This window comes from Amaranthus tricolor, chromosome 15 (genome assembly GCF_026212465.1).
Source record: "Amaranthus tricolor cultivar Red isolate AtriRed21 chromosome 15, ASM2621246v1, whole genome shotgun sequence".
Taxonomy (NCBI): domain Eukaryota; kingdom Viridiplantae; phylum Streptophyta; class Magnoliopsida; order Caryophyllales; family Amaranthaceae; genus Amaranthus; species Amaranthus tricolor.
The window spans coordinates 2,305,659-2,449,837 of record NC_080061.1 but is presented as its reverse complement, the minus strand read 5'-3'; the positions used below and the strand labels follow the sequence as shown (position 1 = coordinate 2,449,837).

Sequence of the window (144,179 nt, the reverse complement as noted above, 5' to 3'; positions counted from 1 at the left end):
AAGGTGACTCATTTTCTTCATCTGCCCTTTTTAATCTAACGCTAAATATCTCAACACGTGTTATTTCTCTTCTATTTATGACCGTACGATCCTCTCTATTTTTCGAATATATCACCACTTTTTTATTTTTAATTTTCAAATTCGATTATATTCACTCATTCTATATTTTTCCGTTTGTTGGTTTTGTTTATTTCACTAACTTTCTCTATCTATTCACTTCACTGACTTTCTCTTTCTTCTTTTTTGATTCTCACCGGAGGAATAATCGACGTCGGCGGAGTGATTTTGGTGAGTTAATTAGGGTTTCTGATTTACATGTTGTGGTAATTTTATTTCTTTTTTAGTGTAGATTGAGTTGATTAATTGCACCCAAACCCTAGAAATTTGAAATGGTAGTTGTGCTTATTTGAAGGTTCAGCTGATGACCGTTCGATTAGCGGAGTTTTGAATTTTCACGGTTTCGATTTTGTCGCCGGATGGAGGGAGGTAGCGACTCTACTGCCTTATTTGTTATGGTACTGTTCATTTTCCTTTTGTTTATCACTGTCTAATTTTTTAGGTTTGACTGTAATGTTAATTACTTAAATTAAACCAAATTCGTTGAATTCTGAAATTGAAATGAGAAAGTTTTTACAATTTTGAAACAATATTTCTTCGGTATTGCTGACTTAGAGATTGTGTGGTCTTCTAAGTAAATGTATATCGATATAGGATGACTTGGGGCAGAAATAGCAAAATAGGGAAGTTTTTATATCATGTGGTGTTCAATGTTAGTAAAGAAAAATGAGTGAATTGGTTTGTATTTTTGGGAAGACAATGTTAGACAGAGTGCAGGCATTGACATTTAATGCACTAAGCTTTGATTTGTGATGGAATTTACTATGTCAATTCTACATTGAATTAGAGGGTACAAAGCTTAATTGCGTTGGATTTTGATACTTCATAAGTATTAGTAATTACTTGTATTCCTAAGTCATATTGTTTCCATTTGGATTATTAAGCTTTGTTGATCGTGTACTTAATAAAGATCACTATTAGTTAGGATTATTAAGCTTTGTTGATTGTTGTGGTTGAATCATGATTGGTTATTGTTGTATGAGTAGAAGCAAGAAATTGTAGGTTAGTTAATGATTTGGGGAATTACGTATTACTCATGTGATAGATATAACTGTAAATTTTGTGTTCTTAAATTTAGTTGATGGGAGATTAACTTGGAAGTTGGTATTAAGAATTGGTAGTTGGCATTGCCCACATGTGTAGCAATGTATAAATAATTTGTTATTAATATGTGGTGGACGTATAAATAATTTGCTTTGAGAATGTATAAATAATTTTGTTTGCATGGGATGGACGTTGAGAGATAAAAGATCTGTACATACTTGCATTTCTTATCAGTGCTAGCTTTCCTATGCTGCACCATGAGAGAGATAAAGATTATTGTTATTAATATGTGGTATAGAATATAGATTAACTTGTGCACTTTGTGCACCAACTATAAAGAGAAGAATGAATGCAAGATGGGGAGAGTTTAGTGTATCATTTACGTAATTGCAAAGTTTGAACAAGTTCTTATGGTAATTAAATGATGTTTGCTAAAGTAAAGACGATATACTAATCACAATATAAGGTGTTTCTGCATAGTGATTCTAGGTATTTACTAAGTTATAAAGAAAATGTTTGAAAAAATGATGGTGTATATGGAAAATAAAAGCTTTAGGAATTGATGCTTTTGTTATCTTTGTTGAGTCACTAATGTCGAATATGTTGCTCATTAGAAGCATTGCAACAAAAGTGTTGGAGACTTGAGTGGTTGACAAACACCCTTTTGCTTTTGATGTGGAACTTCCTAGGATATTCGGCAATGTTGATGGGGATATATTCGTTTTGGCGTGATGGATTTTTATAGAAGAAATTTCAGTACACCAATTCAATTAAGTGACCTTCATCAAGTGAGTGGGATAAGGATATGACCAAACATTTATGTAATTTAGAAACTCTTTTAGAGTTATCCGTGAGTTCTTTTTCTAAATTGTATTCAAGGTGCTTTTGCGTTTAACACTTTACCAATTGTTGAGAAATATCAGTTGGGCTATTTATTACTTTATTTGTACTTCAAATAGCTTAGCTGTTGTTAGACACATTGATTTATGGGGTCTGAAGGATGCTTGTTTATTTGGAAAAGTTGACATGATTAGTTGCAAATTATACTCGTTTTTCTACAAATAGTTTTAACTGGTTCATCGTTTGACATGATTAGCTTAGTTCTTATAAATATATTTGTTTGGGCATGCACAGGCATTGTGGACCACTTAAGACGTGGCCTAGTAATAGGTTAAAACTTTTCTAGTTGGTAAAAAGGGATTTCAAAAGACACAACGCAAGTATATGATCTTGTTTAGTTAAAAGTTGACTATACAATGAAGAGTATGGGCATTTTTCTTATCCATCAAAGTTACTACAATCAAATTGAAATTATTAGAACTAAATACTGATTGAAAAAATGCGAGATAGAAGTAATTAGAAATTTTTAGTAATATTGAATTGAATTGAACTTATTAGAAGTTAAAAATGAGTTTGTTCTTACGCTTGGCATAGTAGGGTTTTTTTTGTTAGTTTGCGAAATATTTAACAAATATTTATGGAAGTATTGTGCATTGAGGATTGAGCAAAGGATTTATAGCTCTTTGGTTTCAAAGTATATTGTATTATAGTACAATTGCTCATAAAATCATGTGCACTTCTTATTTATGTGATGTTATAGATTGTGCTTGCTACCAAAGGTTTATCGGAACCAAGCTTTGTTATTACAAGGGCAAGACCATGTATATCCTACCCTGTAGACCTCGCATAGGCGTGAGTTTAGATGTGAGCCACTTAATGGCTTTGGATAATGAAACATTTTTGTACTTGCATATTTTATGCTACTATATAATGATCTCAATACTCATATATTAATTTGGTTGACGTTTTCGATACAATGTATGCGGCTTTGCATAACATCTAAGCGGTTTATATTACTTTTTCAATCAAATTTATTTTCTTCAATGCTATGTATACACTTGATTTCTCTTGAGATATGAAATGTCAGTCTGCTCCTTTTTTTAATTGATATTTTATCCTTTCATTCTCCGTGGTACCAGGGATATGCCAATGGATTATGATGACAATGATATCTCGCGCCATAATCTTCAGCTAGCTAGTGAAGGTAGAACTAGAACTTCCTCTGCATCGAGACCATATGATTTTCCGAAGTTTGAATTTGATGACAGTCTACAAGGACATCTAAGATTTGATAGTCTAGTTGAAACCGAGGTATTTTTGGGTATTCAAAGTCAAGAAGATAACCAGTGGATTGAAGATTTCTCTCAAAGCGCTAATGGAATGGAGTTCAATTCAACTCCAGCTGATTCTTGTTCAATTTCTAGACGGAATAATGTTTGGTCTGAGGCAACATCATCTGAATCGGTCGAAATGCTTTTAAAATCTGTCGGTCAGGAAGAGATGATTCCTGGGGCAACCACTGTACAAGAGTCAGATGCCACCAAGGATCAAGGTACCCCTAGTACACTTATAGAGACCAGTAATAATCTTAAAGAGAAAAATGATGCATATGTTGCGAACTCTAATGCTACAATACTGCCTTGTGAAGTTCATGAAGAATATCCTTCTGTAATAGGTCACATGGAACAGCTGGAGAACCCTTCAGCCCCTCATGCTAGCAAAGCATCTACTTGCAGAAATTCCAGTAATTTGGATCAGAATGCCTTGTGTGGAAATGGTGGGACATCAATGAATGAAGGTAAACATTCCCATAATATTGATTGTCGTAGTGAAAGTATAGAGATATCCAAAATATCTTTGGAGAAGACTTTGAATTGTGGGGCTGGAGGAGATTCTTTGAGTTTTTCAAGTATTCCCGACAATGTTAAATCAACAGTCAGTACAGTTAGCACCTTAGAAGCCTGTCACCAAGTTAACTCCAATGTCTTCCATGAAAGAGGGATTAGCGATGGACATGAAAATCATGTTTCCCCTATGACAGCTCTGGATGACTCTGTTGTTCTTGAAGGTAAGGAAAATGCTGCTAGCATTCCTTTCTGTACAGCCAGAAGTTCTGTTAGTTTCCTTCCCGAGTCTGGAAGAGGCTGTCAGGAAGCGAAGCTTGATTCTGTCAGAGAGAGTATAAATGTTTTAGTCAAAGGAGAGTCCGAGATAAAATCATCTGAAGATGATAAGAACACATCATTCATCACTTCTACTCACACTTTGGGACATGAACATGTTTTGACTACAAATAATGAGACAGATAAGTCATATGATGATTGTCAGGGTTCTATAGAAGCTATTGCGGAGCATTCCGTAGAGTTTGGCAACCTTAGTTCTGGACACTGTGCAAGTACTGAGCAAATATTAGATTCTAGTGAGCAGTTGTCTGAAAAATGCGGCAACGACAATACGGAAGTTGTATCAGTGGGTCCATTGAATTCTGAGAGTATATCTGAAGTTCCTTTGCCTTCCATGGAAGGGAATGAAGTCTCAAATGCACTAGGTGATTCTATTGGTAATGCTAATTTTAGTTATTCGTCTGATATGACCGTCATAGCTTCTGTTGCCAATGTTAAATGTATCAATAGTTCTGAAGGAACATTTGATGACACTGTTGTTGCCAAAGAAGAATCTGGTGCAAATTTACTTACTTTGAATATGAATGGTTCCATTCAAGTTAGTCAAGAGAACATTGATAAGAAGGAGGCTGATTTTTCTGAAAATGAAAAAGATATATGTATATCTAAGGAGGCAGATAAAAATGTATCTATTGACCCTCAGCATAGGGATTTTGAGAATATTGAAACGCCAAAAATTGGCCAGGGAATTCAATCTCTAGAAATTGGTGAAGGAGTCGAAGGTAATAGTGATGTTCATCACTCGCAGCTTCAAATTTCTGACATACCGGAATCAGGTACATCACTGAACTAGCAGCATCATCTTTTTTGACTTTCTTTTCACGTCAACCTTTGTGTCAAGTGTTTGGGCATTAATTTTTCTGAATAGCTAATGTTAACGACTTACACTTGTTTTTTTCATCTGACTCAGGAAACGATGATTCTCCTTGTGTGACTATCAGTACTTCAACCTCACCAGATGTTCACCCTGTGATTGCACAAAGGGATTCTGCTGCAATTGGTAATAGTGATGATCACAAAGACGATGTAACGAAGAAAATTTGTGATGTAAATTTGGGAGCCAAAGTCGATAAGGCTTCTATGGTTGAAGATAGCATGACAGATGGAACTGTGTCGATCCCAGTTTCTGAAATGTCGCAGCAACATGTGGAAAAAACAGAACATGGTTGCTGCATAACACCTTCGTCAGTTAAGGACTCTTCATTTTTGGATCATCCACAGTTTGACTCTGTTAGCAACATTTCAAATTTGAAGGAGAGTGCTGATGCGGATTTATTGAATGTTCAAAGTCTTGAGAAAACTATGACTAATGGGGAAGATGAATCTACACAAACAACAGGTTATTTTGCTAATTTCTAATTTACTGTTGATTTAGTCATTTTAATGTAGAGTCTTAAATTTCTTTGTTTATTCTATCTGAAAATATGATGCTCTTTAGCTGTTATGAGTTCTTTCATTATTTGAAAACTGTGCTAGGCTGCTTAATTTTTTGGGACTTTCTCCTCTTTACACCTTTATAGCCGCAGATGAATAAGTGACTTCAACCTTTTGCATCAGAATCAAAAAGATTTGCGGTCCGCTGATATCTTACTTTCAGTCGTTCTTTCCACCTTTTAGCCTTACATTTATAGATTCTTCATATTTGCTTTCCAGTCGCTCTTCATTTATCTTTTCCAAGCCACTGCATGGTCTAATGAGTTTGAACTTGATTTAAACAATATTAAGGAGAAGTGCAAAGGAACAGAACCCAAGTATGAAAGAAATGTATCATGAACCAATCCTTCATCCTCCTCGCGGAAGACAAGCTACTTAATAAGTTTCAAATTTTATATTTGCTTTAATTTTTTTTGTGGTTGTCCTCGACTAGTGGGAAAAGAGTACTTGTTAGAAAAAGCATTCATCTTCGCACACAATGGATTATGCATCCTTAATTCTTAATCTAAAGGTAGTCCATTTAGCTGCTCTTGAAAGCAACCGCATGAGTATAAATGAATGTATAATATCCAATTCTTTTGTATCCTGACAATCAATTGCTGTGATGCTGCTGACTACCACTTCTCGATATCAATGCCATTCTTTTGAAGATAGCTTCCTTTAGTGAGTATATTTCTGGAATATGTTGGTAACCCTTGAAGGCTTTCCAATGTCGATGATATTTTCTTTTGTCTCATGCATTCTAGCTGGATATTTTTGTTAATGAGCGCCTTAATAATCTGATATAGCCGAGGGATTTACAGTGTACCAAGAGGAAGACCTGATAATTGATAGGAAAAGACTCCATTTTGTTTCCAAATGACTAGATTATTTGATTTGTAAGGTAGACCAAATAGAAACAAGTATTATTACAAAGTCATTGCCTAGTTGCTGGTTTTTGTTACCCCCCCCCCCCCCCCCCCCCAAAAAAAAAAAAGAAAAAAAATTTTGAAATTTAACTTTGAGCTAATTTATTGTGAAAAAGTATATATGTTATTGGTTTTGTGTGGTTAATCACTATTTGACTGTATTCTCTTTCTGCTGAAGTGACTATTATATTTATATCTTTTCTGAAATGAAGAACTTATTTGTACAGAGATTCACAAGGCTTTCTGTGGTTCTCCTACCATAATCAGCTCAAGTGAGCCTTCTCTAACAGAGAAGGATAACCAAGATGAAGGTAAAGGTAATCAAATCACTAATGAGTCTGAGGACTCAAAAAGAAATGATCAAATGAGAGATGATAACAGCTTTACTTTTAAAGTCAATGCATTGCCAGAGACAACTGATGGTGAACCTGAAAAGAAATGGTCTCCTTTCACTGATGTCAAGAAAGGCAAGGTAATACTTACTAGTGTATACAGCTTCTTCAGGAAGTAGGGTTTTATGCTATGTGGATTTTTAGAAAGAAGGGTAGGATTTTCAAAAATTATCTGTAAAAAACTTTGTACCTAACTTCTTATTGAATTTTCTGTTAAGGTTATGGAGGAGACTGCACCATCTGGCAAAGCTAAGACTCAAAGAAAACCGTCACAGAAAACTCCTCGCCAGAATGCTCGAGTGTCTGATGGAGATGCTGGAACTGGAACTTCTAAAGGCACTTCCGAACGTAAAGGGCGACGAGGATCTGCCAGAGGAGCATCAAAGGAGGATGTTAAGAAGGGGAATCAATCAAAGCGTCCCAACCAGGAGAATGCATCTGCAGAAGTGGATAAAGTTTCCAAGATTATGTTAAGTACGCCTCCACAAGTTCAGCTTGTACAGATGCAGTCCTATGGGAATATTGAAGCAAGTGACAAAAAATCCTCTGGTGTTTCTGTTCCCGCTGTGCCTACTTCAAATCTACCCGATCTAAATTCTTCAGCTTTGAAAACTAGTACCACTCTATCAACAGCATTTCGACAGCCTTTTACGGATTTGCAGCAAGTTCAATTGCGGGCACAGATATTTGTTTATGGATCTCTAATGTCGGTTCTTTTCCTCCTTTTCCACTTTCTTTCTCTGAAGTTTTATGTATGCTTTATTAATTATTATAAGCTATGGTATTGCTTTGGGCTGGAATTGTGTAGGCGATCTAAATGGGAATTGTGTAGGCCATCTAACTGGGAATCCATTTAAAACTCTGTTCAATTATATAAAGACCTTTGTTGATATTGGTCCTATAAACTAATATGGTTTAATTTTGTTATTTCAGTCAAGGGACTGCTCCTGATGAAGCCTGTATGGTTTCAGCTTTTGGGCCATGTGGTATGTCATACAAATAGTTGAATAAATCAATTGTAACCTTTTGCTTTGACAAACTTATCATTACTTTTGAATTTTTTTTAGATGGAGGACATAAAACTTGGGAACCAATTTGGCGAGTTACCGTCGAAAGGGTTCGAAATATAAAATCTAGCTCCACTACTGCCGAAACACCTCGGTCACAGTCAGGTATTGGTGTTATCTTTTATGCTTTTACAATCCTCTGCTTTTTTGGCTGGCTTCATCCTCCTTTTCTGATGGTTATTTGCATCAGGCACTAGGGTCTCGGATGCTGGTAAGCAAGGTTCGCATTCAAGCAATGGGCTAGCAACGCCAGTAAGTAGGGTAAGCAGCAAGGATACAACTGCAGCTTCTTTAAGTCCAATAATTCCTCTATCATCACCTCTTTGGAATATTTCTACACCTTCTCGCGATAGTTTGGCATCAAATGCAATTACTGCAATGCATAAAGGTCCTGTTGTGGATTTCCAGCAAGCAGTTACACCTATGCATCCATATCAGACTCCACCAATTAGGAATTTTGTTGGCCATACATCTTGGCCATCACAAACGAACTTCCCTGGATCATGGTTGCCCTCTCCACAAACTTCTCCCTTCAGTTCAAATTTTCGATTCCATCCTGTGACTTTGACTGAGACTGTTAAACTAACCCTAGATAAAGATACTCCTGTGGCATTAAATTCTACTGTGAAGCAAACAACGGCTAGTACTGCTCTTCCCAGCCCGGCCTTGGGAGGAGTGTCTCCGCATTCTGCCTCAAAATTGGTACCCTCATCTGTGCAGCATTCTATAGATGCAAAGCCTAGGAAGAGAAAAAAGGCTCCTACTTCTGATCTCGGTCAGATCTCTTTAGTTTCCGGAGCTCAAAAAGAAGCTGTGATAATTCCTAGTGTGGCTCTTCTCCCAACTTCACCTCCAAATGTTGCACCACCTACATCTTGGACCTCAGGTGCTATTTTGAGTAAACCAGCTGATGCGTCAAGAGTTTCCGTTGATCATCCTAATAAAGATATTCCAGACACAGTAAAAGCTGTGGCTTGTTCAGAAGAGATTTTGGGTAAGGTCGCAGAAGCTAAGAGTCAGGCAGAGGAAGCTGCAGATCTTGCTACGGCCTCTGTTAGTCATTGTGAAGATTTGTGGAGCCAGTTAGCAAAGCAAAAGGACTCTGGATTCACCTCCGAAGCTGAAGCTAAATTATCTTCGGCGGCAGTTGCAATTGCAGCTGCTGCGTCAGTTGCTAAAGCAGCGGCGGCGGCTGCAAAGATTGCTTGTAATGCTGCAATGCAGGCAAAGCTAATGGCTGAGGAGGCATTTCTTTCTAGTAAAACTTATGGCATGGCTTCTTCAAGTGGGAAAATTTCTATTAATGAACATGATCCAGGAAATGCTACACCAGCATCGATTTTAAAAAGCAACAGTGTCACCAACCAATCAAGTTCAATTCTTGTAGCAGCCAAAGAAGCTGCTAAGAGGAGGGTTGAGGCGGCTTCGGCTGCTTCTAGACAAGCTGAAAATTTGGATGCAATAGTGAAAGCTGCGGAGCTTGCTGCAGCTGCAGTATCCCAAGCTGGGAAAATTGTTGCCATGGGTGAGCCTTTGCCTTTGAATGATTTAATTGAAGCTGGTCCTGAAGGCTACTGGAAAGTATCACAACCTATTGCTGTGGTGGCTAAAACAGTGAATGATGGGAAAACGGCACAGTCAGGTCCTGTTAATTTCGAAAAAGCCGGTGATGTACTTACAGGTATATCTGCAGAAGATTTTGTTGACAAGGGAGCACCTAGGATTGTAGGTGTACATGATATACATGCAACAGATGGACCAAATGGCTATTCAAATGATACGAGTTCCCCTATTTGCATATCTTCCAAACATGGAGAGGGAAAGGACTTAAAAACTGTGACTGACCATGAAGTTTTTGACACATCGAAATCCGGCAAAGTGACTCCAGAACTTGATGCTCTCCAGAAAACCACTAATGTTAAGAATAAGCGTGCTGATTTGCTTACACATGCTGAGGATCACATCAAGGAGGGTTCTCTTGTTGAGGTTTGTGCCAATTAAGTTCGCCTTATTTGTATATGTCCTTGCCTATTTCTTTTTGTTACTCAATTAAGTACTTGAGAAATCCAACTTGTTAGTTTTTATGATATTTATTTTCATGTGTAATATTTATTCATCACTCCCTCATGCTTGTAATTTTTTTATTGAAAGGTTTTTAACCCAGGAAGTGTTCGGAAGGCTGCCTGGTATACTGCAAATATTTTGAGTTTGGAAGAGGGAAAAGCTTGTGTATGTTACAATGATGTTCCATCACAAGAAGGTATATAGAATTCTTAATATTAATAATATGCCTCAACTAGTTGATTACTAACCTTCGCAGATCCAATATGAAATAAATGCTTCCAAGATAATGAAAAGTGATTTGTTTGTTGATTAATTTCTATGCTACGATTTGCTAATTTATTTCGTGAAACTTGACTTATGAGGTCCGTATTGCTTCAATTAACGATAGTTGCATTTAGAATATGGGATGATGCACTTGGTCATGATCAGATTTTTTGGTTCAAAATGCTTCATGTTGGAATTGAAGCACAAAATGTTGTGTGAGTTAATGCATGAAGTGCCTAATGACATTTGTGCATTACGTATATGGTGACTGTAGACTGTAGTAACATATGTCATGATCAGATTGTTGTGCAGTATAGTATTTGGCAACTTGCATAGTGGTCTCTATCACATGATGGTTTGATAATATTGGTTCTATTGGGCCACATTATATATATTATTGTGAATGTCGTATGTCCTTGATTACTTTCTTTTGAGGTATAATGGCTTGCAACTTTTTTCATCTTTTTTTTTTATCTGTTTGAAATCACCCATCTTTTCCTTCCTTATGGTTAAGTTCTTGACTATTATATAATGTTTTATTTTTGAACTTCTCATTTCAGGTGATGGAAATCTTCAGGAGTGGATACCTCTTGATGCTGAAGGGGATAAGGCTCCTATTTTGCGCCCTGCCCAACCTTTGTCATCTTTGCAACAACAACAAACTAGAAAGAGACGCCGCGCTGCTCTTGGAGATTATGCTTGGTGTGTTGGAGATAAGGTTGATGTTTGGATTGATGACAGGTAACATACTTTAGTTTACCCTGATCAAAAATTCTTGTTTTAAATACCTTATTCAATTGCTATTATTGTGTACACTTTTATGTAGCTGTACATCTGCCTGCCAATTTTTCTAAAAAGCTATGTTTTTTCAGCCTAAATGATTTGTTACTGTATTTGTTTGAATATTCTATGCTGTCGTGGTTTGATTAGTGTGAAGTATACTTTTCAAAATATTAGTCTTCCGCCTATTTCTAATGAGTGAAAATGTTAAATTAAAAATGAATGAAAATTATATTTGAAATTGAATAAAAAAGTTCTTATTGGAACTGGTTGTAGATGATGTAACCCTACAATATCATACCTAGCCTATCGTATAAGCACACCACCTTACTGATATCTATTTTTTAATTGAAGGAGGTCTTTAATGGCTCAATCCCTCTTTCATGAGGCTAACTGCTTATATATAGATCTTTCCGATTGTTTTTCATACTAATGGATGAGCTATTTCTTAATTAAACATCTTCATAAAATCTAACCAGGCACCGCATGATAGGTGCTGAGATTAGGGTTGGTGTGTGTTGCGAGTAAACTTGGCTTTCCCACGCATTTTGTTGCAGCCTTGCAGGACAGAATAGGCTTTGTACTATTCCCTTCCCGTTTAGTGAACTTATTGGCCGCCTAATGTGAATTCACCGTAATATATTTTCAGTTGTGAAATGTACTTGGTGGCCTTTCTGCTTTCTTAAAATTGTCTTATTTCATCCTTCCTGAAACTTAGAGATTTGTTTTCAGGTTTTTCTTTAAATGAATGATCAATTTGAGTTATGATACTTTCTATCCCTTCTCATAGTTGTGCGATAGTAGAATCATAAACAAGATCAAGACGTTTCTCAATCTTATTTTGCGTCTGCTTTTTGTTTGTCTCCTGAATCATGATTTTTGCCGTTCAAATGTATTGTATATCTTAGTTTTAGCAGCTACAAAACTATTCGTTCCATAAATTCCTTTTTCTGACTTTTTTGGGCTGCTTCTCCAGCTGGTGGGAAGGTGTGGTGACTGAAAAAAATGAAAAGGATGAAACTACCTTGAAAGTTCACATTCCAGGTTCATGTTTTATTTTAAATGTTGTCAGTACAATGTTTTTGCAGCCCAATATGTTGTATGTGGCCTTAAGAGAACAACTTTATTATTGATGATCCTTATTGCAGCCCAAGGTGAGACGTCAACTGTGAGGACTTGGAATCTGCGGGCATCACGTTTGTGGATTAATGGGAAATGGATCGAATGGTCTTCAAGAGGCCAAAATTCTTCTGAACAGGTATTGCTTATAAAGTTTTTTCCAGACAGATAATTTTACGCGATGACGTATGTATAAGCACCAAAAAGTGGGAACGGTTATTATCTAATCATATTGTATGTATGATTATCTCGAATTCCCAAATTGCGTTCTGGATTTTTTTACTGCTTACCCTTTGTCTCTTAGGGCTTTGTTGAGTGAAACCAACTTACGAGTGTGTCCGTCCCTTGGATTGTTTCTCTCAACTAACTTATGAGACTTGGGACAGTTCTCCTGCTCTTCCATCATTATAGAATAGGGGATTGATTTCAATTTCCAATTTTTTTGAGTGATTTTTTTCCCAACGCAATGATTATTTGCCCGGTGATTTTTATCATTTTATTGATTCAGGGTGACACACCACAAGAGAAGCGCCAAAAGTTGGGAAAAGCTCCAATCGGCGCCAAAACAAAGGATAAAGAATCAAATAATTTAAGTTCAACTGTGGGGGAACCTGAACAATCGAAACCTTTAACTTTGTCCACTACTGAGAGAACATTTGACATTGGTAAAACTACCAATGATGATAGCAAACATGCTGCACGCAGACCTTTGAGAACAAACCAGCAGAAGGAAGGATCAAGAGTAGTTTTTGGAGTTCCTAAACCAACTGGGAAAAAGCGGAAATTCATGGAAGTTAGTAAACATTTTCCTGCAAATAAGAGCAACAAGAGTAGTGAAGTAAATGACTCCATCAAATTTGCAAAATTTTTGATGCCACAAGGAACTGCTTCACGAGGATGGAAAACTGGTGTTCCGTCAAGAAGTGACACCAAGGAAAAAAAAGTAGTTGAATCCAAACCCAGAGTTCTTAATACTCGTAAAGCTCATCGCACCCTTCCTCAAATGGAGACTTCCAGAACTAGAATGGGTCTAAATGCCGGCAACACGGTGGAACATGGGCCTGACGTGGAGGACTCTGTTATTCATGATGAGAATACATCAGAGAGATCAATAAATCATGGTTCCAATGCCTTTGAAGAGGCAACAGAAGCTCCATTGTCATCTTTGCTTTCACATACTGTGAGCACGTCTAAGAAGACCTCGTCAAATATTAAATCTGATCGACTAAATAGAGGAAGACTGGGGCCTTCTGGTGGAAAGTTGAGTAAAATAGAAGAGGACAAAGCATTTTCTGCTACAACTGTTAATTCGACCCTTGATTCTTCTGAGCCTCGTAGATCTAATCGCAGAATTCAGCCTACGCATAGAGTAAGCTCTTTATGTTTTGATTTAGTGTACACGTAGTTCAAGTATTATACTATCTGATGGCTTCTTCTTTCTGTTAGATATTCATCAAACTCTTATTTTAGGTCAGGTATGGGTTGAAACTTGGAGAAAGGGCATTTTTTAAAACTAATTAGCAAAAACCAAAATTTGATAGAATAACTCAGGCCTGTGAATCAGAAAATCTAACGACACCAAATAGCAAGTTATGAAGCAGGAAACATAGAAAGCTTGTGGAATTTGTCGGCTGCTAGCCAGTAGGCAGCTTTGATTTTTTATTAAAAGCCAGTTCTTGCAAATGGTGATCCCATTGTGTTTTTTGTGCAAAAAGCAAATTCAATTTTGTTATGCCAAAATGTCAATGGAATTTAAAAAGTTACTGTCCTTGAACAAAAGGTCCTAAGCCAAGTTCACATGTTACATAATATTCATGTGGACGATAATTACTTACGTCCCAATTATTGGCAGCAATTTCGACCTAGGAGGTCTATTTGTGTACTTCATATTTTTGTAGGTGCCACACTTCTCCCTTTTTTGCGAGCGCTTCTAGCAGTTTATCAACTTAAAGAACATGGAGAAAGTACATGAATAGTTTTGCTGTTGTTGCTCGAGGCTCATTGGCTCTATTAACATGTGTAATATTTATTTTGCAGCTACTAGAAGGTTTCCAGAGTTCTATGGTAATTCCTAAAATGGCTTCTGTTTCACATGACAAAGGCCGCAGAAACTTGCCAGCTAGAGGTACAATTTTTTTGCTCAGAACACAATTATATTTTGCTCTTTCGTATAATGTGAGATGTAACTGACCATCAATGTTTAACAGGAAGATGACTATAGCTGACAAGCTATCATGAGTTTCGACCAATTTCGGGAAAAGCAGAGAAGGCTACTAATTGTTTTAGTCCACAGGCAATATATTTATAGTTCACTTGTTTTAGGATCTTAGAACTTGAATTGCTCGGTGTAGTTTCTAGTTGTAAAATCTGTTTTATAGATGTTTATATTTGATTGTAGGTGCTTTGAAAGTGGATCCTACTTTCGGATCCCGACTTGAAACGGTTGTACATGATTGCACTTGGTATAGATAGGCTTTAAGATGCCTTTCTAACATTTATTCTGCTCAATAACTTTTAGCGTTCTCAGAATATTAGGCCTTCATCAAGGGTTCATTTGGAAGAATACAAGAAAAAAATAGTGGCCATCAATTGTAGGCAATTACGCAAGAAAGAAAAACACTATGGGATCCAAATGTTATGATTTGTGATTGTGGGATATATTCTTATGAGAGATCGTTTCTAGGTGAAATGATTTTTACTCAAGGAGTTCAAATGCGAATAATCGTATTTGCGTTGTTCAACCCATGTATGAGGAATGTCTTACACATGAATATGTGCTCATTTAAATGATTTTACTTTTGCAAGTAAAAATATACAAAACAAAATATGAATAATTATCGAACTTTACAAGTAAAATAAGCAAAAAAAGCATAGTTTATGGTTACAATAAAACAACAGGATATAAGCTAGCCATATAACCGTTGCTATTCTTCAAATTTCACTTGCATGATAACTTTTGTTGTCTCTACGAGTATATGCGAAAGTAATTTACAAATATCAAGTAAAATGTTGAAATAAATGGTAATGAATGAGCAAGTACTTTTTCTTTATTCCTAATGAACCAACGCTTAAATGAATGAAGTGAATCTTGAGATATTAGCCAAGTGACCACCTACAAAAAAGATGAATTATTTCTTCCTCTTATCCCCAAAGATTCTCTAGCCTATTCTGAATATTAAAAAAAAATGCTAACATGAATAAAGAAATAGATATGAAAGGTGCCTTTGCATTTGTGCATTAGGCATGAGCATATGACCAATCCAAAGACGGCAATTCCTAATGCTAGGATCATACATATTAGCTCTAATCACTCAAACAATGCAATTTCAGCTCTAGCTACGTATACTGAAAAACGTTTATCAACAACTGCTCGCTTCGGTATTCTAGCTGATATTTACATTTAGCTCGAATTCCATTGATCAAAATCTAACTCAAATGAAATCAATCAATCCTGATAGGAGTATTACTTTTGGGGATTGTGCATTAGGGAAGTTTTGACACAATCACAATCTCGCCAAAAATTCATCATTTTCTTCGTCTTTTGAAGATATAAGCCCTTCATCCATGTTGTCGACTCTATTCCACCTCTCACTCTCGGAAATGTCATCAAGTTCCTCCTTAGTGTTGTATCCAGATTGCTTAAGTCGTCTCCTGCAAATGCAAGCAGCAGGAAATTCATGGAACTCACCCCTTCCAGGCTTCATTTCATCTGGTTCACCCATGAAGCCCCTTTGGGCTGACTTCACCTTCTTGGCAAATGTACGCCATTCCATCGTGTCCCTTGACATGAATAAAGCGCTCAACTTTTTCGCATTTGGTTTAATCGTCCTCTTGTGACCCATATATCTCCTGAAAACGTGAGTAGCTTTCTTTAAGTCAGATCTCCGTGAAAAAAAAAAGACGAGTAAATTGAACAAGCAAAGAAGTGTCCAAATTTAAATAAGCGAAAAATTTGTGGAAAAATTGTTGAGAATAATCTCTACTTTTGACGTTTTGCTGTGAATAACCCTTACTTTTGATTATTCATGAATAATCTCAACTTTTCACCTTAGTTTCTCACAACACCCCATTGAAAATGTAACCGGCTACAGCAGATCGAAAAGCTGCATTTAATTTCTTCACCAAAACAACCTCCTTCAACATTCAATTACATGCCAATTTGAATTACATTCCAATTCATTTCACCCCAAAATTCTAGGGTTCATCCTAAAAACCCCCAATTCGCATCTCCTCAATTCTAGGGTTCATCATTTCAGCCCCAAATTCAAAGAGGGAAGGTTGAATTTGAATGTTTTTGTTGTTGTTCTTCATAAAAATGGTAAACTGCTATTCTCATGAAGGTTTCGAATTTGTGATTTTTTGCGAATTTCTGCTTAAAAATTTTCCAATGCTCACTTTTCACACTCTTTTTCAAATTTGAACTTCTAGCGTATGCTGAAGAACAATGAGAATTCATTTTTACATAAAAAAAATTAAAGGATGAAATAAATTTTCTCTCTCCTAAAGTTGTGTTTAAAAATGGAGATATGGAGTAATGAGGAAGATGATTGCAACAATAAGGAAGAGAACAGGTTAGAACGGCTCTATCACCTGCTATAGCCGGTTACATTTTTGATGGGAGTGTTGTGAGCAACTAAGGTGAAAAGTTCGGATTATTCATGAATAATCAAAAGTAGGGGGTTATTCACATCAAAACGTCAAAAGCAGGGATTATTCTCAATAATTTTTCCAAAATTTGTTTGCACTTCGCACTAGTATTATTCGAGATTACAAGTCATACCTGCGACCTGCAAGAATCTTAGCCATATTCCCATTGTTATTGGTGACAAATACATCACTCTCATCAGATACTATGTAGTCAATCGCAGCAAGACGAGAAGAGAAGGGCATCAAAGATTTCAACTCCTCCGACGCAAGCATCTCCTTTGTATAGAAGTTGCGGAAAATTTCTCTAAGAGGTTGTAGAGTTGCCTCCCCACCATAAATGTCACCAGAAGCCACGTATATGTAAGTATCATTTTTAAAGCCAAGTGCACGCAACAATACGCCAACTTCTTCGGGGGTAAGTGGGCATTTACCCCTTTTACGCTCTTCAAGTGGGCTCAAGTCCTAGACGAGAAAAGAAGAGTTAAAAAAATGAAGTTTAATCAGCATGTGTCCCACAAGGGCTCGAGAAAGAATGAAGGCTCACCGGTAATGTGTCCCATCTTTTCCTGATTTCACGAAGCTCAGTTATTTCTTTTTCACCGCCACCATAGTAGCACCCAGAAAACGCAAGCATATCAGGTTCAAACCTACACAATTTACGAATTTTCAAAAGATGACAGGCTGGTGAACTGCATCACCTCAAGTTTATAGTTACACTGTTTTGTTTCAGTGTGTTAGCATCGGTGCGGAGTTAAACAGAGCCGAGACGATGTCATTGTCATAAAAATTTACATACTTCTTCTGTTTGTTTTAGTTGCTACACGGCCTACCATTTCGTGAGGAAAAATGGAAGAACCACTAACACGCAGCAACCAATATACGGAAGAAGTATGACGCAAGAAGAAAACATTAAGTTTCAGAGGAGTTTGCTCGAAATAGAAGAAACAAGCCTCTAATGGGACTTTCTTTACAAGGAACAACATAAACGAATACAATTTAGGGGAAATTGTAAAAAATAAACTAACCTATGCTCGATCCGCTGAAAATAAACCCAACTATTGTTTATTTTTAAATAACCTATTTCGTATAATTGCTGAAAATAAACTTACAAAGAAGTTTGAAGATTGTTATAAAAATAACTAATAGATGGGTTTATTTTCAACGGATCAAGCATAGATTGGTTTATTATTAACAATTTACGCATTTATGAAAATTTTCTCCCTCATTTCCGTCAATAAATGTTCCGCAACAAGAACAAACAAACCTCAAATGAACTGCAATATATCGCTTATCCATATCTCGCATTTTCATCACAACTCTCGAGCCAAGTTCCTGTATTGGTTTCGTAAATCTCAGCGCGTGATAATTTACTCGACAACGCAACTTCTGAAGCTCGGGTTCAAGGTCATTTGCCAACCTGTAATCAAATTTGTACAGCTGCACAACCTGTACATATTATAAGCATTATTAGCCTCCTCTGATAACAAAGTGTGACCGTTTTGAGTGTTTTCGGATAGACACACATGGACCGATTGAACTATAGCTTGAACATAATTAGGAAGTAGAAGACAGGAGACGCTTGCTTACACGCCGTCTCAAAAGAATTGGCAAGACTAACTCGATATAATCCTCAGGTGTCGATTTTCGAGGCACGCGCATAGTATATGGAGGCTTTTCCATGGATCTCATGACTTTATCAGGAACTCTTTTTACGATTTTTACATCCTTTGCTAGAGAAGATATGAACCAGTCGACGTCAAAAATGTCCGCAAAGTCGCTGCATACGTAAAAACTTAAGGGCATAAGCAACAATCAAACTAAAAAAAAAGACACCACAGTTCATTTTAGATAGATCAAATACCTCTCATCTCTCCAATAAGAATTATGATCCAATGACGGAACAACAAGAGTAGCATTAAGTATTCGAGCTACAACTACAGCGTCTATTATCTGTAAAAACAATAAGACCGTAAATTTCAATACAGAAGAACGAAAAGAGAGTGATCAGTAGCTTGCATACTAAAACATGGAATATTGAAGCATGGAAGAGCACCATTTACCCCTGTTCGCTGTTGATTCAACCCTCCACTAGTTGCAATTAGCAAAAATCCATTGGAAAATCGCTCGGGGATAGCAGCTGCATTGTATCGGAAAGGCGTTAAAAGAGGAGCATCGAGTTAAGAACATAATTATCTCGTTAGATCCCCAAAAAAATTGATTAATCACAGACGTTTTATAGCTTAAAATGTCAAATGTGAGATTGTAATCTGAGAATACTAATACGAATTCCACTTAATTCCATTTTTAAAGCATTAAAACACGGCAACTACTGCAAGATTACAAAAATATTCAAAGATTCTATGATCAATGCAGGATGAATCATGAGAAAGTAAACATCAGATATCAGAAATCCAAAGTGCGCACGAGTGAGGACAAAGTGTGTTGAAAAAGACTTGTGTTGGTTTGGCGCTAGTCCATAGCCTCAATGGGTAGTCATAGCCGACCGTGTGAGGTCGGGGTGTTACACCAAGCCTCCCACATAAGCAGCAGTTAGAATAGTTGGATATAAGCAACCTTATCATTGTTATAACACACACTAGATTACAAGCATTTTTATGTAACTTCACATAATAAGCGTAGAGGATTTAATGAGCCATTTAGAACTCAAAATCTTTGGCCTCATCGAGGATGATCAATGTTGGCTCATAGCCCCATACCAAAAATGTTCACGTTTCCAATATATATATGTAAATTAAACAATTACATATCACAACAACGATGCCAAATCCTTAATTCCATGGCTTTAATCAATGCTAGTATACAAGAATAATTACAACTTACAACGGAAACGCCGGCCTCTTCTACTGCATCCATAGTAGACATCTGTATATTTTGATTTCCATATATTTATAGGTTCATGATTGCTTGCAGCCTACAGAATTAAGAAACATTGTTATATAAGTTTGCAATGCCATTTATCAGCGACTCAACATACATATAATGATCAAAAGCGTACGGAACTATTACTGAACGCGAATAGTACTCGCTCCACGAATTCAATTTTTCAGTTTTTAATAGTAGCCAATCTTAATTCAAAGGCCAAATATGAAAAGAGAAAAAAAACATGTAAGCTGATAAGGAACCAACTCAACAAAAAGCTTAAGCTGATGGTTGAAACCCAGGATATGTTATATACTCTAACATGCCCCCTCACACGAGAGCCCATTGGGCTAGAAGTGTGGATACGCACATGCGCTGAATATTCCACTTTGAATGAGGGGTGGTTGAGATTCGAACCCGCGACCTTTCCTCACACTAGGTTCTGATAGCATGACAAGGAACCAACTCAAGCAAAAGCTTAAGCTGATGGTTGAGCCCCCAACATATGTTATATATATACTCTAACAATATGTATTTTAAGTTTAAGTGACTACTAGTAGGTAAGCACATTTCTACTCTCCATAGTGGCCCCAAACCCAAGAGAAGGATGAAGAAATTGAAGAAATGGATCATCAACTCAAAACAACTCTTGAATTGGTTCATATTTAGATATAATCCTCAATTCTCTAAACCCAAGTGGCCCCCCAAAAAAGATGCTTATAGCTAAAAGAAAAGCTACATTACAAAATCCAAAATTCTAACTGGAGCAAAGGAAAGTGTTCATTTTGTTGTAGCTAGTTTAAAAAAAGTAGATGGAATGAGTGAGAAAAGGACAAAGAATAATATAAAAACAGTCAAAATAGCCAAAAGAAGAATCAAGGAAACCAATTAAGCTCTGCCCAATTTTACTGTGAACAAGCCAAAATTCTTTCTAAACAAGGATATCTATTTCTTTATACCAAACTCCCCTCTAAGAATTGCCATTAATAGCAAATACTAGTAATATATTTCTAATTATTAAACCCAACTTCACATTTAAGTATTTAACCCAAGTGGAATTTATTTAGTGTAAAAGATAGAAAGCATTTCATATCAACATTAATTGGTACATTCTTCCAATTTCCAACAATCTCAATCATGTATTCAAATCCATGAACAACAAAGCCTAAAACAGCAAGAAAAGTACAAAAACCAGAATGTTTTTCCAAAAATAGAAACTTTCTAAATTATGACACAATGTAGAGAAAGTAAGCACTCATTAGTGATCAAATGAGGTTTAATCCATAAAAACAAAGCTCATATAATATTAAAAACACATGATTATCTTCCCAAACAAAATGTAAAGAGTGAGAGAAAGAATTACCCATCAAATGATCAAAATGGGGATTAATCCATGTAAAATAAAGGTTAAATAGCATGAATATTAAAAACCCATGATTAATTTCACAAAATTTTAACAGAAAAAGAAAGAATTACCCATTAAGTGATCAAAAGCGGGGATTAATCCATGTAAAACAAAGGTCAAAAAAACAAAAATATTAAAAACCCATGATTAATTTCAAAAAATTTAAACAAATAAAGAAAGAATTACCCATTTAGTGATCAAATGAGGTTTAATCAATTGATAAGAGTAGTACTCAAGATCAGAAACAACATGTCCAGTAAACAAAGAAATCAACCCAAGACCAAATAACAAAATCCCACAAATAATTGATCTTTGAGATCTCCAACTAGAAATGTTGTGTTTTTGAAGCTTCATCAAATTCTGGTCTTTAAGATCACTCAAAGTGCCATTACCATTAATGTTGATATTAACATTCACATTTCCATTCATTGTGGTTGTATTAATCAACCCAAATTCAGGTAAAGGTTGTTTAATACCTCCGACTCCCATTTTTAAGTATTTAACACTCAATCAAATTAAATATAATGTCTGCAAATTCAATGTTTTGCAAGATTGGAAATTGGAACCCTGGCCTAAAATTTAGGGTGGCACTGAAACAGTGAATGAAGATTAAAGAGGTTTTTATTTTAGGTATTGAATTTTTGGGAAATTTAATCTAATTGTTTGTGAAGTGGGTTTGAATTCAATAAGGATGATCCATGGTGTTATTATAGTTGGGTTTAAAGAAGAGAGTGGACACACTTGAGGAGACAAAGAGACATAAAGGAAGAGCATTTAAGTGGGATGGGTGAAATAGAAAGTCTGGTAATTGCCTAATTGCCAATTTAAGGGGAAGAAGTATTCTAAGATCATTTTTTACTTTTTTAATACTCACAATTCACAAATAATAAAAGTATAAGAATATGAATTTTCCTCTTGTATTTGCTTTTTTTACAATTTAATGTCGATTGTAGTAAAAGTATAATTGAAAATTAGAATAAGTTAATGATACTCTCTTTATCCATTCAAATTGTCTCATTTGCTTTTGATATAGAGACTAAGAGAGTGAATACATAGTAAAAGTGGTGGGTCCTATCAAAAACAAAAATCACAAATTCCTGTGAGAGACCATTTCTAATTAAATCAGTCTATTATTTATTTTTTGAAATATTATAAGTAAGCATTAATAATATGTAAGTAGACATTTAAGATATTATAAGCAGGCATTAAGGATACAATAAGTGAACATTAAGGATAATGTAAGTGGGCATTAAGAATACGATAAGTAGGCATTAAGAATACGATAAGTAGGCATTAAGAATACGATAAGTAGGCATTAATCTTTAATGAATTGGATTTGAAATGCGTCTCTCAAGAGACCAGTTGAATAAAAATAGGCAAATTTCTAAAAATAAAAAAATGTAGCAAATTTAGTAAAACAAACGTGATTAGATGCTTTAAAATAAGATCTAACATGACTGATAGTGGCCCAACCCCGTAGCCTACTTTCATAATCTATTATTATGACCTATTTTTCTATAGTTTTTCGGCTCCCTTAACTTTTATTTGATACACCTTCTAAATACGCATACAATATGTCAACACAATTTTAAACTTATACTCCCTTTGTTTTTGTTTTTTTTTTATTCTGATTTACTTTTTACGTAGTTTACAAAAGTAAATTTGAAGCTTTATCTCTAAATACGTATCATACAAAATTATAAAAAAATACACATCATACAAAGTATAGATTAATACGAGTCTAATCAAATTTCACATGAATATATTTTATCTTTTACACATGTCTCAAAATCTTTAATCAAGTTTCTCCCGTTGAATATTATAAACGAGAAGAACATTAGAGAATAGAGGGAGTAATATCTTTAGTTATTATACAATTTATTAAACTATATATATTAAGAAAAATTCAACAATATTTTATAGGACAATATTTTTTGTTAAAGATAGTTAACTAACAAAGTACTAAGCAAAACATATAAATAGTGTAAAAGTCAAATTGTAATCATCGTAGAATTGTGTTCAGTTCAAAATTTAAACATTTCATGTAGTTTTGTTTTATTTATATTAAAATGTAATATTTTAACATTATTAGATAGAAAAACAAAACATTAAAATGAAATTTCCTTTTATTTCAACTTTCTCCATCCACTCAATTCATCAAAGTAAAAAAGCAAGAAACCTAAAATCTAATCAATAATCTTAACAATTAAAAGGTCTCTTTATACAATGGCTAACTAGCATTTAGTAGTTTAAAATAAATATATTTATTTAAACATGGTTGTTCTTTTACTCTTTTTGTCTCCATTTGGCCCCATAACTCGACTAATCATGCTCAATGCACTCTCCAATTACACTTTTTGACAATGTTGCTATCAATGTTTTGGCTTTTTCATCATTCTAAATCACAACATCCTTCCATAATTCATGTCACTTTAATTTTGTTAATGGGATTTTTATAGTTTAATTCCCTTTTTAAATTAAGCCATTTATTATTTGTATTTTTATGAGGGTATTCCGTCCTATTTAGCTGAAATGTCTAATTTAATTAGGCATATTTGCTAGTGTATTATTTTTATCTAATATTTATAATAATTGACTTATCCAACCAACTTAAAAACTAATAAAATAATTAAAATTTTTAGTTGATCAAATAAACTAATCAAAAAGGTTAATAATTAATAACCATTTATCAAACAACTCATTAGGTTTAAACTTTAATTGTTAAAATATAGATCATATAGTAGTAATTGGAGTGAAATAATTGCTTTGACTTTCCGCAGTTAACGTGATCTTCATATTAGTGCATGATTGTTGATAGGTCCTATATATACTCCTATTGTACAAATCTTGGGGTGTCATTAAATTTTTTTACATTATATATTTATATAAAAATTATTCAATATTCAGTGCTCAAAGTCGCTTATAGCAACTCATTTTCTCCTCTTCCTAAACATTTTTCTCTTTTAAAAATAAAAACGCAATTAATGGACAAATTATTTGTCCCTATTTACTTAAAAGCTAAAATTAGTAAAATTAGCACCGGGATAATTAATGTGAAATAGTGGCGAAAGATACACTAGCACAACACCTATAAAGTTACACTTAAATAAAGATATTTAAAATCATAGTCCAGGTTTACTACACATGATTTTACTGATTTTCATTGGTTATAACTGATTGAAACCGATTTTAGTTATAAACTATAATTAAAGGGTAAAGGTAAAAGATACTCAAAGTATCACGCACAAGGCAAGGTCCGTGTGGGGGATTTTTCTTTTTCCTGAAATTTTTATTAATTGAAATTAATTTTTACTGATTATAACTACTTATTATGACTGTTTTTTACGTATTAAAATTGATTAAAACTTATTTTTACCGATTACTTATTTTGTAAGTAAATTAAACATAACCTTAATCACAATTTTTTTTCCACATTTGAACCAAATGAAGTGTAATCTTAGAGTAAATGATGCATTGAGTAATAAAATAGTTCACTATAGAGGAGCAATACATCCCTAGTCCTACTGATCATTGTGCAAACAACAAAAGTTTTTATAGCCTTACTTGCAAAACAAAATCAGTTTAAATACTATTGTGATTGTCTCGAATTATATTTCAGTTGCAATTAAAAATACAACGAACAATATTTTACATTGCGTATATGCAGATAATATTTTTTAGTGTTAAGTTATGATTGATAAATTTTTTTTGCTTTTTCACTTTAATTAAGCACTAAATTAATACAACAATGCCTTATCTGGTAAAAATTTATAGCTTCTGCCAATTATTGGCCCTTTTCCTCTACTTGTCCCAATTTGGTCTTTGGAGCCAAAAGATTACAAAAAAAATGAATAAACAGTATTAGTTCTATTAATGATGAAGACGAAATGAATGCCAAATTTTAGGGGACCAATTAAAGATCTAGGGATCCCACAACATGGGTAACAGGCACCCAATATTTGGCTCAGGTCACTCTCAGTCATCACACATACATATCTTACAAATTTTAAATAATAACAGTTATTTGCAAATAATTAAAAAATAAAATATATTTATAATATTTAAATAAATAAAATAAAATTTCAGAAGCCCTTCTATAATGAAAACACATAAGGGTTTTATCACTTTCTTAAATAACCGTTAGTTTTTACTTATTCATCCTCTAAATATTTAATAATTTTAATCTAATTAAATGTAGCATGTTTACTAAAAAAAATTAAATGTATTATTTTTTCCAACGCAATTTACTAATAACTTTTAGTTTATTATTTAATTTATCTAAAATTGAAATAGTGTATCGACAAATATGCAAAATTAAATGAAATATTTAATTAAAATAGGCAGGATTATATATTTTGAAGTTAGAGTAAAAATAATTTCGAGCTATACATAATTACACATGGTACATTAATTTGATTTTGAATTTGAAATAATATCAAATTTGAAATTGTGAGTAATTAGTAGTAAGTCTCAATTAAGTCACACGACCGCACGATATTGTTAAAATAATTACATTAAATTATGCCGGTGAGATATACCTCTAAATGAATTCAACTCAAAATCGAATGATTTCGTTTTACATTTTACAATTTATGAGTATAAATAGCAGGGGTGCTAAAAAAAATTGACTCCACATTTAGAATTATTATCATTATCATTACTAATAGTTTTGTATTATATGGAGTACAGGGCGAATTTAAGATATTATTTTAAGATGGTTCGAACATTACTTTTATATGTTATCCGACTTAATATTCATTGAATTTTTATCAAATGATCTAATCCATAATGTATGCAAGTCCAAAACTATTAATTCTTTTATAGAGCAAATCTTCTAGAAGATCGTCTCATGAAGATACAACTCGGAGAAGCAGCAAGTCTTGCAAGAAATGACAGTTTAATGGGCCGTTTTTGGTTTGGGCCAAGTCAGATGTTGAAAATACTTCACATGTAAGACAAGATCCCACATCGCTAAAATAGTGGATTGTGGACTTGCATATATATTGGGCGAGCTAATCTTCCTATTACCATATGGTTTTGGGAAACAATGAACCTCACCAAGTATATGTACAAGTCAACGCTCTTAACTCGTGGGTTTGTGGGCCCAAGTCCACGGGTGTCCCGTGTCCACATGAGTGGGCCATGATGAGATTATGTGACGAATTGTCACGGCCTAATATGGTATCAGAGCCGAAGGTGGTTCCTGATATGATGTAGCTCACATGTGAGGTGGAGTGTTGAAAATACTTCACATGTAAGACAAGATCCCACATCGCTAAAATAATGGATTGTAGACTTGCATATATATTGGGCGAGCTAATCTTCCTATTACTATATGGTTTTGGGAAACAATGAACCTCACCAAGTATATGTGCAAGTCAACGCTCTTAACTCGTGGGTTTGTGAGCCCAAGTCCACGGGTGTCCCGTGTCCACATGAGTGGGCCATGGTGAGATTATGTGACGAATTGTCACGGCCTAATATGGTATCAGAGCCGAAGGTGGTTCCTGGTATGATGTGGCTCACATGTGAGGTGGAGTGTTGAAAATACTTCACATGTAAGACAAGATCCCACATCGCTAAAATAGTGGATTGTGGACTTGCATATATATTGGACGAGCTAATCTTCCTATTACCATATGGTTTTGGGAAACAATGAACCTCACCAAGTATATGTGCAAGTCAACGCTCTTGACTCGTGGGTTTGTGGGCCCAAGTCCACGGATATCCTGTGTCCACATGAGTGGGCCACGGTGAGATTATGTGACGAATTGTCACGGCCTAATAATCTTTGCATATTTTTACATGGGCTGCGTTGGATTATTTTTCTCATATAAAATCTTCGATTAACTGAGTTTACCTAACTTATGAAAGGATTCTAGTATTTTACACACTACAACTCTATATTCACTTGCTTTCCAAATTACCGATAAATTTTGTTACGTGTTAATGATAAATAAAAACAAAATAATAGTGGAAATAAAATAATAGTGGATAAGTAAAAACAGTAGGTAAATAGAATACATCTTTACACTATAAATATACAACTCTTTTAATTCGATTGTTAATTTCAATATATTCAAGAGTATAAACAGTGAATTGGAAACATATCAAAACAAAATAAGTTTTTTTATTGTGATTATAAATCTACGAGTAATATAGGGAAGGAAAAAATATAATATTAATGGAGAAATTATGTGTAAAAGCAGAAAACTTAAACTATAATATTAGTTTGAAAATGTTTTATATTGATCATAATTATAATACATTTCCTTATACTATAGATATGGGAGAACTATTAAGCTAACTTGATTGAAATAAAACACCATGTTAAAATCATTTTTAAAATGTCAATATCAGAACATTTTACCTTATGGCTGATTATATTTAGCACTATATAAAAAAAACTTTCACGATATATTATATCTTTGAGCCCATATTCATAAAATATTTGCATGAATCTCTGACCTAAAAACATGATGAATTATCGTTAAAGAAAATAACAACATTATATTCTCAAAAATTATCTTCAAACCTTAATATCAATACGAAATCTTAGCCTTGTAGTTACTTCCTACCCCAAGTAGATTATATCTTAGTACAATCTTTTACACGATTTTTGAAAACCTAAATTTCCGAGAATCATTAACTTTCAAGTAGTTGCATGATTTATAATTAGATATTATATGAGCATCATAATCATATATTGTAGTTACAACTTGAGTATCACTCTAAGTCGAAAAAAATAATAAACACTATATAATATGTATATTCTCTTTAATTTAAATTCTGATATAAAATATTTTTATATTGAAGTTCATTATTGAAGTATAAATCGGCAATCTTTCTTTACAACTTTAAGTATCATTTAAATCTAAACTATTTTTTTAGTTGATTCAAATCTAAAATTTAATTTCAAAAATTTTAAATGTATAAACTTGAAAGCTTCATTCATAATTATGTAAAATTTATCAGAAAAATTTTGTAAAATAATATAAATAAAAAAAAGAAATTGTAAAATTTAATAATATAATATAATATCATTGACTTGTTGATATGAAAGTTGAAAAAGCAAAAATATGAATTAATCACGAGAAATTAAACCATGTTCAAATAATTAGACTTCACCTCTTTCTATTTCATTTCCCTGTTTTCTCTTTCTCTTTCCTCCGAAAACTAATCTTTCCCGACTTATCATCCCTGTCTTCACCTGTTATCTCGATCGATCTCCTTTTAACTCAACCTCCGGTGGCCGTGAAAATTCTCCGGAGCTTACGCAGTTGTTACTTGTCAGCTTGCATTCGTTTTATTCGGATGAAACATTGAAAATTTTGATATAAAGTTGCCCTAATTTATACATCTCCATTTCCGGTAATTTTTAAATTCGATTTCATTGTTGATGTTTTATCGGTATTACTTTGCACTAAATTGTGAATACATTGCTTGTTTGGATGAGAATTTTGGAAGGAAATGGCAGGGGATCCGGGTCAGGATCCGGAAAAAGGGAATGATGTGATGAGAATTTGTATGTTAACATATTAAATGATTGTTTAGTTACTTTGATTGCAAAAGTTTTGTTTGTCAACGTTAGCGAGGACGATGTTGCATTTTTATGTGTAGAATTGTATGTATTTAGATTTGCCTATAGTTGCGTTTTATAATCAAAGTCAGTATACAATTGTATTTGATTAGAATTTGTATGTTAAAGTAATTGGAACGACTGTTTAGTCACTGTGATTGCAAAAGATTTGTATGTGGATGTTAGCAAGGATGCTGTTGTATCTTTTATATTATGTTATGTGAATAATTGTATATAGTCGGTTTATTTTATAATAGCATTTTGTAATTATTTAATTTGCAATTGTATGTATGTGATTTGTAACTGTAATCGATATGATTTGTAATTGAAGTCAATCCACAATTGTATGTAGTCGATTAGAGTCGATGATGGGAGCGTGAGGATTGGTCTTACACTCTATTAAACACAAGCCTATGACCTTTTGAATTTATTTTACTCTCACTTCTATGTCATTGTACTTTAGTGTTGGTCCGTGAAGTCTTAAATGTAAATCTTTGTATCCGCTCATACCTGTTATTTGCAAATCACGACCAGGCATATGAACAATAGCATTGAGCAAAAAGACCAGATTGTCATAAAGAAACTTATGGTTCACATATCTGGTTATTAACTAGGATTTTTCCATCCCTTTATAACTTTACCACTAACGAACAAGTGACGCGAGTCACAATCAATATGGCTGCTTGATAAAACCTTGCAGCATGAATTGTCGATATTTCTTTGGTAATTGTATTTTGATGTTGAGATGTTATCTTACGCGAAGTAATGGATTGTTTTGGTGCCTTATCTGTTTTCTAGAAATATCATTTTGTAGTTTTTATGTACAATGTTGATTGCGTCAGAAGTCTTGAACCGATTTGTGATTTTTGCTTTGTAGCTCAGTGATTTTAGTCACTTTGGCAGAAAAATGAACATCAACACAGAGGAAGACATGAAGCCGGATGGGAGTGCAAGCTCATCTGCTTTACATATTGAAGTGAATGGTATTGAGAGGGAGTCAAAATTGGAATTATTTGGTTTTGATTCTCTTGTGAATATCTTAGGTCTTCGAAGGTACAATTTACCTCCCTTTGTATATCTTTCTTGAGTTTTCTTCTGATTCCTCTCTAAAATGTACCGCACTGGGTTCATAATTTTTGTGAATAAAAAATGAAGCCGCAAATCAAGAACATGGTATTAATGGGATTAAGTAAAATGTTTGTGAAAAGCTATTCGAGAAGCTTGTTCTCTGCCATGAGTCGTAAAACTCATTAAAATATTTCTGAACAATACTTTCCCCCATTCTCCCAATCTGTTTGTAGGCTCATATCTGTATGGCCTTGTTTACAATATTATCTCTGCTATAATTGAAATTTCAACTACAAGTTCTGCTATATAATATTCAATTCTAGAAGATTTTGACACTATCTAGCATATTATGATATCTGCCACCACATGTGTACTGCTTCTTTTCTTTGCTTGCATCTTTATTCATTTCAGGTAGCATGGAACACAATTTTCCATCTATTAATTACACTTAAACAATCTTATTCTATCTATTAAACAATGTTCTTTTCCTGTGTGTATTGTGCTATGAATTAAAGACTTTTGAAAGCGATTGGAAATGTGTGGTACTTGTAAGAGTGTATGGTATGGCAGTTAGATTTAGACCATGAATTAGATGCATTTAGTTTCCTTGATCAGCATTTGGAAAATGCGTCCTGAGGCTTTATTGGGGTTGTAAGCCTGCAATTGCAGCATGTTTTCGCATATAGGATTTTTAAATTTTAACTTTGCGTGACACTGATGAGTGAAAGCTCCGTAGGCCTGGGCTTTAGAACTCTCTAGAATCATAGGACACCTTTTATCTTTTTATAGATAAATGGCACATTTAACAAAGTTTAGCACATATGTCTCAGTAAAATATCTCAAGTTAGGAAAGGTAAAGAGAGAGATGTTTGATGAGACATAAAATGAGCTTGAGGGTTCGTACTTCGTAATCATAAATTGTGTCGTAGACTCACTAAGGATCTAAAGTTCTCTGTCTCTTTTCTAATTGGTAATGTTGACTCCTTGAGGATAAATTGTCTTATCTTACTTTTGTAAATGAGGGAACGGTTTATTCATCTTTAGCCGTTCTTTGGGCTAGGTAGACTCCATGCATTTCACGAGATGTTTATTTGAACTTTTTGCCCCTTTTATAAACACTGGACATTCTATGTATTCCTTGTTGATTTTTATTTAAGAAAGTCAACCTGAATGTTAGTCATTCTAACATCAGTAACTTTGTTGTTCTGCGTTACATGAATTTAGCTTGGCAGAAGCTGGCGCTAATTTATCAAAAAAGATTTTCCACAGCATAATGCCTTTTGAGAAGAAAATAAGCTCCCTTTCGTTCTTTGATAATTTGTAAACGGTATGCCTGTATTTTGGGGCATGGGTGAGGATTACAATCACCAAACAGAATGTAGGGCTTATTTTTCCAGAATAAGCAAATCTAAATGTAAAATTGCTTGTAATCTCATTACTCATATCTGTTCTTTGGCCATTCACTTGCTTGGCTTTGACTTATTATCTTATCATAATGCTTCTTTTGAGTTTGATGTACTTTATTTTTTATAATCAATATAGATATAAAGGATGGTTAAGACATGAAATACAATTTATAAGCACACACTTGAGGAGTTGTGTTCTAAGGAGCCGTCTCCCTCTCCCAAAAATGAAAAAAGAAAAAAGCTAGAAGGATTTAAAGTAGGGATAAGAAAGCAAGTTGGCAGCCTTCAGAATTTTTTTTAGGCTTTTTCCATATACTTTTGTAGCTGTATATATGACTATTTTGCTTTAATGAAGTTTGTAGCATAGCATGTTACTTCATTTTAGGTCTAATTTTTTGTTAGTTTCTTAAATTTAGGAAAAATTGATTTGTGTCTCATGATTTAATTTTCAGTATGACTGGAGAACAGAATAATGCACCGTCTAGTCCTAGAGATGGAGAGGATGTCTCTATCATACTCGAGCGCCCAAAGGTATGCTGGTTTTTACTAAAATTTTTAATTTAACTTGTGGATTTTCTATACTCTTATGCTTATAATTTTGTTGAATTTCGAATTTTGAGCCATAAGATTTTTTTAAAATTTTGGTTATAATTACCCTTGCCCGTGAGAGTGTTATTGCTTTTCAGGAAATGTTGATTACCCTTTGTAACCCGTTGATGTGTAATTTTTGTACAGGCTTCTGATGTTAAACTTGGAACTTTGATGGGTGTTTTTTTGCCATGCTTGCAAAATATATTGGGGATCATATATTACATTCGATTTACTTGGTAATTTGCTAATTACTTCTGTTGTTTTTTTGTCATTATGGAGTTCTTGTTTATCATTCTGCATTTTTGTATTTTGAAAGGGGATTCTGACTTAAAGCGTTTATGGTTTAACATGGTTTGTGAAATTTGAAGAACTTGAGGGAACATTTCATTGGTCTGAAATTTTATTGTCTTGGCTAAAATTAAGTCTTGGGAGGAACGTTGGGCTGGGGAGATGCCTTTTTGTTTTCTACCTTGTCAATTAACCAACACTCACCAAATTGGAGGAATGGAAAAAATGAGGTGAAAGAGAGGGAAGGAAAAATGTTCTCCTCCAGCTTTGGGTACAAGTCCAAAAGCGATGATGTGGGAAGGAGAAGGAAATGATACAATCTGATCTTGGATGGGCAAGGGGAACGAAAAATTGTACCAGTTGTGCCATGCAATTCATTTAGATCATGTGCCTCTATTGCTACCTTCACGGCCATTGAATAGAGAGAGAATATGTTGAATAATGAAAAGTACCTAGATACGAGAGGGAGAGAGAGAGAGTGAGAATAAAATAAGGGGAGTTTTGATTATCTTAAAACATTTTATTGAGGACAGACAAAGGATGTCTGTTCAAATATTTTGAATGTTGGATCCTTTTCTTTCTTAAACTATGAAAGAGAAAGTTCTCCATTTTCCTCCTTTATGTCTCTTTCTTAAACGTATACCCATCCTTTGTATTCGCTTTTTTTTTCCCACTCGAATTCTTGCTCACAGAAAAAGCTTTTCAAGGGTTTAGTGACTTTTATCATTTCATGAAGCTCTCATTTTCGTCTAAAATGAGTGAAGTACTTGCATTTTTACTTGTCGTCTGTGATGGAGCCTTGGCGGGCATAGATTAAAAATGAGACCCTTCCATGACATAATGACCACTTTATTCTTTACATAATCTTAGTCTTCTGCCTTGGTTATAAGGAGTCTCAGAAGGAAATATAGTTGTTTTGTGGTTGCACTTTTGTTTCCGGAGTAGATTGTCTGCTTTTATTGGGATTTTTTTGTTGTGTAAGTGGTTTCTAATGGAGCATCTAATTGACAAATGATTGGAGTACGTTTTTTCAAGTTTTTTTTATGTGTTCTATCCTTGTCTGGCTTGGCTGCTTTTGACATTTTGAGTCAATTCTCTTTTTTTTCTTAATCTTGTTCAAATTACAGGATTGTTGGTATGGCAGGCGTAGGTGAGTCCTTGTTTCTTGTAGCATTTTGCTGCTCGTGCACATTCTTGACAGCCGTATCATTAAGTGCAATTGCGACAAATGGTGCTATGAAGGTAAAATCAATTCTGCTACTGTAAAAAGCGAATTTTGTCATATAGAAAAGATGATGTGAGAAAAGGTTTTGTTATATTTCTTGGTCGTTGAGGAACTTGTTCATGTATATTTTTTGGTAGTTTTTGAACAAAAACGTCCGACACTAAGGGTTAATCTTATTTTAGTGTTTGAGTGGAGATGATTGCGTAATTAAAAATCATACTATCGAGGACTCAACAATTCACTTGGATGAGGGACTAGGTAGTGGACACAACGTGAAGTCCTGAACTTCAACCCACAACCCTTCAGAGTTAACTTTAAAGTAATTTGAGGTGAGCAAGAGTGGCCCGTTGAATAATTGACTCGAATGGACACAAAACCCGTAGTTAAACCGATTTTGGAACATTAAGAAGTGAAATCACGACCCATTCTTCTATCAATTTAATTTTGAGTTAGAGCAATTTTGAAGTAATTGGTTTTTCTATATTGTAAGACTGAAGTGTTAACTAAACCCATATTTGACTTGAATCAAATGGTAATCAACCTACTTTGAATCGTTGAATGTTGTTCAGTGTGATCAACGTGTATGTATGTAACTTAAACCATTCATTCAAGTTATCTTTAAATTGTTGGTCTGGTGGACGTTTGGCTCAACTTGGATCCAATCTAATCCACCAATTTGCCAGTCTTGCTCTTTTGATCTTGAGCAATGGTTGTTCATTTTATAACTTGATGTTTGTATTGTATTGAGATAATCTTAGATAATTAGTTTGCTAGTAGTTTCTTGATGTTTGCTGAATCATTTTTGTTCCTTTATGCAATTAAAGAGACATTTACTCTGTACATGCAGATATTTGCATGCATCTTATTTTTTTTGGGAATTCTTCTTATAAGAATCAGGCTCATTTGTCTCTTGCAGGGTGGGGGACCATACTATCTCATTGGCCGTGCTCTTGGTCCAGAAGTTGGTGTCAGTATAGGGCTGTGTTTCTTCCTTGGCACTGCAGTAGCTGCAGCTCTGTGAGTTTTCCAAAGAACTTTATCATGTTACATATTTCTGTTTATTTTGTTGTGTTTTTGACAATGCAATTAGTAAACAGTGTTTCAGTGGCTTTTGGGTATATTTTACATGTTTCTCTTTCTCCACCCAGTTATGTGTTGGGAGCTGTTGAAACATTCCTTAGTGCTGTGCCACACGCTGGAATTTTTACAGGTATTTATTGTGGGATGGTATATGCCTTTACATTTCATAGGTTATTTCAAGATCAGTACATTATTGTTTTGCTTGATATGTATGCTTCATAAGGATGATAATTGATGCTGATTTTTATTTTCTTGAAAATATGATATTGGACTGGTGGACTTGAATCGCAAGTTGGGTGTACACTTGGGTTGATGTTTTTTTTCCTTTTGGGGGGGGGGGGGGGGGAGTGGGGTGAGAGGCCTACCTCGGAGGCCATGTATAATATTATATCTGTTCTTTTTGTTTGTCCATGTCACAATAGCTACATAATTACAATGTGAAGGAAATGTTAAAAAGATGTAAGTCAGGAAGAAGAATGAGTTGTAAGAGAAACATGTTTGACAAATGAGTAGAGAAGTGTGGATTAATTGGAGACAAGTGTATAACAAACAGGAAAGATTCCTATGTAGACAAAATAAAAAGAAATGAACAGACTGGCTGAATTTGGCAATAAAAGATGGTGGTCAGCTTTAGGAGCAGGTTCAAGACAGGTGTTAGTGCCTAGGGTTATAGAGGAGATACATATTGGAAATGTCATCATCTTTTATGGTTCGTTTGTTGTTGCTCTTTTGAGGGATAGAGTGGGGACAAATATATCTCCTGTGTACGTTTTGATGAAATTTACTATTATTTATCACTTACAGAAACATTCACTTACCCCAATGTTTGCTTTCATCTAGAATTCTACCTAGGTGGGATTAGTGGGTCTGATTGCACAACCTTACCCTTGTAAAAACAAAAAGGCTAGGCTGTTCCCATTGACCTTTCATAGCAAACATCATTGTCAACTTTGCATTATACTTGTTTTAAAGAGCCATTTCTAGTTCATTACAATCTAAAACCAAAGAACTATAAATCTTTGGCTTCCATCAAAATTTATTTATCATGACACTAAATCGCAAAATATAAGGATTTAAGCAAATTTATGCGTGAAAAAAGTTTATTAAGAAATCGGTAAATGTACCAGTGTTATTTCTCTAATTCATCTTTGTTTTTGCATTGTCCAATTATTTGAGTTTGACAAAAATCACCTCTTGCTGTCACTTTTTTTTTTGCCAAAAGATATATAATTCAGAATTTTAGATAATTTTCTTAATCATCTGCAAATTTATGATTGGGGGCATTGTCTTTTTGTGCAGAAACCATAACAAAGGTGAATGGCACAACAGTCAGTCCTATACACCAACCAAGTGTACATGATTTGCAAATTTATGGGATCGTTGTGACAATCATCCTCTGTTTTATCGTTTTTGGTGGTGTAAAGATGATCAATCGAGTTGCACCTGCTTTTCTCATACCAGTTTTGTTCTCAGTTTTATGCATATTTATTGGAATTTTTGCATCTGGACTAGACAAGCCTGCTGGTGAGCGAGTTTTGTAGTTACTTGTTTTTATAACATATTTTTATTCCTGTCACCAAAAAGATAGTTGGATATTATAAAAGACTTGGTCTGCACCAGGATATTATAGATCATACAGGAGAGCTCATCCCAAAAGACTAATCTTGTATGTGAGAGCCCATTTGATCTATAAATCCCTTATTAGCTGCCCATACGACCAATATGAGGTGAAAGTGTCCATTTACTCTATGAACCACACATTAGTTGTCCATACAACTGATCTGAGACAAAGTCCCATAACCTTAAAATCGCCTCAAATTCATTCAATTTCATTCGTACCCCTTAAGGCTTAATGTCCTTGTTAATCATAGCTAAGTTGTTCACGACTGGCTTAACCAAGGCCACCACTCCGAGTCAGCTCTGATACCATTGTTATAGATTAAACGAGAGAACTCAACCAAATGACTCGCTTGTAGGTGAGAGAGCCCATTCATTTTATAAACCCCACATTAGCTGCACATACAATTGATGTGGGACAAAGTCCCACAGCCTTGTGATGGCATTAAATCCATTCCATTACATAAAGATATCTAGCATTAAAATAGTGTTTTGGAAAGTGCACAAACTGAAAATGTTGCAAGCTTCCAAGACAGAAGTATATGTATGCATGTGTCCATTTATTTGCCCGTGTGCTGCATGGATGCTTGGACATGTAGTGTCTTTAAGGCAATGACACATTTTTAGCTTACACAGCTTCTTTTTTTTCCTTTGTTTGCGGGAATGGGCACCTTTAATTTCTGAAAACAGAGGGAATTACTGGCTTGAGGTTAAAGACATTCAAAGACAACTGGAGTTCTGCTTATCAAATGACTAATGAAGCTGGAATACCTGATCCCAATGGATCAGTTTACTGGAGTTTTAAGTAAGCTTTTGTATACTGGTTCTATATTTTTTTTCTAATTCTGGTGTGCATTCTCATGTTAATTAGTTGATGCTACATTTGTGATTTGTTTCTTTTGCCTTTTTAACTGGTCATATAGATATATTTGTGAATTTTTGTGCCGTTTTTTAATATGTGAACTAAGGAAGATACCTTCTAGTAGTGTTTTTTGTATACCATGTGATTTCCAGGTTGAACTTTCCATGTAATGAGCATGTTTGTTGTAAATGTAATCCTTTTTATAGATAAAATTATCTTGCTGATTTATCAATTTATGGTGTAAAGGTAATCCTAATCTTTGATTGTATCAAACATTATCTATTTATCTTGCTGATTCATTTATATAGTATGAACCAGAGGAGAAATTCTGTTGAACTGTAACACATTCTCTTCAATTCTGAATATATCTGGATGGTTTGTTTTCTTTTCTTTGTTACTGCTTTTGGTCAATGCATGTACATCTGAAGGAAGGTGACTTGAGTGTTATTGATGTTACGAAGACTTTAATAAATGCTTCCCCTTTTCCTTTTTCACAATCTTGGTTACGAAATCATATATTTTTGGAAGAACTGTTGGGTAATATCTTATTTGATTTTGCAGTGCATTGGTTGGTCTTTTCTTTCCTGCTGTTACTGGTATCATGGCTGGTTCAAATCGTTCTGCTCAATTGAAAGATACTCAGCGTTCAATCCCTATTGGAACATTGGCATCACAACTGGCAACCACTGGTTTATATCTGATCTCAGTTTTAATGTTTGGTGCTTTTGCTACCAGGCAAAAGCTTCTAACTGACAGGTTTGTGATTCTGCACTTTTATGAAGCTTTTGCTCTATTATCTATATCTTCTGATCTTTAGAATAATAGCAGGTGTCAGTGTATCTAATTGAGACATGGTTGGGCTTGGTACATTAGAGGCCTTTACTGTTAATGATGACTTTGCTTGTAGATTGGCTGGCTTGGTGGCACTGAACATACTGTCTTATATGTTGGATCGACATTAAATATGTTTTCATATGTCATAAGTTAGTCTAGATTATGGCATTTTCCTAGGTTAGTCTTGGATTCTTGACAAGTTCCTATAAAGAAGTCACATGGGGAACATCCTGTTTATTTATGATGGAGATGTAGCATGTTAATTGTCATTAAAGGATTACTACAAAGCCTATTATTTTGATATAATCTCCTTTCAGGTTTATTTTGAATAGCACCTTAATTACACTTGTTTGAGGAAAAAAAGGCCTATCATCTTGCTGTAAATAGGATTTCGCAATTTGCATGACACTTCTCTGTAAATGGGATGTTGATGTCAATAATTCGATGCATTGTTACATCTGTTTTCATCACAGGTTACTCACAGCAACAGTTGCTTGGCCTTTCCCGGTGATAATTTATGTGGGCATTATACTTTCAACCTTGGGTGCTGCACTCCAGAGTTTAACAGGGGCCCCACGCCTGTTAGCAGCAATTGCGAACGATGATATTTTGCCCGTTCTTAATTACTTTAAGGCAGCAGATGGGAGTGAGCCACATCTTGCTACCCTCTTTACTGCCTTCATTTGTCTTGGGTGTGTTGTGATTGGGAATCTGGATCTTATTTCTCCCACTGTCACTATGTTTTACCTACTGTGTTATGCGGGTGTAAATTTATCCTGCTTTCTTCTGGACCTTCTTGATGCTCCTAGCTGGCGTCCACGATGGAAATTTCACCACTGGAGTCTCTCACTCGTTGGTGCATCTATTTGCATAGGTACACTTTGTTTATTACTACTTTCTTTTTTATGATGCACTATATGGTTATTAATCCTTCGATAAAATTTATAGTTAGGAACATGTGTTTATAATTATAAAGGGAGCCAGGCTTTTATGAAATTGAGATATGGGGTGCTATAATTACTTTCCTTTGAAGTATTTATACCTGATTTAATAAACATTTATGAGGGTTTAATTGGGATGTCTGAAGGTTTAAATTTTACTGGTTAAACCCCATCCTCCCCAATTGGGGCTGGTATGAGTTTGAATTTGATGGTTAGTGGGTGGATATGGTTGTGAAAAATCTTATCTACCACACACCATGGGTAGTGGGTAGGTGGTGGATATGGCCGTATGGATATGAGGGAGGGCATACCGCTCTCACCCGCTCATTTTGCCATCCCTTTTTTCCTACCATTGATCAGAAGTACTGCAATCATTAACGGCTTAATGCCAGTTTTTTTCACCAGCAACTAAAACGTTTTCTGCATATGAAGGAATTTTGTGAAAGAGAGTATATACTATTTACTGTTTAGTAAACTGAGAGATAACTAGATTAGCAAATTTGTGTGAACAAGTAGTAAAGTACCCGCTTGTCGTGAATAAACATAGTGATCTATTTGCTAGTTGCTACTACTAATTGGACAATAGGTAGATCTGGTTTCAGGACAGCTGCATCATGGAAATGTATTTCGGATGCAGGTAGGCCACATGTGTCCAGTTTTAGCAAGTCCGAAACAAGTAAATATGATTAAATGATCACAGAAATGTGAATGGTTGGATGGTGAAAGCTTCCTCGTACAATATTTATCTTCTCTTCAATCGATACATTTGCTTTTATAGCGAGGTTTTCCCATCAACCCTATAACCCAACTTTCTGTCATGCATATACACCATAAGTTTAAGTAAATAACAACTACATGAATGCATTTATTTTTGTAAGAAACAATCTCTCGTTTTGATTTCTTGTGGTTCATATGGCTGACACCATATTGTTGGGATCAAGGTTTTGGCATTGTTGTATTTAATGTATTTATTCTATCCCATTCCAACTTTTCAACCTCCAACCCTAACTTTTCAACACCAAACCCTGCACTAACTGAAAAAGTGAGCCCAAACCCTTATGTGTCAACTCATTTGGACGGAGGGAGTGTATATTTTTATTATATCATTGTGGATTGCTGTGAAGTAAAGTAAAAACTCAATTGTATCTCTTGATTCACTTCTGGCCTTTTAATGCAGTGATCATGTTCTTGATCTCGTGGTCATTCACTATTGTATCTCTTGCACTGGCGTGCCTTATATACAAATATGTGTGCATCAAGGGGAAGGCTGGAGATTGGGGTGATGGTTTCAAGAGTGCTTATTTTCAGCTTGCCCTTCGAAGCCTGCGTTCTCTTGGAGGTATTGGTTCTCTTCGTTTACTCTTCATTGCTATAATATCCTTATCAAAAATCAATATATGTGGAAAAGCAATGTAGTGTATAAGAGCCGAGTAAAATGGTTCAGTAATATTCAATATCCATTTAATTCCAGCACTCAGTCAATCTCATGGCCCTTTTTTTAGATCGTAGACATTGTTGATGCTTTTAGTACTATGCAGTGCTGCAATCAGACTTGCCTTACATTTATGAAACCTGACTTTCTAGAGTGATGGTTTCATTGAGGATCATGCTCCTAAGTCCTAACATGATTACTTACGAACTTCGTCCATTTTCAACTATATATTAATTTATTGCAATATTGTACTATTGGATTTGCTGAGGGCTTGAGGCTGGGCCATTTTAATTTATATGTTTTGACTTCTTTCCGTCGTGGAAAATGTGTCTTTTCAAGTTATGTGGTCTTCTCTCTGCAGACCAAAGCTTCTGTTGTTGGTTCGGTTTGTTAATGTTTTACTTTAATCAGAGAATCGGTCGCAAGTTGCTCCCCCTTGTAAAGTATATGGTGTCTTTTCTTACTCTTAACTCCTCCTCCCCCCGTCTCCTGTGAGAATTCGTGCACCTTGTGGTTGACTATTGAAAATACAGCAAATCAGGTACATGCAAAGAACTGGTATCCTATTCCTTTGATATTTTGTCGACCTTGGGGCAAGCTACCCGAGAATGTACCTTGCCATCCTAAACTAGCAGATTTCGCAAACTGCATGAAAAAGAAAGGCCGTGGAATGTCAATATTTGTCTCTATACTTGATGGGGACTATCTTGAAAGTGCTGAAGATGCCAAGATTGCCTGCCAGCAGTTGAGTACGTACATTGAATACAAACAGTGCGAAGGTGTTGCAGAAGTTGTGGTGGCTCCGGACATGTCTGCTGGCTTCCGTGGCATCATCCAAACCATGGGCCTTGGAAATCTTAAACCTAACATCGTGGTGATGCGTTATCCAGAAATTTGGCGCCGTGAAAACCTTATCGAAATTCCATCAACCTTTGTTGGAATAATTAATGACTGCATTGTAGCAAACAAGGCAGTTGTCATTGTCAAAGGCCTGGAGGAATGGCCTAATGAATTTCAACGGCAGTTTGGGACAATTGATCTGTATTGGATTGTACGAGATGGAGGTCTCATGCTGCTTCTCTCACAACTTCTCCTAACTAAGGAGAGCTTTGAGAATTGCAAGATTCAAGTTTTCTGCATAGCAGAGGAGGATTCTGATGTTGAAGGACTCAAAGCTGATGTAAAGAAATTTTTATACGATCTACGTATGCAGGCAGAAGTTATTGTTATTACAATAAAAACTTGGGATAATCAAGTAGATGGGTCGCAACCGGACGAGTCAATTGAAGCATTTACAGCTGCTCAGCGCCGAGTTGCTGATTACATGTCAAAGATGAAGGAAACGGCGGAGAGGGAAGGCACCCCTTTAATGGCTGACGGTAGGAATGTAATAGTGAACGAGCAACAAGTCGAGAAGTTTCTTTACACCACCTTGAAATTGAATTCCACTATGCTAAGATATTCGAGAATGGCTGCCGTTGTACTTGTTAGCTTACCGCCACCGCCTCTCAATCACCCATCGTATTTTTACATGGAATACCTGGATCTTTTGGTCGAAAATATTCCGAGGCTTTTAATTGTAAGAGGGTACAGGAAAGATGTAGTTACCTTGTTCACATAGTTTGACACCCAATTTTCTGCTGTGGGGTTCACATTTGATGTATACTGTAACGATCAGAAAACTTGAAACAAGAGACTTGTTCATAATTTCTTCGGTTTTGATAATTTTTTGTAGCTTAAATTTGTTAATCATTCTTTATATACACAAATTAAATATGTTTAGGCAGTTCAATTTTTTCTTGTCATCTAACTCCTAACATATCAGGGGGATATTGAAATCCAATCCACTTGAATTACTCACCAGCTTCAAATGACTTATGTTTTTTTCTTTGATACGATTTTGTAACTGATAGCGACATTTTCTCTCTCGTAATAGTTTTTTATGAGGAGCAAACATATCGTATAGGAAAAGTTCATCTTTTGATTTTCACTATGAAATTTGATTCATCATTTTGTGTTTTAATTTTTCTTTGGATATATTTTACTTATTTAACTTTTCATATGTTTGTGTTTTGTTAGTTTTGTGAGCAATGTTTGGCATGGACGGATAATATTTGTATTGCCATATTTTCTCATGGGCATATTCGATTGTCTCGTAGGAACCAATTACCAATTTAAGTATGAATGGAGACATGTAACTAATGTATTTACCCCCGTAAGGTTATCAAACAAAATCACACTTTAATTGTGCATTAAGAAAAAAGTGTTCTGATTGTGTTTATTCTTTCCGTATTATATTATGCCATTGGCAAGTAATTTATGCATGATGTCAATGATTATTACTTGGAGCTTTTAGCTGATTTGACCAGATAACCTAAAAGTATTAAAATCAGCTTTTTAAGTTAGAGAAAAATTATGCTTGAAGCGAATAAAAAAGCTACCAAAAATAGTTTTTTGATTTTGGCTTAAAAATTAGTTTTTTAGTTGGTTTAAGTTATTTCCCAAAAATTTTTTTTGACTATTTGACTAACCAAAAAACTAATAGTCAAATATCAACAAAAAAATCAACAAAGAAACTAATAGCCAAACACCGCCTAAATCTATCCAATTTTAATAAATACTTAACTATTTCGTTTTGTTTATCCTATTCTTTTATTGTAATTTTAGAAGCACATGTGTGAGCCTATAATATTTTTTGCTTACGTATCGTATCATAAAAAGTAGTGTATATTAAAAAATATACATCAAGAAAAATATAACAATATTATACATAGATATATTTATCTTATATATATTTATTATAAATCATGTTTAAATTTTTCTTAAAATAAATAAAATATTTTAAATTATAACAAACAAAAGAAAATAAAGAGATTAAATTAGTTTTAATTAACACTTAATAGTAAACGTGATCTACAACATCAATAAAAATAAAAATAATTTTTAGTACGAAGTATAAAAATATATAGCAATCAATTTTAAGTGGCATACCAAAAGAAAGAGATGTAAACAAGAAATGTGTAGTAGTCAACTAGTTTCTAAAGTGAAACTTGGTTATTAAGTGTAACCTCCTTACCTAACTTGCAAAAGGGTGCAACAAACCTAATCTTAAGAACACAAAAGGTTGTGTTGAGTTTAAAGTGATGCTTTTCTTTTGTTTGCATTCTCACCCAAAGAAGTTAATCTCTAAATATAAACAAGTTAAATAAATTTAGTTAAAGTCATAGGGTTGGCATATTAGCTAAGATATTCTAAGAGTACAAGGAATCCATTATGTTGATATGAACTAAAAGACAACTACATGAATTGTTTTTTTCTTCCTCTAAAAACTATCTCTTTTACTTTCATGTTTCAATGTTTGACAAGTCAAAGGCTTCCGTCTATTCTTTATAATACTTGCGTCTTGTAAAATTGGAGTTTAAAATTTTAGTGTTACAATACTTCCGTCTATATGTGGTGTTTAATATTTTTAAGTTTGAATTTTCATACACTTGCGTTTGATTTGAAAAAAAAATATTTTTTAGATTTAATTTTAAGTGAGAGAGGTTTTCATCCTTTTGTACATATTTTCATGTAAATTGTAATTGAAAAAATGAAATAAATTTTTTGGAAGAGTGTATTTTTTAGCAATTAATCAACAAAAAATTTAGATAAAAAAGGTAAAATCACCCATCAATAGGAAATACAAATAAAGAAAAAGGGTACAATTCAATTGAAAATTTAAAATATTTCAATTAACTAACTTAAACTAAGTTGTTTTTGTTAAAGTCAACTTGGCTTATGTATGTATTTGTTTCTAACCCTTTAAAATAGAAGTACAAAACTAAATAATTTAAATTAGATAATCTTGTCAAAAGGGAATTTCAATGCATTTATACTTTTAGTGCACGACAAGATACTCCCATAGACAAATAAGCCAGATGTACACTACATGAAAAATGTTATAATTTAGTGCATCATATATCTAAACAAATTTTAAAAACCAAAATTAATTAAATAAAAATATAAGATTCTGTCAGAATATTTGCTTTTATTTAGACTTATAATTCCTTATACTAATTTATTCTCTTTTGACATAGTTGTATCATTGTATGTGAGATTTATTTGTCTAGCTTATTTACTTTATTTTTTGAACTTAGCTTAACTCATGCATTTTGCCAAATTGATTTGTTATTTTATGTCTAATAGTTTTTCACTTTGAATTGTGTAAATGTAACAAATTTAAAGGGACATAAAATTATGAAAAAAGGTCTAAAAGCAATGAGCTTATTTTTGAGAAAATAATGTTCATGAAAAAAATCGACAAATAGTTTTGATTCAAAAATCAAAGAATTTTTCTTGAAAAATAGTATTTACTTTTCAATTGAAATAAAATCTGATTCTTATATCTAAAAGAAAAAAAAACTTATTATATAACTTTAAATCAACCTCATTGTATTAATTTGCTCTTCTAATTAGAATGGTAAATCTTCTTTCATAACCGCAATTAATTATACCTTACAAAAGGACTGATTTTATCATTTTAAGAAATGACTATTTGTAGTAACAGCCATCTGGAAATAAGTAACTTACAAAAGGATATATTTTACCATTTAAAGAACACAAAAACTTGGGTGACACTATCTTGCTTGTGAGACGCGTTTTATTGGACCGGCTTAATTGTATATTTTTTTTACCAATTTTACAAATAAAAATGTCGATTTCAAGAGTTAAAAGACCATTTTTAAGGATTTGAAGTTGACATTTTAAGTCATAGAATTTGACAATTTTAAGACTTAAAGGGTCAATTTCAATACTTAAAAAACCTATTTTAAGACTTAAAAAACCAATTACATGACATTTAAAAACTTTGAAATTGACCTTTTAAGTTTTAAAATTGGATTTTTAAGTCTTAAAATTGTACTTTTAAGTCTTAAAATTATTATGTCAGAATGTTTTCAAAAAAATAATTGAGCCTGAGCGAATTTAAGGCCGTTTCACATTAGAGTAACTATTTTGAAAAACTAATAATTAATTATTGTACAGAATATCAGATGAAATTCTGAATGACAATGACTTTCTCATTTCTCATAGGAGAAACAATTAATTATTGTACAAAAGCGGAAACTAACTTTAGTTTTTTTCAAAATTAAATTTTTTTAAGAAAATTTTTCAATGACACCAATATCGGATCATATATTCTACCACAAATTGTTGAACGAGACAGTCTCATTGAAAGACGTGCTTTATACATAATTAGTTCATATATACATATTATGAGAATATAAGCTTCTTTTTTAAAGTCGTCTCACTGATAGACGATCTCTCACAAGAGTAGCTCATGTTCGATTTTAACATATTATAGTTGTCTTTATGTCCAATTAAAAGTGATGAATCGACAGGTTGCGAGCTTTAAATGTCAAATCCTTTTCATTTTAACTATTTTCTATGATGGACATAATAAAAGTTATAGGTACGATTACTATTATACATGCGTGCAGTTATGATTATTTGATAATATGTATTTAGTTTCTCCATATTAACCATTTATCAGAGAGATTTTAAAGTGAAAACATTAAAGAACATCTCAAAGAAATTAAATATATATTACTCCGAAAGGTCTAGTCGTCATCTCTGTCCAAAGTTTACTTTTTTGTAATGAAACCAAACAACTTCATTTTATCTTTTGATGTACTTTTAATTTAACATAATAGATCATATTATTAGTAATATTTTCACATTTTTTTCTTCATTGACAAAATTTATTTTAGTTGACTAAATAACTAAAACGTAATTTTTAGAAACTTTTTTTTAAAAAACAAGAAACATTGATTAGTTCCATGGAAAGAGAAATTTTCTAATATAAGCCGCCAATTGTTCAACTAAATTAACAATTTGTTTTTTCAGGTCTTTTTCGGATTGCAACAATTGATAGTTACATTAAGAAAATGGGTGATCCACTAATTAGTTTTTATGTCTTTAATCATCACAAGTGGATATTTATTTATAGAATTTGTTAGACTTTGACGTGAGGAATGATACGCTTGAAATGCATTGATTGTGTTAGACTTTGGTGTGTGAATAATAAAAACTAGATTTACCCTCCCATACAAATGCACATGATGTTTTTAATCCAATTACAATTATTTACATTTTACTTTATTATAAATAAGTCAAAGTGATTTGATTATGATATATATTTGTTCAATTTCACTCTCGTTATAGGAATCTCGCTATCTGGGCGTTTGTCTCGAGCCAATGGACTCTTTAGCCGCATTCTAACTTTATAGATATGAGTTGTTGTCTTTCATTCCTCCTCAGAGCATAGGTATAGTTTCCATGAGCGGGATATATACACTAGGTACAATGATAATGATAGTGGTAAAAAAATAATCTATGTAGTTGCGCCAAGTCTCATTGAAAAACATATTCAAAGATAACAAGTATGATTCTTATGGAAAGACTGAAGACGTGCTAGAACATATAAAATATCTTAGTGTTTCAACCAATCAGCTTTTTGCTTTTGGTTAAATCTCTATTATCTCTGTAAGTTAAAACAAGTGGTTAGTTGTAACTTCTAACAAATTTTCTCCTCACATATTATGTGCACATGGAAAACTATACCTAGACACATAAACATGAGATCAAATGATGTATATGTATCAGTATTCATGGTTACTCATGACTCTAACTGCATCCCCACAACAACAAAATCAGCAAAATCAAATATAGTAGCCATTAAGCCTTGGAGGCTGGAGGAAACAATATTTAGTAGCTTGGGATTTGAGAATGAAGAATAAATTCATACTAGACATAAAATTTTCCCCTTGGATCTTCATGCGAATTGTGAATAATAAGAAAGGACTACAACTTTGAACCTAATATAGTTTTAGTAGACCATATCAAATTCATGCTTCTTGACTCGGTGATAACTCATGAATTATTACTCGGTGATTACTTTTTTTTGTCAAATGATTTTCTATTAATAGAAAACAACATAATTACAATTAAGGTATAAATTCAGATATCTAAGACTTTTCCTTTCAGTTGCATCAATGTGAAAATGGGTCCCACCTTGTTTCCCCACCTCACTCTTCATGTGCAAGGGAGAGACCGGGATATTTCAAAAAATACACAACCAGTGTTACAAAAAACTAAGCCTAAATAGCTGCATTAAAGGAGCAGAGTAAAACAGACGAAACTAAGCCAACTAGCAAAAAACAGGCACAAGCTGTTCAAGGAGAGATGTTGCAGTACTCCATTTCATGGCATCATTGTGGACGCGGCCGAGACATGGGGCAACACATGACAACAATCCAAAGCCAGATTAGGACATCACGCAGCAGGATCAAACAACAACAGGCACTATTACAAGTTCCTCAACCATCGTATAGTGGGCTCATTTTGAGATAGAGAGTTGAATCTGATTTTGGAATCAACTTTAATGGTGTCTACTACCGTTTCTACCGTCGTAACCTTCTTTTTCCAAACTGCTTCATTTCTGACGTTTCATATAGAGTATATAAGGTTACTAAAGATTGTTGTTATGAGTCTCCTTTTGGCCTTGGGCATACGGTGTTTCCGGAGAATGTCTTTCATGTTCTTGATGTTCCAGTTAACACTCAACCATCTTTTAAGGGCCTCCACGCATTGGGAACTGAATGTGCAATAGAAGAAGAGATGCTCGGTCATTTCAGTGTGTATTCCGCAAATGGGGCACCCATTATCATCCACCACTCCCATGCTTTTGAGTCGTTGTTTTGTTGAGTTTGTCATGACAGGCGAGCCAGACCACAAAGCAACTTTTAGGAATGACAGCTCAGTTCCAAACTGTGTTTGCGCAACTTATTTTGTCTGTGGACCCTACTAGATCTTTTTATACAATGTCAATGGAATACTTCGAGATTTTCATCCAGTCTCCTAGTGTGTCTTTTACCCAGCAAAGTTTTTTGATCACCCAGCTCGCGGTGATGGGAGCATTGAAGAGGTCCCATCTACCGCCTTTCATATATACCTCGTGTACCCATTTTACCCATAGCGAGTCTTGCAGAGTTTTGATGTGCCACGCTATTTTACCCCCCAGCTGCTATGTTCCAAATTTGCAGGTTTCGGATACCGAGTCCACCCTCTTTTATAGGTGTACAAACCTTTTCCCAATTCACATTCCTCGGAGATCTGCTATCTGTTTCACCGTGCCAAAGATAGGAGCGACACGCTGCATTGATCTGGTTTAGAACTCGTTTAGGGGGAATGACAGTTTGACACTAATAGTTGGAGATGCCCATTAAGACCGAGTTGACCAACTGAAGCCTAGCTGTGTAGGAGAGCTTCCTAGCAAACCATGAACAAATCTGATTAGTCATCTTGTCCACAAGGTAATCGAATCTGTTGCTGTGTACCTCTTGGAAGTGAGCGGCATGCCAAGGTATTTTACTGGGAGTCTCTCAAAAGAAAAGTCGAGAGTGCTAGCTGCAACTATCCTAAAGTTATCGCTGACCCCTACGAGGTAAATACTTGATTGGAGTTATTGGCTTCAAGACCAAAGCATGAGGAGAAAAGCTCCACCCCTTGGCAAAGAATCTTGATTGATTGCATATCCCGCTTGCAAAACAACATCAAGTCATCCGCGAACACTAGGTGGTTTAGCTTCAGTTTGGTGCACCTGGGGTGGAAATTAAAATTTTTTGCTTCCCCTGTTGCTTTGAGGATCCTCGAGAGGTATTTCATGCCTATGACGAAAAGTAGGGGTGACATGGGGTCACCTTGCCTAACTCCGCGCTTTGCTTTGAAGGATTCTAGAGGTTTTCTATTCAGGATCAGGGAGTATTAGGTGGAAGTAACACAGGTCGTAATTCTCTTTACGAACCGGGTGGGGAAGTTGAGGGCAATCATCATGTCCTTTAGAAAGCCCCAATTTAGAGTATCGCATGCTTTACGGAGGTCGATCTTGAGGACATATCTGGGCATGCAATTTTTCATTCCATAATGTTTTACCACATCTTGGCATAGGAGGATAATGTGGAGAATGGTGCGACCTTCCACAAAAGCGTCTTGGTTAGGGCTTATGATAGCCCCAAGAACCAGTTTGAGTTTACTATAAATAAGCTTGGAGATGCATTTGTAGATGGCATTACAGCAAGAAATAGGCCGGTAGTCCCCTGGCCCTTGAGGGCATTGAGTGTTGGGGATCAAGGTGATGGCCGTCACGTTCCAAGCCTTCGGGAGGATCCTAGATTCAAAGAAGTCCTGAATTGCTCTAACTATGTCCATGCCAACCACTGGCCAAGAAGCTTTGTAGAAGCCGCTATTGAACCCATCTATACTAAGGGCTTTATCCTCAGGGATACTCCATAGCGTCTTTTTAATCTCGTCCTTAGAGAACGACAGAGAGAAAAGATTTTGCTCAGCTGCTGTGAGGATTGGGCCCTTGTGAACAATATTCATATTGATGAGACGTCTATCCTCGATGTCATTACATAGGAGGTCAGTGTAGTATTTTTGAAAGATCTCATGGATCCTAGCCTGGTCGCTAATGATTTCCTGACCCATGTGGAGCACATTGATGGTGTTTGATCTATGTGTGTATTTGATAGACTGTGGAAGTACTTGGTGTTTTCATCTCCCATTATGAGGCAGACAATTTTTGCCTTTTGCCATAGTGCCGAATCCCTATCCTCTTTGGCTTTTTTGAGGAGATCTGCCATTTGACATTTAAAATTAATAAGGTGAACGTTAGTTGGGTTAGCATGTACTTGGTGATTATTATTATTATTATTGATTGTTATTACTTAATTACTAGTTTTAGCTTCTTAATTTAATTTTCTAAACTCTATGAATTTGTCAATGTTAATATATGCATGCTTTTCTTTTTAAAATATTTGGTCAACAAAATCCATAGTTTGACGCAAGTATGCAACTAAATTAAACTAATTCTAGTACTATCTAATAACTTATTCTCCTTTTTTTTAGGTATTATAACTTATACTCCTTATATTCTTCTATATAAATTTTTTAAATTGATCACAATTATTGTATACTCATTCTAATTTTAGAATGTTGATTTCCACCTAAAAAATTAAAAAGACTTTTTAAATTATAACTTATACACATTCATTTGGGTGTAAGAAAACAGTAAAATTTAACATTAGTGATTCAAGCTTTTGCTTTTCCGCTATTAATAATTACACCTTTAGATTAATTATTTTCTAATAATTTAATATTTGTTCTTAGTTTGCCGTAAATAATCTCATCTTTGTCTTACTTTGCTGACAACATATCATATTATTAGCTATTATTAGTAATATAATATGTTGTAGGTAAATATACGATAAAAGATTAGATTATTAAAAAGTAATTTAAGTTTATTCACAAATGATGAAGTGTGCAATATTAATCTCAATTTTTCAAAAAATAATTATTTAAAAGAAATGGAAAACATCCACTATTAGTTCACCCACCCATCTTTGATTAGATCATCAAACTTTTCAAAACAAGGCAGAATCTTAATAACTTTCTCCATCATTCCAAGCCCAATTGGTTGCTTCCAACCTCCCCACATTCTTTCCATAATACTTTTATGTATATATATTTATTTCTTATAAGATTTCTAAGTCTGGCTCAACTCCCTAAATAACTAACTTTTAGCCAGCATGCACTTTCTGTTACCTTTTCCCCTCTTATTGTTCTCTCTCCTACAACTACCTTCCACCTTTCCCGCCAGATTTCTCCCTAACAATCCAACAATCTTAAACCCTAATGATCCCTCCTCCCTCTCCTTCACCCCGTGGGACCACTTTGCGAAGTTCGCTAACCTCGAAAAAGGCAGCCATGTCAACGGAATATGTGACCTCAAAAGGTACTTTCACCGATTCGGGTACTTGCCGGCGGGGAACTTTTCTGACGAGTTTGACGCCGACTTAGAATCCGCCATCCGAAATTACCAACAGAATCTTGGATTGCCGCTCACCGGGAAACTAGACTCCGGTACAATCAATCTCATCATGGCTCCACGTTGCGGTATGGGCGATTTTCATTCACGCGCCGCCGCAGTAAACACTACGCGCCATTTTCATGAAACCCGTCGTTATGCTTATTTTAACGGACGTCCACGTTGGTTGAAATCATCTCCGATGACGTTAACTTACGGCTTTTCACCGGACCATATGATTAACTACATAAGCAAAGACGATATTAGGAGTGTGTTCTCACGTGCTTTTTCACGGTGGTCGGAGGTAATTCCGTTAAATTTTACGGAAATAGAAGATCACAAGAAAGCGGATATTCGTATTGGGTTTTACGACGGTGATCACGGTGATGGAGAACCGTTTGATGGGGTCTTAGGAGTTTTAGCGCATGCTTTTTCGCCTGAAAATGGAAGACTACATTTAGATGCATCTGAAATATGGGCCGTTGATTTTAGAAATGAAGATTCAAAGGTAGCCATTGATTTGGAATCTGTTGCAACACACGAGATTGGTCACGTGCTCGGGTTGGCCCATTCCTCTGTAAGTGATTCGATAATGTACCCGAGTTTAAAACCCAGGAGTAAGAAAGTGGACCTTCGGGTTGATGATGTGGAAGGGGTCCAAGCTTTATATGGGTCAAACCCGAATTTTAATTACGGGTCTTTGTTTGAGGCTGATCAAGAGACTTTTAATAGTGCTTCCGGGTTCGGTTTGTCAAGTTGGTGGTTGTGGGCTCTTGTGTTGATCACATTGGGCCAAATTATATGATACTCTCTCCGTCATTTTGATTTTATATCATAAGACTCAAAGTGTGAGAATTTTTTGAGTTTTATAGTGCAAATTCATATAAATAAACAAAGTATGTTTGAATTTTTTTTCATTATATGATTGAAATACAATGTAAATACTTTTACATTATTATTTTCAATTAGATTAGAGTTTTTTCAATTAGGAATTTAGAAAGGGAGAAGTTCATTCTTTTATGATTATGATTGTAATTTAGAGGTACATATTTTCATTGTTAGATTACTATTTACATTATTTTATACTCCCTCCAATTCTTTTAAGTTGTTCCATTTAGTTTTGGCACACATTCCAATGTACTAATTCAATTATAAATATCTCTAATTGTGCATAATTAAAAATTATAAAAATTTGATATTAATAAAATTTACATTGAGATGAATCAAACAAAATCCCACTTGACTATATTTTGATGTATAGATTAAGAATAAAATACAATTAAGAATGGACAATAAATAGTGTCAAAAACTAAATGGAACAACTAAAAAGAATTAAAAGGATTACTATTTAAAGTAAACTAAAATGAACACGATATTGAAAATGTTCCTTACTTTTACATTGTCATCATCTTCATTCGTCTTGTTGTATATATATTTTTTGGCTAAGATATATATAATTTAGATATATATATTTTTTATAGATTTGTATGAAACATATTGATATTGAGACTTGTACATATTTAAAAATTGTGTAAACAAAATAATAAAACGTAAGAAATATGAATTTTAATACACCATCCATTTTGCATTTTCATTAATTCTCTCGCACATTAGTCCTCAGATCAACTACATAAATTAATTTGTTTTTATTGTTCAATAATAAGTAGAAAATTATTCATATTTAACTTCTTTTTTTTGAAGCTTTCATTAATATTCAACTACGGGTGTATATTATTTTTGATGGTATTTAATTTATTTAGAATTTGTATACTCTATTTTTTTTCATTTCCCTTCAATTCCCTTCTTATACAAACAATGAAAATTTTCATCATTAACCCCTGCATTCTTTTCTTTTCTTTTTCCCTTTCTTTCTTTTCCTCTTAAAATTTTATCCAAACATAGTATAAGTGTCTAATTTTCTTATTGGGTCAAGTCACTTAAGATGTCTTATTTTTATTTTAGGTTTGTTAACTTTACAAATTTATCCTTATTAAACTCAACATTTTCCCACCTTTACACGTTTTAACCCCACTTAATCCCTATCAAAATTCAAAAAATTATATTTTTTTTATATCACATGTGATCTCATTTGACCACCTAAAAATCAATAAAAAATCAAATAAAACATATTAAATAAATAAAAAAATAAAAAAATATAAATTCGGTCGTACCACAAAAAAAAAATCCCTTAGATATAGTGACTTTTTTTCGGGCATTGTTAGTAGTTTGTACGGTAAGAGGCCCATCTAACAAAACTGCCCAAAGAACGAACAAAACCCTAAAGTTTAAACCCCTCTTTGCGATCTCGTCTTCAATCTCCTTCAACCATTCCTCTCAAATTCAAATTCATCGCTCAAATCAATATCCAATTTCAATGGCGTCAAAATGCAGCAGATTAATAAATAAAACATCAATCTCTTCACTTAAATCCGTCATTAATGTTTCTACTAAGTCATCATCATCTGCATCTGCTGCTAGGTCAACTGCAACTCATCTTCCTCGATCCAGTTCCACCTCTACAGCTGTACCTGGATTCAACTTCTCAAGGTCTGTATAACATTTTTCATTTATAATTTCTTACTGAAATTTGCAATTTTCTTATTATGTTTTATCGTTACATTGTTTTTGAGGAAAGAGTGCCGAAGGAGTTAGGAGGAGCGCTGTCGTTGATACCGCTACATAGCGCTGTAGCAGTAGCGAGGATGACGTCATGTTTGAGTGTTACATCAAGGAGTTGTAGAGCTCTTTCTCAGGGTACACTCTGCCGTACCTCTCCCGACCTCTAGTATTTGTTTTTAGGTTTGTGCATTTTGCATAACTTGATATTATGTGGTAATTTGCTTTCATGAATTTTAATTATGCTTGGTTATAAAATAGTTTTAGATGAGCTGAATAAATTTATGATTAATGTTAGAGAATTGCGATGATTTCTCATGATTGACTTGGTGTGGTTCATGTATTCTATTTCGTATTGTTGGAATGAATGCTTTTGCATTGTTGTATTTTTGTTGTAGGTTTCCCTTGCTTCTCTATCAATCATTAAGATAATCTGCTCTTTTACCTATACTAGTATCTATTATGATTGTTATGAACTAAAACTTATTGATCTCGATTCAATTGAAACATATTTATTTGACTTTGACTGGTGAAAAATGCTTGTAAAGTGATGGGAAAACCTGAGAGTTGAATTGAGTTTTTTAGAACAGAAGTGGCTGAATTTGAAATGAGTTAGGAAAACAGCAATGTAAGTTAATGGTTGCAGATGGTTGGTCTTCGGAGAATAGAAAGTGCGATGGTGCCAATTTTAAATGAATCGGTTGAACTAATTTTGTGGTGTAATTCTTTTGAAAAAAATGAGGCAATTGTTTAGAAAGGATATTCATTTTGCGTTTCTTCATTCGTCAATAGCTTCAATGGTTGCTTGAATGTGTCATGTTAGCTTTACTACTGGTAATAACTAACTGTATAATATGGACAGTAGATTGTAATTGAGATCTAAAAGAGACATTAGGTAACAGGTATGTAGCTCAATCTCAAAGATGAACTTTAAGATGGCAATGTCCTAAACAACTTTGAGTTTGTATGGGGAAAAAATCACATCACCTTGGTGACTTCTCTTTATTCTGTCTAAAGGCGACATTTTTGCACTTTAAAAATGTAAGCTACATCCTTAGTTTTAAAAAGCGCTAGGCGCACCAAGGCATGAATCATCCCTGGATCCTTGGCGCAAAGCGCAAGGCAAAGGCACATGATTTTCGTATACGTGGTCCACATTTATTTTTAATATAATTTTTATTTTTTTAAAAATAATATCAAATTAAAAAATGCAAGTAAACATAAATATAAATAGCACTCTTGTCCTACATTCAGAGCATGTTACCTTGCATTCATTTACGCGGATGACACCTCTCATCCAAAAAGTTGCTATAAAATTTTCTGCACTACCACTTGTAAGATTAAAGACATGTAAAATCATCACTCTTATGTTTCTAGCTTGGTAATAAAAAGCGCGCCCGAGGCGTGTCTAGGCGCGATGCTCATAGAATTGGTCCATAAAACGTCGCCTTTCACGCTTTTGATGCGCTTTTGAGTTTCAAGTACTTTTGGCGCTTTAAGCAAGAAATTTGGGTAGTATAGTTGCTGGAAAATGTATTTAAGGGTCTTATTGGAAGAGGGCCATGTCTTGTTGCTTGTCCACACCAGTTAATCATGCATGTTTATTGCTACAACACAAATGCATTGTAAAATCATTGAAGGGACCTCCTCAATGGATCAATGTCCCATCTCAAATAATAATTGTCTAAATGTAGATCTCTATTGTTTTTTTTTTCATGTGAAATGCAAAATCTGCAATTTCCATTCCTGTATGGTACAAATTACTTTACTCAATAGCGTGTTGTACACTTGTACTTGCTTTATAATGATATTATCGAATTTAGCTTTTTTCTCCTTGTCCCCAATCCCCATGCCTGTTTTTGTCCCCAAATCCGACCAATGCAACTTCCATGGATAGGTGGTCCAATGAATGAGTGAACTTTTATGTGTTTTATCGTTTCTTGTTAAATTCATGGGTGTAAATGCGTATAATCTAAGTGTGAAATTATATTACACCTTTCCCTTAGGTTTATATATGTTAAGAGGAATGGGGAAGTTACATAGGGAGAAGGGTATTATTTACTTCCAAAAAACGAAGCATTGTGATTTCTGATTAAGTAACTTACATGGGATACCAAAATAGAACACAGAGAGATTATATATTCAGACATATGTTCAGCTTCAGCATTCTAATCTGTGAAATTGCTTTCATTTGAATCAAGACTAGAATTTTAATATTTGGGGTGGGTAAATTCATCTTTCAGGGTGTCGCATGTCAAGCTGACTAGGGTATTTGGTTCCTGCAGGCACATAATATCAATATGCTTGAAAGAAAAAAAATGGGTTCTGGACTTGCCAATCATGAAACCTCGTGTTATTCTTATCAAGTATGAAATCATGATTGTTCTGTTAAAACGAGAAATAGTGGTAATTTATTTGTGGAAGTATACAATTCCTGTTATGTAACTGAACAGCTCTCTTTTTCAGAGAATTTTATAAGATGAATGATGGTATTATGATTTCTTTAACTGGCTGATTTGCCATGCCCTTTTGTGAACTATACTTGTTACATGGTTCAGTGATTTGTTACGTGGCTCAATCTGTTAAATGTTTGTCTAGTTGAGGAGTTATTGTTGAGTGTGAAGCATGAAACTATTTACAATGGAAAGCTTGCTGCTGCAGTGGTTTGTTGTTATTGATAAGAGACATACTTGAGGCTTAAGCAACTATGGTTGTTTTGATATTGTATAACAGACCAGATGGTGATTTGATATGAAACTATGATGTTTTTACGTAATTTTTATCCGTAGATGATATGACACATGATGTCTGTTTTCCCATGAGTTTACCTTAGAAGTGTGCCTTGCGTTGTACTTTAAGATGATTAGACCTCGAATCCATTCAGAGCTACTTAATTCATAGTGTAAAACATAACCTCTTATGTGCTTATTCTATCAACTCAGAAGTTAGTCGTGTATAAATTTTCTCCATTTTAAAAAAATTGAATGCTAGACTAAGGATGTTGTAGTGACAATACCTGCTTATTTTTTCCCCAGATGAAGTTGATGGTACGTGAGAGATTTCGTGGTTGCTCAATACACCAGTGCTTCGTGTCCTAATAAATGATTTTGAAACCTTGATATATTGTCTGAGGCAAAGTCATATCTGTACATTTATTGGAATTTAATCTGTAACCGTGCAGATGAAACTTGGTTGTTTATTTTTCTGGATTTAATCGGTTATCATAGCATTTTCTGATTGAATTTATTTTGTGTTTGCTCTAGAACTTGGTCTGTCCGTACCCAGGTGACTTGGCTGTTAATCGCTAATTCAAGAAGCTGTCTTCATATCATTGGAAACACCAGTCTTTGCTACCAAACTTATAAATGTAAACTGTACAAATCCTCTGATCAGCATTATTGATTTTCGTAGCTAGTCATACATTCTAATTTGAAGGTATTTTGTTTTTGGAAATTGGTGGAATAATGTAGCATTCATGCTATGTTTCCATGACTGTAACTTTACTTTAGCGACTGTCTCACGCAGCCAAAACCTGCAGATCAGTTTCGTTGTTATGAACTACAGTTGTGAGATTCTACTTTCTGGGTGATTCTACATTCTCGGTTAGTTGTCTTCATTTTGTTCTCCTCTAGCCGACCTTGGCAATCAGTGTCTAATTAAAGCTCCCCAGTTCAATGCTCACGTGACTCTCACGAGCATTCCTGTTCTTACCCAGTTTTTATTCGACTTAAGCTTCGCCGTCTCTGCAGATAATAGTATTTCATTGCATCAAAGCATGTGTCTAAAGTTGCGCTAAACTCTCTGCATCATCATCAGTTAATGGGCATAATTAAAAGACACAACTTTGGCATAGAAACTTGTCATAGCTGTTTTAAAATAGCTATCCTCCATGAATGACTTCGCCTGTGATTGGTACAGTATCTAATCATTTGATGCTATGCATATTTCTGAAAAGGCCAATTCTCTTTAGCACTGGTGTGAATTATTTGGATGAAGTTTGAGTGTATTTCTGGAGGCCTAGGAGAGATCAAAAAGAAAATAATGAATTAATTTAATGGTTGAAGACTTTCTTTTTAACTTGACTGTTGGTTTATGAAAATCATGAGGGGAAGGGGCAAATAGTTATCCATTGTAGGTTTTATGTTAGTAGTATTCAATTTTTCTATATGGATCATACTTGATCATCTGGTTTTGGATAAATTTGATTACCTCGTGGAACTGGAATAGAGGTACATCATCAATTCATCATGTAAATTTCGCATATAGCAAGGGTCTGGTGTAGTAGACATACAATTCATATGGACCATATCCATACTCCTCTCAAAGAGAAGGAATTAGAAAACTATATGTAAATTTTTACACAAGTTAAGCTAGGGCGAAGGCATTCGAAAGAAAAGGAAAAAGAGAAAACAACCAAATAAATAAACAGATACATGAGTAAAGAAAGCATAAAATAAGGGAATACAACTCGCAAATAAAAAAGAAGTGTGTACAAAACAAGAAGAAAAAGAAGACTCTCAACTATACCTATCTTTGGTTATGTCCTATGAGAGGTGTAGTTTTCACAAGTCTAACTTAATCTACTTATTCTATGTTTTCTTAGGTGAATCTGGATTTCTATTAACCTCTGCTGCGATGTTTTCTACCATCGTATACTTTGCATATGTAATTGTACACCCTTAATCAGTGAGACAGAATTTGATGATTAATATTGGTTATATCAATTAAAATTGAATTTACTTAAGCTCAATAAAATACAAGCTTGATCATCTTGCATAGTAAAAAACTAAAAAAACGGCCTTTTAGAAAAAGATCTAGAACACATTGATATTTGGCAATTTTAATGAGTAATTTTATGGTTAAAATTACATGTACTAAATGAGTTGGATGAATGAATATGAATATATTTGTTTGCATGGGTAGTATGAAAAAAGAATAAGAATCCAATCAGGTGCTCTCAATTCAACATCATGAAAATGATAATAGTACAAATAAAAGCCTTTATTACAGGGAATATTACCTTTCAAGTGTGAGCAGATAATATATAGATGGTGGTTGTAGGACTATAGTGAGTTTCCTAGGTGGTAAATGGCATAGATTACTAAATTATTGCTAGGTGTCGCTTAAAGCATATATTAAAGAATATATGTCGGGCTTCCGAATCCATTTTAGATCAATATATAAAAAAAAAACTCTTAATTCTATTTTTCATTTTAATTATACTTTTATTTTTTAGTTGAATGATAGAATGTTTTTCTTTTCATTATTATGATTGATAATTTATAAATAGTACTCTCTTTCCTTTTATCTGTAGGTGATTTTATCTTAAATTTAAAATCAAAAAGTTTAAGTATTCCTATTGGATATAAGTGATTAATGTTTACACTAGATATTATTGCTCATCCAATAAAATGGTTAAAGTTTTTATGTGACGGTATGAAGGATGTTTGATTAGAGGTGATAAGCTTATAAATTTAAATTTTGAGCGAGTCATATTTTCTTATTAGAGTTCATAAATTTTTCGTTTCAAATTGAACTTTAGATTTATGACGTACTTAATAAGTAGCAATTATTATAGAACGGAGGAAGTATGTGTAAGGTTTCATGCTTTTCGCATTTGAGTTATGTCACACACTTACTTTTGTGGGTTTGACTTAATTTGTTTACCTTCATGTTTGATGTAAATATTATGCATTAATTTAATAACAAATAATTGAGTAAAATTTGACTTGATCAAATCTAATTCAAAAATAACTCGTATATTAAAATGAATTTAAATTAACAATAAGCTTATTAATTAGATATTTAGAGAATTCTGAAAATAACACCACTCAAAATTTTATCTCATAAATTGAGAAAAGAAAGAGAAAAAACTTATTCATTCATATCCCAAATTGGAGATCACCTTATATTCTGCGGCCCCTTTTGTTCCCATTCCATTGTCACCACTTTCCTTGAGAGTTAGGTCCTCTTATTTTCTTAATCAATTTAAAATTTGAAAATAGAATATAAAATACTACATAGGGATTAGGATTATTAATACTATAATTAAATTAATATATTAACATATTGTGGATACTATTCCCTGCCTAAAGGGATTTCTATTCCTTCTTTTCTGCCGTCTCTTTAGGACTTTATTTAACTTAATTCCAACTTTTTTGTTTAGGAGGGGAAATTATATGAATTAAATATGCTACAATGGGTTTGGTTTACTTAGCTAAATAATCATACTTTAGAAGATTAATCAGTCCTTGGATTAATCTATCAACTTGCTTTTGAGCTATGAAGTTGATCAAATGAAGAAAATAAACTTATTAATCAGATTATATTATAAGAAGTAATGCAAAACAATTACCATAAATTTAAAATTGACACGTATTTTGTCCCTTTTATAGGAAATTATAATCAGGATTTGGAGAGGGAAAAAAGACGACAACTTATGCCCATAAAGAAGAATGCGGTTAAATCCTTCAAATTAAAAAGAATTATCAGAAAAGAAAGAGAAATTCCTTCAATAAATGAAAAAAATTAATAACTGAGTATGACGTATTTAATTGTCATAAAAAAAATGATAAAAAGTCTTGGAAGATGATATTCTACATTTAAATTGTAATCAATGGCTATATCACTAAGGTGTATGTGGTATATTATCATGCCCCAAAAAGTGGACCTTTAAGCTCACATTTTTCATTATGGATTCTTCATTATCATTAACTAAAAGAGAATTAAGGAAAAGAAGAAAAAAGGTACTTCTTCCTCTCTTAATGAATCTTCAAGTTTATATTATTTTGGTGATGCTGAGAAATAGGAATGAAGTTGGTTTATAATTGTAATTTTGAAAAGAGAATGAAAGGGAGAAGTGGGAATAATTAAAGTAAAAAAATTACACTTCAAAAAAATTAAGTATAATTGCGAAAACGAAAAGGTATGAAATTTAAAAGATTAATTAAGACAAGTTTATATTGTTAATTTGAAATAATATGCTCAGGATTTGTCTAATTGTAGTTGTGTGAGTAGCTGTTAGCAGTCTAAATAGCTGTAGCTGTAGCTATTATGATTGTAACTATTAAATGTTTACATGTCTAATTAAGTTTGTAAATTTAAACTATTCTGTGGTAGTTGGTGGAGTATAATTTGTTGAGAAAAATATAGTAAAAAATATTAAATCAGTACTCTGGATATTAAAACGATACAACTTGTACTATTTTTAAAATAGCCACTTACACAATCAAACGCTACTAAAACTATCACGTTATTGAACAATGAAAATTTTTTTAAGTAGCGTTCTAGGTTCATTAAATCACTGGGCGAACACAACTTCATCGTAGTCGATAGTATTAGGTTTCAAGACACAAAGAAGATAAAATATTTATGAATGTGGTGCCTATTACAATCTATTCAAAGTTTGTGTATTGATGCTCTTGTTATAAATCATGAGACATTATTGCAAATATTCTGCCGAGTAAAAATCAAGAAAGATGAATCTCTCATATGATTTTTTTTCTATCATCCATCACATTGGCATATATTCTTTAGTTGTATTGAGTAACATGAATAAATTGTCCTTTTACCATGAGACATAACACACAAGTATTTAACTTTATAATTTTATAATATCATATTATTTAAAAAAAGATTTATACAACTTAAAATGGAATATTGAGTAAATTTTTCATTTTGCTACAATTTTTAAATCAAGAATTGTACCGGTTGAATCCAACCTCTGAATAGAAACCTATTTATGATTGTATTTAATCCCAATAACTAAGAAGGCACGTGCCACACACGTAAAAGCAATTAGTCTTGAAAGAAGTCAAAGTGTCTAAGAAAACCTGCACGAAGCATCGGATAATTCTCCTAACCTTCTAGGGTTCCTCAATCAACATATTGAAATAGGCTGGAGTCTCTGGCTCAAAGATTCTTAAACTGCCGCTAAAATAAGTGAGTTAAAGAATTAAATTAAAAATAGAAAAAAGAGAGTGAAATAATTTATCAAGATCGATACGATGTTCAGAACTTTGATGAATAATAATAATTTTAATGAACTAACACACGTTTGATAAAATAAAATTTGTAAAATTGACACAATGATTTAAGGAGGTTTACCCAATGATGGCTACGTCCTCCGTGGTGTGTAGTTGCTTGTTTATATTATTTCAATGGAGTAAAAACACTCTTACAAATGAAGTATTATAATTGAATAAGAGATAAAACAAAGGCTATATATTTGGCTTAGGAGTTGTATTTGATGATTCACTTTAGATGAGTATGAGATCTCTATTTATTGTACTAAGTACATTCAATGATAATTGCTTACTTAATACATGCTTAATGCTAAATAATGAATGAGTTGTAACAGCTCCAAGGACTTGAAGAGACAAAAACAGCATTCTAGGTGCATCAGAGAAACCGCTCGACTAGAACAGATACAGGAGGCTATTGTAAGCATTTTGTCTGTCCGCTCGACTCAACCTAGAAGCTCGCTCGGTCGAGCGCCTAGGTCGAGCGACCTTCAAGTGCCTTCTGAACAGATTTTGCTCGACTACATAGCAAAGCATCTTCAAGAAAACTTTTGCACTTCTTCATTAAACATCATCAAGACCCATAACTCCCATGATTACTCCAATTATTAAATCACAATTTAAACACCATAAACATTAAGTTACCAGCTTAAACACCCACATTAACACACTCATAGGATTCCATTCTAAGAGACACACATGAATGTACACATCAAATGTGCACTGAAGTCATACCATTCATAATAGAGAGAATCACGAGCTAGTTAGACTAATGATTAAAAACTTTCCCTTTCACCCTTATAACAAAGGACTGATTTTTTTCACTAGATGTCCTTATATCAATATATAAAAAAAATAATTTAAGGAGTTAAAGCATAGGATCAATTACAATAAAATAAAAATGTCCAAATCAACCCACATAGGAGCGCATTTTACATCTTTAATACCTCTACAATTTTGAGTGTGTCTTATTTCAGGTCAGTTCACCTTAATTAAATCAAATCTATTTCTGACGAAATAGTTGTTGACAATCTTTCATCTTTTTAAGTCCAAAAAGCTCAAAACTATTAGATTTAAATATACCAAAGAGCTCAAAATGACATGAATTAATTAAACATATCCATCTATGTTGTGTTGAGTCTCTAAGAATAGTAGCAACATATAGCAAGATAGGTAGTTTTGTCAATCGACAAGACATTAAGAGCATATTTTTATGGAATCTAAATAACCTGAAAAATAGGGGTCAGGGGCAAACCCATCAGTTATATTGTATTCTCTTAATACAATAAGCCTAAGAATATCTTCTATCAGCCGATCATAATAAAACCTTAAAGCTGCTCTTCATATTTCTTTCTTTATCTTTCCTTAATCACTCTGCCTTCATCTTATTACCTTAAAGGCTTAACTTAGCTTGCAAGTTGCAAACAAACAATTCGTGTGTGTATATATATACACCTTTTTGTACGTTACAAATGGCGAAAAGCTTTAAAACAGGCATTTCTTTGGTGTTATCAACCATTTCTTTGTGTTTATACGGGTATAATCATAATACTAATCATAATCGAAAACGTCGTATTCGACTTACCAACGACGTTAGGTATTACTCCTACAATATGCCCAAGTCATCTCGACCGTTGTCTCTGCAGGTTTGTTGACTACTTTTAATCACCTTTATGTATGAGATTATGTATGTATGTATGTATTATTCTGCATGTTTAGTTGTATTAGTACAATAACAACACCAATATCGATAAGAGCTTTAATTTCAAATAATTAAAATAATGAAAATGATTTTTTTATATATAGACATAGTTTATATACGCTTATTGAGAATTTTTTTTTTCTGAAATACATAACAAAATGTTTAGAATAAAAAGAGTAGCTTTTAGTAAATTGTTATTTTTTTGTGCTAGTGAATTTACTACAATCGAGTGTTTTTACTTTGTTCACGAGAAAAGGAAAGGGGTGGGGGTCCATAAGTAGGAGAAACGAGAGAAATAAATAATCTTAAAAGAATAATTATAAAGTCTGTAAAACAATATATGTAATAGTATTAAGAAATAAGGGAATAAAAAATATGTATGTTTTAATGCTAGTTGTTTCACTTTTTGAAAAACGAATATGGATAGTCGAATTCACAAAGTTCAAATTACTTTTAGTTATTCTAATATTGATTTATTATTCAAATTTAAGATATAAAAAGATATATATCATCCTCAATAATAAATTTGTTTGTATTGTTTGTCTGTACTTAATAAATATTAAGTACATATTTGAGTTGCATCTTCATGTTTTTCTTCTTGATAACAAAATAAAAAATTTTACGTATTTTTCATGTATTTTAGTAATGTCAATTATATTAATATTATTGGCATCGCTATAAATCCATCCTTCTACTTAACCAAAAATTACTCAAACTCAAAATTCAACAATTCATAGTGTGTTTTTTAAAATAAGGGGTTTCATGGGTGTATCAATAGCTAAATACGTTGAGCCTATGATTCCAGGCATATCCAATTGTATTATCCAAAGTTGATGAAGATGGATAACTAAATAGTGAGAATAACAATAACACTTTGTTTGTAACTGATAAATAAATTTAGGATTTAGTGCACCGTAAGTAGCAAGTATCATATTCAAATTCCTCATTCCTTGGTCACTATTAGACCTTATAATGTTGTCTTGCCCCAATAATATCCCAATTCCCAACTAGTAGAATCAAAGAACCAAAGGTCCATATAATAATTCGTTACCCATCTATCTATGTTGCTAACTCAAAGTTATATCTTGTTCAGCATTCTTTATTTTTCACGCTATTCATTTATTATTTTAATTGTTAATATTATAAGTTATGCATAATTAAAAATTCTAAAAAATTCATTGTTAAAGTATACAATATATTTTGGGGTCTTATCAACTTAATTTTTGGTTGAGCTAATTTCTTGATAAGGTATTAAAAATCAACGTGACAAGAGGTTATGTGTTTGAATCTCACCCACCCCTCATTTAAAGAGGAATATTTCACGCCGCGTATGAGCATAACCTATGTTGTATATCTATATTTCTAGCTCAAAAAACTCTCATGAGAGTGAGCTTGTTAGAATATATATTCCGAAATATTAGAATCAAAAGAATTAAGTAAAGGTTGATAATAGTAGGCAAGTTGGTAACTGAAAAGGGACTAATGCAAAGGGCACACAAAGTCACAATTTGGTATCCACATAGAGAATTTGAACATTAATTTAAATTGTGAATCAAAGCATAAGCATCTTGGTGATATTATAGTATTTATCACACGGCATTCACGCTTATTTGCCTGCTTTTCTTTTCGCAGACTGTGGAGTTAAAGGTTCGCATGTGTTGTACCGGTTGTGAAAGGGTCGTTAAGGATGCCATTTTAAAACTTCGAGGTATAAAATTTAATTGTAATAATCTCAATGAAACAAAGAAATTGTTCATACCTTTTATTTTCTTATATGCAGTATTTAGAGTTACGAGTGACTTTTTATCAATAGTCAAAAATACGGGCCGTAATATGAGTCAATCATATATAAAAACACTTATAATTCAAAATTAATAATGCTAATACAATTATGAGATTTGAAAAATACTTTAAAAAATGTGATAAAAATTTGAAGAAAAATAACAAATTATTACTACTACTTTAGGTGGATAGAGAATATACTTTTAGATATTTTTAATTTGGTTGAATTTTACTTGCTAGTTATTGATAGTTTAGTGATAAGGTGGAGAATCTATTATAAATATTTCCTACTTTTCTTGTAGAAATAAACCATTATTAACGCTAAAACTTTGATTTAACACTAGAAAAAATATTAAATTTGTTTCATGTATTAAATTTTTATTGAAGTAAAGAAAATTATCTCCTCTTTCTTGAAGATGATAACAAATAATACAACTTTAATTTACTATATATTATACTTATTAGATATTACAACTATTCTAATAGATTATGCAAAATGGATAGACTAAGGTCATGGTTAAAAGCTCCCAAAATAAGTGGAAAGTAACAAAAGTGGATTGAAGAATGATGATTACATATCCACTTAGTTCTTAATTATATCACTAATGTCTACATTTCGGCAAGTGGGGACATAGAACATATGGAATCAAGTATTAATAATTGTTCAATTATTATAACTGATTTTATCTCATTTACTTAAAATTTTAAAAATTGAAGAAATTTGAAATGTAAAAGTTAAAATTATCCATTTAAATTATGATAAATTATGATAAATATATATATATATATATATATATATATATATATATATATATATATATATATATATATATATATATATATATATATATATATATATATATATATATATATACACACACACTCAATTTGTCAAAGTCCATAATTAAACAAGCATATTTAAATCAAATAAATATTAGATATTTATATCCATTGTAGCATATTTCTCTAACTATTATTATTATTATTATTATTATTATTATCATTATCGACTTTTATTGAATTTATTATAACATGAAATTTTAAAATTAAGGTTCGATTTTGACATTGTTGTTGATGTCAGGAGTGGATTCGATCAGTGTAGAGTTACCAATGGAAAAGGTGACAGTAATAGGATACGTGGATCGAAATAAGGTGTTGAAAGCAATAAGAAGGGCAGGAAAAAGGGCAGAATTTTGGCCATATCCTAATCCACCCCTTTACTTCACTTCTGCGTCCAACTATTTTAAGGACATGACCCATGATTATAAGGAGACTTACAATTATTATAGACATGGTTACAATGTTGGAGATAGGCATGGAACCCTTCCTGTTTCCTCTCGTGGAGATGATAAAGTTAGCAATATGTTCAATGATGATAATGTTCATGCTTGCACCCTTATGTAATAATACATAATAATCATGCAACAACTTATTATATTTTCTGTCGAATATTCTAATATCGTTAAGTAACTTTCACTTAAAATGGAATTTAAAAAGGTCAAATTTACGTATAATTTTTATGCTTTTGTAAATCTCAATCTTAAAAAAAAAGGAATATGCATTTAAGTTTGGTGTAGAAAACATATATGTTGTGATCATATTGTAATGATATTATTCTTAGTAAATTAACTTATTATGTTTTCGATCACTTTCCTTCATATTCCACTAATTTCTACTTTCTAGTAGTAGTTCATGGGTCCGATTTTCTTTTTAAACCCCATTTTGGTGTATGGGCCTAGTAAAAATGTTTGGACTACAAAGATCTCATCATCATATCATATCAAGTGTATTATCTTGCTTATTGAAAGAACGAAAGAAAGAAGGAAGAACTTACCCTTGTTAAAGAAAACTGTAGGTAGTGTGAGATCACCATTAGAAAAAGACAGGCAAATCAAAACAACAAAAAAATAAGACAAGTAGCAAAACAGGCAAGGCAGGACAATTATTAAAGCTAATAACATAAATCAAAAAAAAATCATAAATGCAAAAATACTAAACAAGGAAAAAATAACTACTAATATTCTAAAATACGAATTTGACGTTTTCAACCAGTTTTAAACCCAATTCCGTTTTATCATTTCAATAAATATATTGCCTATAATTTTTAAAAATTTTATACAAATTCTCAAATCTCACATGAGACGTTCTCATAAGGGTGACAAAAATTACTACTTATCAAGTGAAAGCAATTGGACTATTTATAAGAGAAAACCATGTGTGAAGCACTTGACATAACTAAACTTGGGCTTAATGGGCGTAGCCCAATAGATAAAGTAGTTACGAAATGGGTCTATTGGACTGGATGGGCCATTTCCTTAGTTATGTTGCTGAGTTGACCAGGTGATAAGAAAAACGACTCTTCTTGGTTGTCCATATAGTTGGCCGGCTCCCTTAGGTCCAAATCATTTGATGGGGACGTTTGGCAATATGTTGGTTCCCAGCTCAGTAGTTTGTTTGAATATTTGGTAGTATTAACGTTTTTTCGCTGTTAAATTAGTTATACGAGTTATTTGTTAAGTGAATAAATGCTAAAAATTAGTTTTTAACTGTTGGCTACTACTTAGAAAAAATAAATTAAATGTTAAAGGCCAATAAAAAAACTATAAACAGTAACAAATTTTTTAATTTTGGCTTAATTGTCGCAAGCTAGCTTTAAAATCATTTACAAATAATAATTTTTGGATATTGTCTCTAAATAAAACCCATTAAATTGGATGAGAAGTATCCCATAACTACTACGTACGCCCAAAACCAATTTCCGTCAGATGTCTTTCTTTATTGTCATAAAAAGTGGAAATTATTAGATATTTAGTTAGTCAATAAATTTTCAGAAAAGTTTAAATTATAATTATTGTACTGTGCATAACATAATTAAGTACACAAATAAAAGCAAGAAATTTAAAAGATGATGTAGAAACTCTCTGAAATGTCACTGTTCATTGTCTCTTTTCAAGCTACCACACCATAATAACAATGCATCATATTTAAACTACGCTTATTCCTAAACCATGAAACACTGTTTATCTTCTTCTTTTTTCTTTCTTTTCTTTTCCTTTTCCATTCTGCAATTAATTAATACGAGAAATAATAATAATAAAAAGTACTGTAGCAATATAGTGGTAAGTTTTCCCATGTCACTAACTCCATGCCATAACAGGATTGTTCATTTGTTTGTCTATACAACTGTTATATATTTGATTCTGATTGATATATAATATCGTCTTTTAAGGTAAAAGTCTGAATGCAGTATATGCTCTTCTCATACTAACACTAGATATATATTATTATAATTTATATTTTTTGTTAAGTTAGTTTTTAATTCAATCAAAAACTTAATAGAAGTATTATATATATATAAATATATATGTTACGTGCTTATTTGATACCAAAAAGCTTTTTTGTCCTAGGTTCGTGCTTATTTATTGCATACTAATGCATAAAAAGTCAAAAGGGGGCAAACTCAAAGGTTAAAAGGAACAAAATGTCCTAAAATCTATTCAGCCAAAAGTTTATGATAATAGTTGAGGCCAAATCAATGACATGTTATATAGTATAACATGCTAATTCATACGAGATCTGTTTGAGTTAGAAGGATAGATGCAACATAGGCCCTCTATTTATTAGAAATGATTTGGTTGCTCTTTTCGTTTCATGATTTGAGAATATAAATACAAATTACAATTAAGCTTTTTAGGAAACAATATATTTACACAATAATAACTAAAATATGAATATTTACACAATATTCAAAAGATTATATTCTATCACAACCCCGTAGTCGAATCGAGAGGTTTGCAGATGTTGAGACTGGAGCAAAAATCATCGAAGATAACTTGAGGAAGGCCTTTGGTGAAAACGTCGGCAATCTGATATCGAGATGGGACATGAAGCACCCAAACATCACCACGTTTGACTTGTTCACGAACAAAATGGATGTCCATCTCAATAAGTTTAGTACATTGATGATGAATCGGGTTGTTTGATAAATAAACAGCACTGACATTGCCACAATAAACAAAATAGCCGTATTGATAGGACAACGGAGCTCAAGAAGCAAGTTGTGAGCCCAACAAGTTTCAGAAACAACATTAGCAACACCACGATATTCAGCCTCTACACTAGATATAGAAACTATAGGCTGTCGCTTTGCAGACCAAGAGATCAAATTATCACCCAGAAAAACACAGTAACCAGAAGTAGATCGTCGGGTGTCAGGACAACCACCCCAATTAGCATTAGTATAGGAAAGAAGAGATGAAATGGGCGACTTATAGAGTTGTAAACCATAATCCAGAGTGCCTTTGATATACCGAAGAATGCGATGAATAGCAGCCATATGTGCAACTCGAGGATCATGCATGAATAGACAAACTTGTTGAACAGCATAGGAAATATTCGGACGGGTAAAGGTAAGATACAGTAAAGCCCCAGCCAAGCTACGATACAAAGTAGGATTATCATAGGGTGAGCCAGCATCAGCACACAGTTTCCCGGATGTAGTAACAGGAGTAGGAGCAAGTTTGCATTGAGGCATACCGACTTTATCCAGAATTTCAGCAGCATATTTATGTTGAGAAAGAAAAAAACCTGCAGAATTTCGAGAAACCACAATATCTAAGAAGTAGCTGAGAGGACCTAAATCCTTTATAGAAAATTTTGAACTCAATTTAGACATAATGGACTGACGAAGAGAATCAGATGAAGCAATAAGAATAATGTCATCCACATATAAAAGGAGATACGTAATGTCAGAGCCGTGGCAATAAACAAAAAGAGAGTTATCAGAAATGTTATTATGAAACCAAATAGTAGTCATAAAATCAGCAAATCATTAATACCATGCCCGAGGTGCTTGCTTAAGTCCATGAAGAGATTTTCGAAGAAGACAAACATAATCGGGATGATCAGGATCACGAAAATCCATAGGTTGATGCATGTACAACAGTCTTATTCAAATGACCATGAAGAAAAGCATTCTTAACATCCAGTTGGTGTACGGACCATGACTTAGAAAGAACAATACTTAAAACAATGCGAATGTAAGCAGGTTTGACTATAGGGCTAAAAGTTTCATCACAATCAATACCCTCCCTTTGAGATTTACCATCTCCAACAATTATAGCGCTCAAAAGAACCATCAGACTGGATTTTTAACCGAAAAATCCACAAAGACCGAATAACATTAGCATGAGGAGGTCGAGGCACAAGATCCCAAGTCTTATTCTTAATTAAAGCATTAAATTTGTCTTTCATAGCCTGTTTCCAGTTCGAGTCATGAAGGGCATGTATAGGATATTTGGAAATGGGAGGAAAAAAAGACAGAAAGGGCATGAGAGGTATATTTGGGATTAGGCTTGAAAATTTCATTCTTACTACGCATGGTCATTCCAGGCGGGGAAGTAGATGAGGAAGATGATGGGTGAGATATGATAGGAGGTGGCTCTGGGTCACGTGAGATAGGCCTAAAGGAGGGCTGATCTGACATGGGAAGGGGAAAGGGGAAATTGGGTTGACAGGCTCAGATAGGAAAAAGGGTGATTGGGCTAGTTGAGGAGAGGAGTGTAAAGGCGGGTGAAGGGTGAGAGGAGCAACTGGGCTGTCAGCAGAATTAGGCCCAGTACGCAATCCAGTTGGGCTTGGGAAGCTGATTTGAGGTGGATTTAAGAGAAAAGGGTGAGGAGTATCCAAGAATTGATATTCTGAGGGGGGACATTTGGAAGTTTGGCAAAAAGGAAAATGACCTTTATCAAAAAGGAAGTGACGAGAAATAATAATCTTATGAGATGAGAGATCATAGCACTTGTAACCACGATGTGAATACGGATATCCTAAAAAGACATATGGAGATTATTTAGGTTGTAATTTATGAATGTTGGTGGAAGGAATGAGAGGAAAGCAAAAGCACCCAAAAACCCGAAGATGTGAATAAGAAGGAGATTTATAGTGAAGTAAGTGAGTGGGAGTAAGAGTACCAAGTAACTTAGAGGGAAGAATATTGAGAAGACAGGTAGCGGTATTCAAGGCGTGAGGCCAAAAATACGAGGGGCGAGAAGCATGACACAATAATGTACGAACAATATATTAATAGAGCGAATTTTTCTTTCGGAATTTCCATTTTGAGAAGATGTGTGAGGACAAGAAAAACCAAGTTGAATACCCGGATTGTTGCAAAATTGGTGAAATATTTTATTGTCGAATTCAGCCCCATGATCACATTGAAAAGATTTGATGTTGAGTTCAAATTAGGTATTAACAAAAGCATTAAAATGCACAAATATATCATAAACTCGGGATTTGCAAAATAAGGAAAAAGTCCACAAGAAATTACTATGTGATCAAGAAAAAGAACATAGTATTTGTTGCCTAAAGGGCTTGAAATAGGAGAAGTCCACACATCACTATGAATAATCTCAAAAGGTCGAGTACTCACAGATTGAGAACTAACAAAAGGTAATCTAATATGTTTATCCAAAGGACAAGAATGACAAATAAAAGATGGATTTTTATTATATTTGATAGACTTTGAGGAATGCAAAAAATCTACAACCGCATTTTCTGGGAGACCTAAACGGAAATGCCACATACTAGAGGACAAAGCTGAAAAAGTGGAAGATGTAGAAGACGGGATAGGATCTCCATGTGTCGATTGGAATGGATTAACATCGCCAGTGCTATTAGATCTTAGGACGATGTTCCCCGTGGCCAATCCTTTACAGAAAATCCAAAATGATCAAATTCAACAAAAATCATACTATCTTGAGTAAATTTGCGAACATAGATGAGATTTTTAATAAGCTTAGGGGCAGGTAAAACATTTTTGAAGGTAAGGGATTTTTTAGAGGAAGGTAGAGAAAGGTGTCTGTGACCATGAACTGGAATTATATGACCATTACAAACAACAACAATAATAACATTATTTAAATGACACTTTAAAAGAGAATAATTAAGTAAAGTACCTTGAGATCGAGTCATATGAGAAGTAGCACCAGCGGTCATATAAAATTTCTCATCCGGAGAAGATAAAGACACAGTATGCATAGCTTAACTTGAACAATATCGGTAGGAGAATAAACCATGGAGGAATCGGACCCGCAGGCAGGCCTAGGACCAAGAGGGCCAGCAAGGCTCATTAGATGTTGGAGGAGTATTGCTATTCTGAGAAGCCCAAGGTATCGAGGGGAATTGACATGGTGATTGAGCCCAAGAGGGAGAGGCATTTTGGCCAAAAAAAGAATTCCAAGGAGAGTAATAGCTTGGACCAGAATGCGGAAGCCTACGGTTTGGACGATTGGAGTAGGGGGCTGATGGCTTCTTTGATGTGAGCCAGAATAGGCAGATGACGCCATGGAAATGTAAAAGATAAAAATACGAGAGAAGGGGATTGAAGGTGGCGGCTCAGCCTTGGATGGTGGTTGCCGGCCAGAGTAATAGGCGGAGGAGAGGAGGGAGGAAAGAACTAGGCTACTGATACCATATTAGAAATGATTTGGTTGCCCTTTTCATTTCATGATTTGAGAATATAAATACAAATTACAATCAAGAGTTTTAGAAAACAGTTTATTTACACAATAATAACTAAGATATGAATATTTACACAATATTCAAAAGATTATATTCCATCACTATTTAGGGTGGTTGAGATTCGAATACATGATATCTTGTCACGATGGCTTTTGATACCATGTCAAAGAACCAACTCAATCAAAATTTTAAGTTGATGGTGTTAAGGATCCCACTCAGCTAAAAGTTTAAGTTAAAGATTAAGGTCCCAAGATATCTTATATACTCTAACATGTGCCCTCACATGAAAGTGATTTTGGCTAAAATTGTGGATGCAGAACTAAATATTCCTCTTTAAATAAGAGGCGGTTGAGATTCGAACCCGTAACCTCTAGTCAGTAGTCACGTTGGCTTCTGATACCGTCAAGAAACCAACTCAACCAAAAGTTTAAACTGATATATGAAGCCACAAGATATGTTATACTTCCTCCATTCCAATATAGTTGTAACGTTGAAAATATAAGCACTATTCACTTGTCTCCCTTAATTTGTGATTAATTTGCAATCTATAAGTTAAAACATAGTTAGGTGGGATCTTGCTTGATTCGTCTTGATACAAAGATTATTAATATCAAATTTTCATAATTTTTTAATATACATAATTATAAATATTAAGGATTGAACTAGTGCATTAAACCGCGTGAAAAAGCAAATGTTATATAAGTATTTTGAAATAGAGGACGTAGATGGTTGGAACCCCAAAATACTACTAAACGATAGTATTGTATCTTTGATTTGTGTCTTCTTGTTTGTATTTATTTCATCATAGATAAAATATAGGTGAGTTAATTAGGTGCTGGTGCAGAACTAACTTAATGGTTTAAATATGATGGATGTTGATTTATGAATATTATTATATGTCAGTACTCAGTTGTAAAATAGAGACGAATGAACCATAATCAATCACTATCATATATATATTGAGGACTGAGAACAATTAAACATAATCAAGTTGATGATAATCATTTTTATTATTAATTCTCATCTCTTTGTAATTTTCTTGTGGAATTGTGTGTACTGCTGTGTGTGTGCATGAGCCAAAAACAGGTGGTCATCGTATGCACTGATATCTCACTCTCACCAGGTTGTCCAATTAAAGTATTTTATACACTTATTATTTGGAGTATGCATACATTATTAATGTCTCAATAACTCTCATGTTGTACATTTTTTTATATACTATTTATTATTATTTTTTAGAAAAATAAAATATACTAGAATATTTAGGAAAATAAATATATTAAAATATATTTATAGGACATTAAGGTTATTTTGTTTCCTATTTAGGATTAGGTTAATATTTTATTATAGTCATTCCTTATTCAATTCCTAATTAGTTGTATAAATAAAAGTATCGCCTCTCATTACTATTCAATACAAATTAAGTATTTAAAACCCAAAACCTATTCTTTAATTTATTATTCTGTATTATTAATTTCTTTAGTTTTATGTGTAGATCAATTAAGTTTATACAATAATATTTATATTTGCATTGACCAACTGGTTGAAGGTTTTTCATTTTATCCTTATATAAGAAGATTAATTCGTTCTCCTCTTGTTTTTAAGAGAGTAACAACCTACAAAATTTTAAAAAAATTAGGTGAGGAGGTTAAATAAAACTTATAGGCCCGAGATCCTTGAGGAATTGAAAAAGGAGGAAAGGAACAAAAGTTATATGATTATTAGTAATAATTAGGTTATATATGTTGATTAATTTAAAATATAAAAGATCAAGAATATAAAAGAAATTAGAGGTATTAAATGTAACAAAATATACCTAACATAAATTAGTAAAGGCTAATTCTTGGGGCAGATTGAAATTAAATATTTACAATTCTATCACACAATTTAGCTCTCGTATATGATAAGTTAGTTATTTCGGTCATTCCTATGTAATCAAAGTTGTTTCCTATTTTGATTTTAGGGTTACCACAAGCTTATACGTAAAAAAAGTAGCATCTCATCTCAATGTAATGTGTGGGAGTAAAAATTATGCAAGATTGATAAGTTTCGATATCATCATCAACAAAAATAAAATTAAACCTTATACACTACGAGGAAGTACATTATATGCATGATTTAAATTCAAAATAAAAAAAATTTAATTTATAATTTGAAATTGAACGTATGTACTCTATATGTACCTTTTTTAAGTAAAAAAAAAAAAATACTATATAGGAATATTTTTTAGAAAAAATTACCTAGAATGATTTAATATTTTCGTGATTTTTCTACAATAATCTCACCTATTAATTAACCATAAATAATCCTAACTTTAGGGGTATTTTCCTAGAGTAAACTTAGGTTATCATTGGCCTGCTATAATAGATAATTAATGTAAATTGAATGATTAAATTAGTGAAAAATTAGTGCAAAATTAATGTAAAATTAATATATTAGTGAACCAAAAAAGTATTTTCGTGATTATTAATATATACTATATACTAGTGTAAAATTAATGATTTAAAATTAATGTATTTTCGTGATTATTAATGCTATAATAGGTAACCAAAAAAGTAAATTGAAAATTAATGTAAAATTAGTGAAAGATTCTAAAAATTTACATTAAAATTTTGAATGATTAAAAAAGTCAGAATTTTTTTAATATTTTTTTCGACATTTTATTTTATTTATCTTTTTTTAAAAAAATCAAACTTGCTTTAGCAGGTCAACGTGTTACCTAAGTTTATTTTAGACAAATATCCCCTAAAATTGGGATTATTCATGGTTAATCAATAGTTGTAATTATTGTAGAAAATCATGTAAAATGTTAGATTATTCTAGATAATTTTTCCTATTTTTTATAGTTTGATTTGGTTGATTAAAGCAAATTAGCATTTATGTTTTGATGATTTGTCAATTATTACATAGACAAAGGAAAACACGTTTATTTCTTAAAAACCCATATTTTAATGTTTATTCGATGATGAATAAAGATAAAACGACTATGAAAATACCAACTCCTAAAACAAAATAATAAAATTTCATGTGAAGCAAGAGTTGTTGAATGAGACAAAAGAGTATGTGGTTAATACATGTACAATATAACAAGACTAGTCCCTTAAGATAGAGGGGGGGCTCACGAGAATAGGGTGGGCGCAATTACAATAACAATTACAATTGAGAAGAAATTATGAACGTACGTGGTCCTTCCAATTCCAAATTTAACGTTTCTTCTTGGGGATTGGATTGTATTGCACGCGTCCTTTCGCTTTTTATTTTTTCCTCTTCCTTGTATTTATTTTATACATACAAGTATTTAGGTGCGCCACCTATTTATTTTGTATTTTTTGCACAACAATTGAAAACTACTTTTCATATTAATATTTCTTGTGCTTTTCGATTGGTTCTCATACTTTTTTTGTTTTAGTCTGATCTTTTTTGATTGATGTTTACGTGTCATTTTCCACAATTACTACATACATCAACGATTCAAGATTAGTCAATTATATCAATTGTCAACTGATCATAACATTCAACTTATGTATAAAATTATATATTTAGATATACAAATATATGTGTTGATTAAGTAAATATGTGAAAATTTTATTATATGAATGCATTGACCTGAGTTAAAGCCTCTTTAAATATATTTTTTTTTTAACTATTATTGACATTATATGATTTTGTTATATATCCAGCCTAGGCTATATACTTGCTCATAATTAAAGGTATTAATTAATGAGCCTTATAATTGTTTGTTAAGTTTGAGATTTTCAAGAGTTGAGTACAATCTAATTAAACTTATATAATTAACATTTGTAATTTGTACAATATTATGAATAATTCAAAATATTATCAAAATCTCAAGTTCGAATATAAATGTGAATTTAAAATAGTGCTAATTTTATTAGAGTTGAAAATTATAAATTTTGTGGGACTAAGTGAGCTTCGTTAAAATCCTTATATTTTCTTATTTTTAAATATATAAAATTTACAAAATTAATGTGGTCATTGATCATGGTAGATATACATTGCTTATAAATAAACACATGATGGAAAAAAAAGTAGATAATAACTACTAAAACCCCTGCCTAGAGAAAGTACATGTTTGTAGTGTGGGGACTGTTCACGAATTTTAATTCAATTTGGTTTTGGAGTAAGATAAATGACAAATAAGTAGCCAACCAACTAGTTTATTTTGGCTTATATTAGTTTGTTATTCACACTATATTGTGGTATTCTTAGCCCACCACCCTGCATGTAGAATGTAGGTAGTAGTGTCCTTTATGACTATCTATATCCTATAATCTAGGGATGTATTCTTATTCTTTTTTTTCTTCTAGAAAAGTGCTTTTAATACACAAATATCACTCATAATACCCATTTCAAAATATCCAATCTATCAAAGTTTAAAGATCCAAATTAAGATGCTATACATGTACGTACACTCCATTATAATAACATATATATATTCTTGCAATTTGCAATGCCTATGATTATCAAACTAAGTTACTTGAACACCTATGATTTGTAGTAAGTTGATTAATAGTTCATCATAAGAAGCTAATAATAAATGAAACTTGAAAATCTAAATGGATCCATGAGCACTTCATCAACATATAATGTTTGTGCTTTATATATACTTTAATTATTTAGGTCATTAGTATTGAATCACGTAAATAAATAATTAAAATATTATATGTTAAAATACATAGCTCTAATATCATATTTAATTGTGTAAAATATTTTCGTTAAATTAATACTCCCTCCTATTCACCTTAGGAGTTCCATTTGACTTTTCACGGATTTTAAGGAGAGTCAAAAGTGGGACCCTAAGGGTAGCAAAGAGAGTGATATTATGGGGTTTTAGTGTAAGGGAGGAAAATTAGTATGGGTAATGGAGGGTATAATTGAAAATAGGATAAAGCTACTAAGGGCATAAAAGTCAAAAACCCATACCAAAAATAGAAATGGGATAATTAAGGTGACTTAACCATAAAAGGAAATGGGACACATAAGCTGAATAGGAGGAAGTATATACTAACGAGATATGAAATAAAATTAAATATCAATGTGAATGTGATATTGAATATGAATGTAATAAAGTAAAATAATTAAGACATATTGAAGTTTATGATGAATGATAATATATGAAAACAATTCACATACATAAAGTTTAATTTCAAGTTTTAAAAACTCATGAATATAACTATATTATTTACCATCCTTCATTAAATAGATGGTTTATCATTAAAACTACACAATTAAATTAAGTAATTAATTATTAGTTAATATAATCAAATTTAATTACATTAGTTTTTTAACGGTTGAAGTAACTAGTAATAAAAATTCTTTCAATTGCTAATGAGTCCTAAATGACAAGAATAATACCCTAGCTAGTTTCTATTGTTGCTAGTAAAATCTCTTTTGCCTTGAACTTGTCCCAGTCTCTAATGGAGTAACAAATATTCCTCTTGTTTGGGCTTCATTGAGTATGAAGGATAAGGACCAATGATCTTCCTTGGAATTGGAATGATCAACTTGTTTTTGGTAGAACTAATTTGTTTAAATTCATTTCTATTGTGATTAATAATATAATTAAACATCGTATAACCACTATTTACAAACTAAAAATATTTTTACACTAGACAATTAGGACATAATCATGATGGTAAACGATATGAGATATTTTTTGATCCTCAATTCTTATAGTAAATTCAATTTTATTCAATAATCTTAATTTACGTAGTAATCGTTCAAATAAGGTATATTGTCACATCTTACCTAACAATTGCATTTGCATGCCTAACATAATGATGAACATTGTACATACACCAAAACACCAATACATGGACACATGTTATACTCACTATTACACGTCTTGCGTTGAAAAGTACCGACCGGCCTGATGTAATTATAATTATACGCGCTTTCAATATAAAAGGAAACTTCCTGATGAATCATTGAAACCAAACTAGCCATAGTTTAGTAAATGTAATATATTAACTATTTGCAAAGGGCAATTCCTAATTCAAATGAAAATCCATGTAAAGATTGAAGATTCAACCAAGGATGGGAAGTTATTCATGCAATAGCATTGAATTCTTTCATAGTTTTGGCTTTCAAGATGTAAATTTACTTATCCAAGAAGCAAAGAGAAGAGTATGTTAAGAGAAAGTGGTCCATAAACTTCATCCATGGCATACAAACGTAGTTGTACTACTACATACAAGGCTTATTGTAAGTACTTGGTGGACTCATAGAAATTAAACCTCAAACCAAAATATATGCATAAAACAAAAAACAATTATATAGTGGTACTTTATTAATTGGTACTTTATATATTTTGTGTCCTAGTTGATATATATACAACATAACTAAAACATAACTAAAACATAAATATCCCATCCTCTTCATACAATATAAAACTAGTCTTAAATTGCAACTACTATATTGTCCTAAATCTTAATGTTAAGATTAATTTTGTTATGTACTTCTAGTTTATTACATCTCTCTATTTAAATAAATAATTATTACAACAAATTCAAAATTTTGAAATAATTAATGTCCCGTTTTCTTATATTTCTATCAAATGCTTAAATACCCAAGTTAATTTTATTAATTCCGACTATATGGAGATTTTGATATCATTTTTACTCTAGTGAAAAAAGGTCCTTGTATGTTAAATTCTGATTTATAAATTAATTTTAAAATACACAATTATAATATTTTGCTAAGCAAATTAATTGAAAAAACATATATGATTTAAAGAGTTGGTCAATCTCATGTTTTTACAAACTGCCAAAACAAAAATTCGCAAATAATTTGATGACATTGTGCAATTTTCATTTTTAAGGTCACTATTATTTTAATCAAAATCTTTAATTAACCATATGTTATACTTTAATATCAACTAGGTATTCACTCATGCTATGCACGGTATTCAAAAGATTTTTTTATAACAAATTTATAATATATTTTTAACCAATTTTGCTATATTAAAAAAAGGAGTTTAAGTTATGAACGGGATTAAATAATAACGACACATGTATGTATATTACTATATAAGTAACAGTACATATTCAAATTTAAAATATTATTTTTTTAAAATTTTATTATTCCACAAAAATCATATATCTATCATTTAATTATTATACTAATAATTTTACAAAGATTATAAAAGTAAATAAACACATTGGTTGTACCTTGTACGTGTATATGAACTTAATGTAAAAATGATAACAAAATGCACCTGCATGAAAGATACAAAATTGATTTGTCTTATTAGATTTTTAAAATATTTACTAATCACTTTTAATTTATATTTTATTCTTAATCTAAATGTCAAAATATATTTAAATAAGATTTTATTTGATTTGTCTCAATGTAAAATTTATTAATATTAATTTTTATAATTTTTAATTATGTGCAATTAGAAATATTTAGGATTGAATTATATTAGTATGTTGAATAAAGTTTAATAATTTAATATTAATATTTTTTGCATTGAAATGAAGCAAACAAATCCAACCTTACTATGTTTTAACTTATAAATTAAAAACTAATTATAATTAAGAATCATAACTAAATAGCGCAATATTTCTAATGCTACACATAATTTAGAACTAAGAAATTATATGTTTAGTGTTTTCTTGGTTGCTAACTATTTCTATAAGACAACATCCTTGCCCAAACAAACAAAAATTTTGATATTTTGATATTTATTCTCTTCATTACTAATTTACTATTTGATATCCTCATGATGAGAATCATAAACAATAAAAAATATTAAAATAAAATTAGTGAAAAGTTCACAAATATATTATAAAAATGTAAAAACAGAGGGAATAAATTTTAATATTGTACCATATAAACTATCAATTTAAGCCTAGATTGATAATTGAGTTGATTGATCTTCCTAATTATCATGACACTGAATCGTTATTTGTAGCATTAGTTACCTAATTAGTAAAAACGTGCATACTATACAATCAAAAGTATATAACGACCTATAAATTCATAAATAGAGATTTAGGGAATTGATATTACTTGTGGAATTTCGGTGACCAAGTAAAATGTACTTTATATTCTTGTTTCTTCACTTTTGAATTATTATTATTATAGACAAAGAAATGGTTTAAAAGTAAAGTCTTCAATAATCAAGATGGCGTTTTCAGATCATTTTCGCTGTATACAACTTATAATGAGGAAGTATTATCATTGTGGAGGAATTTATGTTTATCCGTAAAAGAAGTGCTTCATATTCTTTTCGTGTGCACTAAATATGTTAGTAAATTGTGGAGGAAAATTGTATTTAGGAATGGCTTTGATATGATTACACATGACATAGAAGTTCCTGGATTATAATATGTATATGACAAGCGTATTACGTATCATTTACTATTTGAAGTCCTTTATTTTAATGGCTATGTACAATGGGGTATGTTTTACGTACATGGCCAGAACTTCTCATGGTCGACATGAATTACGAAAAATTAGGCGTAGGATGATTTCTTTGAATTCGATGTAAGGTACTCATTATGTGTCTTTTAGTATGTTCATCATCATCATCATACCCAGTGTATCTCGCTCATAGAAAACTACGATCAGGTTCTGGGGAGGAAAGAACGACGGCAGCTCATACCCATAGAGGACAGTGCAGTCAAAGAGTCCCTCGACTCGAAAAAGGTCTTCAAAGAAAGAGAAACCTGTAAGTTACAAATTGAATAAATAGAATACGTATAAATAACTAAAAATAAATATAAAAGTAAAGAAGAAGTTAAATAGTGATAATTATAGGCAAAAAACAATAAAAACAAAGGGCAAAAGGGACGGGTTTAGTAATCTAGGACGTGGATAAGGCGCCGCCAACTTTCCCTATCCCTGGTCAGGTCCTTGGAGAGGTGAAGTTTATGCATGTCACTTTTAATCTGTTCCTCCCACGTTCTCTTAAGTCTTCCTCGACTTCTCTTGCCCTCAACTATGATGCATTCGATCCTTCTTACTGGGGCGTCATGTGTCTTTCTCTGCACATGCTCAAACCAACTTAACTTTTAATATGTTAAATGTATTTTTGTCTTTTAGTATGTTTAATTGACTTAAAAAACTTTCACATATTTAAGTATTATAGTGGGCATCAACAATTGAACCTAAAGCTTTTTAGTCTTTTAGGAATTGGTATGGACGAGGATCTTTTGCAGGAGGCTAAGGAAGCCTAAGCTCTACCAAATCAAAATGCTTGAAAGTAAGAGACTACTGTGTTTGCTGGTTGGTTGTTTAAGGATTTTACTGTCTTGTAGACTGATTGTAAATTTCTTGGTCTGAACAAGGGCGTCATTTCTACTATCCACCCTAATCAACCAATGGGATACTTATAATGTTCTTTAGATTCGGATGGTTTAGACGGTAAAAGAAACAGCAAGAGAATATTTAGACGGTTTATATATAGTATATAGTACGTTTGGTAAAAATTCATCTGATCTGCTGATATAAAATTAGTGGATTTAGATTTAGATTTTTGATCCAATTGGGTAAATGGATTAATTTTATTTGTTTATTAAACAAGTTAATTTAAGGTTAAAATTTTAAATTCGAAACAACTTAATTAAGTAAGCTGACATTGACCTGATCATATCCACTACAAGTCGGATAAGGTTGTAATTTCAATCCATTAATTAAGTGAGTTGTGTTCAAATAAAAACTTTTTTAACCAGTTTATATATATGACTACCTTATTTGTTTGATTGGCCCAGTTAAGAGTAGTTGCAATTTGTCAATACACAATTAATGTATTTATGTGTTGCCATGAGCGGACATTTTTTTGTTAAACATACATCTAGTTGTTAAGTATACTTTACCCAATGGAATTAAAATTACATGATTTTTAAGTATAGTTTACGGTTTACCCAATGTAATTAAAATTGCAGGATTTATAGTGCTCGTTTGATCTAATTTCATTTTTTTAATAATTTTTTTCTAATATTTTAGTAAAAATATAGTTTGATTTATTTTAAGAAGGTTACTTCTGTGTATCTATATGTATCACATAAACTTAATTCATTTATTAGTATTTTTTTAGTAAATACAAAATAAAACATATGCACTAAAAAGTTTAAAATGAGGCCTAAACAAACATGTTAAAAAAACCTTTTGAAATGTCTTAAGGTTGTATATATATATAAATGTGTTATAAAATGGGCTGAAATTAGATTTACACTATTTGCTACAGATCGAATAAGACTGTATTTTCAATCCAACTATCTAAATCAATTTTATTTTTAAAGATGCATATATGTCATTTTCTCATGCTAAAATTAAAATTTAATGATTATATCATCATTTCTTATTATCAGTATGTACTATATTTATATATATTTACACAGGTACTAATTTAGTCTTAATTAACTAAACCCATTGACATCAATAGGATAGTTGTTTTTAACCAAACCCATTACGAGATGCTAATCATAAACATGGGAATTAGAAGGATGAATCAGATTGGAGAAGCTAGCACAATACTGAGTTGGATTTATAATGGTTGATAACTTATAAAAATGCATAACTAAAGGTACCATAATTCCTCTTTTTTACAAGAGAGTGGATGCCTAAAGCCTACAATACTAGCTACCACATTATCCTTTAGGCTATAGGCAAAGGCTATAGATAGATATATAGTGTGGGGGCAAACGAATGGGGCCAAATCTAGGTAAAAAGAAAAAAAGTCAGAAAAACAGATGCCTGATTATAATTAGGTTATATGGGCTATCAAATGCAGGTTTTATAGCTATAGTGTATTGCGAACAATGTTACTATTAGTAATAATTTTAAATTTGAACTTGTAGAATAGTAGTAATCTAAAAATACATTTATATTTGTTGTGTAGAATAGTAGTAATCTAAGAAGTTATTAAATGTGACGGATCAAAATAGAAAATATTACTACAAATTAATTGGGACGGATAGAATATATATATATATATATATATATATATATATATATATACTTCCTCCGTTCAATTATACGTGTTATATTTGACTTTTTACGCAATCTAAATTGTCATTTTGATCATTTATATTTTAAAATATACATATATAAAAATTATAAAAATATAATATTATAAAAGCATGTGATTCAACGATTCAAACAAGATCTCACTTGACTATATTTTTTCTTACACTTTAGTCGCAATATATAAAATAAGCTTGAACGATGAATAGTGTGAAAAACTCTTATGTAGAGAGTATTTCAGAACGAAGGAAGTATATTCATTTAGGTCATCAAGTTGATTTCAGGTCAAGTGTTTCAGGTCGGTTCAAAATCGCATTTTGTGTTTATTTTGAATTTCACATATTTTAAAGTTAATTTTAAACTCGAGTCAAGTTAGATTAAGGAAAACTCAATTAAAAAATCAAATAAATTTCAAATCGTCGGATCAATTATGGTGAACCCTAATATACACCTATGATAAATCATAAATTGAAGGAGTACTAGAGACTGGAGTAGCAGAGTATAATGGGAACATTATGTGTTACATGCATGTCAATTTGGTGCATTGAAAGTTGTGTTCTGTTCTCGTTCATAAAAGTTGTTTGTATGGCTGCTCATCAGTGATCCTGCTGTAGCTGATGATACCTGTGCTGTCTGTCCTTGTAAAGCATGACAGTGCTTCGACAACCTTCCTACCTTTGCCTCATTTTAGCCCTTTTAGTACCCTTAACATCGTGTATTCCACTTAAATGAGTCGCCATAATAGAAGTCGAATCACAAATCTTCTTTCTGAATATGCAAATGCTTTATTTATTAACTCACAAGCGCTTTTGATAATTAAAATGTGTGAATGAAATATAAATAATCGAAAAAACTAAAATTAAATCAATTAGTGTTATACTTTATTTTAAATTAAATATAAATTTAAACCAAAAAAATAATCCAAGATCTTGACATATTTTTATTTTCTTGCAGTATTTAACAGGACAGATGAACTTGCCAGCTAAGAAAAAACCGATTTATTTAATAATTTGAAATGTTTTTTAAATGAAAGTACATCTAAGCACATCATGTCAAAATAATATCAATTCACCAATTGGAAAACTATTTGAAAATTGACATTTTTCATTTCTAATACTTCTATTAAAAAATGTTGTATCGTATGATAATTGTAGATGGTCTAATGTTACTTGATTTTTAAAAAAAATTCATCATCTAAAAATTTAATTTTTTAAAATCACAAGAGTACACATTTTATCATCTCACTTACTACATTCTTAAAAATGAATAAATTAAATTTCAGAATTTCATATTGTTACTCATAATTCATGCAAATAGAGATGCTCAAAACAGATTTAATAACTCGACAATTACCTGATTTTAAAAACAAATTTACAATTAAAACCAACATGAAATTACGACTCGATTTGTACCTATCCGAAACATATAACCCGAAACCTAATCGAATCAACCACTCTAGGCCTCTACAAACATGATTAGCACCACCTAACTAAAAGCCTAGTTAGTAATTAAATTTGCATTTTGTTTTATAGCCTACGTGAATCAATAGTAATGAGTTTTAGTATAGTTTAGCCTCACATAAATTTTCCACACACTTATTTAAGCGTGGGGATATATTTTAGTCTCATATATAAGCGTGGGTAATAATATTTTTAAGCGTGGAAGAATACAAATTTTTACGTAGTATTTTTTATAAAATCAAAAGATAAGCTTAAATAATAACATTTGTAAATTAAAACAGTATATATATGGGAAAATAATCTTTTATAAATATTTTATGGGTCCAAATACATGTAATAAAACCAAGTTAGGTTATGACCTAGAAGCTATTGTTTCTATTTGAGATATACTAAACAAAAATTCTTATGAGAGACCATCTCTAATTAGGCCGATCCATTATATATTTTTTGAAAATATTGTAATTAGGTATAAAATATAATGTAAATTGACATCTAAAATATTTTAAGTAAGTATTAAGGATAATATAAGTAGGTGTTAAAAATACGGTAACATTAATCTTTATTGAGTTAGGTATTAAAAATACGGTAATATTAATCTTTATTGAGTTGGGTTTGAGATATGTCTCTCAAAGTGACTATCTCTCAAAACACTATGTGTATACTAAAAGATCAAAAGATTGTCTAGAAGAAAGTTACTCTTAAGTCTAAACACTATTTCAAGATATTATTGTAGAAAGCAAGATATTGAGTAGGGTTCCATATTTTTGAATCTCTTTCTCCACTATGTGTACATCTGCCCTGATCTTTACATGAAAAAAGTTGGCACATTGGCACATAAATAGGATTGTTTTCAAGGTAAAGGTAAAGCACAATTATTCAATATTTGAAAAAAAAAAAAAGATCTATTTTTAAAATGTACTTACAATTTGCTTGGAACTTTGTTCTCCACATGTATAGTTCTTTTTAATTAGAGGTAGGCTAGACTAGGTAGACCTACATGCTAGCTAGGGGGAGAGTTATTCTTACCGTAAAACTTTTGTCAGAGAAAATTATCAATCATTAGATTAACTCGTAATTTTTATATGTTTTTTTAATTGAATTTATTAATTGTTATTATTTAGTATTTATTAGTTTTATTTTTCTTTTAATAAACTACATTTATAGCAACTAAAATTAACTTACCTTTGTCAAGTTAAACTTATTTATATTGATTTCATTTTATAATCAAATACTAGTATTGTTTTACGGTGAGAATACAATTTCAATTTAAATGAAGTCGTATATGATACTTCCTTCAATTAAAAATTTATGCATGGAATTATTTTTTTGATTTGAAATCCATGGTTTAATGAATGAGAAAATAAAATGAATTGGTTTATATTATTTTTTTATGTCAAGTGTTATTGTTCTTGTTGATTAATTATCACTTCATATTTGTGTGATTTGTGGTCCAAATGTTTGATTCTTAAAATTGGACAGTTGACCTTATAATATAATAATGTCAAGTCACCATTGTTAAAAGGGTAAAAATGACTTTTTATCTAGTGTTCAAAATTTTTACGATGTACGTTTCATTAAAGAAATATTTAGAATGGAGATGGAGGGACTTAATTAACCATAATTGATAGTGCTAATTTTAAATTATCGAAAGTATACGGTGTACGTGTACCAATATGGATTGAATTTAGAGAAGCAAGTTAACTAATTTGTTTAATTTATGACTACGAGATATGAATCAGGAAATAGTTGGGTTGAGAAACTAACACTACCGTGAGCAATAACTAAATTAATACAAGTAATAATAATAATTAAAGCTAAGAAAATAATTAATACGAAGATAATAATAAGATAAATCTAGGGCGTCGGGAATCCCCTAATTCTAATATGGGAGTCAATTACTCTCATTATTGTATGAGATTGAATCTTTGATATAATTAAACGTGATCTAATTAATCTCAATTTTCCGCTTTATTGATCAATATCGGTTTAAGACCTTACTAGTGCTAATCCTCAAACTTCCGTTTTATTGGCTAAATTAATAGGAATTTAACTTAAATATATCGTAATCTTAAATTAACCTAATCTCAAACTTCCATTTTATAGAAAAGGGTAATAAAGATATTTAAATTAAAATTCATTAAGCATAGATTTAATCATAGACCCAAATTTCACACAATTAATCGATAAAATATAATTCCGGCCATGCCTTCAATAAGGGTTTATCGCCTAACCCTAGAGAGAAAAACTACTCACTAAACATGATGATGAACGTGCAATTAATGATGAATGAAACCCTAATTGAAATACTACACATGAAAATGAAATTGATGAATAATTTAATGCAAAAGGACAAGTAATAAAGTAATAAAGCAAGAACACTTACTAATTGAGAAGAACACAAATGTAAAATGCGATGAAAATAAATGTAACAATGGAGTTCAACAATGAAAGCTCTCAAAGAAGAAATAACAAAAGAGAGAAAACTGAAACTAAAACTAAAACTAAGAAAAAACTGACCAATGATAAAAAATAACTACCACTATTTATAGTGGCTCCAAAAAAAAAAATCGTCAATTGCACGTGAAAAACACCTGACGTGCTGGCGATGACTCGTGACATTAGGGGCGACTAGTCGTCACTTTTGCTCTGCCTGGGATATGTGACTTCAGTGAATAGGCGACGAGTCGTGACAAATTGGGGACATCACAGTTAATAAAATACAATATTAAACATATAAAACAAAAATATCAAATGATACTATCAACATTAATTTCACTTTTTATAAAAAAACAAATTGAAATATTATAAACCTAAAATTTTAAAACATATATCATACATGAAATTTAACCGCAAACGTACACAATTAATTGGTTCTTATCTTTATTTTTCTCTTCAGACTCTAGGCTACATATATGATTTTTAGCTCTCCAACCAATCATATCTTTTATAAAAAGTGTTAAAAGCCACTTCATATTTGTTAACCCCTTTGTCCTAAACAAACAATCACAGGCATATAAGCTATTTGAATTTGGATCCTGATCTACGATTTACGATGTTATGATCTAAAAATTGGTGATCGATCTGGACTATTGGTAGGATTTTAAAGTTACATTGGTAGGATTGTATGATCCACTTATCTCAAGAATTTAAAAGGTAGAATTATAACACTATTTCATAACCCTGCGATTCAACGATCCCACAAAAGTAGTCTTAATCGTAAAAAAATTATCTTATAGACTAGATTTCACTTATACATAGATTTATGTAAAATTATTATAACAATATGACTATAAAATTCATGTTTTTCTTAATTTGAAGTTGATTGATTATTAAAAGTATTTCATAACTTCATAGATGAAGTAAAATAAATTTTAATTTACTCTTTAAAACTTTAAAAAAAAACAAAATAATTGGTTATCAATTTTCCAGAGCATATTAATGCATATTTGTAAGATCATATGATCTTACGATCCGATTTTGATCCTACCTCCTCATCAATCCTAGGTAGAATTTCGATTCTAACAACCTTGATCACATGTACAAATGAGTGAAAATATGGATTATAATTAGAAAAACAACATAAATTATGACTAAATATAAAAACGAATAACTTTAAAGGGACGAACAAAAAAAATTGTACCAGTTATTTAAAACCAACTGATTTATTATAATAAGCTTTAGGGATTCTTGGGGCTGGATTCCTTCCTATCTCCATGTTTGACTAAAATATTCTATTGGAATAAGTTTATTTTCTCATGGTTTGTGTAAAACAATGTACTCAAATTAGAATTTTTTTTTTATAAAATAGAATCCATATTAACTCTTTCTTTCAAAAATATATAATTGAATTCATAATATTATCTCCAAAATATTCAATTTTTTTTTTAAATAAAGTCTTGTCCAAGTTGACTTAAAGCGAAAATGCAAACAAGATGAACGATTATCAATCTAATAGTATGGAGTGAACACTCATCTTTACATATGTAATAAGCAGCTAGATTGTCATTGTTCAGTTTTATTTTTATAATACACAAATCAACATCGATAGTTTTATGATCAAATAACACAAGCTATAGACAAGAAGGCCTAGGCCTAATACATAAATTTTCCTAATTCCAAATCAAAATTTTCAACTTAATTATATACTTCTATCATCCAACATTTTTAAATTTTTTTAGTAAATAAATAAAAGTTCTTCAAATGAGGCTCTCAATCAATAAGCAACCTAAGCCTAGCTAGAGAGATGTATACCTTCACACAATACTTGCCTCTTTAAAGACAAGCACAAGTTAAGCAAGATTTCCATAGATAGTTGCAAGATATCTCTAGGAGCTAGGAAGTAACCTAGGGGACCCCACTTTTTATACTTATGTCTCCTCATGCTTCATGTCTAAGACCCTATATATGATGCTCCCAAGTCCCAAGCAAGAGATGCTATAACTAATTAAGAAATAAAACACAAGTTAATTAACACTCATCGAAAAAATTTAGTTGATACGATGGATAAACTTCTTATTATTAATAAATAAATAAAATATTTATATATTTATTATTGATAAGTTAAATACCATTACTTTTATATATCTACGATGAATGGGTAATTTATTTGATGGATAGATGTAAATATTGATGTTTTCAAATGCACAAAGTTATTTGTGCAACTTCTTCAATCCCAAGTGCATAAAACTGTACCTTGATGACCTAATTAGCTAGTTCTTTCATTGCAACAACTGATTGGCAGACCAAATTACGATGAGTAAAATCTATGTTCATAGAGAAGCATGTATCAAGTGGCAGGCTACTTGGTATGCTATTTTAGTCGCTAGCAATGCAACTAGCAATATAACATTCCATCACCCTATCTAACCTGCTTCCGTTTACTTGTTGGTACTAAAATAATTGCAAATTGAAATCATGTGTAGTAAACCCTTTTAAAAATGTGTCATATATTTCGCGGTAATGAAACTAGCTTTGATCATCAAAAAAAATTTTATTTTATAATTTTTCAGTACCATTTAAAACCATATTTTCAAATAATAATGCATTTGAATAAATTTTGTATGAAAATGAGATGATGAAGTAGTTTAAGTATGACCGTTAAATTTATTAAGAGATTTTCCTACTAGAAATAAATTGACTATTTATCACCAATTAAAATTCATAAACCAAATGGGCAGTAAGTTGCAGGCCGGTCAGATATATAGAATTTTACCGTCAACCAGGGGTGAATCCATTATACTAGTATAGAGTGGGCCATGCATTCATATCGGCATGTGTACAAACCCAACTCTACTGTAATTTTTCAATGTTATTACACAATTCAATTTGCATAGGGTTTAATTTTTGACCTAATTTACTGTTGTATCTTGATCAGTTTATAGTTGCACTTACACATACCTGTTGCTGCTCAGATTTATCCATTGTATCCGTCTAAGGCTCCTCACTTCCCGTTAAATAAAGAAAAGACAGCTGATGTCTGTAAATGAAAGCAAAACTTGAACCGAAAGCAATGAAATTCATAGATATTGATAGAGTATATAACAAATCCCAGAGTTTCAATCATAAACTTAGAAACCAAATCAACTAAAAACTTAATTAAGCTAATGGTTAAAGCCCAAAATATGTTATATACTCTAACCGTCAGAAACCTGTAACTTGTTTATTTTCTACTTCCTCTGGATTTTAATCTGATACTGTTATATATTTCTCCATGTATAATCTAAATATAATCAAGTGAGATCTTGTTTGATTCATCTTAATGCATATTTTCATTATAATAACTTTTTAAAATTTTATTATAAGTAATTAAAGATATTTATTATAGATTAAAATCATGCATTGAATATCGTAAAAAAATATAAGTGTAGCAACTATTAAAAACAAGAGGAAGTATACAACAAAGGGAAGCAAAGGGCTATCGAGAATCAAACTTAGACTACTATTGTAAAAGTGATGCATGCTCTAACTGAGATAAAACCTGAATCTCATTTTCTATACAACTAAATGAGGTATACTTAATCAACAAGTACATACAAACACTAAACAACATTTAATTTTATACTCTAGTTAATTAATTATAGAATTAACAAATTATTAAAAAGGAGTAGTTACGTCCCAACAGGCTAAATACTTGGCTTCATAGTAAACAAAACCCTATAAGGCTATAACCCTTTATATATGTGCCCATGTGTGTGTATAATATCCTTCAATTTTCTTCGGATTCTCACATTTTAATATAAGAAAAATTAAGTGGTTCAAACTTAAGACCTGTTCTCCCTACATGTCTTTCAACTAGGCTTTATTTTTTAAATAAGCTTAAACAATATTATCAATCCAATGCTAGTTCATACATGCTATGTATAAATCTAATTTATGTATAAACATATTCATTCTCATTCATTTTTATATTTATATTAACAGTTCAAAACTATTAGGAACAAATTTAGTTAAACCAATTATGGAAGTTTATATATTAGACATTTATTCCCATCAATTGTGCAAAGGACATAATTTGTTAATAAGCCAACATGAATGCAAAGGACATAATTTGTTAATAAGCCAACATCAATTGTGCAACAATATTTATTCCCATTAAATAACTGACTCTAATTTTTTAGAATTAAGACTCGAACATTATTGTTTTAAGTTTGTTGTATTCTTATTTTTAATTGTACGTATGGGCTTTTAGATTAAAAAAGTAGCAAAATGGATGGAACGGACAATGTAATGTCATAATTAATTCGAAATAATTAAATTATTTTTAATATTGATGGATGAATATTAATAAATGAAATAGCCAATAGTAATATAGTACTCCTAATAAAAATGAATGCACGAGTAAATAAATATGCTATTGATATATGTAATATGTGTATGGACCTTTATAGCAATGAAAATAGAAGCTTTATTAGGGCACTAAGTAACTAATTAAAGTAACTAATTGTCTAGAGGAAAGACAGCTTAGAAGCTAGGCAGACAGATAAGCATATATAGTACTACTGTATTAACACTAGTTGTGATTAATGATGAAAAAAATAAATAAAAATAAAAGAGAAGAGTACCTTTTTAAAGAGTCTGGCAGCAGTTTAGTAAGTATTATATTATATTATAATACTACAGGAATATAGTTGTAGCAGCAGCCAGCAGCTGTAGGCGTGCCCAAGCAAGCAGCGACGACAAGAGCTAATTTCATTGCCTATAAAAACTTTTCATTATATGTAGCCAATGATCATGAGATGTGAGTACGTGACCCGCCGGATTTAACTGAGTTGGTTGTCATATATCTGTAGTTCACTTCTCTTCATTATCCGACTTCACAGTTGAGACAGAAATGAGCCACAATAACTCAGCCTAAAATTACATCCTTCTATCCATTTAGGTTTGCACAAAAACTAAATATTCAATTCAATAACGTAAAAGCGTTAAATTTAGCTTGACTTATCGTGAATGTCTGCATATTTATGGAAAAACACGAGGTGCATATACTTCATAAGCTAAGGATATATACTATCACAAAATCATATGACAATGGAAAGAAGGTCTCCAATAGCTTATAAAATGTGCACCCTATCTTTAGTTTATCGATGTGGGATAAACCATTCCAACAAAAAGAATAAATAGATCATCAATTCCAAAATATAATCCAAACTTATACTTTTTCTATTATAGTGACATCTTGTGACGAAAAATGTCACTATCTGCAGCAACTAATAAAACTAGAAGTATATCAATAAATCATCTTAATTACAAGCTTAAGTTGATAATCTATATCGGAAACAGAGATTAATTTATATACTAAAACTACTTTCAATGTAAGAGTTTTTTAATCTCTAGTTTAATCCCATAACCACACTTTTAAAACAAAAATCAAGGAAGTTGAGAAGTTTATGCTTACTAATTACATACACAAACATAAGAAGTCTAATAGCTCCTATTTAGTGGGGGAATGAAGTGATGTACTCTTGATGATGAGACAGATACCTCTCTATACGCTACTTTTTGATGTTTCTTTGGTCAGAAAGTCGTTAAGAATTTAATAGCAGGCTACAGCAGCAAATCAGAAGAACCAGAAAAAGATAGAGAGAGAAAAAATAGAACTAAAAAAGACTGATTACTGCAGTTACTGAAACTTGGAACTTGATCAATTGGGTGTAATGCTACATAATGTATGTCTTCCACAATATTTGCTACTGAATTTGACATATTATGTAGAAAAATATTATAATCAGTAGTAAGTAGTAAGTATTATAAAATGGAAGAATGGAATTACATGCAACAGCATGAAATGGTGATGATCATCAGAAATATGACAGATGATATGAAGTATTATGTTAACTAGCTTCTGTAAAAGCAATCACTATATATCATATCACATCAATTAATTTAATCTTTATTTTTCGTAGTTGATTTACTTTCTTGACATAATATCTAGAAGACGATGCGATTGCAGACAAAGAGTTTTATTTGTCAAACGAACAACCCACTAAAATTCATTACTCCAAATTAGGTTATAAAGCAGAATAATACAATAATAATCCTAATTAGGAAAAACCGTGACATAATGTATAAGTGTAGAGAATTATGATATGTAATAAGCGTGATATAGAAGTATTATACAGCAGCAATGAGTTTTGAGGTTTTGGTTGAACTTGAATTATTATAAATTATTAAAATAATCAAGACAATAAATCAAATCATGATAAACATATTATAGTAGGAAGTCAAAAGAAGTGACATAGTTTAAGATGTAATTTACATTAATCAAATTTTTTTGGGTGAAAAAAAACTTATGACTACAATTAAAGTACTAATAATAACCATCATCAGTTGTTGAGCTTGATTATGGCCGCCATTTTTGATCTTCCAAACCCATGCTTGATTGATGCTTAGCTAGTTAGTTAAAGGGTATTTAAGAACTAACTAATTAAACTTCTAGAATAGGAACAACAGGCCGAAGAGTGAAATTAATTAAAATAATCTAATTAATTAATTAATTAAACCAACTTATAATTAATTGGCTTAATTAAATAAAAAAGAAAAATAATTAATTAACCCTTCTTAATTTTTTGCCTTGTCTAACATTAAGAATTAAAAAAAAATGGTCTCTGAAATAAAGCTAGCATTTCAGATGTCCAAATCTAAAGACATGGATGATGACTTGCCTTTATCCGGAGAATTATTATGATTTCTTCCATTGAAGAAGGATGATGATGATCTTGAGCTTGATTGTGAAGGAGGATGTAGAGTAAGATGTGGTGGGGCCATTGAAATAGACCCATGTTGATGATGATGATCATGATTATCATGATCACGATCATGATAACGATGATGGTAGTTAGGAGAAGACGAAGAGGAACCCAAAGAGGAAGACAAGATGTCAATATCATGACTTTGATTTGATATGGGGCAGTCCATATTCACGCCAAACAGCCTTAATCTCTTCGCTGCAGCTTTACCTTGGACCACCGGCACCGATTCGATTACCATACTCTCCTCATCCCCACACCCTTCTCTTCTTCTTATCCCTCCTTCTCCCCCTTCTGATGAATTTGGTACATTCTGATGTTGAGTTGCTAGTGTTGGAGATCTAACAAAAAAAACCGTGTTGGATCCTCCTGGATACGGGTTCACCACACTTCCATACCCAAAACCCGTACTCATACCCATACCCATACCCAGACCCGAACCAATCGATTGAGATGGAAGCACGTTCATTAAACTCATAGTCGATAAATGAGGTGTGGTTTGATGATATTGTCCATAAGGGTTAAAACTATTATTAATATGATGAGGATGAGATCTCAACACAAAATTAGGATTATAATGAAAAGAAGAGGTAGTAGTACGACCAATAATAGGATTATAATGAAAATTAGAATTACCATTATTATTATGATCGGGTCTTCTCCTCCAATCAATGAACAATTTATCTTTACCAATATCACCAATACCTCTTTGAAACGACACAATATCACCCGCATCAAGCTTCTTTTCCTTAACAAAACGACTCCAACCTTTAGTCATAACATAACTTTGACTACTATTCCAATAAGAATACCTAAATCTCCATGGTTTTCCTGTTCTATCTTCGAAATTTAAAAGCAAACCTTTCTCATTAACTGTTGAATCTAATGGAAAATACTTCTCTGCGTGTTGTTTTGGTATGACTAATCTGTTTAATTTTCCCACATCACTTGGTGTTACTACTTTATCAAACATATGTTCTTTTTCTATTACTGATTTTGCTTGATGTTCTTCGCCGCCTTCTTCCACCACCACCACCTTCGCCCCCGCCATGGATGATGAGTTATTCATCATCCATTCTTGATGATTTTGATGATGATATTGATGACTATTACCTTTGTATGGAGAAGTAGATGATGTAGTATAATTATCCATTCCAAGCTCTATACTTTTTTCAGCTTAATAACTTCAACACTCCAATGAATAAAGGAAAGTGAAAGTGTATATTATTATAATATATTGACAACTAATCAAAAGTTAGGGTTTCATTTAAAATAAAATAAAAAAAAAAAAAAAACTTTTCCATGAAAATTGTACTGAATTAAATTGAAATCAGTAATAATAGTTAGAGTACATGAGCTAAACTTAGCTATAGTACTTCTATACTAGTATAAGAATTGATGAAAAATAAGTAAGGATATGAAAAATAAATTATTTTCTTTAATTAATTTGACTATTTTAATAGAAAATATAATGGGATAGTATAAGATTTGGACAAGAAAAAAAGAACTAGAGAGTTGGAAGGAAGGTTCTGATGTAAGGAAAAATGTGGAAAAAGAAATTTTATTCAGTATGTATCCATGTATGTATCAATCCCTGAATAAATTCTGAATTGAAAGAGAGGGAAGACTTTATACGTAGAGTAGGGGACCCTAACAAGTATCTGGTTGGGCTCATGTGACCATGTCCTTGTCATCCTCTTGGGTGGTATTTACAAAGATTTTCCTCTTGTGATAAGGCCCATTAGCCAGCTGTTTTTTTTGTATAAATTAAATAATTAATTTATAATTGTACTAAATAATAATAACAATAATAATAATAATAATAATAATAAAATTATTATTGATAATACTTTGTACTTTGTACTTTTTTCTTTTTTAAAATTGAAATGAGTTACGTTATTTTCTAACCGTCCAAAATAATGGTATTTTTTTATAAGCAAATGAAAATCAGAATAAGTTAGTATTTATAAATGGGTTTGTGTTAATTTGAGACTTGTCTATTTCAAATTTCATGTATAGGATGACAAGTCCTTTTTAAGTACTTATTAATCGATTTGGTCTATTTTAGATAGCTAATAATTATTTTTATAGCTTTTTAATGATGAACAAGTTAAAATATTAATACAAATAAGATTTTATTTTTGATTAAAATATTATATTTATATAACTTTATCAATTAAAAAATAAATATTAATTAATGATCTTCTTCTTAATTTCAAAATAATTAATATAACAAACGATAGGTTAGTATCAACAGCATATATACATGTCACATTCGAATGGTTCCATAGGATTATGCAAAACTTAACCTAATGTGGGCTTATTAATTTAGTTATAGTAGGCCATATGGAGTACTATAATTTATTTAAATAAATAATAGTAGTCGTAATTTGTATCCAATTTATGCAACATGTAGTGAAGTGATTAGATGAAATTAATTAATAAAAGATTAAGAATCTGTAACTTGGAATTGGACTGTTTCTTCAATTTTAATAATAGAAAATTCTTGAGATAAAGCTCGCGAAGTAGGGAACTGTTTTTTATAACTACTGTAGGAGAAGTATTAATTAAATTAACAAAAATATCATAAATTTTAAATGATACGGTTTAGGGTAAAACTATTTCTGTTGGGATAAATTAAGTACATTTATTGCGTTAAAATGATTATTTATAATTAGCGATTACTTAAATATAATTTTAATGTGATCAACAGATTAATTAAATTGGTTCATCACTACATTAAGACAGTCTCTTACAAAACGAGCTGATTAAATAAAGAGATAGTGTTTAAAAGATAAAGTTAATTAAATAAATTAATCCAAATAAACAAAGAAAGAAATAGCAAAGTAGTAATGGAATATGCATTATGCATGCCCTGCCCTTCTCACCAACCAAGGCTAAAAGGGTTTGACTTCATTCCCATTAATTTCGTACGGACCACCCTATTATACTACTGTTGCTAATTTGAAGATAATATTGAGGGGCCAGTTCCATTTTAATGACACCCATGAATTCAAGTTTATCATACTATCCGTATCACGGTGTATGCACCAAAATATTGAAAATCTTTTGATGTCAAATTTATCAGTCTTTTATTTGAATGTATTATATTTTTTGTTTTATTTTATTAGTTATGTTTGAAATATTTCATATAAAGACAGTGAAATTTGAACATTAGATATACAAAATTATGTAGGAGAGTATAATTTTGTTAGATTTGTTTCGATCTAAAATTTTTGACTGTAGAATATTTGTAAGCAATTTTTTATGAAATATATTTATAGACATTGAGTCTCAATTCGATTTATGCTTTGAAAATAATGCAAAAAGAATTTTTAACAAATAAGCTTTGAATTCTCCCGAAAGATAAATTCACTCTCTTGCCTATTTTCAATGTAAATATTTTTTTATTAAACATAAAAATTCCTTATTAAAAACTATTCTATTCATTCCTTTCTCGTTGTTCACTTTAGAATTTTTCACTGTAGAAAAGAGAAATTTAAATAAAATTTTTCAGAAATAGATTTAAAATAAGATATATTCATGTAACATATTTTTCATATAAATTGAAGATAACTCGTAGTTGAAGTTTCACTCTAAAATTCACAACATACCATGTAGAAAAAAACAAAAAAAAGAAAGAGTATTAAACTTGTAATAAAGTTCAATAAATTCAGTTATAATTCATATTTTCATTAGTAATTCATATTTCTTCATTTTTTTGACAAATCAGATAAAAGAAATTAAATATCATTTATATTTTTGTTTAAAAAAAATTAATTATATTTTGTATCGATGGAGCTTTAATTAACTTGATGCCAAGTTTTCACCCGGACGGCTCCCTTTGGGTCCGACCGTCCAGTAGAAGATGAAGAGTATATAATTGGTTTCTAAAAGTCATTTATTGCTGCTCAGTGAAGAAAAAAGACAAATTGTGATAAAAAAAAAAGGGACAAATTAAATGTTTTTAAGTTTGCTTCCTCTATTTCATTATACTTAGGGGCCGTTTGGTTCGTACAAGGAAATCGGAATGGAATGAGGAAAGGGAATGAAGGGGAAAGGGATGGATTCCCCTAATTTAGCCTAGTCGTTTGCTGTGTTCGGGAAACGGAATGAACTGCTCATTGATTCCCTTTGTGACTGTTTAGTTCAAGTTAAGAAATCAAATTATGAGTTTTTAAATTGTGAGTTTTTAAATTGTTTTATATTTTTTTTCAAAAATAACTAGTTATTATATGTTAAACTTGAAAAACTTATTTTTAAAAAAAATATCATTAACTTGTATCATCTTTTCCTATAATATGAAGAAAAAAAAAACATCACTCTAAATAATATCTTTTTACCTCCATTGATTACAAATCCAAATAATCACTTGTTTCTAGATCAAAATTCATACCAAAAGTGTTCTAGTAAGACCCAAGTCTTTCCCAATAGTCCTTTCTAGATGAAGTTCATGCCAAAAGTAGTAGTTTGTGAACAACACCTAATTCAAAATCATACATGAAACCACAACATAAGATCTAAGCATTACCATTTCCAATTCCTCCAAGAAGACTCTTAACATAAGCACTTTTCAAAGCGTCGGGACACTTTGAAAATATCATGAGCTTGTTTGGTTGTGCGGTTAGAATGTTAGTCACTTCAAAAACTTGGGTAGGAGTGACACCTTCTAAATTGAAAGAGAGAAGTTCCTCTAGTACTTGCTCAGTCTTTTTAACTATTTTTTGCTCTCTTTCATCCGCACGCTGTTCACGATCATCTGTGCGTGCCATCACATTTGCCATAGTGGAAAGATGAACATTCATGTCTTCCATGAATGCTTGTAAGCTAGCCAATTCATTAGAACTTCCAGCACCACCATTTCCTCTCTTACTTCTTTTAGAAGTTTTTTCAGTCTTCATCTTTTTTGAAAGAGGAGAAGTAACAGTTTGAGTGGCATTACCACTAGTAGCAAATCCCTCATCATCACTTGAATCAAGTGTAACTTGTGGAGGGGCAATATTTTGCAAATTGTTGATTGCTTCAACAAAATCTTCAGCTCGTTTTCCAGTAGCATAATCCTTACCATAAACATTCATGAGTTCATGAAAGTGCAGAAATGAAACTCCATACAAGTTTTTGCAATTTGGATGATTCTAAAAAACAAAAAAATGCTCAAAATGATCAAATATACAACATCATCAAACTATCTCAAACATAATTAAAATGACCTTACAAAGGTTATCATACCTTGCAAAACTCGTTTAAACAGCCAGGTCCACAGAAACCATTTTTCTTTCATCATCCCAAACGAATCCACTTGTATTTAACATTTGAGAAATAGCCCTAAACTTGGCTCCAAGTGTCTTAAGTCGAGAATCAATGTGTGGCGTTGCCTTCAAACCACAACCAGGAAGAGCGATATTTGGATCGATCTTCACAAGGAACATTCACTAGAATCATTGTACCATCAAGAGCACCTAATGAGTTCTACAAAACAAACAATATCACTTTAAATTATGTAATAGTCTCTCTATTTTATCTCAAATTAAAGTGTTGGTTTTTTATTTACCTTAAAATATTTCCAATGCGAGCCATTTTCTGTAGAAAAGAACATCAATAACACCATATCATTGACTAGTTTACATATTATTTATACTCAAGATATATAAAGTCTCAAGCTAAATTTATATATTCATATAAAATCATAAAGTTTACATACAAAAAATGCCAAAATTGAACACAAATATAAAAAATAAATGAAAACATAAAGTGTCAGACCCCCTCCCCCTTTCTTTTGTGTTTCTGATTGGTGTAGTTCTCAGCATTTTCCTCCCCCATTTTTGTTATGCCTTCAGATTTTTTTTTTTAGATCAGTAAATAGATGAACGATTCACCGATTCACCATTTTTGTTTTGTTACTTTTGCAGGTCGCCGAGTCTAGGTTGAATGCTAAGATACATGTAATTCACCGATTCACTGATTGATCTATTTGGCAGTAAAGTCATTCAAGACAAATTCACCGCACTTTGATACAAATTCACAGACAAATTCGAATCTCTTCGCTTGATTTGAATAATAAAAAAACGAGTAACTTGAACTGTGCCTCAAAATCAGAATTGTCGCAAGATATATTAAACATCTTTAATGCCCAGTTAATGTATAACATACCTTGTCAAAAGCTGTACAAGATCGTTGCCGGTGGCCGGAGCTCCAGTGGTTGCCGTGGTGGCCGGATCTTTAGGGCTTCAATAGTTTTTTAGGTTTTAGAATTTGAGAGGAGAGAGAGAAAGTGATGGGTAATGAAGTGGAGAATGGAAATGGAAAAGTCTTGGGGAAGGTGGGGAATGAGTGTGAAATACTTTTGGGTAAACACAAAAATAAAAAAGGGGAAAGGGAATGATAGAAAGTGGCAAACAAACAACAACAAAGAGAATTGGGTCTGTTCATTCCCTTTCCCTTTGATTATTACACCCAACCAAACAGCCCCTTATTATATTCGATTTGTTACGCAATTTTATATATTACTTTGATTATTTATATATTGAACTATTCACATCTAAATTATAAAAATTAATATTATAAAAGTATGCGATCAGACGATTCAAATAAGATCCTACTTGACTATATATTTTCTTACATATTAGCCGCAATATATAAAATAAATTAAATAATAAATAATATCAATAACCGTAATATTATAAAGGAAATATTTTTTTGCATCGTTTAGTTAAAAAGATATTAGATCGTAATTTAAAATGATATAAAATGAGTATGAATATAAGTATGAAACTTACAAGAATCATGCTGCTTTAAAATTTTTGAGACATTTTATAAACTACTACTATCGTGGAATGTCTCTCTTTCCATTAAAATCATCTAAGTACGCTCAACTCGTGATATAATTCCATGACTCCCTCTATTATTAATATCTAAATAAGGTCTAGGGACGACCGTGTAAAAATGCATAATAATAAAAAGAAATTCATTTATATTTTTAACTTTTCATTTTATATTCTTAACTTTTCATTTTATATTTTTCTAAAGATTTAAGATTAAATAAATAAGTTATTATACTAACATTAATTTAGGTACTTATTATAAGGTTTGATACCTTAAACAGATAAAAAATATATCTCTAATAGAATTGATTTATATATTAGGTGTATTATTTGGATAAGGAAAAAAAAAAAAAAAAAACTCAAATTTAATATTTTCTCATATTTATCATATGTGTCCTATTTACCTTTTACACTCTATTAAATGCATTTTAATTTCAATTTAAAATATTTCTATTTATACATTATCAAAAATGATAAAAAATTGATGTTAATGAAAGTTATATTGAGACTAGAAGTGTTCAATGGGCGCGGATCAACCCAATGGGTCAAGGGTCGGGTCATTAGCGGGTCAGATCAATAACGGGGCGGGTCATTAACGAGCCTTGGTGTAAAGGGTTGAACCGAGTTGGATAATTATAAGTATTAATTGCGAAAAAATACCACTTTTTTTTTTATTTTTAAATGATATTATTATATACATAAGCGAGTTGACCCAACGGGCTATAAAGTATAATAAAAAGACTATTTAATGAACTTTAAAAAAGGGGTCAAAGTGGGTCGGATTTAAACGGTCTTTAACTCGCCCCGTCCTGTTTAACATTTGACATGACCCGCCCTCGCCCATTTAAATTTTGACCCGATCTGGTCTGTTGAACACCTCTAGTTGAGACGAATCAAATAAAATTATATTTGACTATGTTTTAACTTATTATAGATTTAAAATGGAATAAATATTAAAATGAATGATGAATAGAGTTTAAAAACCAAATACAATATATATGGTGAATTGGAGCAAATTCTTATAAGTTTAGTTCAACTAATTAATCATTTATTTCATTTTAACATAGTTTAATTAGTATTTATTTTCTAAGTGCACAAAAATAAATTAACGAAAATATATAAACCCTTTAATAACTTGTTTAAACGCATCTCCTACTCTACCATGTGAGATCACTTACAAAATAAATACTCCCTCCTATTCACCCAATGTGTCTCATTTAATTTTTCATCATTTTTTTAGGTGATTAAATGAGACCACATATAAAAGAAAAAAGTTTAGTGTTTTTAAATTTTAATAGGGGTAAAATGGAGTTAATACGTGTTAAGGTGTGAAAAAATTAAGTTAAATAAGAATAAATTGGTAATATTAGCATATCTAAAATAAAAATAAGACATTTAAGATGTCTTGATCAAATAAAAAATAAGATATTTAAGATGAATAGGATGAAATATATAAAATCTCAAACGATAACATGAACATGAAAATAAAGTGTGACTATTACATATTTGTATATGTTACACTGTTTGATTTTATGTACCTATCAATTGTTTACCACATGCCGGGTCGTAATTGAAGTGTTATTACAACGGGATGAGTGATGACCAACCACAACTAGCTTTTGTAATTAGTGACTTGGTCAAGTAAGAGAAAATCTCTTGTATTATTTGATTTATATAATTTTAGTGTGTATTAATCTTTAAAATAATAAAAATACATATGTTTTTTTACTTGTTAAATATATTTAAAGTATATGAAATATTTATTATTTTATTAATTTTTAAATGAGACGGTCTCACGGTGAGACTATTTCTAATGGGCTGGCCTAATATACAATTTTTGTTTTAAAATGATCACTTATAATGTTAAAGTGATTACTTATAATTTTAATATAGTTACTTTTTATAGTTTTAGAATAATTACTTATAACCTTAACATGATTGCTTATGAAGTTATGATCTTAAAGTAATCAATTGAAAAAATAGGCTATTATATAGACCCGTTTCATAATGAAACGGTCTCATACAAGACGAGCTATTATTATTTTTAGGTTGATATACCCTAAAATAATTTCAACTAAATTAGATGACTTTTGCCTCAAGCTTACATCAAATAGCCACCACGTTCTTCATTGACGTTTTTAGACTTTGTTCAAATACTTCAACTTTTAGACTTTGTAAATAAGTTTAAAGTATATAGATAAAAAGGTAGAGCCCTTATTATAATTACGATATTATGTGGTATAAGGTTTACAAATCCTATTATTGTATTGTTTGATCCATATTTGATGCAACCACCAACAGTCAAGGTCAACACGACATTTAAAGTGTATAGAAGAGAGTATATTAAATCCATTGTCAATTCTATGTTTTATGAAGTATAATATGTAGGAAAATTTTTAGTCCTTAATGAATTAATAATTTGCCCTTTATAGCTCTCTATACATCATATAAAAAGCTGTCTATTTTATTTTAGTTGAAATTATTTAAAAATTCTCTATATATTTGACAAAAAATATATTTGTCAAAATAAATGATCATATAAAAAATTTCATTTTATTTAATAACTATTTATCTCTAAAAAAACTCTCAAAATAAAGAAAAAATTATGTAGTTATTAAAAAAATAATTATATAAGTGTATAATGTATAGTAAGTTTTAGTTTTATTGGACATGCAAATTGTATTAGCAACTATTATTTTTACGACTAAAAACTCAAATTTAAATTGTATGTAAGTAATAATTCAGATTTAAATCTTTTGCAGCACAACTTACATTAGAATTAATATTAAAAATGTTATCACACTAGCTATTTTTAAAGAAAAAAAATATAGGAGTAATAATAAATGAATTAATTTAAAGTTTTCTTTCACCAATTAGTAGACATAGATTGGATGGTTGATGTAGAGAATAGAGTGAACCACTTAATTGTTAGCTTAAAGACATACATGTGGTTATGGGCTTATGGCTAATCGTCATCCCTCATGTTTTAGGTGACGTCCTTGATTTATTGAAGTATTCAATCATATTAACATCACTTCTTTTTATCTTTTTATTTATTTCGACTAATTCTTAGTATAGTCCAATTAATTAAGGAATTTATATATTAGTTAAAGTATTCTACTATTTATTAAGTATATTCTTTATTTCCCTGTCTCTTTCTTCTTGTATGGGGAAGCAAGAGAAATTAAAGTTTATTTTGTTACTTTTTGGTCATACATAGCCCTTCCCTATTCTCCAAATCACAATTTATTAGCTTTAATTATTCACTTAAGGGAGTATTTTATATAATTATTATAATTATTCATTGAGACTTAAACATAGTTTAATAACGGTTTATCGAATCTATGTCATAAGAGCATAGATTATAAGGTATTAAAACATTAATTAATACTGATAAGAGATTACTATTTCAAAGATAGTATCAAGAAAATTATCTTAAATTAAGTTGGTTAAATTAAATAAGAAATACTCCTTATTTTATATTTTGTGACTTAGGTTTGACAAACAATTTTAATAATATAATTAATCTTAGGCTGCTCGTTGAAAATAATTAATCTTTGACAAACAAGTACTAGTTAACCCCTCTAGTGTGCACATGTATATAACTATACAAGTACATTGTGTATTCCATATTGTCAATTTTGATTGTTTTCTTTGGTGTGATAAGGTAAAATAATTCTTCTTAAATGTACTAAGTAATTAAGGTAATAATGTACAACTTTAAGAGTTAATATAAAAATTAACAAACACTCTTTGTTATTATATTTGTCCGTGCAATACATAAATGTATTATTATATTAAATTATAGAATATAAAATTAAATTAGGTACATTCGCTATTTAAAATATAAATAATGACCGTGAAATAATATAATAATAAAGGTATGATTGTTTGTGAATGTTATATTATTAATCTGACACATTTATTAAATCAATCTTATATTGTATCAAATATATAATTTATTAAGTGTCAAGGAATCAACTCAGATCAACCAAAAGTTTAATTTTATGGTTGAGGTCACCAGGATATGTTATATACTCTAACACGCCCTTTATACAATAGCCCTTTGAGTTAGAAGTGCGGATGCAACACCTGTCTTCCTCATACTCGACATTAAATATTCCACTTTAAAGATTTTGATATTGCGTTAAATTGAGTTTTGATGAAGGCATGAAAAGATAAGAACAATTGTTTGTTTAGAATAAGAAAAGGGAATATGAAGGAATATGAGTGATTTTCCTTTCAAATCTTTTCACTTTAGCAAATACTGTATTTATAACAAAATTTGTCCATATTTTTCCTCTAAATCCTTCCCCTTCTTTTTGTTATCCAAATAAGAGATTCTCTATCGTTCCAAATCTCTCCCTTTCTTTTCATTCAGTTTCTTTCATCCTTACACATGATAACGAAACACTTATTTTAGAAACTAGTTTTAAAAAATCATATTTATTAAATTTATTTTTAAAAAGGTTTAATTTTTTGAAAAGGTCAAATCCATGTAGGCAATTCAAGCTTTTATTTAAAAACATGTAGGCAATTCAAGCCTTAAAATATAGCGGACCAAAAGAAATTCAAGACAATGACCATTTCAGGCCCAGCCCATAGAATTGCCGATTTTCCAAGCTTCGAACAGCGGAATAGAACCAAAAGGTTTAAGCTAGGGTTTATTGAATTTCAACAAGAGAAGAAACACAAACTTATCGGCGGTTAAAGGAGATTGAAAGTGAAATTTCAAGAAAAATGGATGCTTTTGGATCATCATCAACGAATGGATCATCTTCTTCTCAACCTAATCCTGAAGCTATCATGAGTCAGCTCAAAAACCAGCTTGCTCAAGCCTACGCTGAAGAATTCCTAGAGGTTTATTTTTTCCCTAAATTTTAAATTTTTTTTTTTTTTTGTTTTTGGAGCTGGTTTTTGTTTTTGTTGATTTCAATTGATTGAGTTGAAGTATATATTAGAATAGGCGTAATCTGTATTGATTGGATTGCTTGATTTGAATTTTTGGACAAAATCAATTTAATGTTGATTGGTGGTTTTTAACGACCATATTGAAAACATTCTAGGTTGATAATAAGTGTAAATTAAGGAACAATGAGGTTCTGTTTGGAATAATCATATTCAATAACTGCTAGTGATCTGTAAATTGATAATTAGACACATGAATAGTGTTGACATCAAGCTTTTCTAGCTGTATATTAGTTCTGAGGTGAAATGGTGATGCCTAGTGCTTTTAATGTCTAAAAAATGTTCACATTTTGTAAAGTATTATTGGTGAGTAATTGATTTTCTCATGGGATGATCCAACTATGTTCTTGAGATGCTTTTGGTGTAGATGTATTTGTATCATATCCTGAATTGGGAAGGATTGGAAATTGAAATATTGTGTAAATTGTTGTTGGTTAAATAGAGATTAAAGAGAAAACATGAGGGGCAAGGTTTTTAGCGGTGAGGCTTGAGAGAGATAACGCGTGTCGTGAAAAGTACAACAATTGCTTCTTGCGCAGGACAGTATTTTTCACCCTTGGAATACCTATCGGCCTGTTCTATACAACTTGTTTGTAAAGTCAGTTTTATCCAACATTAATAGTTTTTGGTCAAGCAAAGTATATTTAATTCAAGAGAAGAGAACGAACGAACTTGCTCTCTCCTTGTTGGCAAACCAGGTGAAAATTTTCGATTTCTTGCAAAAGAATGTTCCTTTGAACCTAATGTAGCAAGATGGGCAGGAGGGTGGAGGGTAAGGGAAGGGAGGGGAGAGAAAGGTAGAGGTTGATAGTATTTCCAATATGTAGAGATTTTTCTTTCTTGAAAAGGAAGGATTATAATAATTAAATGCTCTATGTCACTTCACTAATCGTTCTTCTTCTTCCCATTATATCAAAGTCTGGGAAAATCAATCCTTCATTACCCCGCCTAGTTTTCCTTCTAATTTTTCTTATGATAGTATTTGTCTTCTCATTGCTATGCATAGGGTCTCATATCAGATTATAATATAGTCACCTACATTGCATAGAAATATACAAGTTAGCACTCTATTACTCCCCTCCAAGGTGGGTAAGGGTATCTATATCGGTGCTTAGTGGCGGATCTTGGGCATAGAGGGGGCACTGTTTAAATCCAAACTAAAAAACTAGGGGGCGAAAACTCCTAATCTCTAGTTTAAAAACTATACTCCTAATCACTAAGCCACATCTTTCTATTCAACATATTAGACAATATTTTGATTTTGTATAATGACTCAATTATTTTTAGAGGGTTCATGCCCCTTTAGGCCCAAACTAAGACCCGCATCAGTCGGTGCAAAACCTTGCTCTTATTTAGTTAAAGACTATTGTGTTGATTTTTTTTTTTTATAGAAACCTACAAATGTAGAAAAAAGTTGTAATTGAGTTTGATGAGAGACCTCATTCAAGTTGAAGTGACGATGAGTTATATTGAGATGAAAACATTGATGCTTTTATGTAGTTGGCTTGGAGCATACCTCTTTGTGGCTTTCTTTCTTCTTTCATTTCAAGGATATGCTTAGGCAAGTTATAGTTTTGATTAAGCTCACCATTAAACTGTCCTTTGGTGACTAGACAGCTAGAAGCTGTACTGTGCAGTGTTTTTGTTACTTCAAATTTCTTGTGAAGGAAATTGTGTACTCCTAATAAATGTTTAGGCATTTGCATCTGATTTATGTGTACTTTTAAAGGAAATGACTCATCAAATAATGTGCATTCTTATTTGTGTGAAGTTGTTGATGTTAAAATATCTTTGTTTTTACAAGTTTAAGGTTAAGGGTAGGACTGCTTGGTAAATGAGGCAGCTTTTGCGAACAAAAATAGAAAAAGGTTTCAGCTAGTCATGCTCTGTTTGTGTTGTGGAATTTACCCAACCTTTTATTGGACTCTTGATGCATCTTTGGTGGAAGGAGAAGAAAACTGACAAAGTCGCTTTATAATTCAATCTATTAATTCCATTTGTGTATTTGTGTGCCTTCAGACGGTAAGGGGAAAGTGCTTTGAAAAGTGCATAACAAAACCAGGGTCAAGTTTAAGCGGAAGTGAGCAAAGCTGTGTATCAAGGTGTGTGGAACGCTATATCGAGGCTACGGGTATAGTTAGCAGAGCTCTTTTCAGCCAACAACGATAGAGTCTAGACTCTCGAATGTCGCTCAGCACAAGAAATCTCGTGAAGAATATGCCACTTCATGCTCTAGATACAGCATTTTTGTTGTCATAGCTGAGCAAACTACCATATATTACTCGAAATTTTACCCATGTTTTAGAATGATGAACACATAACCATGCATTTTGCCGACTATTTCCTTAATTACTTCTATTTACTAGTCTCTGAACTTTAAGCATGGCCATCCATGGTACACCCATGCTGATTTTGTTGTGTAATTCCTTTTCTAGCAGTACGAACGTATCCCATGTTATGGTAGTATATCCTTACAGAAAATAATTGTAATGATTGGCATTCGTGTCAGATTAAATCAAATTGGATCGTGTTCACGACTACAATCACCTAACTCATTTGAGCTATTTGTATTCCTCGTTCGAGCTATTTGTATTTGTATGTAACTTTATAGTAGTGGGTAAAACTTATGGCAGCAACTCTGTCCTTTGCAGTGTCGATCTTTTTCTAAGGGTACTTAGATAAAACAGCAGATAAAAGCTTATCATATAAAAATTGAAATTTTTTTTTGTAAATTTGCATTATAATTTTATCATAGAACATGTATTATCTACTAAAGGGTGACAGACTAAGGTAAAAAAAAAAAAAGAATAAGAGGAAAATTAGCTACTTGTTTAATTTGCACTATAAAATCTTCCATTGTTTACTTAAAACAAATTTGCTTGCATAATCACTTGACTTTCAATAATTCACTATAAAATCCTCTATTGTTTTTTTTAATAGTCAATATTTAGGATTATTCACTCAATGGACAATAAGGGAGAATTTCATGACAATTTTTTATAAAAAAAATCATTACTCAACACGTTTTTAATAAATGTCGCACAAATCCAAAAAAACTCAAATGTCCTTATTTCTACAGTCCTGCAAAGCATCAGGCACCAGCATTGCAGCACACTCTACCAATTGCCATCAGTAGTGTTGTGCGACAGCGAAAATAAGATCGATAAAATAATAATGAAACAATAATTTCATTATGATCGCAAAGAATTTACACGATGAATTAACAATGTGATAGCTACATCCACCAATATCAAAATCGAATAATTTCACTATGATCGCAAAGAATTTACAAGATGAATTAAGATACCTCTCACATAATAATGACTCTCTTGTGATCTCTCTATTTGTGAATAAAAAAAATAAACCCTAGTACTAATAAGAGGAGGTATATATAATAAAACCAAAATTAAAAAAAAAAATTAGCTCCAAGTATCCACAAAATAACCGGCCACATTATTTGGAAATAACTCTGAGAAAATAAATCCCACATTCCAGCGGCACAAAACAAGGAAAGAAACTGCTCCACTAAACTCACGAGAAAAACAAACAACCCAGCACATTTCAGGTAACTGCGCCGAGTCGGCTTTGGTTCACTCATCACAGGCCGCCGACTTGGCTCCATCTTCTGGAAAAACGATGCATAGAACAGCACTCAATGCCGAGTCGTCTTCAACCTTGGTCACACCGTTTTCTACTATTCAACATCTTCAACAATGGCAACTCACATGTTTGAGTCACCATTAACAAGTGTTTATGCAAAAGTTAAACTAGTACTCATCACGATTAGTAACAATATTTATTATTTATGTTTATTTTATATATTGCACGTAATGTGTGAGAGAAAATGGTCATATATAGAATATTATTTGGATTATTTAATCTCATATTTTTATGATATTAATTGTTATAATTTTTATTTATGCATAAATCAAAATATAAATTATTAAAATAATGCATTGAGTTGCATAAAAAATCAAATGTGCTAAGTATAATAAAACGGAGGAAATACCAAGTTGAAAATCAATATCTACGTCTTTTCGATGCTCAGATATTAAAACCATCTTTTTCATACTACATTTCGCCTTTCCATTTGTGTTGACAAATCTTAATGTTAGGGAAGAAGGAAATTGAATAAAAATGTGAAAAACAGCCTTACCCAGTTGTTAAAATAAAAGAAGACCAAAACAAGATGTGAAGAAAGAATTCCTTTCATTATTGTGAAAGAACCAAAAAACCAGAAAAATCAAAATCTTATTACAATAATAGAGGGATATATATAATAGTTGACAAAATATACTAAGGGTATGAACGGTAATTATGGCACATGTTCATTGGTATAGGTGGTAGTATTCTTAACACCCCCTACAATCTTGGCTGAGATAGCACCAAGATTGGTCAGTAGCTTGTTGAACTGGTGTGAGGGAAGAATTTTTGTGAAGATATCAGCTATTTGAGAAGAGGTTGGTAAGTATGTCAGTTGTATTAGACCTTCCATAACCTTTTCTCTTGTGAAATGACAATCTATAGCAATGTGTTTTGTCCGTTCATGGAATACTGGGTTCTTGGCGATGTAAATGGCAGATTGATTATCACAGTGGAGTGTAACTGGTTCATGAATAGGGAAGCCAAGATCTGTGAGCAGGCGAACCATCCATGTGACTTCAGCTGCAGCATTTGCCATGGCTTTGTATTCAGCTTCTGCAGATGATCTGGATACTGTTGCTTGTTTCTTGGACTTCCATGAGATAGGTGATTTGCCAAGTTGTAAAATATATCCAGACACTGATTTTCTTGAATCAGGGCATGATGCCCAGTCAGAATCACAGAAGGCTTGTAAGATAAGTTTGTCAGCTCCATTCATAAGAATGCCTTGTCCAGAGGTATGAGCAACATATCCTAAAGTGTGATGAAGAGCCTGGAGGTGAGTGTCTCTTGGTTGTTGCATGAATTGACTCAGGTGGTGGACAGAGTAGGCCAGGTCAGGTCTAGTATTTGTGAGAAAATTCAGCTTACCAACCATGCTTCTATAATAGAGAGGGTCAGTTATGAGGGTTCCTTCAGTTGAGCTTAATTTCATATTCTGTGGTAGAGGAGTGACAGCAGCTTTGAAATCATTTAACCCACTTGCTTGGAGGAGTTCCTTTGTGTATTTATGTTGAGTCAAAATGATACCTTGAGGAACATAGGACACTTCTATACCAAGGAAGTAATGTAATCTTCCTAAATCTTTGATACTGAAGACTTTATGTAGATGATGCTTGAGCTGAGTAATAATTGTGTGGTCATTACCTGTGAGAATAATGTCATCAACGTAAACAGCAACTATAGTTAGAGAAGAATTTGTGGTTTGGATGAACAAAGAATAATCATTCTTGGATTGTTTAAATCCTTGGAGAAGTAATTCATTGTGAAGTTTAGCAAACCATTGTCTTGATGCTTGTTTTAACCCATATAAAGATTTTTGTAGTTTGCATACTTTATTATTAGGATTAGGAATACCTGTTGGGAGCTTCATATAAACTTCCTCATGAAGTTCTCCATGTAAAAAAGCATTATTGACATCAAGTTGATAGAGAGACCAATGATGGTTCTTACAGTAGATAGTTTGACAACAGGAGAGAAAGTCTCATCATAGTCCACACCATGTGTTTGTGTGTAACCTCTTGCAACTAATCTTGCTTTGAATCGTTCAATGTTTCCATCTGCTTTTAGTTTGATTTTATAGACCCATTTACATCCTATGGGCTTTTTACCAGTTGGGAGGTCAACTAATGACCAAGTGTTGTTTTCTTTGAGGGCTGTGATTTCATCATTCATAGCCTGTATCCATCTGTGATCTTGAGATGCTTGTTTATATGATGTAGTTTCAATGAGGTTGGATGTAGCATAAACAATGGATTTGCTGTTTGTAGGTATAGTGTCCAAGGTAACTAAATTGCACCAATGTTGATTAGTAAGATCAGAAATCATATTAGAACATACATAATCATTTAAGTAAGAGGGAGGATGGGAGATTCGTGTGGAGGTTCTGGTAGGAATGGGCGCAGTATAGTCTACAGGTAGTTGTTCATTTTGTGGTGCAGAACTGAGAGGAAGGAAAGTGGGAGAACAGGGAGTGGATGTTTGTAAGGGAGGAGTGGAAAAGGTTTGATAGTAGTCATCAGTGAAGGTGTTAAGAGACTGAAACTGTGTTGTTTCAGCAGGGAGGAAGAATTGAAAAGGTTTTTGTGAAATTTTGTTTTTATATTGATTAGGGTAAGGAAAATGTTTTTCATGGAATATAATGTCTCTGCTAACATAAATTTTGTTATTTTGTAAGTTTAATACCTTGTATCCTTTTTGTGTAAAGAGAATAACCCAAGAAAACACATGCAGCAGCCCTGGGATCAAATTTTGATCTGTGTGCTTTGGAAGTGGAAACATAACATAAACATCCAAAAGTTCTAAGGTGATCAAGCACAGGAGGAGATTGATGTAGTAATTCATAAGGAGACTTATTTTTAATAACAGATAATGGCATTCTATTTATAAGATATGTGGCACATAATAAAGATTCTCCCCAATAGGTGGGAGGTAGGTTAGCTTGAAAGAATAAGGCTCTAGCAGTGTCCAACAAATGTCTGTGCTTGCGTTCAACAACACCATTTTGTTGTGGTGTATCAGTGCAGCTAGTATGGTGAGTGATGCCTTTTTTATAATATAATTCTTTAATAGGACCTTCACACAGTTCTTTTGCATTATCTGTTCTGATAATGTGAACTGTGGTGTTAAATTGATTTTCAATGTATGCTATGAATTTATTTAAAACATGAACAAAATCATATTTATATTGAAGTAAATGAACCCATGTATATCTAGTGAAATCATCAACTATAGTAATGAAAAAAGTACAATTACTTGGGGTAGCATGTTTATAAGGCCCCCATACATCAATATGAAGTAAATGAAAAGGTTTAGTACTTTTTATTTCACTTGTAGGAAAGGGTAATCTGCATTGTTTAGATGGAGGGCAGATTTGACATATAGCATCAATACATTTTGGTTTATTCTGAAAGAAAGGAAGAACATGAGAGAGCTTGGAAAAGGGTAGGTGACCCAGCCTTAAGTGCCAGAGTTTAGATTGTTGTGTGTAGATGCCTGAATTAGAAGTGACAGTGCCAGCAGAATGAATAGGTGATATGGGCTGTTGTGGACCACTGGATAAATCTTCATTAGCATAATAAAGGCCCGATTTCAATTTACCAAGAACTATCTTCTTGGGAAGGGTAGGACCCTGTAAGAAACAATTTTGATTATTAAAAGTAATTTTACAATTCATATTGTGACAGAGTTTGTGAACAGAGATGAGATTGAATTGAAAATCTGGAACATATAAGGCATCTTTATGTTGTAGAGTGTTAGTTAAAAAAACAGTACCAATGTGTGTGACTTGTATCTTTTTTCCATTAGGAATGGTAATGAAGGTTTGTTGATTCTCAATATTTTTGTATGTGTGAAACATTTGTAGGTTAGAACAGAAATGATCAGTGGCTCCACTATCAATAATCCAAGTATTATCAGTATGAGACAAGAGACAAATTGTACCTGCAAGGAAGGCAGTGTGTGGATTTTGATCAGAAGTGTTAAGTGTTGTTGAATGAGCTCCAATATGTTGGTTGTCTTGAAGAGTGAGAAGCTGTGAGTATTGTTCTTTGGTAAAACTTGTATGCACCATATCATCAGATCTTGAATTAGGAGAGACCTCATCTTGTATATTGATTTGTGAATGCTGTGCAAACTTCTTCTGAGCTTGAGACTTGGAGTCCTTAGGATATCCATGAAGCTTATAGCATCGATCAATAGTATGCCCTGGACAATGGCAATGATCACAATGTAGGGTAGAATTTCGTTTAACTCCTCCTTTGGATTGAATTAGTCCTCCTCTATTAGAGATGTATCCACCTTTGTTGGGATATGATCTATAGGAGGGAACATGTTGTGGTGGTTGTTTGTCAGCAACAAAAGCAAGGGGCTCAGGACTTGATTTATTGTGGCTTATTCTTTTATGGTGTTGTTCTTGTAAGACAATCTTGTATGCTTCTGTGATGGTAGGTAAAGGATTTATCATGATTATATTACTTCGAATTTGTCTGTATTCTTCCCTTAATTTCATCAGGAATTGCATGAGTCTTTGTTCTTGGAGGATCTTAAGAAATTTGGAAGTTAAATTGCAAGTATAGCGGAGGCATTCACAAGTTGGCAAAGGACAGACCTCATCTAATTCATCCCAAAGAACTTTGATTTTTGCAAAAAATTCAGCTACATCATCATTTTCCTGTTGTATGGTGGCTATTTCTTCTTGAATGGCGAAAAGTTGTGTTGAACTAGTGTGTCCATACCGTTCTTCAAGATTTTGCCACATTTCTTGAGCAGTCTTGAAAAAGAAAACACTTTTGGCAATAACTGGACTTAAAGATTTGAGAATCCATCCTCTGATCATATCATTGCATCGTATCCATGCTTGATATGTAGGAGCAGGGGGTGATGGTTTGTGGTAGGAGCCATCAACAAAACACATTTTATTTTTTGTAGAGAGACCAATAATCATAGAAGATTTCCAGGTGATGAAATTTTGCCCTTCAAATTTGTCAGAGACGAAGGATTGTGCAGTAGTGTCAGAGGGATGGATGTAAAAACCAGTGCTAGGATCAGTGGTAAGATCTAGGGTTCGAGAATTGATATTATTGGAGGTGAAATCGTTGATTGTATCAGCAGACATGGTTAGAAAGAAAGAAGAAGAAGAAAAAGAAAGAAAAAAAAAATTAGGGTTGATTGTAGAAAGAGGGATGATGAAAAATCAAAAAAAAATCGAAGGCTATGGGAAACAATTTTGACATGCAATGAAGAAAACAAATAAAGGAAATGTTACTGGAATCAAAATCAAGAGGAAGGCCTGAAGAAAAAACAAGATTCATAAAGGAAAAGAAGAACAACAACAAAAACTAGAAAACCAAGAACAGAAAACAGGGAAAGAGAGATCTTCAAAGAAAATACCAAAGCAACAGAGACTTTCCTGATGAAGAAGACATCAAGACGTAAAAGAGAAAACACAGCAATCGTTGATGAAGTAGACAGAGATGATGGAAGAGGTAGTATCGAAAGAGAAGGTGGGAGAAGAAGACATTAAAACATTAATGAAATTGAGGCGAAAGGAAGGATCAATCCGGCTGATACCATGTTAAAATAAAAGAAGACCAAAACAAGATGTGAAGAAAGAATTCCTTTCATTATTGTGAAAGAACCAAAAAACCAGAAAAATCAAAATCTTATTACAATAATAGAGGTATATATATAATAGTTGACAAAATATACTAAGGGTATGAACGGTAATTATGGCACATGTTCATTGGTATAGGTGGTAGTATTCTTAACACCAGTGCGAGGGGTATTAGATCAAGCCGTATCTGGAAATTCAAACATCATTCCATTACACCATTACCCCATTGCTCTTATCCCTCCCACTTACACTTCAGGTCAGATGTACACTACTTAATACTCTAATTTCTTTTTACTTGCAATTCGATCACCTTTATGAAATACGATTTGAGGAAGACACTAGAAAATGTATTTCTATGTATTATCCCTTTATCAAAATGCTTGCCTTAATAGTGAGTTGAAACATGAAAGTGTAAAGAGCACATAAAGTAATCGACATTTTACTGAAGTCCATTAAAATCTTAAATTAATGAACAATGAATGTTTGGTTCCATCGAAAATGTATCAATCGACGAAAGAAATCAAATCTGAAGAGACTGTTACGATGAGTGACTATTACAAAAGTCTTAAAACAGACGATATATAAACTCAACTAAGTTCATAGAGTGCATGAGCCAGGTATACCTTTGTAACCTTAACCCGGCCTTCAAGATTACTTCATAATAGGTTAGCAAAAAGGTTTCAGATCAATCATCTCCTCAATGTCTGTAGAATGTATTCTGCGTAGAGATCCCTGAAAAATATACGACAATCGAAAAATCTATCACTTGAAGAAAACTACAGAAGTTAAATCCATTATCCTCAAATATACCAATTTCACAGTATTACTTACATAGAGTACTGGATGGCCTCGTGAGCAGTTTTAGCCGGTAAAAACTCATCTACTGCTACCTCTTTATTCTCGTTTTTCTTGTCTATATATAAATTAAGGCATATTAACATGAAGTACTAATCTTTAAAATTTCGAAAAATTTAAATTCAAAAGTTAAGATTAGTAAATAAAAGGATACAGTCCTCAAAAAAGCGTCTGATCTCAGCCAAACGATGAGGCGGGAGTTGGTTAATGTCAGTGTAGTGTTTAACTTCAGGATCATCAGCACAAACTGCAATTATCTTATCATCTTTCTCTCCCTGTCAAGAAGTTAAACAATGGTTAATCATCATTTAACTCCATCTATAATGTATATTCAAGTTAAACCCTTGTAGAACCTGATCAATCATAGGCATAAGACCAATGGCACGAGCTCGGAGGAAGCAACCTGGCATGACTGGTTCCTGGATGATAGAAAAACAACAAATATGTAAGAATCTGCATGACATTATGGGTCCTCTTTCCGCAACATTTCCCTACATCGAGCAGTGATTACCTGCATAAGCACTAACACATCCATGGGATCACCATCTTCACACAATGTTCTTGGAATGAAACCATAGTTGTGGGGATAAACCACAGATGAATATAAAATTCTATCAACCTGGAAAAAGAATACTTTGCAATGTCACAAAAGAGGGCATACATAGTACACACTAAACGGGTGTTTGCTACGAGTAATGCAAATATAATTGAAAGGGAATGCATAAAGAGAGGTAATGTCCAATGTTATTATTAATATATTTGTTATAAAGAGATGAAAGAGAATGAGAAGAACGAGAGAGAACCAAAGAAAGGGAATTGGTTACTAATTATATATGAGCGGTAACAATATGAAGGTATCCATTAACCTTATGAAAGGGCTTGAATTAACCTAATCTCATAACAAACAAAAAGTAATGGAGTAAGTTAAGTGAATCCCTTACTTGAATCTAAAAAGCTCATAACAAAGAGAATAGGAGACTTATATGACCCCACTCGATCATCATCATTGTCGTCGTCGTCATCATCATCATACCCAATGTATCCCGCTCATAGAAAAACTATGGACAAGGTCTGGGGAGGAAGAAAAGAGGCAACTCATACCCATAAAGGAGAGCGCGGTCAAAAAGTCCCTCATCTCAAAAAAAGTTTCAAATAGACAATCTATCTAAAAGAGTACATCTTTGGCCTTTGCATGATGAATAGGAAAGTAACAATGTCACAATATGAACTTACTTTAATAAGCCCAGTCTTCTTATCAAGCTCATACTTGACTTTGCTTCCTTTAGCTATTTCAACAACCTGCAGATAATGTGAAAAATTTCAGGATTTAATAGTTTCAAAGACGTAAGAAGGATAACCATTGGAGTTTGCTCAACAAGCAGAGGAGCACATACACAATTAAAAGTTTCTGGTGCATCGGGTCCTGTTAACAGAACAAGGAAAATTACATAAATTTCATTCGGATATAGACAAATAGATGTGAGAAAAATGGGGACGGACAAAGATTCAGACCAATCTCGAGGTCATGCCAAGGATGGGCAGCAACCGATCTCCTTGACATTGATGAAATTATCCTTTGGTTCAACTTTGGGGTTGGGCGAAATTGTTCTCTAGCATTATGTGCAGCACCATTCATCTCCGCATCCATGTTTCTGGAATTAGTAACAAAATGAATAAGGACATTGTAGCACATTGTCAGAATTTTGTTTATCAACATTCTAAAAGCTTGAAGAATGGCGTGATAAGTGATTCAACATGAGCAAAGACATCGCAATTATTCTGATTAATCAAAGATACTGGGAATAGTTAGAAGATTAGGTGTCCATTTACAATGGTATCAATTCAAAGCTATAGTTAACTGGTTCCGAAATATAACAGACTTGCTATTTCGTGTTTGCTATCAAGGGTTAGTTAAAAACAAACTCATTATTTTCATAACGGTAAGGTTGTCTACATTTGATCTCCTAAATAATGTCTGAGCCACCGAATATAATCGACTAATTGAAAGCTTTAGTCAAAAAGTCAATATGCTCAGTATAAGAAAACAACCTAATAATTTAACTAAGGAATCCCTTGATCTCATTCTTTTCCCTTAAATAAACAGAGAAATCAAAATCGAACACACAAATAAATAATCAGGTAGTTGGTTCTTATATAATCATGGGTTAATCCCAGGGCTTCTTTTCATCCTCAACCAAAAGCTTAAGTTAATGATTTCAGTCAAAAATTTGTTATAAACTCTAACACATCTTCTCGCACCCCTTTGGCTAAAAGTGTAAATGCAACACAAGCCTTCCTTATACATGAGGCTAAATATTCTAGTTTAAATGAGAAGTGGTCGAGAATCAAACTTGTGACCCCTTGTTACGGGGCTCTATACCATGTCAAAGAAGCTTATTGCTGAGGCCTCAGAATATGTAATCTAACAGTATTTGTATTGGATTCTCAACCCTTACCGAAAGGATTGATTCCCTCCCATTGCCTATAGCCTTGGCCAGAACGATTCTCTAGCCTCTCCAGAAAAAACAAAATTTACTAAATAATATATAATCATGAGTGATAAACTTATATGAACTTGATGGAATTGAATTAATAAGAGAATCATTCATCTTGTTTAAGTTTCCATTAAGATATATAAAAACAACCATATAATACAAGATTACAAGGTCAAACAAACAATAAAACTTACAATCGTGTAACAATGGAAAAAAGCTTGTCTAGTAGGAAGTATAAGAAAGCATTTATTGAACACAAACAATAAAACTTCGTGATATTACAACGATTTAGATCGAACCCTAAACAAGTTCAAAAAAAACACGCAAAACCCAATCAATTTCAAAGCACTAAACTGGTAAAAAATATCATTGAGAGAATGCAAAATAAAGTGAATATAAACCAAATTACACCATGAGATAAATATCAAACCAATCTGCTTTATCGTTTTCATTTTAGCATTTCCGATCAATACTTCAAGTTCAGGTGCATACAAATTTCCTTACCTATAATTAACAAAACCCGATAAATAGTTTTAAGAATCAAAGGAAGAATAGAAGAAACATACCCGGAAAAATAAGGATGAGAAAGTTGTTGCAAACGATAGAAGAAAGAAAACGTGAAGATTGAAGATCTATAAGTTCCTCAATCTCCTGCTGATTCTGAGGAAGTTTTATAATGGCTGTGTTTTTTGCTTTTTCAAAACTTTTGAATTGATTTTTGAAGTTAGGTAAAGAAGAAAATGACTAAATATTCTATTTATGTGTCTAATTGAAAAGAGTCAACGTTTGATATTTGTTTGTATAAACGACGCGTTTAGTTTTCGGTGGTTCATTTTCCATTTTTCAATAGTTAGATTGGCAATAATTAAGCGCTCAAATTAAAATTGTTAGATAAATAACAAGGTTCATTTTGCATTTTCTAATTGTTAGATTGGCAATTTAATCAAATATAATACTAAATTTGGTGGTAGTTGATAATTAATTACAATAATTGATTTGATCAGCTGATTTTGAATCCGTTACTATGAACAACTCTTTTTCAACTTGTTTATAAACAGCTTAATCATATCAATAATTCGTTTCAACTATCTAGTTACCAAATATTAGAATTGACTAATTTAACCACTTAATCCTTACTTATTTCAAAATAAGCTAAAATCATTTAATAAGTTATTTTACACCACACTCCCAAACATCTATACTCAACAATATTTGCTAAACAATTTGCAACCCAATATTTTGATTTAGATCCGCCAATTTTCAGTACAAATAGACGGTGTTTCACAACATAAATGGGAGAAGTCGGTCGTTGGTTTATTCTGTATATACTCAAGTATAAGTAATTAACGTATTTGCAAGATGTCAATTTCACTCTATGATCACTTATTCTGCCAATTTTCGAAAATAAAATAAAAAAAATTTATTAGAATAGAATTTTTGGGCGTAACTTACAAGACATTGCACAACAAACATATGTTGAAAAATACTTATATATGATAGTATATCGAAAAACTACTGAAAAATTGACTAACATATATATATTTGAGGGCTACTTCTTTTAATAGCTAATATCAATTGGTTTAAGTATGGAAGCTCATCAAGTTTATGTGCGTGCAACTCTCTTCTTATGCAATTCTTATCATGTACAAGCCCGTTACAAATTTATTATGATATCAGAGCCGATGGTTTCCGATCAACTGCAAACAAAAAAACTGTTCCATAAAAAAAATAACTTGCGGGTTCAAAAAGAATAACGTTCACACCAAATTAAAAAAATGGGTTCACATGAAAATACCCACATGAGATCCTACATCGAAAAATTAGACGTTGAGTAGCATATATTCTTGATGGGCCACGACTATTCTTCCTACTACCAATTAGTTTTAGGATGAAACTCATTAGGTTTGTGTGTAATCAATTCTCTTCTTGTGCGGATTTTGTGTACAAGACCAATAACAAATTTATCAACATATCTTTAATATATTTTTTATTACATAATTTGAATCTTCAATATAATAATAATAATAATAATAATAATAATAATAATAATAATAATAATAATATATTGCGCAAATACAATCCTCAAACTATTCAACCATTCGATACATTAGTTACTTAACAAACGTCTGGTAATTACATTACATATAGATAGTATTTAAAAAGATATTAGAAAGAAATTAATGCATAGATAATAGAAATTAAAATACAAAGTATTTAAAGTTGTGTGAGTTTGACGACAAAATGTTAGTGTTATCGCTTATTCATCACATACATTGTTATCCAACCATAACGTTGTACGCTTGGCCTTTTCAGTCAATTTTCATGTCCAGAGGTGGATGCTTTTCCCTACAACAAGGATTTATCAAAATATTTACTTTTTATTATCAACATAAATAATTGATTAGAGATTAATTAGAGAATCCAGATAAATAATACAAGTATTGTACCTCCTCAAGCAATCCAAGACAACAGTCCTCTTTCTGGTCTTTATTTTTGATGGCTAATTGTTCCCTTACCATTCTGAGATTTGTTAATTTAATTCAAAAATTTATACATATATTTGCGTGGATATTTGAACTCTACTTCTATATGTTCATGTATAATTAATTAATACTTGAAGTTAATTAATTCAACTGGGCAGTATTCATGTTAGTAAAAACAACTAAAATGGTGAAAATTAAAAATCAAGCTAAAATGTACATAAAATTATAGAAGGCGTATATATTATCTTATAGAATGTACATATTTTTGTGAAAAAAAAATCATATTATTTACAGTTTTAGCATCAGAATATGTTAAGCGTGTATGTATAACTTTTAGAAAACGTCCAATTATTTACAAAATTACAACCTAAATACGTACACTATTTACGCATTTATGTCCATCTATTTTCAGTTTTCACCAATTGAATTGGTTCTCACATGATCTAAAACACACATATGATCTAAAATGTTCAATTATTTACAAAATTCCAATGACACTTTACATGACGATGATAACTATTGCTAGCCAGCCATAAGGAGCTACGATTAATTACGGTGTAGATGCGTGTGATAAAAGCTACCATGGTGCCATATAGTGATTGCACCAGTATCAGAACACTGCGATCCACCAATAAGTACGACATGTATGTTGTTAGATTGTGAATTACAGTTATTTTGTATAGGACAGTTATTTTATTAATGTAGCAGTTAATAGGACAATTAGGACAGTTATTCTTCATTAGAAGCAGTTACTTGAAGTTCTTGTATATATTAACATCATCATTATTGAATGAAAAATAACAACAACAAAAATTAATCATAAACAACAAAGAAAGTTATTGTTAAACCAGAAATCATGGTATCTGTAACACCCCGGCCCCTCGGACCGCTGGTGACTACTCATGGAGACTGTAGATTAGCCCCACAAACCAACACAAGTTTTTCCAGCGCACTTTGGCCTCACTCATGCGCACCCGAGAAAACTTCCCAGGAGGTCACCCATCCTAAGATTGCTCCCCACCAAGCACGCTTAACTGTGGAGTTCTTAGCAAATGGGCTCCCTAGAAAAGAAGATGCACCTTGTTGATATGAATAGTCTATCAATCCTTTTTCAAGCTAAATCTGGGGTATTACAGTATCAGAGCAACAACGATTCTAAGTCGTTTTTGCAGCTTCATCACATACCGATTAACCTACCTTTAACACAAAAAACCCAAAAATGGCGGATGAATCAAGGATTGCCGTTGCACCTGACCAACCAGTCACAATGGGGCAGTTGTTGCAACTGTTCAAACAGTTTGGAAGGGATGAATCTTGCGGGCTGCGGGAAGATTAGGTCAGAAATCAGAATTAGAAATGTGAAGTATTGTTAGGTTTAGTTTCTTTTTTCTTTTTTTTTTATTTTTTTTTTACTCTTATGTCTACATTAATGAAGGGCTAAGATTGAAACCATTTTGAAATCAATAGTTAAAATCCAAAATTCATGTGGCATTCATAGTTGTATGTAATTGGTTATTGAAAGTTTTTAAGGATTGATGAGGTGGACATTATCAAAACCATTCATTGATCCACATTACACATCATAATGGCTTAAATTTAATTAATGGTAAATACTATTTTAATGAATATTTTCTTAAAAAAGCTAATTAGCAATAAAATTGAATATGAATTATGAGGTTATTAAATAACTTATATATAAACATAATTAAATAAAATCTTAATTCGTTATTAGTGGTTTAATTTCATTTAATTCATAATAATTGACAACTTACAGTTAAATCTTTAATATACTATCGATTAAGTATCTATGTAAGTCTATGATAGTCTAATAGATTGTTTTGATTAGTTTTGTTCATTCAACTTGATCAAACTTGCAATATTCAATCTCACTTACAATTTAACGACATAGCTTCAAGTCTATATTAGACATGTTCCAATTAAATCTTTATTAAACGATCGATTAAGTATCTAATTGATTAATACTAATTAATATATAGACTAATACTATATTTCTAATAGTTTATGTTAGTTAGTTTTAGGTTTCATTACACTTAAAAAAAAACTTCAAAACTATGTAAGACTGTAAGTCTATAATAATCTATATGATCATGTATAATTAATTAATACTTGAAGTTAATTAATTCAACTGGGCAGTAATCATGTCAGTAAAAACAACTAAAATGGTGAAAATTGAAAATTAAGCTGAAATATACATAAAGTTGCAGAAGGCGTATATATTATCTTATAGAATATACATATTTTTGTGAAAAAAAAATCATATTATTTACAGGTTTGGCATCAGAATATGTTAAGCATGTATGTATAACTTTTAGAAAATGTCTAATTATTTACAAAATTACAACCAAAATACGTACACTATTTAATTTTCAGTTTTCACCCCTTTAATCGGTTTTCACATTATCTAAAACATACTATGATTTAAAATGTCTAATTGTTTACAAAATTCCAATGATACTGCACATGACGATGATAACTATTGCTACTTTGCTAGCCATAAGGAGCTATGGTTAATTACGGTGTAGATGGTGAGAGATAAAAGCTACCATGGTGCCATATAGTGGTTGCACCAGTATCAAAACACTGCGATCCACCAATAAGTACGACATGTATGTCATCCTTACAAACCATGGACCATATCAAACAAAACAAAACCAACGTGGATGTACACATGGCATACACATCAACAATCAAGCAAAATATAAATGATAATTTCTTTGCTAGCACGGCATAGCCAGTTTCTTGTTTAAGGCCACTAGGGAGTGTGAAAGCAGCTGCAAAGGTAATTGTCGCTAATAGAGCTGCAACTACTGATAGGGTTAGGGTGTTTCTCATTTGATCCAAATCTGTTCGATGTTAATTAATGTATCTTGTATTCACATTGGATGCACCTTGATTTCTTTACACATCAATTCCTACATGCATAATAAGATCATGTCTCTTATCAATAAATTCCATCAGCCAATAATCAAAATATATATATGGAGTATGTTGTTAAATTGAGGTTAGACTTATTGTGACATATAATTAAATAACACAACGTATACACACTTCAGAAGCCAAGAATATATCATCCCAAAACCATATGGAATATAATAAGGGCTCCAATGACTTATAAAGTCTGCATCATCTTTAATTTATTGATGTGAGATAAACTATCCAAATACCCCTTTACATGCGAAACCCTAATCAAATTCGCATGTAGAAGTAATTAATTATGGTAGGAATGTCTTTCTTTTCGGACCTACCATTTTAGTTATTGTGAATGCCAACATATAATAAAAAAACACATGGTGCTCCCACTTCATAAGCCAAGAAAATACCATTCCAAAATCATATGGCTAAGAAAGGGAGGGCTCTAATGACTTATAAATTATACTTACCATCTTTAATTCATCGATGTGGAATAAACCATCGTCGCAACACATATATGTAATACAATATAATTTCAAAAGCATTTGAAGTTTATTGCAACATTAATTAATTACATACCCAATCAATATCTTCACGATAAAGCTTATGAAGTAAATCCATGATTGTTATACCATTGTAGTCCTTTGTGTTTCGATCAACTTTAACATCAGTGAGTAACGCCTTAGCCAGAGGTCTGTCTTTCCTCTCTAATGCTCGATGCAAAGGCGTAGCACCATTTGAATTACTTGTATTTAAAATTTCAGCAATCGTTGCATTTTTTAGAAGCTCCACATATTCATTATAAGATTTTTAGTCTAATGTGGTGTAGAGGGCAAGGGTCTTCATAGACTATTTGTGTTTGTTAATAAAAACTAATTGTGTTTGTAATTATATCGCAAAGACCTTGAAATAGAATTCATGGATTTCTATAGCGCTTGTCGAATCCTCGAGTGTTGATTTTTTATTTGTACATGTGCCCTTTTAAACAGAGTATCAAATGAGCTATTACCGCTACCAAGATAATACTTAAAAGACGAGTGTTGGCTTTCAACTTTGCTGGTAGTTTGGTTACCCATGTGTAAACAGTCATTCGTTTATACACGTACAAATTTCTTTTTGTGTGGAATCCATGTTTCAGCCAAATATCAAATGACTCTTCTATTCCTAGTCGACCAGGTAGTCACAATCGACTTCCATCTGTTTTCAAATTCGGTGAGCGTAGAACTGTTAACCAAGGTGTTCCATCTAGTTTTTCTGAATATCTACCCTTGTTGATTTCTTTTCCCGCCACACAATTTTTCTATCATGTTCTCTACGTCATTGGTAATATGCATACGCATAATAAATGTTGCAAATCTACATTAAACAGAAGATTGAATATAATTAAGATATATTCAATAAATAGAACGACAATAATTAATTAACACAACCTTTTTACCTGGGAAGACATCACGAATAGCTGCAGATAAACCCTCGTCTTGATCAATTACGATTACGCTGGGAGTATGAGCTTTGCCAAAAATATCTCTCAATCCCTCCAATACCCACAAATATGACACAGCTGCCTCATCTAGCATCAAACAAAGCGGCCATTTTTGTTTGTTTGTTTTGTAAGTTGTATCTATCAACACAACTTAGGGCCACGTACGTATCATCTAGATGGATGTAGGATTTGCATCTAATAATCTACTCAATTTCCCTTCACTATCCACGTCTGTCCAAACCACGTAATTATGCTATATGGCCATATAAAGACAGTGTTGAAGAGGAGTCCTACCCTCCATCTCTTTTCTCCTAATTGATTGTCTAACATTATAAATTTGATTCATACTAGCAAAAAAACCAGAAAAATTTTGTTTAATTGTGGTCGTGATAAACGCAGGTTGCATACCGATTGCACTAAGCTCTCGTATGTGCTGCCGAATATTTACAGACAACCTCTTTGCCCTTACATGACCATCTTTGTACATTAAGAACGGGTGGTTATGTCTTCCTTTTTCACCAGGACACACCCTCATCATCCAAGGTTTTTCCCCTGGTTTACGACTACCACATACAATCATAAATTTACACCTACATGTTCTACTTTTAGAACCGGGTAGCATTATCTAAATTATGCAAATCACCCCTAATATTACCATAGCGGTGACATCTTAAAATACAAACTAACTCTAGAACATCCTTCTTTTTGTTTATATGAAGCACATGTAAATTGAAAACCAATTCATATTGCTATCTCGTCGGTCCAAGCATGTAATTCATTTACAGAATCAAATTCTCTATGCGTAACAAATCTACCAGAGTAATCTACATTATACCGTAAGTTTTCAAAGTCCTGCAAATGTAAAATAATTTTTCAATCATTAATAAATGGTATTTAAAATATAAAATAAAACATAGATTAGGTTAATAAAATATTATATAAATAAACATTAATAATAAAAAATATTCAATATTAAATAAAAAATAATTTACTTTAATGATTAAAATTTCAAATAAATTAAAATATATATAAAATAAAAAAATTTAAATAATAATAAAATATAAAATAATTTAAATAAATTAATACAACATAAATTATAAATTAAATAAATTAGTACCATAAGTTATAAGTTACTACAATAATTTAAATAAAAAATAAAAAATAATTTAAATAATAATAATATAAATTATAAAATATGATAATTTACTACAACATATATTAAATAATAATAAAATAAAAAATAATTTAAATAAATAAAAGGAATAAAAAAAAGAAGGAGTCAGTCCCGCGCGACCGGGCCGCAGATGGGTCGCATAAAACGCGCGATTATTGTTCATCATTTTTTTTAAAACAACAAATTCGAATCGATTGAATTACTTACCGAATCATATCCATGCTCATTTAGCTTCGCCATTGTGAATCGATTTCAAGTTTTAGCTTGCTTTAATTTAGAGAGAGTTTTTTGGGAAATGTTATAGTTTTTGAGTTCGTAAATTATACTGGGACAATATTAAAAATTCATTATATAAAGAATGGCAATAAAATAAAAAGGGTGCTATTTGTAAACTCTAATTTTCACCAATTTCGCTCGCAAAAGTACAAGGATTATCAAATGAACCATGTCTTGGTATTACAATGGTACAATTGTACTCAACAAAGCCCGATTTATATATTTCTATATACACAGCACAAACAAGAGGCTCGTACTTGTTCGCGCTCATATAGATCACCGTCAGGTGGTCGAGCATCAAATTCAAGTTGCTGAACTAATTTAATTTTACATGCATGACTACATGACTAATACTGGTACTGCTTAGGGCCAAATCTAACGGAATTAAATAATGTCAAATCAAATTAAATCAAAGGTTAATTAAATTATAATAAAATACTTTGAAAAAAGGAATCAAATAATGTCAAATCAAATTAAATCAAAGGTTAATTAAATTATAATAAAATACTTTGAAAAAAGAATACAACGTGTGCATAGAAAAATTTCTACCATCTTAAATAACACACATAATAAATATTTGCAAGTATATAAAGTTTAATATGAAAATTAAATAATATCGGTTGACGATATTATTAAGCCTTGTATGCATCTATCCCTAGTAGTACTGCCACTGCAAAGTGTTTGCATACCCAAAAATGATGTTTCTATAGTTGCAGAAGCAGATCATAATTTTCCCTATAATAAAGAATATTCGATTAATACAGTAATATAGTCAACAACTTAACTAATTCAATGAAGATTAATTAATAGTATGTACAAGTTAAGAGTATAAGGTTTTCTACACATTTAGTTAATAATTACTTTCTCGGTTTTATTAAATTTTTGTATTATTTAATTCAAAAAATACTCACAACTACTTCCTCTGTTCTTTTTTTATCTTCTACTTTGGGTTTTTCACACATATTAAGGAAGATAGAATCTTTGAATTGTAGTGGGTATTATTTTAATTAAATAGTAGTGTGAAGTAATGATTGTATTGAAAGTATGAGATAGAAAATAATTATAAATAAAAGAAAAGGGGTACATTAAAAGAAAAGGGGGATTTTAAGGGGTAAAAGTGGGATAAAAACTTTCTAAAAATAGAAAGTATTCTAAAGTGGAAGAACTTTTGAAACTACCCGTTTTAATAATGTGGAAGATAAAAAAAGAACGGAGGGAGTATTAGTTAAAATAAAGGAACAAATTCAATAGGATGACGTAGTACATACGTTAATTACTGGTGCTGAGATTTGATTCAAAACTAAAATAACTATTATTTAAAATTTCTTTCTTTAAGAGTTATATCTTTAGTATAGCTAGTCATTACGTTAGCGGGTAGTTAATTATGAGATTATATGAAATAGTGATCAATAGTTTATGGAGTAGTGATTTTTTAATTTTAAGTATTATATTAGTTTTATTCCATAATGAAGTTTAGTTGTACTGTTTTTATGAGATTAATAAAAATTGAAGTTTATTTTTTTTTGTCTCCTACTCTCCACAATTGATGTATATATTATATTAATTCGCAAACTTAGCTAAGTGGCATTATGTATAGTTTTTAATTTTTTATAGACGTTATATTTGATTAATAATCATTAATCATTAACCTCACTCCTAATAATTGACTATTTATATTTATAAAATTATACCTCTTCCACTTAAAAAACAAAAAAAAAAAATATACCCCTTCAAGCAATGCAAGACGATACCCGTCGTCTTCCTGGTCATGATTTTGATGGCTGCTACTTGTTCCCTCGGAACTGTGTGACATCATGTCAATTCCAAAAGTTGATTTTTTTCCCTTGAAAAAGGAGTATAATTATAAGTATTGTTAATTTAAATTATAAAAACATATAAATAAAAATTTAATAATTTTTTGAAAATTTTACGTGGTAACGATATGCGTTTTGAGTTTTTCTACGTGGTAGAAGTGACTCTGAGCTTTCAACATTTTCATATAGTAGAAAAAATGTTAAACTTTTGATTAATTTAAGTATTTATTTCGACTAAACTACAAAATATAGATGATTGTAACGTCTATTTTTTGTTTGAAAAAATGTCATTATATTCAGAAAAATAGCGTAAAGTTAATAAAAGTACTTCTCTTTTATCTACCATGTAAAAAAGTTGAAAACTTAAAGTCACTACATAAATTAAAAATATTTTACCTACCACGTGAAAAAAATAAGAGACACCACATCGAATTTCCGGTAATTTTCTCGGCTCATCAATTATATACTAATACTTCAGGATATAGTGTATCTTCCAATCCAATAGAAATTAATAATGTACCTCTTCCAGCAGCAATGGAGGGTCATGATCGTCGTCTGTCTGGTCTTGAGTATTTTGATGCCTACGTGACTGATACTTATCAATTCCAAATTTAGGCATTGTTCTCTGGAATAAGTATTCAAAGGGTAAATACTCAATTCATGTTATACTCAAAAAAATCTAAATAAATTTACACTTCAAAATAAGAGAATTAATTGTTATTTTATCTTTTTTTTCATTACGTTATAACTAATTTTTCCACCTTTCTAATAATCAAATTTTTTTAAACATCTAATATCTAACTAACTTTATTTTCTTACTTTAACATTTATTTATTCCTTTAAATATTTAAACTTAATCCAAGCCAACCTTGAGTTAAAGCTTAAAGCAAAGAGTGATAGCTTAGATTGGGATTGATTACCTGTTTTTGCAAAGTAGGTAACTTTTTGTAGTCTCGATTAGAAACAGGTATCAACTTGGAAAGAATGGAATACAAAACAGTCCTATTTGCTGCAATTCCAAGAAGAGAGCACATAATGAAGATAACAATGGCTACCCATAACTTGCTCTGGTTTATTACTGTATAGATACCAGTCATAAAGGCCACCAAGGAACCATATAGTGATTGCATCAGTATAAAAACACTGCGATCCACTAACACGTATGACATATCCTCGTCACATACCATGGACCATATCAAACAAAACAAGACCAATATGGATGTACACATGGCATAGGCGTCTGCTAGTAAGAATACTATAAATGATGCTTTCTTTGCCAGCATGGCACTGCCGGTTTCGCTGTTAAGCCCACCGGGGAGTGTGAAACCAGCCGCAAATGTGATGGTTGCCAATAGTGCTGCGACTACTGATAATGTGGTTCTCATTTGATCCAAATTTGTTCGAGATTGGATATATGATGTTTTTAGGTCTGGATTTATTGTTTCCTGCATATGTATTGTTTCATATCAATATTCTAACAAAGCTGTTTTGGCAAGATATATAGCTTGTTTGATAATTTTGACCATCTAGATATATAAATAGATGGTTGACTTATCATATCATTTTTCTAATAGTATATATTTGGTAAATTAGCCGGTTAAAACAACTTGTCACAAATCAATTAAATGATGAAAATAAATCAACTTGTCACAAGTTGCTCTCACTAGCTAGCATGTTCAAAATGAAGTAACTACAAGTCTACAACTACAACTATATATAGGAGCGCAATTTCACTATTTCTTCCGTTCTATTGAATTTGCATTATTATTTATTTTTGGTTTGTCCCATTTAATTTGTATTATTTTTACTTTTGGACAATGGCCTACTATTTTTTTTATCTCATCCACACATTTTAATCTTCTTTTAATTTTATCTACACAATTCATTCTCTTTTTTTTTTATACCTCTTTCTTAAAAATAACCCAAATCAGCATTGATACAAATCAAAAGGAAAGAGTAATATTTTATTTACCCACTACTCCAATAAGTAAACCACTAGCTCCTAAAATAAAGTGACCAACTTAAACTTAAATTAAACAATACTATCCAACAGAAAATAGTATATAGTAAGAGCATACCCAATGATCATCTTCTTGGCAGAGCTTGGTAAGTAAATCCATGGCAGTTATACCATTATGGTCTGCTATGTTTCGCTTCACGCCGTCATCAGCGAGCAATGCCTTAGCCAAATACATGTCCTTCCTCTCCAATGCACGATGCAAAGGCGTTGCACCCTCAGAATCAGTTGCATTTTTGAGGTCCGCAATGGAATCCTTTTTCAAGAACTGCAAACACTCTTGATAAGTTTGAAATTTGATGTGGTGCAGAGGAGTATCCAGTTTTTCACGACAAACTTTATGAAGGTCTTGACAAGTATCAACGAAAGCAACAACAGCCCACGATTCATTTTGCTGGCATGCTGTAACCCAATCAAAAGGTTCCTTTTGGATCAAGGATGGGTTTCTATACAACCTCACAAGCCATGAAACTTGTGCATTTTTTGCATAGTCAAGAGCTGTTTTTCCCTTGTCATCAACCAAGTTCATCATCCACCAATATTTTTCAAGAACCATCGTACCTATTTCCTCTTTATTCACAATCAAGCAATAATTAATATAGTCAAGTGCTAAATGTTGGAAATACTAAAGGAAAATAATGGGTTTGTAAACTTACATATATAGGTGTTCAACGGGTCAGATCAAAAATTAACTAGGCTAGATCGGAGTGGGTCATGTTAAATTTAAATGGGACGAGCGGGTCAAAACCAACCCACTTTGACCCGTTTTTTATAAGTCCATGTAATAATTTTTTTAATACTTTATAGTTTGTTAGGTTGAATATGATAATATCACATAAAAATATTTATAAAAATGAAGAAAAAAATTCGTAACCAATTCCTATAATGATTCGACCCGGCCCGTCCCTTTCCAATGAGGCTCTTTAATAGCCCGACCCACTAATGACCTGTTAAAGTCAACCAGCCCCGTTAAACACCTCTACTTGAATGTTTGGTGGGTATATATAATACCTTACTTATCACCATAAACACTTAATTATTATCCGTGGCACGTGTGGTCCTGAACCCACGGGTGTTTTGTAGATATATCCACAGGAACATTACGTGACAAATTGTCAGGGTATAACATCAAAATTTGCATTTAGCTAGAAACTTTGCAATATAAAAGATTTTGATTTTTGTATGATTTACCTGGACAATTTCCTAGTGGATGGAGCACAGTTGTTCCGTCCATGGCACGCAAATCACCAAAATCAGGTTCCTGAATACTCAAAATTTCTTCCACAACTTGTCCGTATGAATCACAAAAACAAACAGCATATAGAAGTGGACTCCTACCGCTTCTGGTATGAATCTGACACAATGTTTTATCAATTGATAAGAAATACAATGCAAGTTCTGCATTTTTTGAACCAATAGCAACAATAAAAGGCGTCTCCCCATTCTTATTTTTTAAATTCCAAGGAGGAGAATCAGGAAACACAATCTCAGTAGTACTATTTCTTGCTTCTATTTCGCGTTGGTAACCTTGAACAAGCGCTCGCCCTATCTCAACATTTGCTGTCATTCTTGCTGCTGTATGTAGTGGACTCTCCCCGAATATATTCTCTGTCGACTTGATGAGATCTATGAAGATCTTAGAGCTAGCACCTGGAAAGCCCCCTTTCTTTAGAAAATTGAATGGCCATATTTCATTTAGTTCTGCCCATTTGTGTGCCACATTGAATCCGTTATTCGCAACTTTGTCCACCATATCTGGATGCTTCTCCAACAACAATCTCAACACATTTTCTTACATCAAAAAACGTATTATCAGGCTGTGAGCTTTTGTAGCAAATTTTACTAATGGCAATAGTAATCATTTTATTGATCTGTTTATTTTAAAATTAAGTCTTTAGTTTTATTATTAATCAAATTTCTCTAAATCGGAAGATATTTTTGAAAAAAATATATTAAGGGGGTGTTCGGCATGAGGAAATAGGACTTGTGAAACTTTAAGATAAGACTTTGAAAATAAAAAAAGTGTCATCTATTGTTTGGCATGTGAGGAACTTAGAAGAAGAAGATAAAAATAAAAATCTCAACCAAAATACCCACCCTCACCCAAAAACATTTTTCTTAAGGACTTTAATCCTTTTTAGTTTTATTCCCTAGTTATATTCCTTTTAGGCAAATAAAAACTTGAATTTGTTTTAAAACAAGCCCCATCCCCTCCCTTAAATCCCACACGCCAAACGCCTCCTAATTTTCTGTTTCTTCTATTATCCTTTTAAACAAATAAGGGAGGTTTTCCATGTCTTGTTATATGGTGTTATATGGTGTTATATGGGACAAGATTTTAACCGGTTTAGATAATACTCATTAGTCATTACCATTACGCCTTCCAAAATAGTTACACCATTTTTTATCATGCAATTCAGTGCAATAAATTAATCTGTAATATCTCTAGTTATATATAATAAAAAATTATAAAAATTTAATATTAATCATAATTGTTATGAGACGAATCAAATAAGACCACATTTGACTATTAATTTATAGATTAAAATTAATCACAAATTAAGGGTGATAAATAAAGAGTGTTATAAATTAAATGTTGCAAGTAATTTGAAACATAGGACGACACGACTCAAACCTAGCCAACGATTATTGAAAATAGTAATTACTTATTTCCTTCGTTCCATTATACCTGCTACATTTCTCTTTTTACACAATTTAATGTGTTATTTTAATCATTTATACAATGAACTATACACATCTAAAAATTATAAAAACTTAATATAATAAAAGCATGTGATTAGACGATTTAAATATCTCACTTGACTATATTTTTTCTTACACATTAACCGCAATATGTAAAATAAGCTTGAACAAAGAATAATGTTAAAAACGTTATGTAACAAGTATTTCAGAACAGAGGAAGTATTATTTGAAATTCAATGAGGATTCGTTCTAAAACTAATGTACTTCCTCCATTTAAAAATACTTACAACATTTGTTTTTTCACGCAGTCCAATGCACTGATTCAATTCACAATATCTTTAATTATGTACAATAAAAAATTATAAAAATATGATATTAATAATCTTTGTGATGAGACGAATCAAATAAGATCTCACTTAACTATGTTTTAACTTATAATTTATATATTAATTACAAATTAAAAACAATGAATAAATAGTGTTATTTTTCTAATGTTTCAACTAATTTCGAACAAAGAAATTATTAGGTTAAATAGTTCAAGTATATACATTCGTCTAAAAATGTGGGTTATTTTTGAACAAAGTAAAACTACCACTTCAAGTTAAACGGAAATTTATTCAAAGTCAATTAGAATTGAATGTGATAGAAACAAACCTGAAGAGTTGGATGCAAAATGAAGGGGAGTGAAACCATATTCGCCGCTAACACTATAGGAGGAGGATGACTTCAAAATCTTTTCAGAAACCCTGCTAAACCTATTTTTGACTGCATAAAACAGAGGGCTATTCCCCTGACTATCAACAGTGTTGCAAAACGATTCCAGACTCTCTATTGACAATATTTCCAATGCACACTCCTCGTCATCCTCTGTCTTCTTTACACCAGACAAGACGACGTGCAATGGCGTACGGTTGTGTTCATTTAAAGCTAACCACGGCTTTTCTATTCCCTTATGATGATTATTATCATCTTCTGAAAGTGAATTGTAAAAGCCAAGAATGAGCCCGACGGGTTCAAAACAAGCTTTCTGTGCAGCAGCTACATGAAGGGGGTTCTGATCGCACTCATCCTGCTGAGAGAGGAGTCGTAAGACGACATGATTTGGTAGTAGTTTCATGGCTTCTCTCATGAAATTCAACTTGTCCTTTCTCGCCGAAAGGTGTAAAATATTGCCCATCATTTCATTCTGAGAAAACCCATCTGGATCTGTGAAAGAGTAGTATGATAAGAAGTAATCTATGGATTTGGTAGCAAGAGCTCTTTTCAGGAACTCTACATCGCCTAAGCATGCCGCTTGCCTCAACTCTGGTTCCATGCCCAGACCCGATCTCTCTAATCCTCTAGTATTATATCAAATACTCTTCATTCACATGCGGCGATATGGGAATGAAAATCTGGTGTGCACTTAATACACCAACCTTCACTCCTTTATAAGGTGGGTGACCTTTTTATAATTTTAGATCCTCAAATGAAAAATAAAAGAAGGGTCTTTATAAAAAATAAAGTTTCGATTATTTAATTTTAATTTTTGTAGTTCAGTAGTCATGTATTTAATTGAAAAATCTAATGTTAGAATGTTTAATACATATTAGAACTTACTTATGCAAATACCAATTTTTAATTATAAGGATTAATTTAAGTTGGATTTTTCATAAGCTAAGTCTTAAGCAATTGCACCTCAAAACTAACCTCTATAAGCACATTGCGGGGGTGAAATAAAAAGTACGTAGTAACGTACTTCTACGATTTTCTATTAGAAAATTTGAATGCCAACGCGGAGATTTCCAGCTTCGAGGAAGCAATAGTGGGTGCTTGGTACTGCGTAGGCGTGCAACCTTATTGAAATCAGGACTTGACCTGAATGAGCCAATGAGGGTAATAATTTAATGAATATCCGTGATTTGATAAATCACCTAAAGGACAAAAAAAAAACAATAGGGACTAGGTCACCAGGGAGTAATAATTAAACATAATTAAAAAGGTAAATTAATATTATAAAACTCTTTGTTAACTTCATAAATCGCCGTTATTTACTAATACTTCCTTGAATGAAGGAGAGAATTATGTTTATTGTAGAATGTAAAAATCATGAGTGGAGCAAAAATTGAAAAATCTTTAAAGGCCTCCTATGCAATTTTAAAAATTATGATATTTTTCTAACAACTGTATATCTTTAGACACTGAATATATATAACTGTAATTTAATATTGAGGCTTTTAATTTTTCAGGGCTCTGTATGATCGAACATGTTGAAAATAATTACTATTTAGGAGTTAGTTATATTAATAAGTTATTAGTAATAGTGAGTTAGTGGACTATTTAACTTTTGACATTTAACACTAAATTAGTGACTTAATTTTAGAAAATTTAGTTATTTTCATCTATTAAATCATTTTGTAACTTTTCATTAACATATGAAAAACAATACATTAGTAATTTTACGTTAATCACTCAATCATACTTAATTTCCTATTTTTTCAGCATAGTGGTATCAACTATCAAGTGTCAAAGTTTACAATCCTGAGTTAATGAGATTTAATGAAAGAGAGGGCAGGTACACTGATAAGAGCAATAAAAAAGAAAAATTAATTATATTGAAAATAAACATGTTTGAGAACACTGGAAAAGAGAGCTCGACAAATTCTTTTCTACTCTTGTATATGTATATAGCCATTAATTGATTTATTAATTAATGACTAAAATTTATTATACTAAAATTTAATTTTCATAATCTTGTGTGAAAACGTCTCTATGAGAGTCTGAGAAAGGCTCATAACAAGAGCTATCGTGTTATTATGAGAGAAACTCATATTTAATGAAGTTGTTTCTTTAATTGATTACTTATAATTGTAAATTATCACTTTAAGGTTATAAGTGATGATTTCTAATTTAAGGTTATAATTTGTTATTATCAAATTATAAGTGATTACTTTAAAGTTACAAATGAGCACTTTGATACTGTAAATATGTATTGGATTTGCACAATAGTGATGGTCTTCACCATAAGACCGTCTCATTTAATAATTGATGAGTGTATTAGTTGAGTTATTTAGTCAATTTATGACGCACGCCTTACAATTAGACAACTTCATACAACAATTTATGTATTCAAACATGTGAATTTTCATTTAAGACGGTCTCATTATGAGATTGTATAATACTATGCTAAATAGTTCAACTAAGTTAATTAAAAATATTGACTTTAAATATTAAAATACCCATTTTTAAAAGTTTAAACTCCTTATATAGACCTATTTTAAAGTGAGAACGTCTCATATAAAATTTGCTCAAAATGCTCTGGCAATCGGAGGAGTAAAGACTAAAGCTAGGTTTGGGCTGGATCAAAACTGGACCAAGAGTACTTGGATTTTGCATATTAAAAGTTTCAGCCGGTCTTATACGAGACGACTTCATAATGACGCCGTCAATTTAGGCCGGTCTAATTTGCGCGTATAACAACCTGAGTATTTTTTTCATTTTTTGGGCGTTTTTTAATTTTGATCTTAAAGGTATCAATTTTGACCTTAAAGGTATCAATTTTCAAAATTGATATCCTACGGTCAAAATTGATAAATGCCTAAAAAATTAAAATGTTATTACACACGTGAATTGGACCGGTCCAAATTGTGAGACCGTTTCGTGCAAGTTTTTGCGTAAAAGTTTTATAATGTGGAGCCCATTTAGGGCCAAACTTTTGAAACAAGTAAATTTATATTAATAAAAATTCACAAAATTAAGTTTGGTCGAAAAAAAAAATTTCAAGTGTCACTTGCCCATGCCATTTTGGGTATTTTCAAAAGAATTTTTGTATTTGAACAAAATAATTTTATTCATCCTTATTTTAATATATCTTTCTTCAACTATACTTTAACATTTGAAAAATTATTAATTTAGAATGAGGGAATTTAAAAACAAATACTCCCTCCATTCTTTTATATTTGTCTACCTTACGATAACGGGTAGTTTTAAATGTTTGTCCACTTTAAAATACTTTTCATTTTTGAAAATAATTTTTCCCTAATATACTCTCATAATTCGTCCCATTTTTCCCAATCTACCCAAAATATATACTCTCTCTCTCTCCCTTAATTGTCTCGTATGAAACGAGCCCTTATAATTGATCTCTCAATTCTCATGTCTCTCTGATCTCTCTTTTCCTCACTCTCTCTCTTAAAATATCCATTTTCATGGCTTCTTTAAACCTTTGCCCCCTATTCTTGGTTTACCTTTAATTCATTTTTGTTGAACTAAAATAAAGATTTTTCTCTACATTTTGAGGTAAGTTTCGTATTTTTTGGCCAAATACTGCAAAATCACCCCCCTGATCTTCATCCCCATTAACGTTTGTTCAAAGCTCTGTGTTTTTTTTTTTTTTATCTTTCTTCCTTCTTTTTTCGGGTTTAAACAAAAAAATCCTAAACTAATACGTGCTTTGAATTTTGAGTATGGAAAACAAGAGATCTACTAGTTCTTCAACAATTCCTAGTTCTATTTATGATGGGCTTTGTGATTATGGGGATTTATGTTCGTGTTCCTTGCATGGCCTATCAAAAGTCTATTGAAGATGACGCCTCTTCAATGTATCGTAAGACTAGTTCTTCTCCTTTTCCTTATTCATACCTTAATGAAAAAGAACCCCCGTTGAAGATTGTTAGTGGTGTATGATTCTCCTACTAAAATGAGTCCTTCAAGTCCTCTTGTTGAAAAACATCAAAATTTGGTGGTTCCTAATACTCCTGAAGAAGTACTTGTTGCTAAGGCAAAAAAAAAAACCCTAAAAAACGCTCTCTAAGACATTTATGTTCATACTTTTTTATTTCATAGATGAGAACAATCAGATATTTGGGCTGTAGAATGTTATTTGAACTTTGGAAGAATTCTGAAAATTGTTTGTTGTTGTATGATTTTGGGATTTCTGATTTACGGATGATGTAAGTAGAAATTAAGGATATTGTAGTCATTAAAAATATTGTAAGTAGGTATTAAGGATACAATATGTAGATATTATGGATGATATAAGTAGGCATTAAGGATTCAGTATGTAGACATTAAGCTTTAACGGGCTAAGCTTGAAAGACTAACATAGGGAGTAAGTACATAAAATTAATATCGAACTACAATCTAAATTAATACTCCGTCTTATTCTTCTCATTTGTCCTATTACTCATTTCACATATTAATCTATCAGTTTGTATTTTATTTTTGATCTAAAAGTTAAAACATAAGCAAGTGAGATCTTATTTATTCATCTTTTCATAAACATAGTTATCATTATTCACGTATAATTTCGAATCACGAAAAATTAAGTATATTAACAGATAAATTAGTGCTTCAGCAAGCCTTTAATGAGAAATGAAACAAATATAAAGGATAGGAGAGAGTAAACCAAGATCTTGCAGATAATATCAGATATTTTTTCATATTGGGATCTCTTTCATATTATTGTTTCACACAACTTTCAGCAAAGCGTCTTTTTCATCTGATATAGTTTTCATAAAGCAATGAATATGATACAAAATTTTGTAATAGCAAGATTAATATTGTTCATTGACAAAGAAATTACGGTTTAAAAGAAGGAGAGAAAAAAGAGAGCGACAAATAATTCAAGTGGTATGACTATAATCTTAATCACTTTAGCCGAATTTAAAAGTTGACCACTACAACATGTTCACTTGGCCTTTTTAGAGTCCATATCATTTCCAACAACAGATGCTTTTCCCTGTAACAAAAAAAATTAGTCAATATAGTTTTACTGTCAGTTTAAATCATTGAAGATTAACAAGTAAACATTTATCTACACTCAATTATATACTAGTGGCCAGTGGGTAAAGTGTATCTTCCAATTGACAATAGAGATGAATAATGGAGTATAGTACCTCTTCAAGCCTTTCAAGGTGATGATCATCTATATGATCTTGATTTTGATGACTACTACTTCCCTCTGCATTTCGAGACTCGTCCATTCTACAACTAGATGCGCTTCTCTACAATAAGTAAAGAAAATCAACCCACCATGTTATTTTAGGCTAAATCAACTTGACTTGAGTTCAAAATATGTAGCAATTTTAATTTTGGTAGGCTAATTAGTGAGCCCATGCCCAATCTTGATCTATAACACATAAGAACAAGTGGGTTCAATTGTGTACCTGTTCTTGTGAACTTCCTCGATCTTTGTTGCCTTGGTTTGAAGCAGGGATGAACTTGGAAATTATGGTATGCAAAACAGTCCTATTCGCTGATATTCCAACAAGAGAGCACATGACGAAGATAACTATGGCTACCCATAAGGTGTTATGGTTTATCACAGTGTAGATTCCTGTCATAAATGCTACCATGGTGCCATATAGTGATTGCATCAGTATGAAAACACTACGATCCACCAATAAGTATGACATATCGCGATCACAAACCATGGACCATATCAAACAATACATGACCAACATAGATGTGCACATAGCATACACGTCTGCTAGTAAGAATACTATAAATGATGCTCTCTTCGCTAGCATAGCATTTCCGGTTTCTTGGCTAAGGCCACCAGGAAGTGTGAAACCAGCCGCAAAGGTGATGGTCGCCAATAGAGCTGCAACTACTGATAGTGTGTTTCTCATTTGATCCAAATTCGTTCGAGATTGGATATATGTTGTTTTCAAGTGTGGATTGATCTTGATTTCTTTGCACATAGATTCCTGTTTAAGATTTTCTCATAAAAAGATTGCACTACTAAATGTATCATACTTAAAGCTAAATATGAGAATAATAAGTCAAGTTTGTAGGAACACACCCATTCATCATTTTCTTCGCAGAGCTTTGAAAGTAAATTCAAGGCAGTTGTACCATGATTGTCCGCTATGTTTCTTTCTACTACGTCATCAATGAGCAATGCCTTAGCCAAATGTTTATCCTTCCTCTCTAATGCTCGATGCAAAGGTGTTGCACCCTCGAAATCTGTTGAATTTTTAAGCTCAGCAACCGATGATTTTTTCAAGAACTTTAAGCACTCTTCATAAGTTCGAAATCTGATATGGTGTAGAGGAGTGTCCTGTTTTTCACGGCAAACCTTTTGGAGATCTTGACAACTATCAATGAAGGCAGCTACTGCCCAATTCTCATTTTTCTCACATGCTGGGATCCAATCAAAAGGTTCCTTTTGGATTAAGGATGGGTTTTTGAGCAACTTTACTAGCCATGGTACTCTGAATTCTTTGGCATATGATAGAGCAGTTTTCCCCTTATCGTCGAGCAAAGTCATCATCCACCAATATTTTTCAAGAAGCCGCTTGCCAATATCCTCTGTGTTGCACAACATAGCCAAATATGATATATGTCCTCGTCTAAGGATCGGAAAATATTTTGTCTCTTTAAATTTTTACATTACAAAAATTAAAATGAAAGTCATTTTGATATTCTTACGTAACAAATTCAGAGGATAGAAATTATTTACGCTAAGGATCTGCTTGGATTTAGTGTATAAATTAATATTGAAGGGGTAAATAAAAGTCGAAGTATGAAAACAAAGTTAATTAGATAGAAGACTAGAGGAATTAAATTTTTAGAGAGGTGGAAGAATTAGTTAGAAAGTAATAAAAATAGATAAAATAACAATCGGTTTCCTCATTTGGGAGCATAAATTTCAGCTAGTCTCTTCACTTGAGATAGTGTCTTTTTGAGAGACTGTCTCTTTGAGAAATGTATCTCAAACCCAACCTATTAAAGATTAATGCATACTTTATTATGCTTAATGCTTACTTATATTATTCTTAATGCTTACTTCCGTATCCTTAATGCTTACTTCCGTATCTTTAATGCTTACTTTTAATATCTTAAATATCTACTTACATATTCTTAATGTCTACTAACAATATTTTACAAAATATATACAAGGCCGATCTAATCAGAAATGGTCTCTCAAAGAAACCGTCTCTCACAAGAATTTGTGTATAAATTTAACTCCAAATGAGGGAAATCATCCTTCTTTTTCATTCATTTCTTTTAGTTTAATCTTATTCACCCTCTTTCACAATTATTCTATTAATTTGACTTTTTTTTACCCTTTAAATATTTATTTTCAATCCAAGCGAACCTAAAAAGAAAGAGGAGATAATATACCTGGACAACATCGTAGCAAATGGAGCACTGTGGTTCCATCATTGCCACGCAAATCACTAAAAGGAGGATCTTGAATTTTAAAAATTTCTTCCACAAGACGTCCACATTGTTTAGCACGACCAACAGCAAATAGAAGTGGGCTTTCACCTCTATTGTTATAAGTTTGACACAAAGTAGAATCAATTGATAAAAAATACAACGCCATTTCTACATCTTTTGACAATATAGCTGATATTAAAGGTGTCTCTCCATACTTATTTCGTGCTTTCCAAGGAGACACGATCTCGCATTTTTGGTCCCTTGCTTGTATTTCTTTTTGATAACCTTGTACAAGAGCTCGTGCTATTTCAGGATTTCCAGTTTTTGCTGCTATATGTAATGGATTGCTCTCTGTTTTCTTCTCTGTTGAGGAGTTGATAAGATCTGTGAAAATCTTAGAGCTAGCATCTGGAAAAGCCCCTTCAATGACATATTTAAAAGGCCAAATTTGTTTTAATTCCGCCCATTGGTGAACCACATTGTATCCACTCTCATCGTCCATATTGTCAAGCAATTCTGGATGCTTCTCCAACAACAATCGTAACACAGTTTCTGTCATTAAAATGTTTTCATAATGTAAATCAACACAGCTGCTTTAATTGAATTTAAAGATCTTAAAACAGACCCGATTGTGAGGGAGTATTAGAATTTAGGAAAAATAAGGTTTTATTAATATTTGTTTATCAATTGAATTACATAAGTTTAATTGAGAAAAAATCTACTGATACGACATCGAAATAGATATTCACTTTATCCATGAAAATGCAAATTCAGTTTGTACAATTTATTTATCTGACTCTGACCTTCCAATCCAATTAATTTTAACACGCCAAGGTTAAGCACGAGTTTTTCTTGTTCCCTCATGGTATCAAATTACATATACGGTATATACAATTATACATGACAAATGACAATCTCAATATTTGTCTACCTGACTTTTTGACTGTGAGGGTGTATTAGATTATAATAATAATATTTTAAATTTATTATATATTTCTAGTTTTTATTTTGCGAATATTATTTAAGGAATTATAAAAAACTAGTTAATTCTTTCAATTTTCAACTTTATTTATGTACTTTTCTATAAAAAAAAAACTTTATTTATGTACTTATTAGTCTGTAATAATAATCAAATTATTATATATTGTTGATCAATAATCGCAATAAACATTAAGACAAGTAATTCTTTTGGCAAACATACCTGAACAGTTGGGTGCAAAATGAAGAGGAGTTGAACCGTTTTCACCACTTAAACTGTAGGATGAAGAAGACATCAATATCATCTCAGCAACTCTGTTAAACCCATTTTTGACGGCAACGAAAAGTGGGCTATTCCCGCTTTCATCAACAATGTTGCAAAACGATTCAAGATTATCCATCGACAAAATCTCTAATGCACATTCCTCGTCATTCTCTGTCTTTGTGGTGCTCAAGGCTAAGTGCAATGGCGTACGCTTGTTCTCAGTTAGAGCTAACCAAGGCTTAGCTTTACCAAGAGGATGATGTTGATACTGGGCTGAAACAGATTTATAGAAGCCAAGGATGAGCCTCACGGATTCAAGACAATCTATCATTGATGCCGCGACATGGAGGGGATTCCAATCGTCTTCATCCTGCTGAGACAGCAGTCGTAGAACAAGCTCACCTGGGAGTATTTTCATGGCTTCTCTCATGAATTCCACTTTGACTTTTCGTGCTGCCAGGTGAAAAATATTACCCATAATTTCATGATCCCCATCTGGGGAAGAGTAGTATGATAAGAAGTAATCCGTGGATTTTGTAGCAAAAGCTCTGTGGAGGAACTCTATTTCGCCTAAGCATGCTGCTTGCTTCAGATCCGAATCCATGCTATGATCTTTCTGACTCTCTAATGGCTATTTGGGATTATTAAGCTGATCTGCCTCTTTGCATATGGTATTTGTTTATTTATTTGAAGCTTACAATCCACGGCAGAATATGATCTTTTAAATATTGCTGAAATGATGAAGGACTGTGCGTTAAAATAAAAGTCAACTTTCCAATAACAAGAAGAAAACCATAAAAGTAAAAATGTCACCGTCCGTCGACCTCAAAACAAGAAATACACATTTTTATTTTCCCTTTAATTTGTATTAATTAGACTATTTAGTCCATATATCTAATGTATCTCTTGAAGAGACCGTCTCTCACATAATAGTTAGACCCCTTAATCTAAGAGACTTTGTACCAACTTGAAAATGCCTACAATCGGCGTACGTTTTGTGGCCTCAACTATTAACTTGAAAATGTCGGAATTTTGTTTATCGACATTCTAAAAGCTTGAAGAATGGCGTGATAAGTGATTCAACATGAGCAAAGACATCGCAATTATTCTGATTAATCAAAGATACTGGGAATAGTTAGAAGATTAGGTGTTCATTTCCAATGGTATCAATTCAAAGCTATAGTTAACTGGTTTCGAAATATA

General features: G+C 32.1%; 13 protein-coding genes across 32 annotated transcripts; 6 read left to right on the top strand and 7 right to left on the bottom strand.

Annotated features, from left to right (window-relative positions):
• The first annotated feature begins 139 nt into the window (after positions 1-139).
• On the top strand, positions 140-14,704 carry LOC130801679 (uncharacterized). 5 transcript variants are annotated; one of them, XM_057665564.1, is made up of 17 exons: positions 140-288; positions 413-515; positions 3,141-3,553; positions 3,677-4,960; positions 5,095-5,523; positions 6,754-6,998; positions 7,137-7,624; positions 7,852-7,904; positions 7,986-8,090; positions 8,176-9,971; positions 10,137-10,245; positions 10,874-11,054; positions 12,070-12,137; positions 12,242-12,351; positions 12,721-13,581; positions 14,250-14,337; positions 14,420-14,704. In XM_057665564.1, exons 3-17 carry the CDS (start codon positions 3,145-3,147, stop codon positions 14,425-14,427), a joined length of 6,234 nt encoding a protein of 2,077 aa, XP_057521547.1. In that variant the 5' UTR covers positions 140-288; positions 413-515; positions 3,141-3,144; the 3' UTR covers positions 14,428-14,704. The 5 variants fall into 5 exon arrangements, with proteins under 5 accessions (XP_057521547.1, XP_057521545.1, XP_057521543.1 ...); XM_057665562.1 differs by having other exon boundaries at positions 413-486; positions 3,141-4,960; XM_057665560.1 differs by having other exon boundaries at positions 3,141-4,960.
• A 303-nt stretch (positions 14,705-15,007) lies between these two features.
• On the bottom strand, positions 15,008-21,947 carry LOC130801681 (O-fucosyltransferase 29-like). The gene is made up of 9 exons (XM_057665565.1): positions 21,331-21,947; positions 19,701-19,791; positions 18,920-18,996; positions 18,721-18,809; positions 18,447-18,636; positions 18,124-18,305; positions 17,404-17,506; positions 16,993-17,321; positions 15,008-16,061 (listed from the first exon to the last, which is right to left on the bottom strand). Exons 1-9 carry the CDS (start codon positions 21,631-21,633, stop codon positions 15,716-15,718), a joined length of 1,710 nt encoding a protein of 569 aa, XP_057521548.1. The 5' UTR covers positions 21,634-21,947; the 3' UTR covers positions 15,008-15,715.
• Positions 21,948-28,247: 6,300 nt separating this feature from the next.
• LOC130800909 (cation-chloride cotransporter 1) lies at positions 28,248-41,792 on the top strand. Of its 4 annotated transcripts, none has more exons than XM_057664640.1 (13): positions 28,248-28,515; positions 29,627-29,776; positions 31,650-31,728; positions 31,933-32,024; positions 33,204-33,318; positions 34,218-34,318; positions 34,450-34,511; positions 35,681-35,905; positions 36,689-36,803; positions 37,422-37,616; positions 38,168-38,568; positions 39,813-39,974; positions 40,601-41,792. In XM_057664640.1, the coding sequence occupies exons 2-13, from the start codon at positions 29,631-29,633 to the stop codon at positions 41,686-41,688; spliced, it is 2,781 nt and encodes a 926-aa protein (XP_057520623.1). In that variant the 5' UTR covers positions 28,248-28,515; positions 29,627-29,630; the 3' UTR covers positions 41,689-41,792. The 4 variants fall into 4 exon arrangements, with proteins under 4 accessions (XP_057520623.1, XP_057520624.1, XP_057520622.1 ...); XM_057664641.1 differs by having other exon boundaries at positions 29,606-29,776; XM_057664639.1 differs by having other exon boundaries at positions 29,601-29,776.
• Positions 41,793-50,675: 8,883 nt separating this feature from the next.
• On the top strand, positions 50,676-52,007 carry LOC130801446 (metalloendoproteinase 1-MMP-like). Its single transcript, XM_057665306.1, has one exon. It carries the CDS (start codon positions 50,696-50,698, stop codon positions 51,776-51,778), a length of 1,083 nt encoding a protein of 360 aa, XP_057521289.1. The 5' UTR covers positions 50,676-50,695; the 3' UTR covers positions 51,779-52,007.
• Positions 52,008-53,153: 1,146 nt separating this feature from the next.
• LOC130801525 (protein NONRESPONDING TO OXYLIPINS 2, mitochondrial) lies at positions 53,154-57,171 on the top strand. 10 transcript variants are annotated; one of them, XR_009039636.1, is made up of 4 exons: positions 53,191-53,520; positions 53,609-53,727; positions 56,625-56,721; positions 56,853-57,171. XR_009039636.1 is itself a non-coding variant. In XM_057665396.1 (3 exons), exons 1-3 carry the CDS (start codon positions 53,348-53,350, stop codon positions 56,642-56,644), a joined length of 312 nt encoding a protein of 103 aa, XP_057521379.1. In that variant the 5' UTR covers positions 53,154-53,347; the 3' UTR covers positions 56,645-57,171. The 10 variants fall into 10 exon arrangements, 5 of the variants coding, with proteins under 5 accessions (XP_057521379.1, XP_057521376.1, XP_057521378.1 ...); XR_009039637.1 differs by lacking the exon at positions 56,625-56,721 and adding an exon at positions 55,875-55,955; XR_009039633.1 differs by lacking the exon at positions 56,625-56,721 and adding an exon at positions 55,875-55,955 and having other exon boundaries at positions 53,609-53,772.
• A 5,374-nt stretch (positions 57,172-62,545) lies between these two features.
• On the top strand, positions 62,546-66,737 carry LOC130801336 (heavy metal-associated isoprenylated plant protein 30-like). Its single transcript, XM_057665166.1, has 3 exons — positions 62,546-63,256; positions 64,945-65,020; positions 66,176-66,737. The coding sequence occupies exons 1-3, from the start codon at positions 63,083-63,085 to the stop codon at positions 66,496-66,498; spliced, it is 573 nt and encodes a 190-aa protein (XP_057521149.1). The 5' UTR covers positions 62,546-63,082; the 3' UTR covers positions 66,499-66,737.
• Positions 66,738-68,848: 2,111 nt separating this feature from the next.
• Positions 68,849-69,910, bottom strand: LOC130801759 (uncharacterized mitochondrial protein AtMg00810-like). Its single transcript, XM_057665640.1, has one exon. It carries the CDS (start codon positions 69,908-69,910, stop codon positions 68,849-68,851), a length of 1,062 nt encoding a protein of 353 aa, XP_057521623.1.
• A 17,618-nt stretch (positions 69,911-87,528) lies between these two features.
• LOC130801468 (B3 domain-containing transcription factor NGA1-like) lies at positions 87,529-95,868 on the bottom strand. 3 transcript variants are annotated; one of them, XR_009039619.1, is made up of 4 exons: positions 94,226-95,868; positions 92,126-92,414; positions 90,462-90,540; positions 88,448-89,504 (listed from the first exon to the last, which is right to left on the bottom strand). XR_009039619.1 is itself a non-coding variant. In XM_057665329.1 (2 exons), exons 1-2 carry the CDS (start codon positions 95,460-95,462, stop codon positions 92,410-92,412), a joined length of 1,242 nt encoding a protein of 413 aa, XP_057521312.1. In that variant the 5' UTR covers positions 95,463-95,868; the 3' UTR covers positions 87,529-92,409. The 3 variants fall into 3 exon arrangements, 1 of the variants encoding a protein (XP_057521312.1); XR_009039618.1 differs by having other exon boundaries at positions 88,445-90,540; XM_057665329.1 differs by having other exon boundaries at positions 87,529-92,414.
• Positions 95,869-105,730: 9,862 nt separating this feature from the next.
• LOC130800900 (mitochondrial import inner membrane translocase subunit Tim13) lies at positions 105,731-108,653 on the top strand. The gene is made up of 2 exons (XM_057664625.1): positions 105,731-105,990; positions 108,118-108,653. The coding sequence occupies exons 1-2, from the start codon at positions 105,871-105,873 to the stop codon at positions 108,265-108,267; spliced, it is 270 nt and encodes an 89-aa protein (XP_057520608.1). The 5' UTR covers positions 105,731-105,870; the 3' UTR covers positions 108,268-108,653.
• A 665-nt stretch (positions 108,654-109,318) lies between these two features.
• Positions 109,319-119,443, bottom strand: LOC130800899 (soluble inorganic pyrophosphatase 1-like). 2 transcript variants are annotated; one of them, XR_009039508.1, is made up of 10 exons: positions 119,271-119,443; positions 117,722-117,861; positions 117,604-117,632; positions 117,443-117,508; positions 116,721-116,828; positions 116,563-116,628; positions 116,364-116,484; positions 116,186-116,267; positions 115,978-116,086; positions 109,319-109,803 (listed from the first exon to the last, which is right to left on the bottom strand). XR_009039508.1 is itself a non-coding variant. In XM_057664623.1 (9 exons), the coding sequence occupies exons 2-9, from the start codon at positions 117,855-117,857 to the stop codon at positions 116,044-116,046; spliced, it is 651 nt and encodes a 216-aa protein (XP_057520606.1). In that variant the 5' UTR covers positions 117,858-117,861; positions 119,271-119,443; the 3' UTR covers positions 115,765-116,043. The 2 variants fall into 2 exon arrangements, 1 of the variants encoding a protein (XP_057520606.1); XM_057664623.1 differs by lacking the exon at positions 109,319-109,803 and having other exon boundaries at positions 115,765-116,086.
• LOC130801757 (uncharacterized mitochondrial protein AtMg00810-like) lies at positions 110,414-111,613 on the bottom strand. The gene has a single exon (XM_057665638.1). It carries the CDS (start codon positions 111,611-111,613, stop codon positions 110,414-110,416), a length of 1,200 nt encoding a protein of 399 aa, XP_057521621.1.
• An 8,153-nt stretch (positions 119,444-127,596) lies between the features above and the next one.
• On the bottom strand, positions 127,597-134,991 carry LOC130801392 (protein ACCELERATED CELL DEATH 6-like). The gene is made up of 7 exons (XM_057665234.1): positions 134,240-134,991; positions 132,074-132,673; positions 130,944-131,452; positions 129,786-130,310; positions 129,386-129,490; positions 128,778-128,894; positions 127,597-127,786 (listed from the first exon to the last, which is right to left on the bottom strand). Exons 1-7 carry the CDS (start codon positions 134,898-134,900, stop codon positions 127,775-127,777), a joined length of 2,529 nt encoding a protein of 842 aa, XP_057521217.1. The 5' UTR covers positions 134,901-134,991; the 3' UTR covers positions 127,597-127,774.
• Positions 134,992-138,981: 3,990 nt separating this feature from the next.
• LOC130801644 (protein ACCELERATED CELL DEATH 6-like) lies at positions 138,982-143,714 on the bottom strand. The gene is made up of 6 exons (XM_057665525.1): positions 142,935-143,714; positions 141,695-142,285; positions 140,370-140,878; positions 139,732-140,274; positions 139,462-139,569; positions 138,982-139,304 (listed from the first exon to the last, which is right to left on the bottom strand). Exons 1-6 carry the CDS (start codon positions 143,578-143,580, stop codon positions 139,254-139,256), a joined length of 2,448 nt encoding a protein of 815 aa, XP_057521508.1. The 5' UTR covers positions 143,581-143,714; the 3' UTR covers positions 138,982-139,253.
• Between the last annotated feature and the right edge of the window lie 465 nt (positions 143,715-144,179).

What these genes read in the sequence shown, in the direction of transcription:
- LOC130801679 (XM_057665562.1), top strand. Translation starts at nt 3,145, where the DNA reads ATGCCAATGGATTATGATGACAATGATATCTCGCGCCATAATCTTCAG. An exon ending in TTTGTTTATGGATCTCTAAT is followed by an intron (nt 7,625 to 7,851) that starts GTCGGTTCTTTT and finishes TTGTTATTTCAG; the next exon opens with TCAAGGGACTGCTCCTGATG. An exon ending in AGGAGGGTTCTCTTGTTGAG is followed by an intron (nt 9,972 to 10,136) that starts GTTTGTGCCAAT and finishes TTTTATTGAAAG; the next exon opens with GTTTTTAACCCAGGAAGTGT.
- LOC130801644 (XM_057665525.1), bottom strand. Translation starts at nt 143,580, where the DNA reads ATGGATTCGGATCTGAAGCAAGCAGCATGCTTAGGCGAAATAGAGTTC. An exon ending in GCGAAGAAAATGATGAATGG is followed by an intron (nt 140,275 to 140,369) that starts GTGTGTTCCTAC and finishes AATCTTAAACAG; the next exon opens with GAATCTATGTGCAAAGAAAT. An exon ending in ACCTTGAAAGGCTTGAAGAG is followed by an intron (nt 139,305 to 139,461) that starts GTACTATACTCC and finishes TTTTTGTTACAG; the next exon opens with GGAAAAGCATCTGTTGTTGG.
- LOC130800909 (XM_057664640.1), top strand. Translation starts at nt 29,631, where the DNA reads ATGAACATCAACACAGAGGAAGACATGAAGCCGGATGGGAGTGCAAGC. An exon ending in TATTACATTCGATTTACTTG is followed by an intron (nt 32,025 to 33,203) that starts GTAATTTGCTAA and finishes TTCAAATTACAG; the next exon opens with GATTGTTGGTATGGCAGGCG. An exon ending in TCAGTTTACTGGAGTTTTAA is followed by an intron (nt 36,804 to 37,421) that starts GTAAGCTTTTGT and finishes TTGATTTTGCAG; the next exon opens with TGCATTGGTTGGTCTTTTCT.
- LOC130801759 (XM_057665640.1), bottom strand. Translation starts at nt 69,910, where the DNA reads ATGACTACTATTTGGTTTCATAATAACATTTCTGATAACTCTCTTTTT.
- LOC130801446 (XM_057665306.1), top strand. Translation starts at nt 50,696, where the DNA reads ATGCACTTTCTGTTACCTTTTCCCCTCTTATTGTTCTCTCTCCTACAA.
- LOC130801468 (XM_057665329.1), bottom strand. Translation starts at nt 95,462, where the DNA reads ATGGATAATTATACTACATCATCTACTTCTCCATACAAAGGTAATAGT.
- LOC130801525 (XM_057665392.1), top strand. Translation starts at nt 53,348, where the DNA reads ATGGCGTCAAAATGCAGCAGATTAATAAATAAAACATCAATCTCTTCA. An exon ending in CCTGGATTCAACTTCTCAAG is followed by an intron (nt 53,521 to 53,608) that starts GTCTGTATAACA and finishes TTTTGAGGAAAG; the next exon opens with AGTGCCGAAGGAGTTAGGAG.
- LOC130801336 (XM_057665166.1), top strand. Translation starts at nt 63,083, where the DNA reads ATGGCGAAAAGCTTTAAAACAGGCATTTCTTTGGTGTTATCAACCATT. An exon ending in CTCGACCGTTGTCTCTGCAG is followed by an intron (nt 63,257 to 64,944) that starts GTTTGTTGACTA and finishes TTCTTTTCGCAG; the next exon opens with ACTGTGGAGTTAAAGGTTCG. An exon ending in TGCCATTTTAAAACTTCGAG is followed by an intron (nt 65,021 to 66,175) that starts GTATAAAATTTA and finishes TGTTGATGTCAG; the next exon opens with GAGTGGATTCGATCAGTGTA.
- LOC130801757 (XM_057665638.1), bottom strand. Translation starts at nt 111,613, where the DNA reads ATGAAGCTCCCAACAGGTATTCCTAATCCTAATAATAAAGTATGCAAA.
- LOC130800900 (XM_057664625.1), top strand. Translation starts at nt 105,871, where the DNA reads ATGGATGCTTTTGGATCATCATCAACGAATGGATCATCTTCTTCTCAA. An exon ending in ACGCTGAAGAATTCCTAGAG is followed by an intron (nt 105,991 to 108,117) that starts GTTTATTTTTTC and finishes GTGTGCCTTCAG; the next exon opens with ACGGTAAGGGGAAAGTGCTT.
- LOC130801681 (XM_057665565.1), bottom strand. Translation starts at nt 21,633, where the DNA reads ATGGGAGTCGGAGGTATTAAACAACCTTTACCTGAATTTGGGTTGATT. An exon ending in AAAGATGGGACACATTACCG is followed by an intron (nt 17,322 to 17,403) that starts GTGAGCCTTCAT and finishes TTTCTCGTCTAG; the next exon opens with GACTTGAGCCCACTTGAAGA. An exon ending in AAGATTCTTGCAGGTCGCAG is followed by an intron (nt 16,062 to 16,992) that starts GTATGACTTGTA and finishes TCACGTTTTCAG; the next exon opens with GAGATATATGGGTCACAAGA.
- LOC130801392 (XM_057665234.1), bottom strand. Translation starts at nt 134,900, where the DNA reads ATGGAACCAGAGTTGAGGCAAGCGGCATGCTTAGGCGATGTAGAGTTC. An exon ending in TCCACTAGGAAATTGTCCAG is followed by an intron (nt 131,453 to 132,073) that starts GTAAATCATACA and finishes TTGTGAATAAAG; the next exon opens with AGGAAATAGGTACGATGGTT. An exon ending in TACCTACTTTGCAAAAACAG is followed by an intron (nt 129,491 to 129,785) that starts GTAATCAATCCC and finishes TACTTATTCCAG; the next exon opens with AGAACAATGCCTAAATTTGG.
- LOC130800899 (XM_057664623.1), bottom strand. Translation starts at nt 117,857, where the DNA reads ATGGATGCGGAGATGAATGGTGCTGCACATAATGCTAGAGAACAATTT. An exon ending in CACCAGAAACTTTTAATTGT is followed by an intron (nt 117,509 to 117,603) that starts GTATGTGCTCCT and finishes CATTATCTGCAG; the next exon opens with GTTGTTGAAATAGCTAAAGG. An exon ending in ATGTGTTAGTGCTTATGCAG is followed by an intron (nt 116,629 to 116,720) that starts GTAATCACTGCT and finishes TCTATCATCCAG; the next exon opens with GAACCAGTCATGCCAGGTTG.